General features: G+C 29.1%; 16 protein-coding genes across 21 annotated transcripts; 6 read left to right on the forward strand and 10 right to left on the reverse strand.

The window, feature by feature from the left end:
• Positions 1-7,429: 7,429 nt before the first annotated feature.
• Positions 7,430-25,869, reverse strand: LOC119599728 (protein peste-like). Its single transcript, XM_037949626.1, has 7 exons — positions 25,348-25,869; positions 10,143-10,324; positions 9,349-9,654; positions 9,056-9,271; positions 8,686-8,989; positions 8,339-8,615; positions 7,430-8,280 (listed from the first exon to the last, which is right to left on the reverse strand). The coding sequence occupies exons 2-7, from the start codon at positions 10,284-10,286 to the stop codon at positions 7,857-7,859; spliced, it is 1,671 nt and encodes a 556-aa protein (XP_037805554.1). The 5' UTR covers positions 10,287-10,324; positions 25,348-25,869; the 3' UTR covers positions 7,430-7,856.
• Positions 25,870-27,990: 2,121 nt separating this feature from the next.
• On the reverse strand, positions 27,991-28,644 carry LOC119599726 (transcription initiation factor TFIID subunit 10). Its single transcript, XM_037949624.1, has 2 exons — positions 28,212-28,644; positions 27,991-28,152 (listed from the first exon to the last, which is right to left on the reverse strand). The coding sequence occupies exons 1-2, from the start codon at positions 28,512-28,514 to the stop codon at positions 28,045-28,047; spliced, it is 411 nt and encodes a 136-aa protein (XP_037805552.1). The 5' UTR covers positions 28,515-28,644; the 3' UTR covers positions 27,991-28,044.
• On the forward strand, positions 28,627-29,390 carry LOC119599725 (transcription initiation factor TFIID subunit 10b). Its single transcript, XM_037949623.1, has 2 exons — positions 28,627-28,912; positions 28,978-29,390. The coding sequence occupies exons 1-2, from the start codon at positions 28,808-28,810 to the stop codon at positions 29,305-29,307; spliced, it is 435 nt and encodes a 144-aa protein (XP_037805551.1). The 5' UTR covers positions 28,627-28,807; the 3' UTR covers positions 29,308-29,390.
• Positions 29,380-30,429, reverse strand: LOC119599724 (gamma-secretase subunit Aph-1). The gene is made up of 2 exons (XM_037949622.1): positions 29,910-30,429; positions 29,380-29,843 (listed from the first exon to the last, which is right to left on the reverse strand). The coding sequence occupies exons 1-2, from the start codon at positions 30,303-30,305 to the stop codon at positions 29,520-29,522; spliced, it is 720 nt and encodes a 239-aa protein (XP_037805550.1). The 5' UTR covers positions 30,306-30,429; the 3' UTR covers positions 29,380-29,519.
• A 315-nt stretch (positions 30,430-30,744) lies between these two features.
• Positions 30,745-35,259, forward strand: LOC119599740 (tubulin-specific chaperone D). Of its 2 annotated transcripts, XM_037949643.1 has the most exons (7): positions 30,770-31,101; positions 31,162-33,089; positions 33,158-33,583; positions 33,639-33,761; positions 33,819-34,322; positions 34,378-34,743; positions 35,123-35,259. In XM_037949643.1, coding segments are annotated over exons 1-7 (3,510 nt in total). In that variant the 5' UTR covers positions 30,770-30,940; the 3' UTR covers positions 35,125-35,259. The 2 variants fall into 2 exon arrangements, with proteins under 2 accessions (XP_037805570.1, XP_037805571.1); XM_037949642.1 differs by lacking the exon at positions 35,123-35,259 and having other exon boundaries at positions 30,745-31,101; positions 34,378-34,973.
• Positions 35,260-35,300: 41 nt separating this feature from the next.
• On the reverse strand, positions 35,301-39,134 carry LOC119599741 (transportin-3). Its single transcript, XM_037949645.1, has 5 exons — positions 38,855-39,134; positions 37,680-38,768; positions 37,451-37,617; positions 36,019-37,386; positions 35,301-35,957 (listed from the first exon to the last, which is right to left on the reverse strand). Exons 1-5 carry the CDS (start codon positions 38,972-38,974, stop codon positions 35,897-35,899), a joined length of 2,805 nt encoding a protein of 934 aa, XP_037805573.1. The 5' UTR covers positions 38,975-39,134; the 3' UTR covers positions 35,301-35,896.
• Positions 39,135-40,127: 993 nt separating this feature from the next.
• Positions 40,128-41,389, reverse strand: LOC119599732 (methyltransferase N6AMT1). Its single transcript, XM_037949634.1, has one exon. It carries the CDS (start codon positions 40,857-40,859, stop codon positions 40,206-40,208), a length of 654 nt encoding a protein of 217 aa, XP_037805562.1. The 5' UTR covers positions 40,860-41,389; the 3' UTR covers positions 40,128-40,205.
• Positions 40,845-41,428, reverse strand: LOC119599735 (SNAPIN protein homolog). Its single transcript, XM_037949637.1, has one exon. The coding sequence runs from the start codon at positions 41,324-41,326 to the stop codon at positions 40,916-40,918; it is 411 nt and encodes a 136-aa protein (XP_037805565.1). The 5' UTR covers positions 41,327-41,428; the 3' UTR covers positions 40,845-40,915.
• A 3,446-nt stretch (positions 41,429-44,874) lies between these two features.
• On the reverse strand, positions 44,875-49,899 carry LOC119599734 (bacchus). Its single transcript, XM_037949636.1, has 3 exons — positions 48,738-49,899; positions 45,464-45,629; positions 44,875-45,372 (listed from the first exon to the last, which is right to left on the reverse strand). Exons 1-3 carry the CDS (start codon positions 48,951-48,953, stop codon positions 45,323-45,325), a joined length of 432 nt encoding a protein of 143 aa, XP_037805564.1. The 5' UTR covers positions 48,954-49,899; the 3' UTR covers positions 44,875-45,322.
• A 10,054-nt stretch (positions 49,900-59,953) lies between these two features.
• On the forward strand, positions 59,954-61,177 carry LOC119599736 (60S ribosomal protein L44). Its single transcript, XM_037949638.1, has 3 exons — positions 59,954-60,050; positions 60,352-60,525; positions 60,825-61,177. The coding sequence occupies exons 1-3, from the start codon at positions 60,048-60,050 to the stop codon at positions 60,960-60,962; spliced, it is 315 nt and encodes a 104-aa protein (XP_037805566.1). The 5' UTR covers positions 59,954-60,047; the 3' UTR covers positions 60,963-61,177.
• A 990-nt stretch (positions 61,178-62,167) lies between these two features.
• Positions 62,168-63,118, reverse strand: LOC119599733 (WASH complex subunit 3). The gene is made up of 4 exons (XM_037949635.1): positions 62,985-63,118; positions 62,764-62,928; positions 62,443-62,705; positions 62,168-62,385 (listed from the first exon to the last, which is right to left on the reverse strand). The coding sequence occupies exons 1-4, from the start codon at positions 63,027-63,029 to the stop codon at positions 62,334-62,336; spliced, it is 525 nt and encodes a 174-aa protein (XP_037805563.1). The 5' UTR covers positions 63,030-63,118; the 3' UTR covers positions 62,168-62,333.
• A 786-nt stretch (positions 63,119-63,904) lies between these two features.
• Positions 63,905-66,306, forward strand: LOC119599731 (sorting nexin-21). 5 transcript variants are annotated; one of them, XM_037949629.1, is made up of 4 exons: positions 63,905-64,063; positions 64,902-65,039; positions 65,104-65,800; positions 65,877-66,305. In XM_037949629.1, coding segments are annotated over exons 1-4 (972 nt in total). In that variant the 5' UTR covers positions 63,905-64,062; the 3' UTR covers positions 66,013-66,305. The 5 variants fall into 5 exon arrangements, with proteins under 5 accessions (XP_037805557.1, XP_037805561.1, XP_037805559.1 ...); XM_037949633.1 differs by having other exon boundaries at positions 63,923-63,975; positions 65,877-66,306; XM_037949631.1 differs by lacking the exon at positions 63,905-64,063 and adding an exon at positions 64,076-64,100 and having other exon boundaries at positions 65,877-66,306.
• A 1,677-nt stretch (positions 66,307-67,983) lies between these two features.
• On the forward strand, positions 67,984-68,652 carry LOC119599737 (protease inhibitor). The gene is made up of 2 exons (XM_037949639.1): positions 67,984-68,270; positions 68,369-68,652. The coding sequence occupies exons 1-2, from the start codon at positions 68,198-68,200 to the stop codon at positions 68,527-68,529; spliced, it is 234 nt and encodes a 77-aa protein (XP_037805567.1). The 5' UTR covers positions 67,984-68,197; the 3' UTR covers positions 68,530-68,652.
• A 3,008-nt stretch (positions 68,653-71,660) lies between these two features.
• LOC119599721 (probable DNA replication complex GINS protein PSF2) lies at positions 71,661-72,565 on the reverse strand. Its single transcript, XM_037949618.1, has 2 exons — positions 72,229-72,565; positions 71,661-72,175 (listed from the first exon to the last, which is right to left on the reverse strand). Exons 1-2 carry the CDS (start codon positions 72,471-72,473, stop codon positions 71,818-71,820), a joined length of 603 nt encoding a protein of 200 aa, XP_037805546.1. The 5' UTR covers positions 72,474-72,565; the 3' UTR covers positions 71,661-71,817.
• A 4,228-nt stretch (positions 72,566-76,793) lies between these two features.
• LOC119599743 (vacuolar protein sorting-associated protein 53 homolog) lies at positions 76,794-80,506 on the forward strand. The gene is made up of 5 exons (XM_037949652.1): positions 76,794-77,023; positions 77,093-78,363; positions 78,459-78,631; positions 79,066-79,321; positions 79,390-80,506. The coding sequence occupies exons 1-5, from the start codon at positions 76,910-76,912 to the stop codon at positions 80,330-80,332; spliced, it is 2,757 nt and encodes a 918-aa protein (XP_037805580.1). The 5' UTR covers positions 76,794-76,909; the 3' UTR covers positions 80,333-80,506.
• Positions 80,507-81,229: 723 nt separating this feature from the next.
• Positions 81,230-95,609, reverse strand: LOC119599747 (TNF receptor-associated factor 4). Its single transcript, XM_037949656.1, has 3 exons — positions 94,873-95,609; positions 83,798-83,902; positions 81,230-83,235 (listed from the first exon to the last, which is right to left on the reverse strand). The coding sequence occupies exons 1-3, from the start codon at positions 95,125-95,127 to the stop codon at positions 82,144-82,146; spliced, it is 1,452 nt and encodes a 483-aa protein (XP_037805584.1). The 5' UTR covers positions 95,128-95,609; the 3' UTR covers positions 81,230-82,143.
• Positions 95,610-123,583: the final 27,974 nt, after the last annotated feature.

Genomic DNA, 123,583 nt, shown 5'->3' on the forward strand with positions numbered 1-123,583 from the left:
TTAATTAACGTTAAGGAAAAATTTAGTAAACAATTCTAAATTGCAGTTACTACAATATAAATAGATGTGATCAAAAATATCAAATTAAGTTACCTGAATTGTAAATTGCACAGAATTGTTATGTTTGTCGAAAATAGTATGTTTTTATGGATACAAAAGCAAAGAAACTCAAAATTTATTTAACATCTGCCAGCCATTTCAAATAGAATATTTATCAAAAAATATGGGGGTCAACAATTTGCAATGGCTTAGTTTTCTCAGATGCGTAAACGATACGAAGTTCTGTTTTAAAGCAGTCGTTGATAGAAAAATATAATATTGAAACTTTGTAATAATGAAACGTAATACATCTAGTATAAGGTTTTCATAGCAAATCTATTCCGAAAATTAGTCTGAAACTGTCAGACATTTATAAAGGTCTTGCCATAATGTTTTTTATTTAGAATTTAAGATTTTATAACATATTAAATAATTTATTCAATCATGTGTCGTCATTTGTATGCTAAAAACAAAAACACGATTTTCGTCATATAATGCATTTGCGTAGACTATTAAAAAGGTTTCAAAAATATTTTTATTTGTTCACTTATTTTTAACTATATAAAATATTTAAAATTAATAAAAAAACAAAAAAATATATTTATAAACTAATCTTTGTACCGAATTATTAACAGCCAGAGTGATAGAGCTTTGTGAAATTACACCATTTCGTATTGAAATTGAAAATTTCTAGTTCAGTTCTAGTTCAGTTCTAGTTCAGCTCTAGTTCAGCTCTAGTTCAGTTCTAGTTCAGCTCTAGTTCAGCTCTAGTTCAGTTCTAGTTCAGTTCTAGTTTAGTTCTAGTTTAGTTCTAGTTCAGTTCTAGTTCAGTTCTAGTTCAGTTGTAGTTCAGTTGTAGTTCAGTTCTAGTTCAGTTCTAGTTCAGTTCTAGTTCAGTTCTAGTTCAGTTCTAGTTCAGTTCTAGTTCAGTTCTAGTTCAGTTCTAGTTCAGTTCTAGTTCCGTTCTAGTTCAGTTCTAGTTCAGTTCTAGTTCAGTTCTAGTTCAGTTCTAGTTCAGTTCCAGTTCAGTTCTAGTTCAGTTCTAGTTCAGTTCTAGTTCAGTTCTAGTTCAGTTCTAGTTCAGTTCTAGTTCTGTTCTAGTTCAGTTCTAGTTCAGTTCTAGTTCAGTTCTAGTTCAGTTCTAGTTCAGTTCTAGTTCAGTTCTAGTTCAGTTATAGTTCAGTTCTAGTTCAGTTCTAGTTCAGTTCTAGTTCAGTTCTAGTTCAGTTCTAGTTCAGTTCTAGTTCAGTTCTAGTTGAGTTCTAGTTGAGTTCTAGTTCAGTTCTGTATTAATGGAACATTCCTAATGGTTCAGCAAGAAAATATATTGCAATTATTATATTAATTTTTCAACAACTCGATCTGCACGATTTTTTTCCATTTAAGGATAAATAAAAATATCACACTATAAAAAAAATCAGGTTGAGACGTAAGCACAATCGTTCTATTATTGGATTTACATATTTACTTGGAGATACAATCAAAAGTATGAAAAAAAAAAATAAAAACATTTTTTGGTTTATAAACGTAATAACTGACTAAATATTTTCAGCATCACTATTGGGGGCTCGTGTAAAATCCTGACCTCCAAAAAGATAAAATTGGAAATAATTTTTCAAATGTGGTGACTTTACCAAAAAAAAAAAGAACAAGTGGGCGTTAAAACGGCTGAAGGGGTTGTCAAAGTACCAGTCATTAACGTCTAAAATAAGTTTAGTCACCATTTTGATTGTGTGTGCGTACTTTAGTATAATTATTTTAAAATATAAATGTACATATGTATATATTCATTGGGGGGCTCGTGTAGTTTGTTCATCGCTATCAGATATATTAAGTTGTGACGAATTTTAAACGCCCTTCACCTACCTTATCATCCTCAAGGGGAAGTAAAAATCTGTATCTAATACAGAACATTTGCTGTAACATGTTCTAGTTTAATTCTTTTAAACCAAATAGAAACAGACTCGTAACTGGTTCATTAGTTTTAATTGTAACATTTTACATGATGGTAATGGGCTAGAAGTCAATAATGACACCTTCTATACATTCCGCATGTTGTGATTGAACTAAAGGAACTTGCTCCATTTCGAATAATAAAATTTGTATCAACATTTTAATTTAATATTAATCAATTATAATTTTTGGCATATTAGGACATTTTAATAATATGTCATATGACACTGTACTTGTTCCACCTGAAATTTTTAAATAAAAATTACATTTATCATTTATCTCTTTTTAAAAAAATTTCAATAAATTAAAACCTGAAATTAATTTCACTTTCATTGCCTCTAAACACGACTTAGCTCATTTCAAATACACAATTTAGTGGCATCTTTAAGTTTGAATTGCATTTTAAAGAGATATAAATAAAGAAGTAATATCAGTTGGAAAAATTCTAGTTCTATTTTTAAAATCTAAATTGGTTAGCTTGTTTAAAATTATATCTACACACATGTGTAATTCTTGCAGTTATATGTAATCTAAAGAGTGAAAATAGCATAAATTGTTTAGCCAAGATACAAGACACATACATATATTTAATACTATTGCCACGCCATCATCATCAGCAGGCATCCCATATATGATGGTGATATGGACAGACTTATGATCATACTAATACTATTGCAACGCCACGATACCAATCCATGGCGATACAACATCGGCATACTAATCAAGCTTACAAGTTTGCTAACGATAGATGGACATCGACTAACTATTGACTATTTTTAAATGTTGCAACTTTATACTTACATACATGCAATATACACATTGAACACCAGGGATGCCCAACAGTATTGATTTATACAAATTGGAATTTGTGTTTTTCCAATCACCAAACTTCTTTACATTTTCAAAGTTCATCTTTTAGTTATGTCAAATCTTTAAAATGTTCTTTATAGATACAATCTACTTTCCCCACTTTTCTAACGAAGACCCACAATCTCTGGCATCTCTTTGAAAAAAATTGTGAACCTGATTATTAGTCGTATTTATTATAAATTTAAATGTTGTTTCTGCAACAGGAGAGAAAACATTAAAGACATACGCACATTCCAATGACTTGTTTCTTTTTTCATTTTATATTTGTAGTGATCATGACGTGTAATCGTAATCATGATCATTAAGGTCGGGCACTACTGTGCTTCGCTGTGTTGTACTTTGGTTAGTAAAACATATTTCAACTTGGAAGCCGGTTTGTTTTGGTTTAAATTCAAAGGCGAGCCTCTTTTTTCTTTTGTTTTGTTGTTTGTCTTTCCAGATACAAACTACTTTTCAGAGATGTGTGTTCCGAAATACATACATAGATGCATACATACGTACATATGTATGTATAACAATTTGTTATTTGTACGAATATATATAAATATTAATGAACTTAGACGTACCCTTCAGATGGATAAAATTTTTTAATTAATAAGTACAGTTCAAGATCAGTTGTAGTTCAGTTCTAGTTCAGTTCTAGTTCAGTTCTAGTTCAGTTCTAGTTCAGTTCTAGTTCAGTTCTAGTTCAGTTCTAGTTCAGTTCTAGTTCAGTTCTAGTTCAGTTCTAGTTTAGTTCTAGTTCAGCTCTAGTTCAGTTCTAGTTCAGTTCTAGTTTAGTTCTAGTTCAGTTCTAGTTCAGTTCTAGTTTCAGTTCTAGTTCAGTTCTAGTTCAGTTCTATTTCAGTTCTATTTCAGTTCTAGTTCAGTTCTAGTTCAGTTCTAGTTCAGTTCTAGTTCAGTTCTAGTTCAGTTCTAGTTCAGTTCTAGTTCAGTTCTAGTTCAGTTCTAGTTCAGTTCTAGTTCAGTTCTAGTTCAGTTCTAGTTCAGTTCTAGTTCAGTTCTAGTTCAGTTCTAGTTCAGTTCTAGTTCAGTTCTAGTTCAGTTCTAGTTCAGTTCTAGTTCAGTTCTAGTTCAGTTCTAGTTCAGTTCTAGTTCAGTTCTAGTTCATTCTAGTTCAGTTCTAGTTCAGTTCTAGTTCAGTTCTAGTTCAGTTCTAGTTCAGTTCTAGTTCAGTTCTAGTTCAGTTCTAGTTCAGTTCTAGTTCAGTTCTAGTTCAGTTCTAGTTCAGTTCTAGTTCAGTTCTAGTTCAGTTCTAGTTCAGTTCTAGTTCAGTTCTAGTTCAGTTCTAGTTCAGTTCAGTTCAGTTCTAGTTCAGTTCTAGTTCAGTTCTAGTTCAGTTCTAGTTCAGTTCTAGTTCAGTTCTAGTTCAGTTCTAGTTCAGTTCTAGTTCAGTTCTAGTTCAGTTCTAGTTCAAGTTCAGTTCTAGTTCAGTTCTAGTTCAGTTCTAGTTCAGTTCTAGTTCAGTTCTAGTTCAGTTCTAGTTCAGTTCTAGTTCAGTTCTAGTTCAGTTCTAGTTCAGTTCTAGTTCAGTTCTAGTTCAGTTCTAGTTCAGTTTAGTTCAGTTCTAGTTCAGTTCTAGTTCAGTTCTAGTTCAGTTCTAGTTCAGTTCTAGTTCAGTTCTAGTTCAGTTCTAGTTCAGTTCTAGTTCAGTTCTAGTTCAGTTCTAGTTTAGTTCTAGTTCAGCTCTAGTTCAGTTCTAGTTCAGTTCTAGTTTAGTTCTAGTTCAGTTCTAGTTTAGTTCTAGTTCAGTTCTAGTTCAGTTCTAGTTCTGTTCTAGTTCAGTTCTAGTTCAGTTCTAGTTCTAGTTCAGTTCTAGTTCAGTTCTAGTTCAGTTCTAGTTCAGTTCTATTTCAGTTCTATTTCAGTTCTAGTTCAGTTCTAGTTCAGTTCTAGTTCAGTTCTAGTTCAGTTCTAGTTCAGTTCTAGTTCAGTTCTAGTTCATTTCTAGTTCAGTTCTAGTTCAGTTCTAGTTCAGTTCTAGTTCAGTTCTAGTTCAGTTCTAGTTCAGTTCTAGTTCAGTTCTAGTTCAGTTCTAGTTCAGTTCTAGTTCAGTTCTAGTTCAGTTCTTCAGTTAGTTCAGTTCTAGTTCAGTTCTAGTTCAGTTCTAGTTCAGTTCTAGTTCAGTTCTAGTTCAGTTCTAGTTCAGTTCTAGTTCAGTTCTAGTTCAGTTCTAGTTTCAGTTCTAGTTCAGTTCTAGTTCAGTTCTAGTTCAGTTCTAGTTCAGTTCTAGTTCAGTTCTAGTTCAGTTCTAGTTCAGTTCTAGTTCAGTTCTAGTTCAGTTCTAGTTTTAGTTCTAGTTTAGTTCTAGTTCAGTTCTAGTTCAGTTCTAGTTTAGTTCTAGTTCATTTCTAGTTCAGTTCTAGTTTCAGTTCTAGTTCAGCTCTAGTTCAGCTCTAGTTCAGTTCTAGTTCAGTTCTAGTTTAGTTCTAGTTCTAGTTCAGTTCTAGTTCAGTTCTAGTTCAGTTGTAGTTCATTTGTAGTTCAGTTCTAGTTCAGTTCTAGTTCAGTTCTAGTTCAGTTCTAGTTCAGTTCTAGTTCAGTTCTAGTTCAGTTCTAGTTCAGTTCTAGTTCAGTTCTAGTTCAGTTCTAGGTCAGTTCTAGGTCAGTTCTAGTTCAGTTCTAGTTCAGTTCTAGTTCAGTTCTAGTTCAGTTCTAGTTCAGTTCTAGTTCAGTTCTAGTTCAGTTCTAGTTCAGTTCTAGTTCAGTTCTAGTTCAGTTCTAGTTCAGTTCTAGTTCAGTTCTAGTTCAGTTCTAGTTCAGTTCTAGTTCAGTTCTAGTTCAGTTCTAGTTCAGTTCTAGTTCAGTTCTAGTTCAGTTCTAGTTCAGTTCTAGTTCAGTTCTAGTTCAGTTCTAGTTCAGTTCTAGTTCAGTTCTAGTTCAGTTCTAGTTCAGTTCTAGTTCAGTTCTAGTTCAGTTCTAGTTCAGTTCTAGTTCGTTCTAGTTTAGTCTAGTTCAGTTCTAGTTAGTTCTAGTTCAGCTTCTAGTTCGTTCAGTTCAGTTAGTTCAGTTCTAGTCAGTCTAGTTCTAGTTCAGTTCTAGTTCAGTTCTAGTTCAGTTCTAGTTTCAGTTCTAGTTCAGTTCTATTTCAGTTCTAGTTCAGTTCTAGTCAGTTCTAGTTCAGTTCTAGTTCAGTTCTAGTTCAGTTCTAGTTCATTCTAGTCAGTTCTAGTTCATTTCTAGTTCAGTTTAGTTCAGTTCTAGTCAGTTCTAGTTCAGTTCTAGTCGTTCTAGTTCAGTTCTAGTTCAGTTCTAGTTACATTTCTAGTTCAGTTCTAGTTCAGTTCTAGTTCAGTTCTAGTTCAGTTCTAGTTCAGTTCTAGTTCAGTTCTAGTTCAGTTCTAGTTCAGTTCTAGTTCAGTTCTAGTTCAGTTCTAGTTAGTTCTAGTCAGTTCTAGTTCAGTTCTAGTTCAGTTCTAGTTCAGTTCTTAGTTCAGTTCTAGTTCAAGAGTTTGTAAGTTGACTTTCTAGTTCAGTTCTAGTTCAGAGTTACATGCGTTAGTTCTGGTAAATCAGTCTTCCAGTTCTAGTCAGCTTTATTCTATACTTAGGTAGTATGAAAGAGTTGTAAAAGTTTGTAAATTTCAGGTTTCAGTTTCTAGTTGAGTAAATGCGTTAGTTGGGAAAATCTCTTCCAGTAGCTTTAATAAATTTTTATATCAGTTTGTATTTTGTATTTCAAACACAAGATGTTAAAATAGTTTTAAACATAAAATAAATGTGGCAACTTGAAATTGAAATTTGAAAATGTAACGAAAAAACTACAATGTTGTATTTAGCATGAACAGGGTTGCATTGAATTAAAGAAAAAGCTTTGAGTTAAAAGCTTAGAGGCCCATTATCTCAATCTCCGGTTATCATTTAAACCAGTAGATATTCTGCCGGTTACACTAATTTTTGTATGAAAACTGTCAATCTATCTGTCTATAACCAGACAATGAGAAAATGGGGGTAAAAGTTTTAAAAATTAATTTAAAAGTCTATTGATTCTTGCCAAGCATTCGATTATAAATTGAACATTTTAAAATTTGTTCATGTTAAGTAAACCCAAAAAGATGAAATGCAAATTAGTTTTTGAGATATGTTTTTTTTAATAAATTTAAGAAATAATGCAACACATAACTTTATTTAAAATTCTTTTCAAAATTTTTATTTTTTCGTAATCCAAAAATGTGTACGTATAAAAATATTTCATTATAAAAATTTTTCAAATTTGTTCTGATTTTTTCTATTCTATGATAAAATTCTAAAGATAATTTCATGTTGTTTGGTTTTGATTAAAAAAATACTGAATACAAACGTTTAAAAAAATGATGCATGAATGAATTAATTTTTCTGTTGTCCTTACATAATAACTACAATATATAAAATCTATATATATATATTTTAATAATAAAATCAACAATGGTAAAAAATAATGATATACAATTCTTCATAATGTATATTACTAGATATATAAATATTCTTATTTATAGAGTATTTAATTTAAAAAAGTAATGATAAAACAAAAGGACTCTAGAGTCGGTCACACCCTTTGATAATATTTTGGACTTTGGCACTAACTGGAAATTTTGCTTAGAAAATATGTTTTTTTTTTTTTTTTTTTTTTTTGATTTAAGGAATGTTAAAATTATTCATATTTGTTGTATACATATGTATGTGTATATTTCTAGGCAATTTACAGTTTTAGCGATCTCATGTATTTGGTTTTTATATCACAAGAATATAATGGAAAGGAACAAATGAAAGTATTTAACTTTCAAATGAGATCCTAGAAACAACAATTATTATGGATGTAAAGTTGTGTATAAGTAGTAAAAAATATTATTAAGGTATAGCAACCTAATTTGTGGTACAAATTTTAGAAAGTAATTTTTAGGTTAGAAAAAAAAATATTCTAATTATTTTCTTTTTAGAATGTTTCTTATTGTCCTTATTTTGAATAATAATTTCAATTTCTTTTCGTTTTTTTTTTTTTACCTAAAATCTTAGTATTAATTAGTTTTATCACTTAACGCTGTTGAAGTCGTATTTAGGCTATCATCAGTATTTGAATTTGAAACAATGGTGGGTATTTTGGCAGGTTTTTCTAATAAGGGAGATCCATCGAGTGTTGGTGTATGTGGTTTGGCCGGAAATTTCTTCGTCTGTAGTGGTCTCAATTCGTTCGATTTACAACTACCATTTTCTAAGTGATTTATTTTCATTTTCTTATTCTTGCCCAGACAGCAAAGCTGTTTAAGAGGATACCAGCCCAAGAGTATAAGTCCAATGGCAAATATAATGCCAGCAAATATTTGACCTCCCAACAAAGCACACGGTATCATTTTCAAGTCTTTAGCTAGTTCGGGAGTAATGCGTACTTTCTGCTCGAACCATATCAGCGGAAAGAAAATGCGGGGTATATTTTCGTACAAACTATAAGAAAATAAAAAGTGAATTAAAATTTCTTTTAAACTATTTCAATAGAACTTACCTTAATGAAGGTATGGGCTCCACCAGCATATTAACTTGGAAACGAGCTGCTACTTCTAAAGCAATGCCAGTTTTTGGCTCTAAAATCATGTAAAATTCGTGATCTTTATGTTTAGGCTCTAAACCCTCTACTTGATCTAAATAAAATGGATCAGCTTTGTAAAAATGTGGATAAGACATAAAAACTGGTGAACCAAAACGGCAGGATGAAACATTCATAACACCAGAAGGTACACATTGACCGCCACAAAAGCAGGAATTCTCAGGATATAAGGTGCCTGTTCAAAGTGTTCATTAAACAAATGTTGTTTAATAACATTTAAAATCCAAAAATTTCCAATAACTTACCATTATCTAAAGATCTTAAGCCACCCGAATATTTATAACCTTTTATACCTTCAATTTCTTGAGTATCTGTATAATCCAATGGAATTGTACGACACATATCGGGAGTAAATAATTGTACTATATTGTGGGGCGTTAAATTAGGTGGTTGAAATTCTCCTGCAGAACCATTAACCAGACCACAATATGAATCAAAGAAACCGGTATGCTTTTGATAATTCCAATTATGCAGTTGTCCTAATTGAGACCAATCATTGGCACCCGTAAAAACATTAAAAACGCCTGTTAGATCAGCACTACCATTGCGCTACAAATCAGGAGATAAACAATAATTAAAATTTATTTAAACTATTATTATATTCTACAATGTTACCGTATAAAACCAGCCAAATTTATCAAACGGCACCTCAACATCATTACCAAATATAGGAACGGAACGGGCCATATCAATCATATCGTCACTGTAACCGGTAAATAACAATTCATCGACTGTCTTCGTCACTGACATTTCTTGGCCATACAATTTTAAACCCATATCCACCATACGCCGGCGTACAGTATTCCATTGTTTGGCTTTACTAGCAGCAGACTAAATAAATAAATAAAAATTATTTTATTAAATATTTATTAATTTTAAATTGTTCAAGTAGTAAGTAGTAGACTTACCAAAGCCACTGCATTTAAGGTGGTAATTTCATCATCTAAACTTCCTTTGCTGCCAGCAGCATCAAAATAAAATAAACTTTTCTTGCGATACGTCACAGAGGCATTCTCTGGATGCCAGTTGATGTCAACTTTGTCGGGTTTCTCTGTAAAACGGTACGGTCCACATTGTTCTAATATGGGTTTTGTTGAGAAATTTTTAAAATCCTCTGGATTTGTCCAATTATAAAGATAAATATCTAAACTTAAAGGTATTGGTGGAGTCTTCCATTTGTCATATACTTCTGAATCGGGTCTTAAAACCATTTGCTGTAATTGAATAAAAAATTTAGTCTATAGTTTGATTTCAAATTATTTAAATTTTAAAATTTTATTTCCGGATTTCAAGTGATAAAATATATTAGGGTACACTTTACCCCTACTTTGAAATGAAATAACAATAACTTGGCAACTTTTAAAACCATATAATCATTCCTCCTAAAACTATGCTATAGAAAAAAAACAAAACCTCATTTGTTGTTTTCCATATCAATTTACGAACGAAAATGTTTTAAAGTTTTATAGAAACAGGGAGTTAATCAAAGAATAATTGAAATGAATGAATGCATGAATGGTTATTAGTCATAAATATAAAACTTTTTGTATAAATAAATTATTATCATTAGAAATAATTTAGCAAATGTTCAAATTGATATAATAAATAAACAAATATATTAAATGCAAAACAAAATATATTAAACTTTTTTCAAAACAAAAATATTATTAAAAATAAATAAAATATGTAAATAAGAACTTACCTTAGCTAAAATACTATTGAATATTTGCTCCCAAAACATGCCACATAATATGCCGCCAATGCCCAATATAAAACCCAAAATACTTATTAAAATTCTACGACTATTGGGAGTCCAGAGTTTTATACCTTTTGATTTCTGTGGCATTGTAATAAATGATTTGTAAACCGCTGATACAAAAGTGTCTGTAAAATTAAAAAAAAAAAACAAATCATCATTATTAATTATCCTCAGACATATTTAAGTACATATTTTTAAAATTTAATATTCATTGTAACTAATGACAATTTATATTTAAATAAATGTGCTTTCCGACATGTTTGTACTGCGTTCTTTTTTAATTTGAACTCATATTTACAAAAAAAAAAAAAAAAAACAAATAATATTTAAATAAAATGAAATAAAATAATGAACATATTAAGTGTCATATTGATGAAGTGTTCTGACGCATTTAAATGCTACATCATCTAATAATTACAATAATTTCAAATATCATGGAACAAGAGCAGACAATATTAAATTTGACTGTCACGTAACTTGCTTCATTGTAGTTTGTTTTACAATAAATTTTAATCATTTTTTAATGACAACAATATAATTATTAAATTATTTGCAATTCTATAATTTGTTTGCATTTACAACAATATTAATGTTTATTTCAAATCCCTTTTATTTAATTTAATATATTCCCAGAATTTCTTTATTTCGACAAAAAAGAGGGTTTTTAACAAAACACCGCAAATGTTATTTTATTTATCTTTACATCAATTCTCAAAACTAATTGTAAATCTTAAAATTATTTTAAGATAAATTTCAACAGAAAATTTATTTTGGATTTTAAATTTTAACAAAAACTTTTAAAAAATATTAACTTCATGGTAGACTTTTTAGGTTTTAAGACTATAGACCTAGACTATAGACTAGACTATAGACTAGACTATAGACTAGACTATAGACTAGACTATAGACTAGACTATAGACTAGACTATAGACTAGACTATAGACTAGACTATAGACTAGACTATAGACTAGACTAATAGACTAGACTATAGACTATAGACTAGACTATAGACTAGACTATAGACTAGACTATAGACTAGACTATAGACTAGACTAGATAGACTATAGACAGCTATAGACTAGACTAGACTAGACTAGACTAGACTATAGACTAGACTATAGACTAGACTATAGACTAGACTATAGACTAGACTATAGACTAGACTATGACTAGACTATAGACTAGACTATAGACTAGACTATAGACTAGACTATAGACTATACTATAGACTAGACTATAGACTAGACTATAGACTAGACTATAGACTAGACTATAGACTAGACTATAGACTAGACTATAGACTAGACTATAGACTAGACTATAGACTAGACTATAGACTAGACTATAGACTAGACTATAGACTAGACTATAGACTAGACTATAGACTAGACTATAGACTAGACTATAGACTAGACTATAGACTAGACTATAGACTAGACTATAGACTAGACTATAGACTAGACTATAGACTAGACTATAGACTAGACTATAGACTAGACTATAGAGATAGACTATAGACTAGACTATAGACTAGACTAGACTAGACTATAGACTAGACTATAGACTAGACTATAGACTAGACTATAGACTAGACTATAGACTAGACTATAGACTAGACTATAGACTAGACTATAGACTAGACTATAGACTAGCCTATAGACTAGACTATAGACTAGGACTATAGACTAGGACTATAGACTAGACTATAGACTAGACTATAGACTAGACTATAGACTAGACTATAGACTAGACTATAGACTAGACTAGACTAGACTATAGACTAGACTATAGACTAGACTATAGACTGACTATAGGACTAGACTATAGACTAGGACTATAGACTAGACTATAGACTAGACTATAGACTAGACTATAGACTAGACTATAGACTAGACTATAGACTAGACTATAGACTAGACTATAGACTAGACTATAGACTAGACTATAGACTAGACTATAGACTAGACTATAGACTAGACTATAGACTAGACTATAGACTAGACTATAGACTAGACTATAGGACTAGACTATAGACTAGACTATAGACTAGACTATAGACTAGACTATAGACTAGACTATAGACTAGACTATAGACTGACTATAGACTAGGACTATAGACTAGACTATAGACTAGACTATAGACTAGACTATAGACTAGACTATAGACTAGACTATAGACTATAGACTAGACTAGACTATAGACTAGACTATAGACTAGACTATAGACTAGACTATAGACTAGACTATAGACTAGACTATAGACTAGACTATAGACTAGACTAGACTAGACTATAGACTAGACTATAGACTAGACTATAGACTAGACTATAGACTAGACTATAGACTAGACTATAGACTAGCCCTGTTGCCGTGTGTATTCAGAACCTTAAAATTACCCACGCACTACAACATAAGTACACACGTATGAAGAAATTTTTATGAAATTGACCCAATTAATCAATTATATTTTAATAAAGGCGGCCGGCCTATCATATCTTAAATATAAAGAATACTTCTTAAAGCGAAATTAAATAGATATAAAAAGGTGGAATGTTTGTTAAGTTATAGGAAATTGTAGGAACATTTTCAAATATTTTAATAACTGAGTTCATTACATTAAAAGCTATTTTTAGAAAATATCAAAAACATGAACAAATTTATTAGTAATTAAATAATTTAAACATGCAACAAATATTTTTATTTCACAACTAATGTGTCTATTTCTAACACATTTCAACAGCCATCAATTTCCTCTTTTTAAATTGTCTTAGAAATCTGTAGCAATTTAAACAAATTCAATACAATTCTTAAGCAAATTTTATTTATTTATAAATACATACAATTAAATGTTTGTTCTTTGATCATATTTTATGCATAAACACAAACAACTCAAAGATCTTAATAAAAAAATTTTACCCACCCAATCATCACCAACCAACATCACTTTGTCATAATAATGATTTTTCTACTTACTCACATTTGGTACTTTGGACAATAAACAACGATGTATGTAAATTCCAGGTTTGGCAAAGTTGATATAATTGTACTTTTATTGATACAATTCGATCTCTTAAAGTATATCCAGCAGACCAACAAAGATCTAATGCATTCGGAAATTACAGTTATTTCCACTAACGTCTAACCAACTGCAACGATTATCGAAACGTTTAGCGTACTAAACAAAAAATTGTCGATTTTGATATTCAGTAAAATTTTTAAACGATATTCGTTATCGTTTCGACAGCTGTTGCCGTTAGCTAAACGATACAAATTTTTATGTTGTTTATCCAATCGATAAAAAGTCGAGCAAGTGTGTCCCGCGAATTCTTTTGTGTATCGTGTAGGAAAGTCGTACCTATATAAAGCCATTCAAAAAATATGAAATTTCTTGGAAAAATATAAGTTTTGTTTCAAAAATATTTTTTTCTGACAGAAATTTATTTATTTATTTTTTTTTGTTGTTCTTCTTTGTGCTTTTCGTTATTTTTTACAGAGATGCCACTTGACTGTAATTTTAACAAGCAATTGTTTACAGCTGTTAGTGAATAACTGAATCGTTACTGCAAACAATAAATATTGTCGACATTTTTAACAATTGTCGATTCGTTAAAAGTTACTGAATTCCACTACTGTCGTCATTGTACGGTCCCCATGTAATCTTAAAAAAACTTAAGCGAAAATATTCATTGCCATATATTGACTACTTTGCACTAGTTTTATAACTGTATCTTTGTTACCTATAGAGTCTCGATTGACTTCCTCCTAGGACAATGTTAAAATAGCTAGTTGTCAGTGTAGCCGGGTGGCTAGGGATAAATCCTAGACATTCTGATTTCAATCAAATCTTCAATAAGGAAAAATATAATTATAGGACAAACACATGTTAAAATAGCTAGTTGTCAGTGTAGCCGGGTGGCTAGGGATAAATCCTAGACATTCTGATTTCAATCAAATCTTCAATAAGGGAAAAATATAATTATATATATCTATCTATATATAATTTCTTGTATACTGTAAATACAATATCAAAATTTCATTTGCCATCCCTGATACGTTGAAACAAACGGAAAGATCGAGAGAGCGAGTAAGAAAAAGTCAAAGACCCGCACAGGCTCATAGGGTCAATTGATTTATTCAATTATAATATAGTTTTATATATTTCTTTCTTCTTTACAGATCGTTTAAAGTACAAACAAAAAATGCTGATTTTTAATAGACATTTTTAGTTTTATTTTTTTTTTTTAATCGAATCAAGTGAACATTCATATAATTGTCTGTCTAACTGAGAGTAATAATTATCATATTCAATTTAACGTGAGTAAGTATAGTGTGAGAAATGTTTAACAAATGGACACACGCAATATTCTTTACTTGAAATTTGTTATATTTAATGCAGAAGTAGAAATATTGGATTTTACACGCTTAATTTTGTTATTAAATTATTTTTTTATGATTTACGGTGGATGTTTTTAAATTGAAGCAATAATTAATTTAACTTTATTTTAGAGATGTTGTTTTAATTGAAATTAATTTATCACAACATAAGGAAAGAAAAAAAGCTTTTACAAGTTTTTCTTTAATTTTGAAATCAACTTTTCAAAGCTCATAATAATTATATAATAATTTCGGTTCACATAAATATGATTAGAAAAAAAATGATCAAGTTTTAATGAAGTATTCCATAAATGACGGAATACTTCAATGATAACCATTTACACTCTAAATTTTCATCCGAATATCTTTAATGGACCTTTTAGAACCCAACACCGAAACCGCCTAAAGAAAATTTTCACTAACAATTCCAAATTTCACTTAAAATAAAATTTTGTCATAAAAATTTTAATTTTTTCAATTCCAATATTCACTAAAACGCTTTAATATGAAAATTTTCACACATTTTTTGTGTTTACAACCGATCAATTAAGAATATTAATTTTATTGCCTAATAGGTTTGAAAATCGCAATTGTCACACTTGATAGGTGAAATTTGTCATGCGCGAATTTGTTTTTAAAAAATGTTTATTATTTTTCATACACCATGATTTTATTAACTCTGGGGTTTTAATAAAATGTAATAAAAAATTGTTTTTAAATTTGTTTTGAAAACATTAAATAAATTTTGTTTTTTTATAACAATTTTTAAAGCGTATTTTACTTTTTATGAAAGCATTAAATTTTAAACTTGTTTTATTTTTTTGTTGGTTACAATTATTGTGAAATTCAGTTGGTATTCAATCACTTTTTCACATTTTCTCGAGTTTTTACAAAAAATATAATTTTTACTAAAAAATTTAAATTTTTCCTAATAAAAACTTTTCACTAAAGTTTCAAGTTTTTGCTAAAAATTGAAAGTTTTCACTATAAATTAAATTTTTAGAAAAATTTAAAATTTATCTAAAAATTATGTACACAATTTTTTAATTAATTAAAGATATGGTTTATTTTATTGTAAAATTCGTTTAAGGTGGCCGCAATTGCCACACTTCATATGTAAATTTTGGCATGCGCGAATTTGTTTTTATTCTTTAAACATAAAACTTTTATTAACTGCTTGGGTTTTATAAAATGCAATATAAAATTGTTTTTTAATTTGTTTTGAAAGCATTATTTGTTTTCAAAACAATTTCTAAAATGTATTTTTATATTATAATATAAAAATAGAAAATTTTAAACGTGTTTCAGTTGTATGTTGCAAAATTTTTAAAAAAATTCAGTTGATATTCAATAATTTTCTCTATGTAAAAAATAGTTATTTAAAAAAAACTTTATTAACTATTCTATTTAATCATTTGTTTCTAGTTCACACTTTCAATATAATTTATAAAATCATCTAAATTAGACAGTAATTGAAGATAACACGCAATCTGGTTAAAACTTCTAAAAAGTATTTAATATAGAATATACCACTTCGAAACGATTGCGTTTAGATATACATACAGTGAATCAATTAAGTAATTTGCTTATGTAAAATTTTATAAATTTTAAGAAAAAACTTTATCTGAACAATTATTTTTAGCAAAATAAAGCAATATGCTTGTTGTATTTTTTAAAGAATATCTTATATTTTAATTTTCTACCATAAAAAGTAAAATCGTGATATTAATTAACGAGATTTTTGATAAAATCTGAACGTATTGTTAATTTTTAAGGTCAATAAAGTATTTTGCTTTTTTAGGTTTTTTGTTAATTTTTTTAATATTGCTGCATTATTTTATAAAATTTCATATTTTTATTACTCCTATATATTAGAATAACATTTTTTAGATATTTTAGTAGTGGAACGACTAAGTTTGGACATTTCTTAGCCGATTTATTATCCTATATACCTATAAGAATTTTTCAATATCTGACTTAACATGAAATCTATCGTTTCTTTGATTTAATTTCGAAAATAATAAGTAATTTTGAATTGGATACATGACATATTAGGAAATCAATGGATTTGGACATAGAAAAAAATATTAGTGGGGTATAAATCTATAGATTATAACAAAAATAATCTGGGTTTTTGGTCATTTTGTATTGATAAACAAAAACTACATTACGGAAACCCCATCTATTTGGGGAGTACTGTGTGATTTTTATTTAGAATTGTATAATATTGATTCTTATTCAATAAAGCTAACACTAAGTACCATCCTAGCCACACTAAATATGGGGATATCACCGTATACCACTATAGAACTATTACATGCTAGAATTTTGATATTCTACCTCATATTTTGAATGCATTATTTTATGAATAAAATACATAGTTATTCTTGATTTGGGTCCTAACTATATATAAGTGTATGTATTAGCTCAAAAATATTGCTTTTGTGGATCTTAGGTGATGAGAACCGCCTCTATTTGTTAATATCTAAATTAAGTATTTTTCCTGTACCACACGATAGTTCACTTTATATTGTTTCCAAGCAACCTAAGGTCTGTTTAGAGGTCTAAATTTAAACATAGTGTTCTTTTAAGTTCGTATATGGACATTGGAGAAGATAAATGAGGACTTCAATGGTTTTTGCTTGGATACAAGTCGCTCTCCTTTGGCAGTTAAAGATTTTGAAAGACAACTCAGTGCGTTTTTTTAATAATTCTTTGTGTTATTTCATCAATTTCTATATTTTATATTTTTTAATGATTGATTAAACATCTCATAATTGAATTTCATTGATTTATACTTGTTCTAAAAATCTAAACTAATTTTTTATATTGGAATTGCCTCATTATTTCCCTTTAAACATTTTTAACGCAAATAACTACACAGTTTCATACAATAAGGATATGATTTTTGAAAATTCCAATTGAAAAATACTTAACACGTGTCCTTTTAACAATAAAACAATAAATTTCAAAAAGCAATTAAAAAAATAATTTGAAAAACCCAACGAAATTAACTGGAAATTTCAATATGCGAAATACTTTATTGGCGTGCAAATTCTGAAGAAGAATAATTAAATGCAACAACAAATGCACCAAAATTTTTATTTTAATATTTTTTTCTTGGTTTTCCCATTCTACATAATGTCTATTTTCAATTGGAAAACATAAATTTACTTTTTACCTGTTTTTTTGAATTTTATTTATGAACAAAAAACAAAATTCTCTTAAAAAAAGGTAGGCAAAAAACTTAGTTGATTCACTGTATATCATAAATATGTAAGTGTAACATTATTTAATTATTAAAATTTGCATAATAATTATAAGGTTTTGAGTAGCTAATTAAAATTACAGAATATCTACCGGTTAAAAAACAACGCGAGATTAAAACAATTAATGGGCCCAAATATTTTAAATTAATTAAGCAAATAACACTGGCCGACAAAAATTTTAAAAAAATATCAAAAGCTTGTTGCTGAATCTTCTTATTTAATGGTTTGAGTTGAGTTGAATTCTAATCTGATCTCTGAACTTTCCATTACATCAGGTTTGTGAAATATCTTAAAATAAAGTTTTTAAGTTTTCTCCATATAATACGATAGCGAATTGTGATTTTTTTTTCATTAATGTAGCAGAAAATCGAATATCCCGGAAATAAGAATAGTGATTTAAACTTTAGGTTAAGTTATATCAAAGAAGTAAAAATTCTAAAGACAATTGCAAAAACTTTTTTTTTATAAATAAAGGTAATTACAATTTACTGCATTTTTATGCGCTATTCTAATGTTTTAATACTATGTTGATAATTTTGCTAAGTAATGGTGATTTATAATTATAGAAACATCAAATTATATTCAATTTAAAGTTGGTGACAACGTTGTTACTCATATTTCCCACTACAAAATACATACATTAGTAGTTTGATTACAATTAAAACCACAGTCGACAAACGACAGTGGCCGGGCACATATTTTGACATTTAAATGAGTAAAATCTTTTTAACTTTCTTTAGACCAAGGGTTCCCAACGTTTTTAACTTCTCGGACCCCTTGAGGAATTTTTTGATATCGTATTGTTCTAAATAATAATAATTTGATGATCGTGAGAACTTTAATTTTCTTCGTTCATTTCCGGTCAAGGTAGCGAAAAGTATCGTTTCTACAATACGCTGCGATTGCAGAGGTGTGGGTTGAGTATGTAAGCTAATGTGTCTCCAAAGTTTTCGGGAAAATAATATAAGAACATTGGACTTTATTGATGTTTTTGCGGAGTTAGACAAACTTTAATCTGGGATTGCAAATGTGGTCGGGATACAAGTATCCCTTAATTAAGTGTCTGAAATATAAACTTTTAGTTCATATCAAGGAAATAAAAATTACAAATCACATAATACTTTACTTCATAAAAGTAAAAGCTGAATATTGTTTATTCTTTGTATTTTTTCGATCGCCTTCGCGGACCCCCATTTGGGAACCGTTGCTTTAGACTACTACACTATTAAAACTAGTAGCCAGTTGGAGTGGCTGTGGTCACAATTGTAATCAAGCTTTTAGTATTTAGGTGTAATAATGAGAATAGTACGTAATTATTAAGCATTTATATATAAAAACATTTTGGATTATACATCAATTAAATGAAACACTAAACATTGTCTACATTACTTAGGGTGTTCAAAGAAAAAAACTATTTTAAATTATATATTACTGCATTAATTTTGAAAATATACACTTCCCCCCCCCCCCTTACCTCTAAAGCTATAATACAGACACAAATCCTGTATTAGCCCTTCCCTTCAGAAAACTATGTATAACAAAGTTCAAGTGTTCAAAGTTCCGTTAATTATTAGTTGTTACTACTACTATTGAATAGATTTTGGTTTACCCTAAAATATTCATATAACTGGTTATTAATTATATTAAAACATCTTATTCAATACAAAACTTTCTCAAGCTAGGAATGTTGTATTTTGAAAATTTTTTTAAATACTTAAAAGATATAAGTAATAAGTTATTTATCAGCTTTTAGATGCAGCATGCTACACTTAATTAAAATTAACTATTTCACAATATTTAAAAAAACAAAGATAATTCTTATATTGTTGCTATAGCAATTAAATGATTCGTTGGCATCAATTAAAGTTTTTAACTGCAAAATATTTATATTTTTTAATACAAATTTAGTATCTAGATGTAAAGACGTCATTAAAACTACTGGATTACTTAAAATATAATAAATTCTAATAAATTTTATTAAAACGTATACAGTTATTTAACATTTAAATTTTTTAATTGAGCATATTCTTCACAGAATTAGTTTTAGTTGGTGTCAACCAAATTCGTTCTACACCATTTCCGGATTTTCTAATTGACTTTCAGAAATATCTGATTATATTTCTTAATTATTGTATTTTAGAATTTCTGTAATGTAATCAAGACAACTATTTGTAAAATGTATAACAATACAACAGTTATACAGTTAGTTGTGTTTGTATGAAATACTTATTAATGTACTTAAGTTCCACGGACTATTTGGTGCCACCTTAAGAACAAAATCATTAATTTTATTTAACAAATAACTATGCAATTTATGCATCAACATAAATTTTTAAAAGTATGCTTATGTCAATTGTATTTTTTTTTTTTTTTGTGCAAATAACTGTCATCAAATACTTCTAAAAATTAAATTCAAGCACCACTCATGTCACATTTTCTATTTAATTTGTTTATCTGTTTTTATATTGTTCCTATATTTATTTAATTATAGACAAAGTTTGACTAAAATAATTTATTTTTATATTGCAAATTTGATTATATGTATTTTTTTAATAATTACTGTAAACTTCATTATAATTATAAACAAATGTGGGTACACTTGTTTATAAGTACATATGTAGAAATATATTTTTTACAAATTACTGATAAGAAAAACATACATATATACATACATATTTAGAAAAAAAGTAATATTGCTATCAATTAGTTTGCAATAAACAAATATTTTGCTGAACAAATCATTTTTCACAAATACAATACATTTGTACACTTGACCGTTTATGACTAGTCGGAAAATATTGCTTTACGTGGTTTGTTATGGAAGTTTTGAGGAGCAGATTTTTATTATGTACATTTTTGAGATATCAATTTTCAAAATCCAATAAATCATATCAAAATTTGAATTCGTTTTTTATTAAATAGAAATCCGATTCTAACATTAAAAGATCAAGATACTAGTTTTGTTTTCGTTCCTTTCCTTTGTAAATCTAAAAATTCTTTTTAAACGCTTTTGTGGTTGTAATAAAAGAAAGGAAATAATACAATCGATATATTAACCTCGAAGAATTTAAAAAAATACACATTTTAAAAATTAAATTACAGTTGAATAAACTATTGAAGGAAAATACTTTTAGCCATAAATTTAATGTAAAATGATATAGTGTAATACCAGGTTAATACAATGAATTCTGACGATAATTGATATTGAATAATTTGAAGGATTTATGGTCAATTCCAAAACAAGTCAATAGATTTACCAATAAACTAATCAATGGAGTAGTTAAAAGTCTGGTCAATAAACTAGTCAATAGACTAGCCAACAGACTAGTTAATAGTCTGTAGAATAGTCTATAAACTAATCAATAGACTACTCAATAAACCAGTCAATAGACTAGTCAATAAACTACTCTATAAATAGACTAGTCAATTAACTAGTAAATAGACCAGTTAATAGACCTGCAATAAACCAGTCAATAGATTAGTCAATAGACTAGTCAATGAACTAGTCAATAGACTAGCCAATAAAGTAGATTGACTGGTCTATTGACTGCTCTATTTACTTTACTTCATTGACTAGTTTATTGGGTAGTCTATGGACTGGTATATTTACTAGTTTATTAGCTTGTTCATGGACTAGTTTATTGAATAAACTAGACAATAAACTAGTCAATGAACTAGCTAATAAAGTAGTAAACAGACCAGTCAATAGACTAGGCAATAAACTAGTCAATAATCTAGTCAAAGAACTAACCAATAAACTTGTCAATGAACTAGTCAATAAACTTGTCAATGAACTAGTCAATAAAGCAGTCAATAGACTAGTAAGTAGACAATAGACTAGTAAGTAGACTAGTAGTAGACTAGTAAGTAGTCTAGTCAATAAACGAGTCTATAGACTAGTCAATAAACTAGTAGGCTTGTTGAAAGACTATACAAAAGATTAAATAGACTTGTCAATATAGTCTAGTTAATATACTAATCAATAGACTATTCAATAGACTCGTAGGCTAGTTCAAAGATACTCAAAACATTTTGAAATGTAATTCAGTACTTTTAATTTCAAAAAGTACTATTTTTTGGAAAAATTTACTACCATTTCAAAATTAAAATTTTCCAAATCTTCTATATGATCGTATGTCCCGAAAGACGAACGTTATTTAATTACACTCGCCACAAAAATGCTACGGTAGGCATTATTTGGAAATAAAGTTAATTTTAGATTAGCTAGAATAACTCTTTGTCGTGAACAGATCTAATAAAAATAATCGAATTTATCAGTCCCTTTACATTTTATGATTTTTTTTAATTCCCCACAGATCGAAGTCAATTAAAAATGTGTCTTTGTTTTAAACTCAAATTACATAGTAAGTATTAATTCTATTTTTCAATCATATAAAATATTGCGTTTCTTATTTCAATATTTCCAAGTTTAAAAAGTTAATGTGAGAAATAAAAAAAATTAATATTTATTTGTTGGTGATTAAACAAATCTACTACTATAAATGTATATGTATGTTAAAATCCATTCAACCATCCAGTCTGCTGTTATAATTTGTATTTTTTAATACTACACCATTTCCAATTGTATTACAGAAATTTTGCACAATTGAAATTTTCAAATAGTATTTCAGACTTTTTTAATTGTATTTCAGAAATTTTTCTAATTTTATTTCAAAAACTTTTCTTCGTATTTCAGAAATTAATAATTCAATTTAAAGGAAATCTGAAATAAAATTTAAAAAAATCTGAACCAAATTGTAAATTTTTTAAATACAATGACAAATTTCTAAAACGAAACTAAAAAGTTTAAAAATACAATTGAAAATGGTGTAAATTAGTTATTATTTTTTTTTAATTGTTGTTGTTTTATTAGGTATATACATTACTATAAAACAATAACATTTTTATTTATTTATTATCGATTCTAAAAAAGGTTTTTTTTTGGATCGAAAACAAACAAAATAATGAGATATGAATAAGTTTTAGTATGAATTGGGGTTTTTAGTCAGCATTTACTCTTGATAATATTTAGGAAATAAAAAGTTAAAAACAAAAAACAATTAATATTACTTACTACTTAAAAGTAAGTGCTTAAATAACTGAGACAGTTGTGGTTTTACAAACAATGTTAATTATTAATTTTAAAGTAAATAAAAGTATTCAGTTAGAATACAAAAAATTATACATAATTTCAATAAAAATTTTCTACTTTTCAAAAAAATTAAGAATTTCAACAATAAGTTTCAAGGGAATTTTGTTAGAAATACATAAAATGGGAAATTTATAAGATAAAAATTCAGTAAAATTAATTTTCCCATAAATCCCACAAATTATTTTAAACTTAAATTATTAAATATATTCCATAAATTTAAATTAAAATTCATAATATATTCAGCATAAACAATTTTGTGTTTTCATATTTAGTTGCGGATTAACCCTCTTATTTGTAATACATCCAAAAATCTAGTATTAATATAAAAATAATAATAACAGCTTTAATCAGTTTATGATAAAAAGGACTATATATAAATCGTTTAAATTAGCTAAACTCTACCGCTACCAATAACAATAGGGGTCTTCACTATCTCAAGTACCATTTGAAATTATTTTGTCAAACATATTTATAGAAAACAATTAAGTTTTTCGACAATAACAAAACATTGCTAAAGAAAATTAACTAAAAATACTAAATCTAAAAATATCTCAAATACTCACATACTTAGATATGTAGTCGATATCTTGTGAATAGCACCAAAATACTTTATATTTTACTCAACTAATGCGAGACATCCAAACAATTTGAAAACAAATGCTTTTAGAAATGTTTCGCCAGACAAATGTGTGAATAAATATGTAATGTTGGAAAAATCTCATTTAAGAAGAAAAGTTTTTTTTATTCAAGTACATATTTGTTTTTTTTTTTTATTAAATATTATTTTCTAAATATATTAATATTTTTGTATTCTAATAATGAAGTGTTAAGTATTTGTTAACCTTAAATGGGGTCTTCAATATTGCTTTTGTAATAATATTTTAATAAGCAGGTGTCAATCGATCTCATAGAAGATATTTATGTATTCGAAGTAAATCGAAGAATTAGATTAAAACAATTGAAATTGTTTGGTTATGGAATTTTAATAATTTTTTTTTTCCTAAAAAAGGTGCCTGAAAATCAATTTTTGGAATTTCTATACTTAACGTTAAAAAACAGATCAGCGGAAGGTTTCTAATTGAAATCCGTTTATAAAATAATCTCTGAAACACAAATACATAGAAATTTCGGAAATATAAATGAAAAATTCTGACGCAAATTCTGGTATTCGAAAGCGATCGACACCCTAATAGAATTTTAAATTATTTTGTAGAAATTTCAATCGCTTTCAAAACACAATTGAAAATTCTAAAATACAATATGAAAGTTCTAATATTACTAAGGTCATATTTATAACTGAAATTTAAACTAATTTCCGTTACCCGAATAAAAAATAAACCTAATGACAGTGCAAATGAATGTTCGAAAATTCAAATTCTTATTCGAAAAACATTAATAGTTGTTAAAATAACCTCTAGAGCATGAGGATTCTTAAATAAATTTAAGTCGAAGTTATGTTCGAAAAATTTTTAAAAATCTAAATAAGTTTTTGGATTAAAATCTGTGTGGAATATGTTCGAAAATTCGAAGTTGTATTCTAAAAGTACAAAAACAGCATGATAAATTTTAATAAATTTTCCAAAATTCTGGTAAATACAACTTCTATTTTTACACAACATATGACACTGGGTAATAATCGGTTATACTTGTATTTTCTGTCATGATCGACTAAATCGATAGATCTTTTTAATATCTCTTTATCCATTTTTAGAGATTTTTTTATAGATTTAATTAAAAATAACCATTTCTGAAATAACAAACTGTTTAAAAAATATTTATGTTAAGAAAAAAAGAGATTTTTATATTAGATTAACTAAAAAAAAAAAACAGTAGCACTATTTTAATCTAATATACTACTACATTTACTTTTAAAATTTCAAGTGCAAAGTTCAATTTAGAACTGGTTTTAAAAATTATAAGTACTTTTAACGAATTTTGCATAAATTATTCTTATGTTGAGAAATTTACATAAAAAATTAAGTAAATTTTAAATGTTTGACTAATTTCTGGTGTTTTTGAGAGTTTTCTGAGATTTAAAACTAAATTGAAATTTTAATAATTCAAATTGCAAATAAAACAAAGCTATACATTTTCCTAAATATGTAGAACTATTTTAACTACCAATCGGAAATAAAACTTTTTTAATCAAAATATAACATCTGTATAAGAAATCTTATTTAAAATCAATTAAAATACAATCAAAAATTAATGAAAATAAAATTGTCGAAAACTGTATTATTTAACTACAAATTGCCAATATTTAATAACTTAAAAATATAATTGATTTTTAATACAAGTCACTTCTAGATATTCACTTTTACATAATATTAATTTATTACTTTTTATACTTACATTACATGAAACAAAAACAGCTTGTGTATTTGTTGTAGTTTAAATTCAATTTATAAAATCAGAATTTATAATCACAGATGTTTTATTATTGTTTATTTACAATTAAACAATAAATTAAAAAGAGTTTTATGTTTCTTTCTTGAGTACAATCCTTTGCCTTTTTCTTTTCTTTTAAAATCGAAATACACTATTATTAACTCTATTTGTTATGCTAGAAATTACGCATTTCTTTTCCTTATTTTTTAACCCCCGTAATTTTATAACTGTAATGATATATTTATTTGTATTCCTTGATTTTTCGTTGTTATTGTTTCTTTTAAATGCTTATTTCTTATCCTCTTTTTTTAAACAGACAGATGATTAAAAATGTATTTTGAAACGCTTCAACTGTAGTGTTATTGTATTCTATAGAACAAAGTGTTGTTTTTTTTATTATTTTTTAAAATTCTCAAATATCCCACACGTTTTGTATACAGAACAGACTATAAGTGAACCGCGTTGACGAATGGTTTGATAACGACTGTTTTTATTGCTGACAATGAACGTGCAATGAAAATGCCACCAATTTACCGACAGAACCCAAACAGTAACAATAACAACAATAAGAGCAAAGGCAGAGTTATAGACAAAACGAAGCTTTGATAATAACGAATGATTTTATTTCAAAATACATTTTTTTCACTTATTGGTGATATTTTGTGATGTACATACTTAAAAATATGATGATAATATTCTTGTTTTTGTAGTTGATAATAATTTTTCGCTGAGAGTTTATAAATAATACTAGAGATCTAATAAGTAGAATAATGAGATTTTTTTGAGAGAGCGTAAAATAATCTCTGTATTCATAGTTTATGATCTCTTAAAGTACAAGAGAAATATGAGGAGCAATTTTTTAATAGAAAACCATTAGGGTGTTTTTTGGTTGAAATTTCGTGGATTGTGCGTGAAATTTTATGACACTTCATATAACACTCAAATGCCAACAAATTAAGAAAAATCGAACTGCTTTTGTCAAAAGAAAAATTTCAAAATGTTTAAGTTCAAAATTTGCAAATGTAAGAAATTGGCCTTAAATTAAACAAAAAAGTATAATTTTATAAATTCTAATGATATAGAGATTATTTCGAACTTATATTCGAATTTCGAATCCTCCTGGGTTGGAGATTTTTTTTACCAAATAACCAATAAACCAAATAACAAATATGTATTAAATTTCAAATATAACATGTAATATATTACATTATCATAACGTTTGCCATATTCCGGCCTATTAAGTTACATATTTTGAATCTAACTTATAAATTGAACACATTTTAAAACAAATTTTTCGTTCTAATTTAAAACACTATTTTTAGTTAGTTTTAAATTATAAAAAACGTGCAATAAATAGTTTTATTTAAAATTTTTCTTTAGTGGAAATTAGCCCATATCCATTAGATCAATTTAAATATAATGTCAGAGAATCTTTTTGATTGTACATATTAAAAAATGCAAGTTAAATTTTAAATTTCTTCGTCGACATCGTACATATCACTATTAAAGAACTAATAAATTGTTACAAGTGCATTTTAAGTGCATTATAATCTGTGATTATTTGATATAGTAACTACAGTATAATTGAGTATATTGACCTAAAGATAACAACAAACATGTCAAATGAAACCTATATACATATGTATAGTATATATTAAGATTTAGTTGATAGTTTAAAAAGAAACGTCACGATTGGTTGTAAAATGGAATTTTTTTCAATATTCTATTTACTAATAACACTCAAGCAAAAAAGTCAAAGTATAAAAAAAATCACTTTCAGTAATTTTGGTACAAACAAAAATCATAAATTTTTTCTTAACTTAAACAAATTTATTTATTTATTAATTATGAATTATTTCTATTAAAAATTTAATATACTTTTCGAAGACCCACCTAATGTAAGTACATTTATATGTAAGCTTGTATGTCTGATATAATCTATATCTACATGCAGGTGTAATCAAAAGTGTCCGATTACTATTTTATTGCAAGTAGAAACATTTTACCTTTTGATTGGATTATCACAACTTACTAGACCAAAATTAGAACTTTAAACTTGAATGCTCTATATTAAAAGTTAACTAATTACACCAACAAACTAACTGTAAGTAGAAAAAATTTAACGCTTAAAAGTACTTAATACAGTTTTTTATGGAAAATTTATTTACCTATTTATATTATATTGATTTTATTTGAAATTGATTCTGTTTAGCTTATCAAAACTAAGATCGTGTGTTTAGTAAAGGTTCTTATTAAGTACATACAAATTACAATTCCACTTTAAAAACTGGAACTGGTTTCATTCCAAAATAATTAAAGAAACAAAAATACTGAAATAATTCCATTTTCGATCGGAATGTTATTCCTGCGAAAGGACTGATAATCCACTCTAGCAATCCCCGAAGAAAACACACTTCTAGGCAAATCTTTATAGGAAAATAATCATATTCCATCAAAACTTATTTTCAAAAATCTACTGATCTTGCTATAAAAACACACTCACCTTAAGATTCTGTACAATCCTCCTACATTATGGAGGCTACTGTCTATTACATATTCAATGCCACCAATATATACACAATTATAATGATTAAACAAAAAATCAAATATATGTATGTATGTACGTATGTATGTATTTAAATTTTATGGAAAAATCACACTTTAAACAAAATATTGTGGTTTTCTCATAGTTATGCCATGATCTGCCAAAGCTGGTGTCAAATCTTCAATAGCCAAAGTATATTTACGATCCTTATTTGTTTTCTTATCCTGCAAAATAGCAAAAACATTGTAAACTTTTAAACTAATGTCTTGCTTTTTATAATTACCTTGTTTGAACCGTGACTGCCAGAATGTTGGCTATTGCTTCTGGTCTTGCAGTGTTGCAAAGCATCATTTGCAATGTCGGATATAAATTTTTGTGCCGTTACCGATATAATGCGCACAATACGAGGGTCTACGGCCTCAAAACCCGCACTGTGCAGATATTTTTCAGCCAAAGCATCGGGTACCGTTGGCGTATAGTCTTCCAAGTGTTGCAAAAGATCTCCGAGCTCTTCACCAGGTGCTGGTTCTAATTCCTCGGGTGCATATTCAACGGGAGTTGTAGGCTCATCATTACTTACAACCATTTTTTACAGTAATTTATTTTTTTATTAAATTTACACAAATTTATTATTTTTCTTTTGTAATTTTCTTTTGTTTACAGTTTGTTTTTAGAAATTCATATGGAGTTAATAACACAAACAAAAATTATCTGTCAATTTATCTACAAAAGGGTGCCACCTTCTGAAAAATCTAATATATTTTATTTAGTATGGCAACATCATGCTATTATCTATTAATTTGTTTTCTTTTTTCTTGCTAAAACTGTTTCAATAACAAATTTTTCTCGAGAATTTATATAAAAAACTACAAAATAAACATGATTGGTACAAATTTTGGTATATTTCGTCCTGCTAATGCTGGTTCTAGCACAAATGGCAATAATCCAGCTGGATCTGTAGCATCCGCAAATCCAGCTCAAGAGGTTCATATATTTTTAGGAAAGATGTTTTAATGAAATACTAAACAATATATGTAATTATTTCTCAGGGTTCTCAATTAAGTGATTTTATGCTGCAATTGGAGGATTACGTCCCCACGGTGCCAGATGCGGTAACAGCTTTTTACCTTAATTCTGCCGGCTTTGATTCCAATGATCCACGCATTATACGTCTTATATCGGTGGCCACACAAAAATTCATTTCCGATGTAGCAAATGATGCCTTGCAGCATTGCAAGACGCGCACAAATAATCAAAATGGTAATGCAAAAATGGTTAAACCTACAAAAGATCGCAAATATACTATGACTATGGATGATTTGGCTCCCGCTTTAGCTGACTATGGTATTACAGTGAGGAAAGCCCAATATTTTCCTTGATTTATTATATTAATTTAGGTATATAGTTTATTTCTAATAAAATTATAATACATATAATTAATGGTTTCAATATCAATGTTAAATTCCAAATACATTCAATATGATTTTAAACTTAATACTAATTTAGAGAGGGCTTAGTTACCGCCTGCGTCTTGGAATAGAGTAAAGGAGGATTATGAGGAATTAGTCTTTTGTTCGTAGATTACAATACATTATTGGCAGGTTATAAAACGTTTAAATGAACGTATTGTGCCACCAGCCACCCGGAATGCCAAAACAGCAGTCACAATAGTAACTGTGAAATTAATTGATAGGGAGGCAGCATACAGTTGTTGAGTATTAAGTAAAGTGATGAGACTGACAAATAAATGGGAACCCACTACATAAACAATGTGTACATAGTTGTTGGTATCGAATGCATTGAAGAAAATAACACCCCAGAAGACATGTAGTAAACATATGGATAACGCTTGAGCGGCTGAAACCATAAAGAAACTTTCCGTGCCGCCATTGAGACCTAAAGTACCAGGACCAGTCTAAGAAAAGGAAATAAAGAAAAATAATAACGATAACATTTTAAACATATACCAGTTTCAACTCACTAAATCCGCCAACACATTGACCAAAGCAAACATAGCCGATATAATACCAAATCCAAAACCGGATACATAAGCCAATATGTGTTTATTTTCCAATAGTCTCCTATCATCGGCTACTGCCTCCAGCCCTTCTTCGAATTTTCTCAATAGTAAATATAGTAAATAACGAAAATATTCTTGAAACAAGACGGAGAAGATGGTGCCAAAAGCCAAAATATGTCGCAACGGTATGACCACATACCAAAAGAGGGAGGATGTTAACAGAGACAACAGCCAGAAGAAAGCCGCCACTACCAGTATAATAACACGAATGGGGTTTTTTGCAATTGTGAAAATGAACAGCGCAAGTGGTGGTCCAAATGCTATCATGGAACAACCAAAAAATTCCGGTAAAGTCATTACTTTTTCAAAAATTATAAGCTATCGATGAGAATAAAAGAAATGTAAATTTTGCAATTTTTACTAGACAAACAAAAAAAATTAGTCAACACAACAATGTAGAAGAAGAAGCAAAACAGCTGAGAGAAATAATTAATGATGCCAGATTACGTAAGTAATATTTATGGCATGATATATTAATGTCAAAGTATTATATCAAAATGATGATGCAAATTTCATTCTAATCTTGAAATATTTTTTTTATTTTTAAGAAAAAAATTAGAAATCCTATTATGCCCTTTAAAATTTTGCATATTGAGCACCGTGCAGAAAAATGCTTTATTTCATTATTAAACATAGAATTTCAACATATTATTAAAAAATAAAATAGTAACAAAGTTATTAAGAAAATTATTCAAATTAGATAGGTATACATTTTAAACCAAACTTAAGCCGCAGTCATTCAAAAGTCTGGCAACTCAAGATATGATTCATGAACAAAAGAAAAAAAAAACAATTTAAAATTTTCTTTTCAACTCAACACCCAACAAATTATTGGAAAAAGACGTACAGAAATAGCCGGCTGTTCAGAAATATTAAAAATTCCTTATAAAAATTAATTGAATTCCATTGGATATTAGACAAAAAGAGTCGAAATGATGCAATGCGAAGAAATAAAAGATGAGGAGGGCCCCTCCAATACATTGGAACATTTCACCGAGCTGGAGCAAGTATTGCAAATGATAGACTCAATACAGGGGACAGATGCACCTGGTTTTGAAAAGGATTTTGAACAATACACCGAGGTGCTGAGCAGGTAAGTTTAGTCATCACCCATCTTTCATTGTCGTAAACGTAATTATCGACTTTACTTCAGATATCAAGAACAGCCCCATTTACTGGATATTCATTTGGAATTGTTATTGAAACGTTTGCTAGACAAGATTCGAGATCGTAATTTGAGTGAAAATATCATGCATGCTGCTTTCAAGTATCTGTACATCATTTGCAAAGTAAGAACTTATAAAGTTTTAGTAAATTTTTTGCCACACGAGTTGAGTGATTTGGAATTTGCCTTGGAATTGTTAGAGAAACAAAAGCCAAAAGAATTTAAACATTGGGAGACACGCTACATGTTACTGTTGTGGATGTCTATACTGGTATTAAATCCATTTCACTTGTCCCGCCTGGACGCCTATGCCACTAGTAATGATGCCAACGATAACAGTGATCAACTCATGAGCAATAATGTTCCAAGCAGAACTAAAATGGAGCGTATCTTTGATTTGTGTAAATTGTATACCTCCACCAACGATACTTGCAGTAATATTTCGGCCTATTTGTCGGCCAAATATTTTGTAAGAGCTGATATAAAAGATTTATACTTGGAACGTTTCTTAGATTGGATTATATCACAACATCAAGCCGATACAGTGGAGGTAAAATTTGGTCAGTTGGCAGCAGTGGCTGCTATTTTAAAACATGGTAAACGTGATGACTTACTACCTTATGCAGACAAGTTGCTGCAGTGGATTGTTAGTTGCCAATATAAAGATGGATCGGATTTTTTGAAATATAAGTGTTACATTAAAATTATACAACGTATTGGCTTGATTTATCTTAAGCCTCGTATAGCCAGTTGGCGTTACAAGCGCGGCACAAGATCCTTGGCTAAAAATTTAGCCCAAGAAAGTGACACCTCACAGCAGGAAGAAAGAACCATGGGCAATAGTCAGCAAGCTTCGGAAGAAATCACTTCCGACGAGGAAGTTGTAGTGCCAGATGCCATCGAAGAAGTTATAGAAGAACTTTTGCAAGGTCTAAGAAGTGGTGGCAATGATGTACGTTGGTCTGCAGCCAAAGGTATTGGTCGTGTCACTAACCGTTTGTCCAAAGAGTTGGCAGATGAAGTCATAGGTTCGGTCATTGATATTTTAAATCCTCTAGAACCACATGAGGCTTGGCATGGAGCCTGCTTAGCTTTGGCTGAACTGGCTAAAAGAGGTCTTCTTTTACCTTATCGCCTAAAAGAACTAGTTCCATTGCTGTTGCAGGCTCTATTCTACGATGAAATGAAGGGCTACATGTCAGTAGGTCAACATATACGTGACTCGGCTTGTTACATGTGTTGGGCATTTGCCAGGGCCTATAATCCCGACGATGTTTTGCCTTTTGTTCATGAAATATCAGCTGGTTTGTTAACTGTAGCCACTTTTGACCGTGAAATAAATTGTAGACGTGCTGCATCCGCTGCTTTCCAAGAAAGCGTTGGTCGTTTGGGCAATTTTCCCTTTGGCATTGAAATTTCCACAACTACCGACTTTTACTCAGTGGGTCTACGACAAAATTCCTACTTAAATATTAGTGATTTTATAGCTCAGTTTGAGGAATACCGTAAACCTTTAATCGACCATTTGGTCGAGCGTAAGGTAAATCATTGGGATCCCGCTATTAGGGAACTTGCTGCAAAGGCTCTACATAAATTAACACGTCGTGCTCCTGAATATGTTTCGTCCATAGTTCTGGATCAACTATTTGCCAAGACCGACTCTATTGATATTAACACACGTCATGGCAGTGTTTTGGCCATAGGTGAGATTATTCTGGCTCTTAGTCAAGTTGAAGAAGAAACTAAGGAAAACTGGATATCGAATCAATCGATTAGTAATACCAATGAACTGATATTGAAATTTATACAACGTGACCAATTTCGTGGTATGAGTGGTGAAATGATGAAACAATGTTGCACTGATTTCATACGCAACTGTAGTTTGGCGAAGGTGGAAACTACAACTCAGTGTATAGGTGAGTTGCAAATATCCATTAATGTTGGCAGGATAGAAAAATATTAAAACCTTTAAAACATTACTTAGAATCTTGGCAGGAGATCATTGACAAATGTTTACTGAATAAAACTGCTCCGATTCGGGAATCCGCCACTTTGGCTTTTGCTGAACTATGCCAAACTTACTATAACACACCCGAACGCAGTGTAGCCAATGCAGAAATCATAAGATTTTATCTTAAAGGTGCCGATGCCGATTTAGAAGAACATATACGTATGGGTTATATAAGTGCCCTGGGAGTAATGCCTCTATTCATGCTTGCGCCACATTTGGATTATATTTTGGAAAGTCTAGTGAAGCATTCTTTAACACCTTTTCAGGCATTAATCGAAGGTGAAGGTTCAAAAGAAAAAGATACTCATAATACACAAAATTGGAGTGAAGCTCGTAGAGATAGCGTAAAAGCTTTAAGTAATTTGGTAAAAACGGTGGGATACGACAGGGACACCAAAGGTAATGTTGTTTTAAGAAAAAAAATTATTTTACATGTCCCTTGTTTACAATACAGCATCCTTTGCCAACCCCAAATATTTCACAAAAGTAATCGATTGCTACTTAAAAGCCATGGATGAGTATACATTAGATAATCGTGGTGATATAGGCGCTTGGGTTAGAGAAGCTGCTATGAATGGTATTTCAGTTGAGAATTATTTTATCTTATTAAACTAATTCAGTATTTGGTTTGTAGCCATTTATGAACTTATGACATGCTGTCCCAGGGATATAATACAACCCGCCCATGTCCATGAAGTTATGTTGGATTTTATGCAGCAAGCAGTGGAGAAAATTGATCGTACTAGAGGTTTAGCTGGGCGCTTATTTTGTCAATTAGTCCATATGGAGCCAAGACTACCACACGTTTACCATCATGACCGTTTGCGAGAAATTTTCCCATCGGATGTCAATAGTGTGTTATGGCTTTTTGCTGATCATACATTCCCACTATTTTGTTCTCTACTCGAGTTACCCGAATATTCGAAACGTATTTTGTTGGGTCTAAGTGCTAGTATTGGTCAGCTAACAGAATCATTAATCAAATACTCTTCAGCGGCATTGTTTCAGTTCCTGCGCAGCCACCCTGCAGAAGTGCCACGATTGTGTAAAGAAATTGTTCTAAATTTTGAGGAAAACTTGCTAAACGAACGTGTTACATATCCCATGTTGAATTTTCTTGATATAATTATTGCCTCAGGTAAAAAGGCACTTGTCACACGTTTATAACAATTTTAAACACTTTTTTCTTTTAGGCACCATTAATTCTGTCTTACTCAATGAGTCGTCGACGTTTGCAGATGATATTTACCGTTTATTAAATCTGGAAATTAAAGGTCATAAAAAACTCTACAAGTTGGTATCCAGTATTAATGTTTTCTGTCAGCTGGTACAAGTTCCCCGCTTATGCAAGAAAATTCTTTCGAAATTATCCATATTTTTGGGTCTTACTCATGTACACATTCGCAAGACCACCGCTACTAAATTATATGAAGCATTGGCCTTGCACGGAGATGTCTGCGATATTTCTGAAGATAATATGGACGAAATCTTAAATTTACTTTCTGAAACAGACTGGGGTTTGCCATTGGTTGAAATAAGACCACTGCGTAATCAATTATGTGAGTTGATGGGTATTAAACCACCCATGTCTGCCGCATCTACATCTGCTACTGCTGGCAGTAATAATATTTAAAAAGAGAACTCTTTCGAATCTGCAAGGAATTTTTGAAATACTCAAAATTTAATGCACAATTTTGAAATTAACATTAGTATTAACAAATCTATTTATAATATTGGTTTAAAAAACTAATTTTGCTTCTAAAATAATAAAGATATCGAATTAATCGCATTTCGTTTTGGAGTGTTTCTTTTTAACTTTTGAACGAATTGTGTTTTCAAACTTTTTTGGTAAAAATAATATTATTTTTTGTGAAAACATAGATGAAATGAAATTAATTTTTGCTAAAATGAAAAATATTTTTTTCTATTTGTTTACAGAAAAATTAAATTTATGGTGACAATTGTAACTTGATGAAACATCAGTTAACAACCTCTTGGTGGAAATATTTTTTTTGTGCTAATTACAAAAGTACACATTTCTGAAAGATTTATATTAGTCCTAACCAACAATACATGCAAAAATGGATAAAAATTGTTCTCATATTGTTTTGCAGATTTTATTTATTTGCCAATCTGATGTTACACAATATTGATTTTTTGTTTCTTTTCATTTGTGTTCATTAAAATTATACTATTTAAACATAAAACTATATCTAGGACAATTTATGTTTATTTAATGTTTGTATTAAATATATTTCTTTAAAATTTTCAAACAATTTTGGTTTTTTTTTTTTGCGTATCCATGTGTAATTTAATTCTTTTCTTCTAAGTAGAGTTAGTTAAAAATGCTTTATAGAATATTTAAAAAAATTTTGAATTTTCTTCAATAACTTTAAAACACTTAATAGTGAGGGAATAACTTAAAATATGTAGAAAATGAAGTGTCCTAAACTGAAGATTTTAATTTTACCTTTTTTGTTCTTATTTTTAACAAATTATAAATTTTGTTAAAACAAAAATATTTGGGGTAGGTTGTAAATAAGTGGATAGATACATAACTAAAGAAATTTACAAAAAATACAATTAAAAAAATAAAATTAATAAAAATGGAATTAGAAGATCGCTTGTTTTACAGTCACAAAATTTTGTTTATTATGGTTGAAGAAGTTTTTCAATTTGTATTTGATTGTAGGTCACAATTTCGAGTCGACATTAACGGAACAAACGTGTGAAAGTTTTCAAAGCCATGGTTACCGACTTTGTTGAAGTGGACCTATACAGAAATAAAATAAAATAGCATTTAGTTAATAGAATGATTTAAAGCAAATACTCACTTCAAAACTGTCTCTTTAAATTCATGTAGTTGCGCATCTGTGGCCGTTACATAGCCCCCACTGTTTTTCTTTGGCAAAGCTTGCAGAGCAGATTTTAGAAAAGACTCCATTTGTTCCGGCGTAATAACTGCTTTTAATTCCGTCAATACCTCAGCAACATCTGGTAACATATAGGAGTGTAAGCAAAACACTGAAGCATGTATAAGATTAACCACCAAAGCCTCTCCGTTTTGTGATGCTATTTCTTTAACTAACGGTTTGCACTCGGCTAGTTTATAGTTTGAACTACGTCCCCATTTCAGCAGGTTACAAAAGAATTTCATAACGGAAGAGTTCGCCTCACGATGGTCCAAAGTGCAGGCCAACAAAGCACACTGAAATATGGGAGTTACTAGAGCACTTTGCAAAAATGGCAAAGGACAGCAGTCAATAAATCTTGAACAGAGACGGAAAAAGTCATCTACAGTATCAGGATTGTTCTTTAAACCATTTTCCACCTGTAACATCTTAAAGGTGGGTTCAATAAACGCCTTTAGCATGGCCAACAGGCCATTAATGCATTCCTCAACTTTGGCAAATTCATCGACCAACACTGAACCCAAATACAAAAAGCAGCTGTGGTGATGTAAAGCGTACAATGTAATCATTTGGTGTATTAAAGGCTCCACTAACATGGAAGCTTGCTTGCGCACCATACGCACTCCATAACGTATGAGACGACAAGTACGTTCCATCACACGTACATCAGTTTGATATTTATCCATTAAACGCGATATTAACGGCCAGGCCTCGGTTAAAATCTGCAGAGTTGGATGCAATTCACTGTCCGGAATATCGGGATTTGTGTGTCTTATTATAGCACATGCCCTATCCACCCAGTAAGCTGGATCGGATCGTTCTCCTTTGCATATCGTAGCGTTGGGTGCATTGCTTTCAACCATTATGGCTAGTGGCTGAAATTGGAAGGAAATTATCTCGCGCATGGCGGACTCCAGCTGTTGTCTTGGCAGACGTGACAATATCAAAGATATTCCTTTAAGAAGTCCTATAGCCAAGTCATTATTTATTTCGAAACTATCTAAACTACGTGCTATTTCCACGAGTCCACTGATGTGATAGACCATCTTTTGACGGCACGATGAACAAATCGATGTTAAAGATATTGCAGCTGCTGCAGCCAAGCCGTTTTTCTGTTGCAATGAGTACAACAGAAAGTTTAAAACAGCTTCCAGACTTTCGGCATGATTTTCAATCCAGTCACACAATTCTCCCAAAAGCATTATGGAAGTGTAACGCACTGCTATGTGAGTATTTTCGGGTAAATTTAATATTGCTTCCACCACATTGGGGATAACTTCATTTTCGTCACTACAAAATAAAAAAGAATATAATCTCAGTTCTAAAGGCTAACAAATTTATTTTGTTTACTTACGGTATTATATTTTTTGCTACATTTTGCATAATAAAGAGGGCAGATTCTGTTGACTCCCAGGAACAGCCGGGTTCTTGCAGTTTGAAAAACATTTGTTTAAAGCAATTACCAGAGCCAACTATAAATGCCACATCCTTAATCAGATCGGAAACCTTTCGTCTAAAGTCCTGTAATTTACAAATCCTCTTAAAAATTTTTGAAACAAGTAAAACATATTAAAAGGTCTTACATTAAAACTATCATTATCGTCAATTAAACCCTCATGGTCGGGTTCCATTTGTGCCAAACGATATAAAGCTCCTATTAGACGTTCTATATGAGGTTTGAAATGACCCGTCAGAGTATCATTGTTACGCTGAAATAATTCTTCGCTAAGACGACACCATAAATTAAACGTAATCTCAGCCACTTCGTAATCATAGTGGCCCACGCATATTAGCACCAAGTCCAATCCTTTTATTGAGTAGTGAGGAACATCTTCATTTTCAAACATTTCAAAGAAAAATGCCTCACACAGTACTGTGAAAATGCGACAATAATTCATAATTTTGTCGATATCCTCCATGCCAACTGAAGTGTGATATGCTGTCTCCAACATACGAACTGCATTGAAAATCTGCATCTTTAGCTGAGGGTCTAAATTATCCCTGTCGGCATTGGCTTCTATACAACTTAAGAGGGAACAGAGGCATTCTGTGCAGGTATCATGCAATTTTCTAGAACAATTTTCTAGGCTCAATAGGTGAAAGACTTGTTGTGTGAGAGGGCTGTTAGCCGATTGCTGTAAAGGAATCGCCTGAATAGCCACCCACGACGAGTAGCAACGTAGAGTAGAATTTATTATTTTTTCCTGAGAAGCTTCGCCGTGTTGCATACACATGCATAGAAATTCCATTACTTTTGGAGCAGCTGCATCCAATTGTTTGTGAATTTCCTCTCGTCGGTTGGCACCCAGTCGTAAATACCTCGAGTCGATTTCTTCCGGTATCAGAGTCAGAATTTCCAAAAGCGGCCAAACAGATTGAGGTTGTGGTGAAAGCATATCGAGTAAGTCTACTACCGGCTGTTTCCACGAAGACATTAACAAAGCCAAATCGGCCACTGCCAAACACAGTTGGGTCACTATAACCGTATCGGTTTCATTGGTAATTTGACCCACATGAGCTATCAGGGAATCTCTAAGAGAGTCGTGCGAATTCATTGGTAATTCATTGAAAGAATTCTGTATTTTATTGCGCATAGTTTGGGCCGCGAAATAGCATGAATGCAAATCCCGTTTTTGTTGCAGCAACTCGTCCGCAATTGTCCATGAGTAAATCTGAAACGCATTTGTTTTTGTTAGTCATTAAAGAAAGGAAAAATCGAATATTTTGCATTTTAATATTACACTAGGGTGTAACTTACCGATTTCTGAAATTCCTCTAACCATTTGTTGGCCTTTTCTTTTTCTTTGGGATTTGTATTGTGGAATAATGTACATATACCCTGATATACCAAATCAGCGGTGGGTGCAGTGTCCATCATATTCTGTTGTTTAAAATTTTATAAATTACTTGTATTTTGGTAAAATATCTACATAAATTTTATTATTTTTTGCACTCAAATATGAAATTTTGTAAAATTTTCTTCTTGCTGAAACTAGAGTTCCAAGTCGATCAGCGCAAGACAGCTTGGCGCCGCCGCCGAATTTTTTTATGAAAAAAAAACCGTCGACAATTCAGTCGGCTGATTCCGGCTCATTTCACCAGGCTACTGGCATCTCTTAAGACAAATAATAAAATATGGTAACATTCTAAATAACTCCCGTTATTTGCCGCAAAAAAGTTAAATAAAAGTAGTGACGAGTGAATTTGTCCGCAAAATTACACAAAATTATTAGTACATACATATTTATAAAACAAAATGAGCCTGAAATATCACCAGATTCGGAATCACCATCTATTATATTGACGACTACATTAATCATTTCAAAAGAACGGTATTTCTGAATGCTGAAAATACTTTGATGATTTGTACATACAGAGGTAAATGGCAAATTCTTGAAAAGAACAAATTAATGCAAAATATGTGTGGAAGACGAGAGCATGGTTTAAAAGGGTAAGTAACTGCTAATACTTATTTTTTCTCTACATACCCTGATGAAATTGCTGGAGTACATAATCCATTTAGGTAAACCCAAAACTCCCCTGCAAATATTATTGCTGAACATGATCCGTTTAGCAGTCCTATGTAATGTAGACATGGACCATGTATAAAGAACTTTTTTGGGGATCATGTACTACCATAATTTTATCAAGGGAATAGTCTGATGTAATGCTTGTACGTTTTAAGCCTGTATACTAGTCTATGTATAAGAAATTGTAAACAATGATCAGCTGGGCTAATGTTAAACCCTTGCATTAATTACACCCTGATGTATACGATTTGTATTAAAAAAGCTTAAAACAAATATGAATTTAAGTTGGAAATGGTCACACTTAAAACTGAAATGTTTCCTCGTCCACAAATAGCTAAATTGGTGGCATAAAAATCTTAAAGTCAATGGCGGAATAGTTCTGAGGAGATATCAAAATTCACACATAAAGTACCAAAATTGCATTAAAATTCAAAGCATACTTAAATATTCACTGCGTCTAAGTACCTATATAAGACTATGGATAAATATAATTAAAAAGAATTTTAAAAGTTCACTTGCATTTATTTTACATAAATATTTATATTTTTAAATTTATGAAATATTAGAGTACCATACAAATTAATGCTTAATTTTTAAAACATACAAATATTCGCCCGGTATACGTCGTTCCATTAACGTCTCACTGTTAAATCCCATATTCATTAGTTTTTCCATTATTTCTTTTGGTTTATTTTCTCTTAATAAAAGCAAATAGAAAACACCCTGAGCCGACAAAATATTGGGCAACTTTTCAATTAACACGTCAATAATACGTCTACCGTGTTGACCACCAGCCCAGGAATACACCAGATTATCTTCTGTACAATCGCCAAATTTGTCCATTTGTTTAAGTTCCTCATCGCTTGTGACTACATAAGGTGGATTAAATATTAATAAATCAATCTTTTGTGTATTAAGAGCATCTACTAGATTGCCCCGTATACAATCGACTCTCGTGGCATTTCGTAAGGCAGTTCGTTTAGTGACTTGACAGGCATAGGGATTTATATCACAAGCTAAACATAAAGTGTTGCAAGTTAGACGTTTCGATAAAGCTGTAATAATTACACCACTACCAGGGCCAATTTCTAAACAAACTGTAGGATTTAATTTATGCTCTATGAAATCCAAATCTGATTCCAAAGCATCTAATAGCAGAAAAGAATCCTCTGCTGGTTCGTAAACGTGTTCATAGTCCTGAGCTGTTAAATGATCGATATGTGGTGTCTCCATTGTTAAAAAAAAAATTAAATTGCTTTTATTGCTTTCGTTTAGACACTATTTATTCTTTAAGATATATTTGTACTTATAGCCGAGTCTAAAAGAGCTTGTCTTCTTCTTTGCTCCTTTTCTATTAGACGATGTAAACCGTTTAGACGTTCCTGGCTAGTGGTCAATATATTTGCTATGACCGTCACTTTGTGCTTGACGTTTATTAGTTCTTTTACTTTGTCGGAAAACTCGGGTATATTATGTTGAGCTCTTTCAATATCTCTTAACTGCATAGACAGCACATCCAGTTGGGCTTTTAGTTCTATTTGAGACTGACGTGTGGCTTGTATACGTTCGTCTAATTTCTCTACCACTGGTTTAAAAATATTTAAAATACCTTCGGCCAATATATCTCTGGTTTGATTGTTACAAAAATTTTCAGTATTTTCATCCAGCGAAGTGACGGTGCTATCGGAATCTTTGTCCATTATTTAGGAATCTAATAAGATTTTTGTTTTCTGAGTTGTTTTTGTATTCCTCTTCCTTTTGCTAATGCTGTTTTCTTATCGTCATCATTGTTGTTGTCTAAACATATGTTTAATGATTGTGATATAAAGCAACTCTGTTTTTATGTTCGAAATTTGTTGTGGATGTGTTTAGTAAGCATTATTATAGAAATGTATCCGTTAAAAAAGGAAGTATAAACAAATTTTAAATATTTTCTTGAACAATTTAAATTTTTATATAAATATAGATTCTCCGTTGGAAACGTAATATGTTACGTAATTTTTAATGACCCTGTATACCACTGAGTGAAAATTATTCAGATCGGACCATAAATGATACATTAAAGATAATTCCACGATGATAATGTACCAAACTTCATGTGGATCTTTTCGTAATTGGCCTCTTATTAGGTCTTCTTCAGAAAATGTATTTGCTTGTCCTGGCTATTACTTTTCCATTGCTATATTCAATATATATATCAATATTTTTCGTTTTATTTTTACATTTCGTATCTATTCACAAATAAATTTTTTAACGAAAAAAATTAGTCGTTGAATAGTCTTAATACTTAAGATAACGATAATTGGCATTAAAAATAATCGTTAGTTAGCAACAATCAGTACACCAAATCTATAAACACTTTATAGGTAATTAAATAATGCCTTTTTAAGATTGTATCTATCATCTATCTATCTATCGATATACATACATACATATGTATGTATCTACCCAAGGAGACTGACTATGTATTAAATAAATAATTAATGAAAGGATAATTCTAGTGACTATTAAACATTTTATTGTACCTATACGTACACACAATAATACTTCGTCTAGTGTACAGTTTTTTGTTGGGTTTTGCACTTCTTTGATATTTATTTGTGTAATAGACATCTAATGACCTTCAAAAATTCAAAGCACAAAATGCCTTTTACCTGACCTTAGGGTTTTTTCCGTTCAATAGTTAAAATATAGAATATTTTCTCCAACTCTACAAAATGGCAGATGTTTTTCTGAACACAAAAATTTTCTACACTTCCTACAATATACTAAATAAAACTGTACTTATGAGTTTTAATCAACATGGTGGATTCATATGAAAATTCCCTTTATTTTCTAGCGAGAGAGATAGAAAGAGAATATAAATTTTTATAAATGTTATAGTCGGTTTTTGTATCTACTGAATCATACAGGGGCACAGTAACCTCTAGGTTGTGTATATTGTATCTCAGAAATACCCTAAACGATGTCCGCAATAACAAATTTTATAAGCGCTGCTACGACCACTTCTGTCACCCACTTTGTGCGTTTGTGTGATAAGAAAAGTTGTTTGGAGGGTAGAAATTTAGTTGTTGATATGAAATGATATACAATTCTATGCGTGCCAATGTGTTTTTACATGTATATTTGGTACACCTTATTCAAGATATCGATTAAATGTATTCTGTAAAACTTTTATTTAAAGGTAATTTAACAGCAGCTATGATTTAAAAAATTAAATAAATAGTGGGTTATTTTTATTGAAACGGTATGAGTGTATTGTTATAGCAAAGTTGCCAGAAAAAAGAAATTAAAATTATGGCCAGCTGAAAATTAAGTCTTATATATGTACATATGTACATTTACATGTACTAATGTGTACATTAGGGAGGTATTTACTTTTTGAACTGAAAAGTGCAAAGGTTGGATTAGTGTGTACACAACTATATACATACAATTTAGCAATTTTTAAATAATAAATTGTATAAAAATCTAAAGGTTTAATAACAAACAAATTTAATATTTCGTTAAAATTAGTTTAAAGTTTTATTTTTTCAATTTTTAATTTTTTTCTTGGTAGGATACATACACTTCCAATAAAACGTTTGCTAAAAACACAAATTCAAATACAAAGTGATTTTTTTGTTCTTTAGAAATGTAATTTTATATTATTTTATAAATACTGTGTGTTGGTTGATATTATTTATTACTTTTGTATAATAATTATTTATATGTAATTGTTATGAATATTAACAAAAAACAGTTTACTTTTTAGAAAAGTTTCTTTTTTCATAGAAAATTTAAAAAAGGTTTTCTCTCACACAATTTTCAAATGCTTTTCTTTAAAAATAAATTTTAATTACAAAAAACCGTGGGATCAATAAAAAAACTCCAAGAAAATTGTGTATGCAGTTTTTACTTATGATATTTCCCATTTAATTTATTTGTATAATTTTATTTAAAGAAAATTATACTTAAGATTGACCCGTTATTTGTCTACGTTTTTTATTTATTATTTATCTTCTGTAATGTCCATGAGTAAAGTATTCATTAAGTATTAATTCCTAAATAATATAAGTTTTAATTAATACAATTTTTATTTAAACAATTTATATTTTCTTAAGACAGACTTACCAGTTTAATAATGAACTCAAAATTGTGTCTTTTGCAAAAAAAAAAAAATAATAAAAATAAAAACTTGTTTATAATAGGTGTTGAAATAATAAAAATTATAACAAATATGTATAATGGAAAAATTTATAAATTTACAAATTGAAAATCAATTATCTTTATATAAGAATTAGGGGAGAAACTTTTATTTTTTATTCCAAATAAATTTGTGTTCATTCTTGAATTATTATAAATAATGGTTATTTTTAAGTAGATTTCGGTCTTAAAAATCCATAACAATGTGTTCCTTTTGATAAATCTGAAATATCATTTATTTTCAATTTGGTTTTTAATATTTTATAATATAAACAATAATGAACGTTTTTTTAAATTTTCTGTGTATAGTAGTAGATTTGAATTTGGCTTACAATTTGGGGAATATAATAATTCAACAATTAAATTTAATATCCAATATACATAGAAATGATCCCCTTTTTGTAAAACTTGTTAACAATATCTGTAAAAGCTTTATACACTCTTTTTCTAGACCAATTTTGTTTTAATAACATGTCATGAATGCTTCAAAGGAATGATAAGAGATTAATTTTTACCAGATTATGAAGTATAAATTAAGAATTGTTTCAAAACTTCAAATATTTGTTTTTTAAATAGTTTATGTGCAGTTATCTCTGCATCAAGTAAAGGGTTAACGGCTAGATTTTGAGCCGGTAAAAATAACTTTTATATGAAAACTTTCAATATATCGCCAACATAAAAGTAGCCAGATATAGTGAAAATTTGCTTAAATTTTATGAATTTAATATAGTTTTTTTTTAAATAAATTCTACAGATCCTACGAAAGTTGTAGAACAAAATAAAATCTTATATATAAATCGATTTTCGAATAAAATAATACTTCAAAAACCACTTCCATAAAAAATGGAATCCAATTCTAATTTAATTTTTTTTTCTTAGTAATTTTGTTAAATTTTAAAATAGTCTAGAATGTATTAAAATAATCTGTGCTTCCCCATAACGTAAAGTCCCTAATGATGTTTTTGTAAACAATTTTCCACCTTTAATTATTTAGGTTTTCTTTTCTCTACATCGATTTTCTTTTTATAAAATCTATATGAAAAAATAATGAAACGGAATTTAAATAATTAATGTGTTTTTTTAATGTTTTATTTAAATACTTTTTGCTTGTATTATTGTTTGTTTTATGTTTTTTCTTTTTGTATAGCTACATATATAACGTCTAATGCTTAATTAATGGTTTTGTGTTTACTTTTTGTATTTTTTCTTTAATTTTTTGTTTGTGTTTAAATTATATATACTTTTTTAAATAACATATATAAAAAAGACGACTTAAAGATATAGAGCGAAAAAAGAAAATTTATCTTGTCAAATGAAAACTTTCCTTTCTTAAAAAAATTATATAGAATTACACATTCATACAATTAAAATTAAAATAAGAAATAAAAAATATTTCTTAACATAAAAAAATTTATAAGTATAAATTTAGAGTTTTTGTATATTTTAATTGTTTTGCATTATTTTGTTTGAATTAATTATTAATTTAAGAGGTTTTGACTAATATATTATCATTACGCCTGATCGTCGGAACCCGAACCATCATCATTTTCATCGTCATCATCTAAAAATAATGAAAATAATTTTTTTTATTTAAATATTTGAAAATTGCTAAATAAGTTAGGGTGAGCTGCATATAATTGAGCGATATTTACCTTCACATTCTATATCATCTTCTTCGCCATCGTAGGGAATATCATATTCGTCACTTTCAATATCACTATCGCCCTCATTGCCTTCCTCATCGATGACTTCCTCATCGTCTGAGTCAGCATCGGGGGCTTTTTCTTTCTTGGCTTTCTTTGATTCTGAATTTTTAGCCTAAAATAATAGAAAATGTTAGAAATTAGTAGAATGTTTTTTTTTCGATAATTGTAAACATATTTTAAAATTATTTCTAGTAATAAAGAGATATCCTAAACTAGTTGCAGTGCTAAATTCGGCTACGCTCTTCTTCATAGTAAATATATACGTAAAATAAATCTGTATTTTTGCCCATATTTTTCTGTATCAATCTCTAACGCATAAATATTATCCTAGACATTTTGTTTATTAAATGAAAGGTCTTTCGAATATATTTTATTACATACATATGCATATTGAACATAATCCAAAATAAATTTAAAATTCTGCAAAAATCATGGTTTTCTCGGAATTTTGATAATTGTCTGGAAATGATCCTCTATATGTATCATTGATTATTGGAAACAAATTGTGTTAAAATTAAAATGTATAGCTATTTATAAACAAAATTAAATTTTAAAAGAAATTTCGAATTTCTTTAATCTGATACATTTATTTTTCGTAATTGTTAAAAAAAAAAACAAACTGTACTTGATCGTTTAAATTTAGTGCGTTCTACATTTTTTTTCTTTTTTCCATAACACATCATGTGTTTTTAAGGGTGATTTGAACTCTGCTGTGCCACTGTGTTATCGAATTTTTTTATATTTCTATTTTGTATTGTATTTGTAAACTAAAAAGATTATGCAAAAAACAGAAAACATGATAACAAAACACAAACAACAGAGAAAAGTATTACAATAACAAAAATAAAGTAAATAAGGTGAAGAACTTGTGAGAGGGAATGAAAGTATATAGATATTTTTAGTATATAGGCCGCCGTCGTTGCTACAGACACCGGTTATATATAATTTTAGTGTATTGTTGTTGCACATACAATGCTGCTGACTTATTTATTAATCACTTATGTAGTCATGTTTGTTTGTATATAAAAGTATTTATTTAGTACAACTACAATTTGTAAAAAAAAAAACAAACTACATTTGTTGTTTGTTTACTCTCTATACTTGCTCTATTATTCGTGTGCATTTTGTTTTTATTATTGTTATTTTGTTTAGTAGTAGTTTAACGAACGCTAAATGAAGCAAGGTGAGAGTGTATAGAGAGTAAAATAGAATGTAAAAAAAGTATTTGACATGTGTGTTAAAAAGAGAAAAATATATTGTTGGTCAATGTATTTAAATTTGCTTTTTTGTTTTTGTTTTGTACTCACTATTATTCTTTTTATCATCTGCCGTGTTTTTAGATTTTTTTTGGTTCGCTCAAGCACAAGTGTTTTGCGCGATTGTGTACTTTTTGTTGTTATTGGAATGTGTAATTATAAATTCACATTTTTCTTGTGTTTTGTTTTGAACCCCAACAGTGTGTGTGAAAATAAACAAACAAGTGAATAATAAAAAACAAAAATACAAAAACAGTGTCGACACAAAAAAGTGAGCGTCATCTGCTGCTCTTGTAGTAGATATTTTTATTAATAAAAACAAGAATACTTCAAAACTGAGACTGTACATGTGCTCTTGTTTTTTTCGTTGTGTTATTTTCTACCTTTTAACTAACGGTGGAAGAACTTTGATTAACGTCAAAATGACAATGTGTACTTCTAAAGATTTAATATTCCAAATACACATAATATCTCTGTATAATTTTTGTCATTAATCAGGTCATAAAATACATTCGATTTATTTTTAATAATAACTATTAGAAAAACAAGATTTGATACGAAATAAGCAGCCAACAAAAACGGTCATTTTTATACAACTGCTTTTCAAATTGCTATTGTTTTCAAAATTTAAATAGCGTAACCAACCTAAAAAGTATTCGAACAATTTCCTTGTTAGCAGAGAACCGGCCGGCATTGCCATTTCTCGTTCTACACTTTTGTAATGTTTCTTCGCTATTTCTGGCTATGAAAATGTATTTGTTTTATTGTGTAGCTATACAATCACCAATGTGATTGTAACAGTTTTTTCTGTTTCTTTTTTATACTAGAGTCTCGTTTAAATAATTAATGTGAATATGTGTATTTTATTTAGAATGAATGAATTTCCACGCCAACTACTTAATATGCTGCATCATTCAAATCTTTCGAATATTTCATTTTAACCCTCTAAAAATGTTGACAAGAATTTAATTCGGATATTTTCAATAAAATTAATTGGTATAATAATTTTGGTTTTTTCATTAAATTAAATTTAAAAATGCTTAAATTAAAAAATTAGTTAAGTGTTGAAGGTTAACCCCCGTATTCATAAAGATATTAATCTATAATTTTTGATTTATTAAGCTCATTTTCCATACAAATTGTCACAGTAAATCATAACTAACTTTATAAAGTGTGTATATACTTCAGGAAATTACTTCAACAAACTCAAAGTTCGAGATAAAAAGTCTAAAATTACTCCCAAAAGAATTTACTGTCCTAATGACCGCCAAAACCGAGTAAAAACGTTTTTGAACAGTTAAGAAAAATGTACTTTACAAAAGAAATGTCAATTTTATTTCCATCTTAGTGGGTTAATGGGTGGTTGATGGCCACATTTATATCATATAATTATAGCTCATGCACATAATTTCCAAGAAAACCTAACAAATATTCAACACCATATGAAAATGAATTTTATTTCTTTTTGGATTAAGAAAATGTGGTAAAAGTGAATGGATAGATGAATGTTGGTTTTCTTATCTATCCCAAATGTAAAAATAAATATTTTTATATGATTTTTCTTATTCTATAATATATTTCTGTTTCCTACAGTACAGTGATGTTGAAAATGTTGATTGGATACAGGAAAAGTCATAACATAAGAATATAAATGTGTATAAAATGTTTGGTTTCAAAATGCGCGCGCTTAAGGCGGACGTTACTTTCGACTCCCTAAACTTTCGACAATCATATTAATATGCCTGCCAGCCTACGTCCTATTTCTCCTCCTCCCCTTATACTTTATGTATAACTACAACACCCTAAATTCTAGAACGTTATCACAAAAAGTAATTAAAATGTTTATTGATTGATTTTGATTTTTGTTCGTTCCCTGCTTTCACATTTGTGTATATACAAATCTACAATATTCTAATTTTCAAAAAAAGAAAAGTTAAATTTTTAATGAATGGAAGAGTACTTACTTCAGCCGGCCGTTTTGTTCCTTTGACTTGTTCTTTAGCGGGTGCGGCATCTTCATCATGGACCTCGTCCTTTGACGCTGTTCCATTGTCGGCCGCCGCTGGTTTGCTATCCTCTACGGCAGCTTTCTGTGATTTCAAATCATCCTTAACAGCATCGGCGGCAACTTTCTCAACAGCGACATCACCGTTATTTTGTTGTTCTGTGGCGGCAGACATTATATTTGTATGTGTGTAGATAGATGTTTATAATTTACAAAAAATTAAATAAATTTTATTTAATTTCTTTTTATTATTATTTTTTGTTTTAAATTATATAACTTTGGCTGTTATATAGAGAGGTGTATGTATTTATTTTGTTAAATTCCACTTAATAAATTGTAATTTTCTTTTTTATAAAATTTTACAATTTAGCAATTATTTTTCTTTAAATAAATATTTTTAAATTTTCTTTTTGAAAATAACAACTTTTTCTCGCACGAGAACCGTATTCAACGAGCAACACAGACACACTGTTTAATTTTTACGTTAGCGGTGTGTATTTAAGTTTTAAAATACTTTTTTTCGTTTATTATTGTGATATTATTGAGTGAGAATGTGTGTGTGCGGACGAGTATCTGTGAGTGAGTATCTGTAACTGTGTAGCAGTTTCTTGCCTCTCTCTCTATCCCTCTGACAACACGTTGTTAGCCGCGTTTGTCTATCTATCTATCAGTTAGTTAGTGAGTTAGTTGTAAGTATAATAAATACTACAGTACACAATACAATCTGCTACAGTAGGTAGTAGAGCTAAGCAGCAGACACAGGCAGTTGTATCTCGTACTGAATGAGTATCTAGATGTGATGAACGTACTAAAATTTTCTTTTTCTACTACTCTTGATATTTTGCAATCTGTCGGATGTACGAACGACGAGTATTTGTTTTTAGTTTGTCGTTTGTTTTTATTTTGTAATGTGGTTGTTATTGTATTTTCATGTAAAAACAACAACAATCTTTAATTTTCTGTTTAGATGAATGAACGAAACGAACGGAATAAATGCTCGTCGTTGTTGTCGCTTGTATTTAGGTAGTAAAACAGTGTTGTAGTAAGAATTAAGTTAGTTGTGTGTTTTCAACCACCACCGAGATGTGTACCCGTTGGATGTCCGTACTCGACTGAAGGCGTCTTTTTCATTGCAAAGTTAATGTTGCTGATAGAACTTATTCCAAATGTTCAAAGTCTTTGAGGTTGTCGAGCTTTTTCGATCATTTGGGGGTCAAAAATTATTCTAATCGACCTCAAGTGGGTCCCATACGATAGATGGGAAAGTCAGCTATCCAGTAGATTTAGTTTGAAGATGGTTCGAATAACTAGTGCAGAGAAATTAACCAATCTAGAGGGTTTCTTGAGTAATCCCATACAAAAAATGCTTGGGTTTCATGAGTACAGTTGTCTCAAAGAGTTGCTGTCTAATGTTTGGCGGCAAATTTGAAAATTTTATATTGACGTGAAACAACACTTAGTATTATGTGTAGAATAGGTGGTTGTTGGTTCGTTGGTTAGCTTTGCATTAAGTTCTTAAGTCGGTTGGTGGGTCAGACGAGTCGACTGACTGTCGGACGGACGGACGGACTGAGTGACTGCTTGCATGACATTCGTTTGTTGCTTCGTTTGTGTTGTGTCGTTTGCGTTTTTGTCATTAATTCGTATGTGTTCAATAATAATAACAATGTCCATTCTGATAAATAAATGTTTGAAATATCTACTCGGTTTAGTTTGTACAGATAGAATATAGAGTGCTTGTTAGGCAGTTTAGATTGCTTGTAGTCTGGTGGTTAGTTTACCTTAACGTCTGGCACGCCAAATACGTGTGCAAATAAATGAATTGTCCCATAGGTTGGTCACTAAGGTAATGATTACATATGCATTCTAAATCTGTTCCTAAATGGCATTTGGTTTAAATTTAACACTTTTTCCCAACCAAACACCCGTCCTGCTTCTCTTATGTCATAATATAATTAATATGAAATCACTTAATTGTAATTTGAATTTACATGCTTAATATTTGCTATTGGGTATATAAGGTACGTTAATTATAGTAGATTGATAGTTGCTTTTGTTGGGGAAAAATTAATTTACTCGATATAAAAAAACGAGTCATATCGGAGGATTGTGCCGTTATTTTTGGGATTAAAAAAATTCTGTTATAGGTATTTCTGAAAGCGTATATGAAAATTACACCACTTGCAATTTTTTGCAAATATACAATTTTACATCCCCTAATTAAATAGGACCGTAGAAAAATATTAAGCACAATCGATTGATTTTACTTGTATTAAATATCAAAATTCTTATAGAATAATCCAAGATTTGAATTCGAATGATATCTGTGGCATTCAAAAACTGATTTTAGTAATATATGATAAAATATTTTGAGCTCCCAAGAATCTGAAGAAATACGCCTAGGCCTACATATGTACATCGGGCCTGTTGCACGCTCCTATACTATTTCCTCTGTTTATAATACCAGCAAGAAATGCAATACCAAGTAAGTGGTTAAAATGTCAAGAATTCATTATTTTATCATGGTGATGTCAAGTGGTGATAAATATCTTCTTTTGGTAGTCATTGAAAAGTTTGTAAATAGGTAAATTGTTATAATTGAAAGTCGTTACCAAGTTTTTACTGGGATACTTTCTACATAGCAAAACTACTGGTAAAAATATATGAAATATATTTTTATTTTTGTCTTAATAACTAATACATGTTTGTAACGCACATAAATATTAGATTAAGTCATGTCCGTCCGGCTGTCCATGTAACCCTTGTTAGCTAGGTACAGACAGCAATTTTTAAGATATTTTGATAAAATTTGGACCAAACGTGTTTTTCCGCACAGGGAAGACAAAGCCTATTGATTGAAATCGGTCCATTATTTCACCTAGCCCCCTTCCGTTTTGGGCTTTTAGGCCACAACTACGTCAAATATACTCTCCAAAACTCGGCACAACTAAGTTTTATATAAGCCTTAAACAAACTTTTATAGAAAAATATATCCCTCCTCCAAATTTTTAGAAAATTTGTTTTTCAACAATAAATTGCTTACATCGGAATTAAGGTAAAATTCAACATAACAGTTTATCTATAAAAAAATAAATAATTTTCAAAACATGATCATAGTGTAGGATATGATATGGTCGGCCATGCCCGACAATACTTTCCTTGTTTGTAATATGAAATGCTTTGTTTTCTTTGACTTTTTTTAATTTCTCATACAAAAATAGGGTTTTCGGCGAATCGGTTCACAATTTACGAAGACATTCACTATATAATCCACTAAATTATGCAGTCATAAGTAAAAAATTGCTTTTGAAGTGGGTCTTTCAATTTTTGTAAGGGGAATGAAAGGCGATACCGAATAATATGGCAAAAAATTTTCTTAATTGTGTCAAAATGACTCGTAGGTCATACAAATTATATGAGCAGAAAAAGATGCAAAATATTTTTTTATAAGAAATTTCAAATTATGATATATAAAATTTAGTCCAAAATTAGTTTACACTTTTACCTACAGAAAAATATGAAATATAATAATTTAGTGTTGATTTTATTATTCTTCTTAGAGAGTCTTTTTGAGTTAAAAAAATGACAATTAACGGATTAGTCAATATAAAAATAAATTAAATCTAATGTTAATCACATTTGATGTTTTTGAGTGCAAGTTGAAACCTTGCAGTGCTGTCAGACAATAATAATAGAAAACGTAACTGTTTTCTATCCAAGCAATGCATGTTTTATAAAAAAGAAGAAGACAATTTAAAAATCACAACTATAATTAATTTAAATTTAATCTCTAATTGTTCACCTAAAGTTTGCGCTTAATAAAGTGATTGCATTTTTTGTTCAATAAACCAAAAATAAACGATTAATATCTTTATGCATACTGGGTTAATGTTATAAAAATAAATGTCTGAGTCTGTACTTTTTCCACCAAGGATTCGTTATAACCCAGTATGTACTGGTGATAGATTACAAAAATAGTAAGTACTCAATAGACATACTGTGCAATGACACTGTGCAACCAACCACTAATGTCGTGTAATTTTCATGAATTTTAAACAAAACAATCAAATTTCTCTTACATGGTATTTGAGTAGTTAGTGAGTAAGTGTATATGTGATACAGTACAGTTTCGAAGTTAAATAATATTTGCTTCAACGGTTCTCATTTGTTTTTGTGCAGCTTGTGAAGAGCGTTAATTAAATTGAGAGGTAAAATACATACCTATTTGTATGTTTGTAAGTCGTTCTAGGTATCAGTCTATCTGGTAGGTACGATGAAGAGATAGACAACCATAAACTGTTTGTGACCATTATAGTGGGTATTGTCAGTTTACCTTACACCTGTAATAATACACGTTTAGATGTGAGTGAATAATCTCCATGTTAGACATGTTTTTATAAGTTACACTACACAACAAAAAATTTTCGCATATACATACATATGTATATGTATTAAATAGTGATCGGATAAGTAAATTCATATACATACCTATGTACATATGTATGTATATGTACATACATATGTATTTATAATAATTTGTATATAAATTAGTTTAAACTTTAAAGAAAATTACACTAGTTTACAACGATTTTGCTCGTAATTTAAAACCTATATGAATTTCTTTATTTTGGCCGTATAAGTCCACAAAAATATTAAAAATATTATCGAAACGCCTTTTTTGGATGATGTCAGTGAGTGATATGTAAATCTGAATCAAATAGGTACATGTTAGAAATTCATATTGGCAATTTCATGTCAAGTGTCCCTACTCAAAAAATTGAAACCAAAGGAAATTGTATAAGCTTTTTTTTAAGCAAAAAAGCCCATTTTGAAAAAAAAAATGAAAATAAAATATTTCTTTGGAAAAAATTAAAAAAAAAAAATATTTTTTTGGAAAAAATTAAGAAATAGCTATCTGAACTCTTTTGAACAATTTTTACCAATAGGTGAATATTTGAATAAAATTCTGTATGACCAAAATGTCCAACTTTGACCCCCCTTTGACTTCGGCAGTTCTTGACCGATAGAGCTGAAAATTTGTGTCTGGCCTACTATCACATAGTACTATCCTTGGTGCAAATTTCGAAAACATCGATTTTAAAAGTTGGTTCATTTGACATATGTATATGTAAGTACATATTACAGCAGTTTTCGTTTATAGTCATCACTGTTAAAATCATATTAGCAATTTTATTAGATTTTAATGTCTCTGTCGATCAATTTCATATAAAAAGATTACTTTATAGTCCATTTTTGATATATGTAAGCACTTTTCAGACTTTTCTACTCGTGGCTATTAAAAGTCATGTTATATGAAAAAACTTCACGATATTGTCACACGAAATTTTTTTCTAAAAAATTAGTTTTCAAAGTCGCAAACCACTACTACGACAAAAAAGTATCGTAAATTAACTAGTAACGATCCAAATGAAGAAGTTTTTGTTGAAGAAGATTTACAAAATTTGAAATGCAGTAGATATTTTGTGACATTTTTGTTTAGAGCAAGATATAAATTCAAATTTTTTTATTTGAAAAAATAGAAGATACAACTTTAACCAACATCCTCAAGCTAAAACAGACTGAATTTATTGATTTTTTAAAATAAATAAACAATATTTTTTTAACTTTCTTTAATAAACATTAATTTTATATTTTCTTATATTCACAAAAAAGGTTTTCTTTATAAGCACATTGTAGAATAAAAAAAATTAGTTTGTAATCACTTTAGCGATATAGCCCTCAAGTTACAACTTTATAACATAAATTTGCTGGTTTTAAAATAATTTTGAAATGAGTTCCTTCATTTTATTTATTTATTTAAGTTTATATTTAAAAATTTGCAATTTTATAAAAACAACCAAGAAATTAATGAGTAATGTTAAATTTTGTAGGGTTTTCCTTACAAATACTTTCATGCACAATAATATCGGACAGTGTAAAAAATAAAGTTTTTCTGCAGGGACTGTAACTGTTATGAATTTTATTATAAAAGTCAAAATGTAAGTGTTATCTTTTAATTTTGTTATATGAAATATTTATTTTTATATTTTCCCAAAATAATAGAAACCAAAAATAACTTATTTTAAAAAAAGGCAAATAGTACACGACGTTTTAAAAATTCAAAAATTATTGTTATCTTCAGTTCCAGATTTTCCGATTTTTTACTGAAGTTTACATTTTAGCTAAAAATTAAAAATAATTTTTTCACTAAAGAATCGTAACAGAATTATACGAAAAATTCTACATTTCACTAAAAAATCTAAATTTTTTGGGAAAAATAATGTTTATAATGCTAAATTTAGTTTTTTGTGCAAAATTAAATTTTAATTAAAAAAAAAAATAGATTTTTTACTAAAACGGATAACAAAACCAAACGAAATTTTGGATTGTTTTGCGGTTTAGTGAGTGATGTTTGTTAAATTTATTTATGTAGTATGTGACCTCTCTCTATCTGTTTACGATTACAGTTAAAAGATACCGCACACTTATATACGTTTACATCTATCAAATATTTGTCGAAAATTACGTAACCCATAAAAAATTTCCTTTAAATGAATATTTTTTTACTGAAACATAATAGATATATCGTTGAAGATATTCCTTTAGAAAGTTTTTATTAATATTTTCAACATTACGTCTTTTTCGTCAAATATTTGATAGGTGTGAACGTACATTTAAATACTTTTGTATATACATTAGAGTGTCCCGAGGAATAGCCTTTTTAATAATTTCATGTAGGAATACCACGCAATCGATACGTATTGATGTACTGAACACGAGAAAAAAAATATATTTTTTCCCTACCAGCGATTGAAAATCCTTCCATCAGTGTAAATTTTGAAAATAAAATATTTTTCTATTTTTTCGAAATGGGTCTCAAAAATTCCGTAATTTTAAGCTGATTACGGGAAAAATAATTTTAAAATTTTTGTAGAATATTTTTGGTCCACAAAATGATTTTTAGTTGGTTGGAGAGGCATATTGTTTTCGCTTTTTATCGAAATGGGTGTCAAAATTGCCGTAATTTTTAGCTCATACAGAAAAATATTTAAAAAATAGTTTGGCATTTGGTTTAGTCCATTTCAGAATCTTTGAAGTTTTTATGCTCCTTATAATACAGTAAAAGTCGTTTTGTGGACCAGAAATAAACTAACAAAAATTTTAATTATAAGCTCAAAATTATGGAATTTTTGACACCAATTTCTAAAAGATTGCAGAAAATATTTTTTAATATATTGTACTGAGATCAAGATTTTCAATCGCAGGTAGTGAACTGAAGACTTTAAAAAAAGGTTTTTTTATTTTTCTCATATTTAGTACATACATTGAAACGCATCGTTTTAGAGATATTCCTCCTAAAAAGTGGTCAAAAGTGGATACCCTAATATACATATGTATAACACAAGTATATATACAAAATTATTTGTGTGTAAAGTATTTGCTTTTATCTATGTCATTTATAACGTCTAAACTATTGATAAACAAACGCTTGAAAGGATTGTTACCAGTGTTGCAATATGTCACGTTCAATATGGAAAACTTCTAATACATATTTGAACAATAATTTTATTAAAAAGCTCTTAAATGTAGAATTTATATTAAATTTAAAAGTACATATAATTAATATTGTTAAATATGTTGAAAGATTACTGTGATAATAACAATCGTTTTTAAAGTATTTATGGCAACACTGATTGTGACTCAAATTTATTTGTTTATATACAAATTACTTGTGTGTAAACCCTCACATGTGTATATACATATATAAATATGTTTTATAAACCAACATTTACAAATTTTTCGGGATATTCTATTTGTTAGTCATGCTGATTAAAATATATCGTTACTAAAAATTTTAAAAATCTCTTAATCAATGGTTCCTCAATAAAATCATAAAGCATTCACCCCTATTCTGTATTTCGATTACGTTTACGCATTCAGTTACGCAACGTTCAAAGCTTTACGATTGTGTGTATTCTGCATTACGATCGTAGCTACGTTTTTGTAAGTTGTTGCTTATGTGGCGAAAAGTCGAATCGAAATGCAGAATAGGGGTGTTATAAAATATAAATGTTAATTGAATAATTTAGGAACACAAATGGGAAAATACTCAAAAAATACTTTTTTTCTTAAAGTTTGGATATTTTTGTTTTCGTAAGGATTGCCAGTTTTCACCTAAACATAATTTAACCGGAAGTATGTCAGAAGTTTAAACGGAAACCGGAACTTGTGATCACAGACAAAAATTTTGCAGAAAGTTTTTAAAATTCTTTTATTGCCAACTACTAATGATGTATCTTTTTTAGGACTAGGTATGAAATGAAAAAAATTCTATGATTAATTATTTCAAGATTGTTGCATTTTGTTTGACGATATGTCCATATATATGTACATACATAATAATATTTTTTCTTATATTTCTGCATAAATGTTTATGTATGTATGTCTGAATATACAGCCAAAAGTTTCCCTCTGCATCTGCTCTATACATACTCCTACGCTGTTTGTGGTATTTTATAAATTTCTTTCATCTCTGCAACACAATTTAGCCACAAGCAAAATTTACTACTAAAGCGCTAAACAATAAAATTAAAATAAAATGCAAATAAATAAGTGATTATTTTCGAAAAGCTTTACAAAAGCCACAATGATCGTTGTAATTGAATTTATACGTTTGTTGCCAGCATTTTGATCATTATTATGAGTGTCGGCAGTGTAAGATCGATCCATACAAAAATCAAATTATGTATGTATGTTATTACCCAGCAGATCGACAAAAAGTCAAACCACCTGGTTGGCTCTAATTCGTCTTTCGTCACGGATGTACTCTTTGTAAACTAGGGTGAAGATAATCGTCACTTTAGTGTCTCCTTTGTATGTGAGAGAGTGTTTACTTAAACTTTTTGTGTGTCTCTTGTAATCTATGGGGTGACGATTGACTTTCTAGTAGGACAAGCACCTGGACACTCGGTAGCTAGGAGTAACCCTAAGTGGTATGTTAAATAGGTAGTTCGGGACTGTCCGGCCGAACTGCTGGGTAGTCAAATGGATAGGTTCATATGTATATATGTATGTATATAGATATAGTTGATAGATTAAAATATTTTATTTAATATTCATTGTACATACATACATATGTATGTATGTCTTAAACATATCCTTTCATTTCCTAAATTTTTCATTATTACCTAGATATTTTTCTTAAAAATATATAATTTTTCTTTTGTAACTTTCCAATGTAAGTATGTATGTATGTGTAGTTGAAAATTAATAACGTTTGTGTGTGTATGTATACTTTAACATATAAGATGATGCCTAAAATGTCATGACTGTTTTGTGTATTTATGATTCCCTCCATTTATTGTTTGTTTAATTTAACATGTAGTAAATACAACACACAAATATGTGTATATAGTACTAAATTTTACATAACACATACTTACATACATATGTATTTATGTATGTACTAAAACACAGCTTACATTTCACATTTATACACAAAGGGAAAGGTACAGGCGACTATGTAGTTTACCCGCCAAATTTTACTTGTTCAAACTGCTGTTTAAATTAATCTTTGTAAGGTTTTTTTGCTCACCAGGAAATACATAGTTTATCCAAGTACTTTGAGGGTGAGAAACCTAAAACGACTATTATATAAATACTATATTGTTAACGAATGAAGAATGCCATTTTCCATCCCTGAATAATTGCAAACATAAATGTTTTTTATACATTTCGATGACTATATTGTACAGTTGCGGGTGAGAAATTAGTATTAATGTACATTTATAAAACAATAAACGTGTATGGAGAGTTTTGGTAATAGTAGCGGCCATTTTTGCAGGGAGATCCAAATGTTGCTGTTCTTGTGGATTAGATGCTGTCAATGAAAAAAACTTCTGGCCTAGAGTTTACAATGATTTACCTTTACACATTTTGCAAAACTTTATATGAAAACTCATTTTTGTTTCCATTTCTTCTCCGAATAACCCTATAAATATAAAAAATGGAATAAGGAAAAATTAACTTTGTATGTAAACTTTCAGTTCATCTAAAAAGGAGCTAATAAACTAATAAAGGAACTAATAAATAACTGGTGTAGGGTAACACACATATGATCGGTCATAACAGAATATACTTTCTTGTTTTTTTAATATGCAATCAGCAATTGATTATCTGTTTAATAAAGATTTTGATTTGGTGGAAAAACCTATATTTATATTATAATTATAATTTAATTGATTAGATTCATATTCTAAATCGAGTCAAACATTTCATAATCCCACTGATTTTGTAGTACCAAATATATTGATGTAACCAAATTTTCACTTAAGAATCCAATTTTACTAATTTCAATAAATCACTCTCGTTAAATACATTGTTTCGAGAAAAAGGGATTTTTAAAAGTTTTATGACGTATTACTTTAAAAAAATCATAGAATTTAAAGTATAAAACCTTTTATACAAATTTATTTAATTTGATTTATTTAAATTTTTGACCAAAAAATACTAAAAAATTATTTATTTTTCCTTAAAAGTTAATAAAAAACGGATTTCATTAAATATATAACTTTTTATTTAAAATACTTTTTGACAATTTTCAACTTTTTTATGGATCTGGGCGGTCATAGCTATACACTTTCTGAGTTCAAAATGTTATCAACTTATTAACTAAATCTTAATGATTACCTTTTGAAATAACTGCTAAAAAAATAGCGTTTTTATTTATAAACCTGGAAGCATTATACACATATTAACTTTAAAAATTTGAAAATAAGTCAAAATGAGGACAAAATTGAAACCTAAAAAAATTTAAAAAGTCAATAAATCAAAAAATTCTATAAAAGAAAAATGTTGAATAAATAAAAATCGTAGAGTCGAAGAGTTTAAAAAAATCTAAGAGTCGATATTCTATAAAATGCAAAGTCGATTTTCTATTCTTTTTCGAAAGTCAATTAAAAGAATACTAACACAAGTTAGCATTATTAGTACGCTTATGTCAGAGTTGCCTTTTTTAAAGCAATATGTACTTTACAATCAAAACGAATTTAAAAAAAAAAATAAAAAAACGTTATAAAAATAGTTTTCTAGCCCACAGTGCAAATATCATCCCTGTTTTTCTTAGTGTCGTATTAAAATCAAAAGTGTGTTTAGTGAGCATTATTTTCGAAGTTATGTCGAATTTGACGTTTGTTGACAGCTGAGCCGCATCCGTTATTGGCCCTCTCTTTCTTTTCGTTTCTTTCTTTGACAACTGAAATTCGTCAAGATGGTATGTGTTTAAAGAATTTTTATGAAATTTATGAAAAAAATCACAAAACATCGTTTAAAATTTAACAAAAAAGCCATTAAATGTTTAATTAAAGTGTAAAAGAAGTGAAATTGAACAAATTTAAAAAATTATTTTAAAAATTAATTAAAATGTAAATACAAAAAATTGCAGCAAAACTTTTGTGAAATGAAAAGATGCAATTCACGAAAAATCAGTGTTCTGTGATAATTTTTCAACAAAATTTCTTATTTTTAAAGTTAAAAAGAATTATTAATTGTTCTTTTGTTTTAATTATTTAAAGGTAAACGTACCAAAACAACGTCGCACCTTCTGTAAGAAGTGCAAGTGCCACAAATTGCACAAAGTCACCCAATACAAGAAATCCAAGGAGCGCAAAGGTGCCCAAGGTAGACGTCGTTACGACAGAAAACAACAAGGTTTTGGTGGTCAAACTAAGCCCATCTTCAGAAAGAAGGTAAGAAAAGAAAAAAAATTCTAAAAATGTTTTGAAATTGAAGGCATATTCGTAGAACCGGGTTGCTGCTGTTTTCAATGGAAACTAAGCTCTCTGGTGGGATCAATATATGCTAGAGTAATAAACAATTAGTTTGTCAAATTTTTATGGTTCCTAAAAGACAAGTTTTGGATTTTTCCTCCAAAGCTCTGCCGCTAAAGCCAGAAGATTTGAACATTTCTCTTACAAAATAAATTTTATGTTTCTTTTTTGCTTGATTTGTGTATTAACGATTTTATTTTTTGTCTTTCTATTTTTAGGCTAAAACTACCAAAAAGATTGTCTTGCGTATGGAATGCACTGAATGCAAATATCGTAAACAATCTCCCTTGAAGCGTTGCAAACATTTCGAATTGGGTGGTGACAAGAAACGCAAGGGTCAAATGATCCAGTTCTAAATGAATGGACTCGTCTCCATTTCATCCTCAACGCAGTACCATCTAATTGTATCAACATTTTTAGTTGCCCACGACGTTGTTTCTTTACTAAGTGTGTACATTTATTTAAGTTGTATGAAAATTACATTTTTGTAATTTTTACAAACTAAAAAACAGTTTTGGATAAAAAAATATATATTGAGAATACTTTGAAAGTGTTTTCAAGTTAAGAAAAACAACAGTTTATTTTATTTTTACAAAATTTAGATAAATTTTATTTTAGCTTAAAGATAAATTTTTGAAATAGTGAATATAGAGATAATTGTTTATGGTGAACTTAAGGGAATATTATGCCATCAATAATTACCGGCTTATAATATTTAGATTTGAAACTTCATATCGTCTGCTTAAACGCAAACGGTACAAAAATTCATCGACTTTTTCATTAATTTTGATATATTGGATCAAAATAAATGTTGATAAAATTTTAGGCACCGCCGACCAATTTTATAAATAAAAACCAACGGTCCTCTATAATAACAGTTATAGAGGCGAAAAGTTCTAACTAATATGTTTGTTTGCCTGACCATAGCTTTTAGTTCTCTAACTCATGGTATGACCGATATATTTTTAAAGTATTTTTGGTTTACAGTTTACAATTGAAATCTTACAGTTACAAATTCTCAAAACTTTGAATAAAAATTCAAAATTCCAGACACCTTAAATGAGTTCATATTTTTATTCGAATCAAGAAATTCTTTGTTTAAAAACGTTTTAAACAAAAAAAAAGAAAAAAGTTGTAATATTGGATTTCGAGGGACTACTTTCAATACTCTCTTCGATTTGAATGAAAATCAGTTTTTTATGGTAAAATATTCATCAAACAAGTCCACATCTGTGAAATAAATTTTATAGAAAAAATAATTTTTTTATCTTCAAAACTAAAGTCCAAAACATGCTTTAAAATTTGATTATTTTAATAATTTTAGTTAAAAAATATGTGAAGCAATTTTAATATGGAGTGCAAGAATTACTCCTCAACATATTTCTAGTCGGATGAATTGACTTCGAGTTATCAGACATTATATGCACATTTGTTTAGATTTATATTCGTATTTAAATATATACAGGACATTTTGGTCCAAAGGTTTATACAATTTAGCCTGTAAATATTATCATTTTCGATTCGAAAACGACTTACGATGTCGTTTTAATAGCAGTTTTTAAAAATTTTCAAAAAGCGATATTAGTTTATTTACATAATTTATAACTCGATATTTATATTCTCCATATATTTTTACTTAAAAAATCTATTGCATTAAATACTTTACAACTTATTGGATGTAAAGGATTTATGATAATCACAGCTAAACGGCAGTCAATTGTTAAATATCAACTTTCTTCACTTAGATCATTTTCAAAAGGAATGATGGCATTAGGATTACTATAAATGAAAAATAATATAAGTTATAATCAAGATTAAAAAGTTAAATTAACTTACTCCAGCATACTACAGTCTAAACCTTCAACCTGCATTTTTATTTTAATGGCCTGTGCGGGCACACCAACTTGCAACATTTTAAAGAATTTCTTATAGGCTTCATGTTCTGAGACTTTAATGCCCTTAATACTATCAACTTGTTGTTGTTGCTCTGGAGTAGGCTCGGTTTCAACAATAGTTTCAACTGAGGTTTCTTTGTTATTTTCTTCTTTAGCGAATGTGGTGGGTTCAGTTTCCTTTTCAACATCTGGTATAGAAGCCAACTTTAATAAAAAGATAATTAAATATTATTGAAAAAAATCCTTTTATTTGTTTTTTTACCTTAGCTTCTATAATTGTTAAGGCCGCCTCTACTTTTTGTAATTTGCGTTCCAATTCGATGAATTTGGTTTCACATTGCACAGCAAAATCATTGAGGAAACCACAAGAGCTTATAAGAAAATGATTTACAAATGCCAATACACGTTTCTGATGCAGTGGTGGTAGCTAATTGGAAAGGTTGAGATTTTAGAAAGTTTTACTAATGACAATTCCGAAAATACCTGTGTTTTATCCACATTTTGTGTTAAAATTCCTGTAGCATCCATTTTCAATCGTTTTAATTTAATTTTTTTGTAATGTTCAGTGTTTTTTTATTTATGTTCACACTCAAAACAAAAGATAACAAACAGCTGTATAGTCAGTGTTGTAATTTAAAGTAGTAGTAAAATGAAGTACTAAATAAAATTTGGGACTTTTTTAGAAATTTTAAATAAAAATTTAGAAGACTCTTTGGCAGAATAAAAATTTAGATGGTTACGGTCTAAGAATACATACATGCCATTAGTATACATCAGTGTTGCTCAAACACATACTACCATAGACTACCATAGTTTTATTTGTGTTGGTAAAGCAGCAGAGAACAGAATTCAATTCAAAATAAAAGTATACTAACAAAATGACTATAAACTATAAAGGATATGCTAACTGTCAAATATTTATTATGGATTTTGACAGCCAGCGTATATCAAAGTGTATATATAAAAAACTATCAACTGTTCTCTCATGTTCTCCTACATTAATTCGGCTTTCTCAAAATTTTGTTGTTGTATTTCTGTGTGTATTTTAAAAACGTCGCGTACAGACCTTGCTTCGACAAGTGCTGATCAGCAACTGATTTGATTTTGTTTTTCAAGTTGAGAGCAAACCAACTGATATTGCTCATTATAAAAAGAAGAAGAATTAAACCTATAGTGTATGTGTATCAACTTAGCGTCAGCAGAATTTTCTTACCCTATCACGCGTGCTATGTAATGGCAATCTTGCGCTCCTCTGGTATACATATCCGATAAATTGGGAAAACGTTTATTTTCTTAAAATTAATACATTTCTTCCCTACTCAAATATTTTGAAGTATACATAACATTGTTTCATTCCAAACATTTCTTTTTGTTGTTTTGTTTTTATATTTATTGTTATTTTTCTGTGTTTTCACTTTGTATTTTTTTAACAGCTGTAGCATTATTGTGCAGTTACTGAATAAATTGAGTGCAAGTAATCATAATTATTATTAATAAAAAATAATTTAGAAATCTTTTGTTTACTAAGGTTTCTTTCTAACAAAGCCAAATATACAAAACCAGTAAGTTGAATTCCTCCAATAAGGTGACCTACAAAATGTAAACAAAGGTTTTTTATTTTCTTTACATTACTTTACATGGATTAGTCACTATTAATTAGTTTAATTAATTAATGAGTGAGTGAAAACAGAATTTCGGTGATTTATTTTATGACTCAAAATTGTTGAACAAAAACTATGTATGATTTATGTATATGTAACATTTTGAAAAGGAAAGGAGTGCCTAGTAGTCAGTGAAATTTATTATTGATTCTTAATTAAAGAGTAGTGGCTGTAAATAAGTACATGAATAAATTATGTGTATATTTTGTATTTCCGTTTAACAATTTATAGAATTCATATTAAAAATTCTGTTGGTTTATTATAAAAAAATAAAAATATGTAGTGGTTATAATTTCTTTGTTATGTGGGTTTTTTATATAATACATATTAGAGAATTTTAAATAAACAAAATTTACTTTACTACATAGTTTACATTATATTATAACAATCTTAAAGAAAAAGGGCTTCCTGAAAGTACCGAAAGCCAGCAGTTGCTGACGTTTTAGCCAATAAGAATTGTTTCAAATATGTATGCATATTAATTAAAATCTCTGTGTGAATGAATTTCGTTTTTACATCGTACACCACATTAGTGTGCATTAAAGCATAGGAATTTTATAAATAAAAAGTTTTTAATGTAGAAAACTTAACCTTTGATAAATTGTTATGAACAAGGCAGTTAAAGATTACTTATAAAACAATTTCGATCTAAAGTTTGAATACCTACTCGTTTTGCTAAACTCTCAAAAAAGTTTGTTGTTGAAAATATGACTTAAATCTCGCAAAATACTTTTTAAAGTGCGTGCTGCAATGGCTCGAAGAACACAAGTGTCTTCCCTAGATGTACCTGATAATCCCGAAGATTTAGATAGTCCGGAAGAAATAGAAGCTGGTTCTCTAACAATTAAAACTTCCGAATCGGAATCAACTCCAAAAGGTAATAACTGAAAATAATTATTAAAAGAACTAGTGATTTGCTAAATATTCTCTCTTGTTTATAGAACTTTGGGAACGTCCAGTCAATTATAAAAAATACGAGATGCCATCAGATGGCTCACCGGTTTTACGCTTTGAAATTTTATCGGCTTGTATAATGCCACCCGAAGGAGAAGATCCCAAAGTAAAACGTTATGTAGTCTATGGTCTTACTTTGCGTTTAGATACAATAGCCTCAATTGATCCCGTGCCAGCTCGTATACAAAGGCGCTATACAGATTTCCGCGAATTGTACAATTCGTTGAAACAACTTTATCCCAAAGAAATGGTGAACATTGAATTTCCCAATAAAGTGTTAGTGGGAAATTTCTCTTCCAACCTAATTGCCGAAAGAGGTGCTGCCTTTGAAAAACTTCTAACACATATATCGGGAAATTCTGTTTTAAGAAATACCTCAACATTTTTGGATTTTTTACAAAACGAAGAATTAACCAAGGCTTGTCAATTATTAGACGAACGTAATGATGCTTGCATACCTATATTGGAAAATACTTTTATTTTGTTGAACAAAGTATTTATGGATCGTTCAAAGCCAGTACTCTTACTACTGTGTCGTTTAGTAGCCGCCTGCACAATTACACCAGTACCCCATCAATCGGCCGAGAAATGGGCTTCACTGGCTTTAAGTCGTTATGAAACTTTATGTGATATAGACTTGTTGCCTTTATACATACCCCTATTGCATACATGTGCCCATTTGTGGTAAGTTAATTTTATAGAAATTTTTATTATATACATACATATTCCAAACTTACCATATTCAATTATTTTATGCTAGGTGGCAAAGGGGTCGTGACCAAAAGCCCATTACAGATCGTCTTACCGACATGTCCAAGAAGGGTATTAATATAAATAATACGCCTACATTAATGCAAGCTATACATAAATTAGATCCACGTTCGGAAACTATATGAAATAAATATAGTGAATCATTTCATTCATTGATGGAAACTGCTACAACGCTTTTTCTAACCAGCTACTAAACAATGTGCATTTTTCATTTAGAATTTTACTAGATTTTAATATTCATAATAATATACAAAAGCAAAGTTTATAAAGCGATGTTTATACTAACTCGAGTATTTCAATTATATACATTTTATAGTTTATTTAAGTTTAGAAAACGATTTTATATTGTGCAATTTTTATTTTAATATTTTTTGTAGGTAATTTTCGAATATATGCGAAATATATCAATATAATTATGTACTATACATACATATACTATATGGATGTTTTTTTATTTGGAGAATTGTATATTATTTAAATGATGAAAATAAATAAACTGATTTTCCAGATATCTAATGGCCTTATAATAAGAAACTAACTACTAACTAACGAGCTGAATTATTTCTCTTGTGGGAATTTAGACACAAAAAAGTAGCAACTCGTTTGTCATTATGCCGTAAGTTTTTTTATGTTTTGTCACTTTAGACATTTTGCTAAATGACACAATCGAACAAAATGGAATATGTGACAGACCTGAACTTTTAGGATATAAATAATACGAATTTAGTTAGAATTTTAATTCAATTACTCGAAGGTATCTTAAAAAGTCTATGTTCTGAAACTACAATAAATTCTGTTTAGTAGGTCTAGGGAAATTGGTTAAAATTTTGACCTAAACTGTATTTTAGTTTAGGTCAAAATTTTAACCTAAAAAAAACATTGCAAAAAATGGTTTAATTTTCAAACAAAAGTTTAAATTCGATGTGAACTTAATTCTGCAATACGGAAGATATTGTTATTTGTAATGTATTATATATGTATTTTTGATTGACTCCGTTCATAAAAAGTACTATCGTAATATGCATTATGTAAACTTCATTAGTAAACCATTAATTAAAATTATACTCCTCCCATAAATGTAAACGATGGATGGCATCATCACATTGTTTAAGCTGACTCATAATGACTCTTCATCCTGGCAGAAAATACAATACAATTGACCTTAAAAACTTAAAAAAAAAGTATAAAAGTTTTTTATGTAAATTGCAAAAATTTAAGTGGCATAAGTTTTTAAAACAGTTTGTAAAGGAATGTTTACATAACAAGTTTTCATGCTTTTTTACGGTTATGAATCTAAATTCTTTTTCGTAAAGTAACTTGATAAAAACCATGTTTTTCGATAAAAAGAACCGTAACTAGTAATTAATAGAAATATGAAAGTTTTTTTTTATTGATCTTAGTTTTAAAACTTTATATCTTGAATATAAACACCCAGCAAAGTAGTGCGTTAAAATTTTAAAATTTACTTATACAAAAGCGTTCTAAGACATTATTTTAATACGGTGATGACATTGAAGTCAAGCACTTACCACTCTCGCTTACAATTTGTAAGTAAAGTAAGAACTAACCACGATCTCTTGCTAATTAGAAGTTAAGTAAATAGTTTTAATTTTAGAATAAAAGTCCACTGCGTCTACTAATAGTTTTCATATAAAAATACTACTTTTCCGTTTGTGTAAAAAATAATATTCTGAAACTATTTGACAAGGCTAAAGTAAGTACTTACATATAAAGTTATTTGAAAGTCATTACTAGACTCCTTCTAAGTCATGCGTTATGTATTAGTCAGTGAAAAGTAAGTTGTTGGGTATGTGCAAGTCATTTCCATGTATTTGCTATTCATTGACGCAATAAAGTAATTCTTTGGGAATCCCATTAAAAAAATTCCTAATTTGGTCAAAATTTGTTTTGTCAATAGACCTATTCTGATTATACACATTACCAGCAGAATAAGAAAATAATTATACATTAACTTTAAATGTAGTACTTAAAACAATACCTCTTATCAGCTTCACTCTTCATAGTGTTTTTTCTGAGATTTAAACGTCACAAAAAATAAAAAACAAACAAACAAAATTGACACCTCTGGTATACTCTAAAATCAATTTAAAATTCAAAACAAATTAGCGAGCATCGTTTTTTATTTTAGTTAACGATTTCAAGCGAAATAAAAAAAACTAAATAATCACAATTTAGCCCTTAGTTTTCAATGAGTATATAAACCTGACCATCATCTCTAGAGAGACATCATTTTTAATTGTTACTTCATTGAACACAGACAAATCTGAATTCTAAATAAATTTAAACAACATGAAATTCATTTTGGTTTTGTTCAGCATCTTTGCTTTGATTTTTGCTTCAGTACATGCTGTTGACAAATCAGGTAAGTTTTTTTTCGTCTTCCTATTTATTTAAGTCGACATAAGTGTTTATGTAAATTTGAAGTACTTATAATGTTTTTGTTTGTTTTTATTTTTAAAGCCTGCTCTCAACCCAAAGAAATTGGTCCCTGCCGCAAATCTGATTTGCAATTCTACTACAATGCCGAAACAAAGGCCTGCGAACAATTCTTCTATGGTGGCTGCCGCGGCAATGACAACCGTTTCAACACCCAAGAAGAGTGCGAGAAATTGTGCCTTTAAACCTATCTTTGTGTTGTGATTTAAACTGAGTTTATTTTTAAGTTTTTTGTTATAAATACATACATTTAATTTTTTATTTTAATTATCATTTTTTTAAATACATTTTTATTATTACGTAACTGATAAATTGTGTTTTTGTTTCTTTGTTTTAAAAAATATAAATATTTTGATTTCATTATACTTTGTCTACACCAGTAGCTGTAGAGGGCTTACCAAAAAAATAATAAAGAAAACAACCGTTTTTTAAACCAGTTTTCTGAATATTAATTATAAAGTGAAAAAATTACAAAACGAGAAATTAAAGTTGAGGTAATTAATGCAAAAAAAAAAAACAAAAGTAAAAGTATATGTTTTTAAATTTGACGTGGGTGAATATTTTATATTTTTATAAGGACTTAGGATCGAATTTTTACTAAATACTTACGGGCGAAATGTTACTCATGTTTTAAAAATTCGTAAAATTTTTTAAACTGTTTAATATATTTACTTTAGAACTTGTTTTAGTACTTTTACCGGTATGACATATTTTTACATGATAGAATCTTCTTGATTCCATTTACTTTTCGATATTCACTTCATTTATTTATTTTCATAATATGTAATATAAGCCTAACCCCCCCTTAGCTCAATGTCTGGTTATATTTTATCGTAAGGTTAACCGGCAGAATATCTACAGGTTAATCGATAATCAGAGGTGGAGTTAATGGAGCTAAGAGACTAAAATAAAAATATTCTGAACTATTTATCCGTTAAAATTGTTTAAGATAGCGGCAAATGTTACCGTTGTAAACTTGGAAACAACTTACTAATGTTATTGAAAAATTTCCTAATGATCGGGCCCATTTGATCCTAGCCCCATACAAAGTCCACTTCAGAAAAAGATTAGAGAGTATATATACATATAACTTTACTGTAAACGTAAATCCCTCTATTAACATTTAATATAAATAATGAAAATAAATATAATTTAATAGATTTCCGATTGATGTTTTTTTTTGACTTATATTTTTTTTCTAAATCTCAATGTCTCGATATTTTAGAATTAATCAAGTACGAACATTATGGAAGCAATATTTACAATAAACTAGTCAAATCCTAATAAAACATTGTAAACCTACTACAAGTAATTTAAATCTAAATGTTACATCTAACTATTAACAGCTTGTAATTAGTTGTATAAGCTTTGTATTGAAAGCTAATGCAAAAAATATCAGACAGTTGGGGGTTTTTACTTAATACTAATTTAATAAAAAAGTAAATAAACAAAAATATGATTATTTTTTTAGTGTTTTTTTTTCTCAGTAAATTATACTTGTATTAAAATTGATAAAATCAACAGTTGTATTTGTCTATATAATACACACAGTAGACACAATTTGCTATATTTAGTCTATGTATTACATTTTTGTTGTTGTTTAACAAATTGTTTACTAAATAAGCAAATAAATTATTAGTAATAAATTAGAAATAATAAAGTAACGAAATATTTGTCCATTGTGTTCAGGCACGTGTTTGCTTGGAATACATCTGGCGGATATAAAGGATACTTAAATAATTTTAACAAAATTATTAAAGTTAAAGATTCATATTTAAAATTTGTTCACAAATTTAATTAAAATTCCGGAGTCATAATTAATATTTTTTTATTTATTTCAAATTAACTATAATTTCAAAATTACTGCGTATCTCTCGAACATTAATTTTAAATTTTGCCTAAAAGTAAACAACACTTTTTGCAATTCATTTTAGAACTAACGGTTAATACAAAGTATACATACTATAGAAGTCGATTCCAAACTAAAGTGGAATTAATTCCATATTTAGTCTTTTTAAGAAAGATAAATCATAATCCCGCTCAGGCTAAACTATCGCAGCTTTGATGAAGTATACTGAACGTAATATTCTGTTTTAATATCATAACATTCGTTATCAATTAAGAAATCGGTTACATTTTACATTGCTATTCGTTAATTGCCAATTTTTTAAAAAATATTTGTTTGCCAAAAAGCTAATTTATATTTTGTTTAATGAAATAATTAAGAATTTAAATTATATAAAACAAATATCATTGGAAAAATAACTACAGCCTTATCGAAACAAAGATGAGGTTCTTTATTTAAATGACATCTGATGATTTAATATAATACCTTGAATAAATTTAATTATTTAATTAAAATATTGAGGGTTAACTGTGTCTTATCTCATTTAGAAGAAAGTCTAAAACCCAAACGAATCATTGAATTATGTATATATTTCCATAAGCTACATACATGTGTAATTTTTTTTATTCTATACTTTATCAATGTTCTTATGAAAACCTTTAAAAACAATTGTTTTCTTAAAAATTTTATACTAGAAGTGTGTGAAGGTTATTTAGAAATGTTTGTAAAAAAATATTGTACATAAACATTAGACTTGCTCTAAGAGCTCGATTAAATTAACTAATGCTATATATGAGTTCAAGCGGTTAACCAGAACACATACCGGGAAATATATGTGTACAAATATTGAAAGTCAGAACAATATTTGGTTTTTTTTTACCAGAGATCGCCAAACATAAATTTCTTGACACTTAGTTTTTAAATTAGTGTCATTGTTAAAAATTATGTTAAATTTATTTCTGAAAAGTCCGTCTGTAATTAAACAATGTGTTTTTGACGAATAGTCAGTTTTTACGGATTCCCACCGAAACAAGGAATTTTTAATTTTAATATTTTATCCAAAGCAAAATATTCCAGCCATTTTGAAACAAAATTAAAACTTTTCAGGTCCCTTATTATAACTTGCCAATAACTAAAGGTAAGATTTTATAATGCCGATAATTTGTTTTTCGTTATTATATGTATTACTGGGTGATAAGCTGGTGGAAAGATCTCCAAATATTCGACTCATTTCGAAACAAAATTAAAACTTTTTAGGTCCATTATTACAAAATAAAGGTAGGATTTTATAATGCCGATAATTTGTTTCCCGTTATTATATGTATGCGGGATGATAAGCTGTCGGAAAGATCTTTTTTTAATAAAATTTTTTTAAAATATAGTTTATTAATGAACAAATGTTTTTTAAGCGCAAAAGATCTACATACATAAGTAATATTTAAGACTTAAGTTCATATTTAAGACTTAAGTTCATATTCAAATTTTACCCAAATACTAACCGAAATGTTATTCCAATATCGGGATCTTATTTCAAATATATGTATTTCAAATTTATTAATATCTACTTCAGTATATAAACTTTTAAAAATAAATTTAAAAATCTTAAGAACTAATTAACACTAATTTTTTACTGTGTATAAAATGAACTAGAATTCATTGAACTCGAATTCATGCCCAACAATGAGGAAGTGTCACGTTGTGTGGCCACTGCTGTACGTTGATAGCGTGCAATGTGATCTAGGGAGTGAGGCAAAATCGGACGAACACTATGCATTTCCAACAGAGTTAAATTATCCAATTTTGCATAAGTACCCTCGCCCTTGATAAAGGCATCAATGGAAGTGCGTAATTTCGATTCGCGTATATCGAATATATCCTTGATAACTGTACGTATTTCCTCACATCTGGGAACATCATCGGGAGCAGTACTCATAATTAATTGAGCTTCTATCATATAATGTTCACTGGGCATTTTTGTAAAAAATCTGTAAAAATGGAATATTAGAGAAATTACGTCCTAGTATTTTATTCGCCTTACTTGGATCTCTTTTCTTCTTCTTTAATTTCCTCCAATAGATCCATGTCCATCCATTCGGGTGGCACAATACGACATTTTTGTTGTTTTCTTAAATGGATGCCCAGCCAGAGTGGTACATGCACTGGCATACCGGCACGAAATGGCCCTACACTTCCCGATATCAAATGCAAAGGTTCGAATGAAAAATTTGGTATGACACCAATTGTAGATTTTTCTCCTATAAATTCTATAACACAAGGTTCCATTTTATATTTCTATTATCGACAGCAAAAACTTTTCTATTACTTTATTTTTCCTTTTTGCTGAAAAGCCGCCAAAAAATGTAAATAAACAATTTTTTCAACAGCTGTTGTGTAAAGTCTCCAATTTGTCAACTGCGATTAAAAAAGGTACCAAGAAATACAACGCTACAGAAGAAAAACATATGCTGCATTTTTTTCTTATTAGACTTTAAAATTAAAGCTGCCAGATCAATTATAGCAAAATAGGCAATTTCTTATTATATCTTATTTTTAACAAGCAAATAATTGGTAATTTATGTTTAAGATAGCGTTCTCCAGTGAAAAGGAAACTTGAATTCAAGTCGAACATTACAATGTCTTAACAGTATAATTCAAGGCACGAAATCTATATACGTACAATATAAAATTCTAACGTTACTGACTGACTGACTGATTCATCATCGTACAGCCTAAACGGTTGAAGCTAAAGAGCAGAAATTTGGGCAGGAGGTTGGTCTTCCACCAAATATATCCAATAAGACGGGATTTTTGGAAATTCGAATTTTTTGGGGGTTAGAAAAGGGTAAAAAACGTAAATTCGGTAACCTCAAATCTCCTAAACTAGAAAAGTTACAAAAACAGTTAAAGCTTATCGTCGTTCATTCAAAAAGCGGACAGGTGTCCGTTACTTTTTTCAAATTCGGCCTCTTTAGGGAATAAACGGGTAAAAACTGTATTTTTTAAACCAGAGAACTATCAAAAAATATTTTTGAATCCTTAATAACTTGAAAAAATAAAAATATGAATTTAGTACTTTTTGGATATTCGGACGTTTAAGGGGTGAAAATTGTACATATTTTTGGTACTTTTTTATAAATCATTGTTTTTGGTTTATTAACTTATATATATGAATTCATAATAACGGGCTCCCAATACGAAGTTGCAACTTTTTGGAACAGAATTTTTAATTCGTTAATGGGGAGGAAAAAAGTACCAAACACTAAATATGCTAATGGGGTGTTATTTGGAACACCGGTACCAAGTGATATTTTTTGGTACTTTTTCATTCTCCAACTGGTACTTTTTGAGTTTTCGAAACATGAAATTAATAATTAAGGGACTTTTTCGTTCTACAAAGGTACTTTTTGAGTTTTCTATAAAATTTAACCTAGAAACATGAAATTAAGCAAGTAGAGTCCGGAGTAAATGTGAATCTATAAAATGGGACTTATTGGTACTTTATCGTACTTCGACAGGTACTTTTTTGACTTAGAACTTAGAAACATGTAATTAAGCACTTGAGAATCTATAAAAGTGGACTTTTTGTACTTTTTCGTTCTTCAACTGGTACTATTTGAATTTTCTATTATAATGAACCTAAAAACATAAAACTAAGCAATCAGGGACTTAAGTGAATGAAAATTTAAACTGGAGTATTTCTGGTACTTTTTCGTTCTTTAACTGGTACTTTTTGAATTTTCTATAATATTGAACTTAGAAATATGAAATTAGATAAAAGAGGTCTTTTGGTACTTTTTCGTGCTTCATCTGGTACTTTTTGCGTTTTCTAAAATATTGAATACATAAAATTAAACACGCATATCCTAATTGAACGAAAATTTAAAAAGGATACTTTCTGGTACTTTTTTGTTATTTTACTAATACTTTTCGAATTTTTTATAATATTGAACCTAAAATTGGACATGCAGCTTCCTGTTTTTTCTGTAATATTGAGACTAGAATCATAGAATCAATTTTATTCCATTACGATGAGGGTAGCGAATCACACTGGGCATAGCTAGTACATTATAATTTAAATAGAAAAAATACTTGAATTCAATCGTTGAATTACAGTTTAATTTAAACCTTAAAGTATAATGTAATTCAAATCGAAAAAATCCTACTGATATTTATGTAGGTATATATGTAAGTGTGTATATAATAGATTCAAAATATTATATGCATTTATATTTATATATGTATGTCTGGTGGAACATATAGTTTTTATGAAACAGACCTTTTATTAAAAAAATTAAGCAAAAGGATATTATAAACATACATATGTACAAAATGAATGAAATATGATTCTTATTACATATCAAATACATTAGTAGGTGATTTTTATAAACTATTGTTAAACAGACACTTTGCAGCATGTTTACATCTTCAAACGTCCAAATAAATCAGCCAGATATTTTAAAATTTCCATGAAGCCATAAACACCAGAAATATTGTCTATATAAAAATGGTCAATATACATATATTTTTTTCATTTGAATTTAATAATTCAATAGCAAACAAACCTTTTTAAATCACTTAAATACCTTTTGGTTAAATTTAGAATCGAAAATTAATGGGTTTAATCTATATGTGTGATGAAATACAAAATATTTTATTATTTTAAAAATATTTTCAATTTTTTTTGTTTGACAAGAAAATAAAGTTTGAAGAAAATTTTTTGGTTATTCTTTTACTTGAAAACAGTATTGGAATTAAAGTTGAAATCCAGTTAAATTTCAAACACTTGAAATCATAATTTTTGAGTGCTTATTGGGTATCATTTATCAAAAAATCATTCATCAAAAAAAAAAAAGTTTATCTGTAGGTATCAATTGGTAGGTTCCTTGGGATCATCACAATTTTAATAAATAGCAAAGATCATCTTAGTATGCATTATATAAATATCAAATCGAATTTTTGGTCTGTCATTTAAGTCGCAATTGTTGATGGGATGTATCCTAATATATGTATTAAAGTCCAGCACAAGGCAACAATAATGCGACAATTTGCTAAAAAAAAAAAAATTGTGTGCTTAAGATGGCGCACACGATATATTTTTTTAACAAATTGTGGCATTATTGTTGACTTGTGCAGCCCAAATGTGGCATTTCATTCACAAACAAATTTAGTGCGTTAATTTGTTCAAAATTTGTCTATAAATTTAATATATTTTAAAAGAAAATTAAGACGCAACCGAGGCCTTGCTGTTACAAAATTCATAAACATAAAGTATATGTGTACTTACGTCTTTTTCTTGTAAAGTTGAATCTGTTGGATCTATAGCTACGAAATTTTCAGACCTAAATTATCGATTTCTATAAAAAAAAACTAAAATCGAAAATCATGTCGCTTACGTCCATTTTGCAATATCAATCGAAATCTATAGGCCATAATTGACCCTGCCCCCCTTCAATAATTGATTTTAACGTTTTCTACGTACTTAATAATACCATAATAAAACAATTTTTGTTGGAACGAAAATATGTCTACCAAATTTTATGACGATCGAAACATAATTCACACTAAACCCATATGAAATCTCCTTCAGAAAATGACTTAAACGTACATAAATGGCTTTCAAATGTCGATGTAATAATGGAATTCGACGAAAAAACTTTTTTAGGAACCGAACCGCCAATATAACCCTCTTACAGAATATCAGTTTATAGATAATACATCATTCCATCATCAGTTTATAGCTAATACATTATGATAGAATTATGGTAGAATTAAAAAAAATACTTTAAATTATGGAGAACTTGGTCCATAATTGACCCAATTCAACATTTAAGTCCCTATTCCGAAAATCACCCTGACGTTCTTATTAATCTAATGATCCGAAATTTGCTCTTTTACGACACATGATTTGTCGAAAATAACTCTTACTTCTTACTTATTTTAATCATAAAGAAATTACCGCTAAAATAGGAATAGTCTGCCTTTAGAGTTGCGAGTTTTCATACACTCTAATAATGTTTTCAAAGCGAAACTTTTGGAATATTTTTCAATCTCTTTGTGATCCCTTTAATTGATGTTGTTCTGGTTCTCATTATCCCTAACTGGGCCTATTTCATTCGTTTATCTTGGAAACTATAACTATTACAGTTAGAATCTTAAAATTTTGCACGAAGAACTTTAACATCCATGTAAACATTTTGGGTAATAAATTGGGGGACTACCAATGAGGGGAGCGGAACCTCTCATATGAATTAAATACAAAAATTCGTTTTCTTAATGCAAAATTTTTTAGAAACTGATTTTCTGCAAGATGTTTTATATGGAGGATAGGGTTAAATATCGGCCGATCCTCGCAAACTTGGAGAAAGGATTTGTTTTTAATTTTTAAGAATTTTTTATCCATCCTTGCATAATTTCTCACACAACTTTTGTGCTTGCTCTGTTTTGTTGTTATAAACAATATATTTGCTTCCAAAATCCCAGTTTCTGATCTCTCGGATTCCGTTTCTATTTAAAATCGTTGAAAATTTAAAAACTAGTTGAAAACTTAGCCGGCTTACAGTCGATTTTAAGACGCCGCCGACATATTTAGTGTCAGTCCCCGTCGTCGCTAATATTTGTCGGCGCAGGGCTCTGGTGGTGACGCTAAAATTTTCAAGTTTTGTGAAAAAAAGTTAAATTTAGTAAAAAGTGTTAAAAAAGTAATTTAAAGTGTAAATAAAATGAATGCTAGTGAGTGTGATGTGGAGAAAGACTCCCGCACATATGAGGACAATGGAAATTTCAAAGAAAACAAAATTAATTTCAGCAAAGAGGTGAAGCAGGTGATTGATAAGGCAAGTACTAAATTACAGGACAGCTGCCATTGTACGAACGACATATTGTAATGCATTCTAATTTGATAGGTTTTAAAATCTGATGATCCCATGGATGCCCCTGATTTCAATTCGGTTGATTATATCAATCAGCTCTTTCCTAATGAACAGTCGTTGGCCACTATTGACGAGACCATTCATCGTATGCAATGTGAAGTCTCATTGATTGATGACAATATACGTTCCGTTGTTAGGGGACAAACAAATACTGGGCAGGATGGTCAGATGGCCTTGTATGAAGCCCAAAAAGTCATTACCACTTTATACGATCACATTATTGATGTGAAAACCCGCGCGGAAAAGACTGAAGAAATGGTAAAGGAAATTACAAGAGATATTAAGCAATTGGATTGTGCTAAACGCAATTTGACTTCAGCCATTACAACTCTTAACCATTTACACATGTTGGTGGGCGGCATTGAAAGTTTGGAAAAGTTAATAGAGAAACGTTTGTATGGAGAGATTTTGAATCCTTTACAGGCCATAACAGAAGTCAATCAACATTTTCAACAATATTCGGACATAGAAGAAATTAAGAATCTCTCGCAGAGTGTCGATCGCATACAAGTGACATTGGCCCAACAGATAACGGAAGACTTTAAAGAGGCATTTTCGGTTAAATCCTCTGGCAACAGTGCTCATCCCCGTTTGGGTTTGAATCAGTTATCAGATGCCTGTAAAGTGGTTTCCGTTCTGGATCCTAAAGTTAAAAAGGAGTTGTTAAAATGGTTTATTGCCCAACAATTGGAAGAGTATTTGCATCTGTTTCATGAAAATCAAGATATTGCTTGGTTGGATAAAATTGATAAGCGTTATGCCTGGCTTAAACGGCACTTACTTGATTTTGAAGATAAATTTGGCAATGTTTTCCCCTTGGATTGGGAAGTATCTGAGAGAATAACGGTGGAGTTTTGTCGTTTGACACGAGAACAATTATCTCAAATTATGGCCAAAAGAGCAAATGAAATAGATGTGCGTCTGCTGTTGTTTGCCATCAATAAAACTCAAGCCTTTGAACAGTTGCTATCAAAGAGATTTACTGGCATAACATTAGGTGTAACTAATACAAATGGCGAAAAGGTCTCCACAGCAAATGAAATTTCCAATGTATCAGTTGATCCCATAGTTGGAACACAATCTGCTGTTGTTTTTCACGATCAAATTGGTTCATGTTTCAAGAATCACTTGGACATTTATATCAAAAGTATCGATCGCAATCTATCGGAACTTATTGAAAAGTTTATTGAACAAACTAAGGAGCCCTTTAAAGTGGGCGAAGCTAAGACTACAGTGTATCCTAGGTATGAATGTAGTGTTTTAAATATGTGTGATTGTCTGAAAATGATATTAATGAAAAATGTGTGTTGCAAACGCAAACTTTATTATTTACTACCAGTTCTGCTGATCTATTTGTTTTCTATAAAAAATGCATGGTTCAATGTAACCAATTGAGCAATGAACAGCCCATGTACGAACTAGCAATGGTGTTTAAAAAATATTTACGTGAATATGCTAGTAAGGTGTTGGAGTTTAGTATTCCCAAATTGCTGCCTTCAACAACATCTATTGGTGAGTGTTTATCATTTAATTAAACTTTTCAAATATGGTTTTGTATTTACTGGTTATATTTATGTAATTCAATTGCTTTTAAATTACATCGTTCTTTCAATACATTATCGCATGTCCTTTAACCCTGCCACCACAGATTCTTTATAATTTTTTTACACTTTCACAAATTTCTACACTTATTTCCACCTAAGATATTATTAGAAAATCATTTTTTGATTTCAAACATATTCGTTTGGTAATAGTTATCTTATTAATTTGCATAATTTGAATATAATTTAAACATAAATCGACACTTGATATAATAATTACGTTCCACTTTCAACACCAAAAAAAAAATAATTTTTACTAACATTAAAATCATTACAACACGAACATCGCTGTTTAAGTGTATTATTTAAAAAAATGTAAATGAAAAATAATAATAAATCCACCAGGAAAAAGTATGTCTTTATTGACACGTGACATGCAGAATCTCTCTACGGCCGCCGGTCAAGTTATACATAATTTCCTAAAGGAAGGCGACGTGCAACGTTTCTCCAAGGATGATCTAATACGCATCTGCTGTGTATTAACCACAGCAGAATATTGTCTAGAGACAGTACAACAACTGGAGGATAAACTTAAGGAAAAAGTAGCCACAGCTTATATCAATAAAGTTGATATGTCTGAGGAAAAAGATGTATTTCATCGGTAAGTAAAATTTAAAAACAACATTTTATATTCTTTAAATGTTCTACGCAAATTTTATACGTTTTTAGAATTATCTCAAATTGTATACAACTGTTAGTGCAAGATCTTGAAGCAGGCTGTGAACCATCTCTACAGGCCATGTCAAAAGTACAATGGCAAACAATTAACAATGTGGGTGATCAAAGTGCTTTTATTTCTAGTATTTGTGCCAACTTTAAACAAACTGTTCCCATATTACGTGATAATTTATCTACTTCTCGCAAATATTTCACTCAATTCTGTCATAAATTTGTGAATGTTTTTATTCCCAAATTTATCAATGTTCTATATAAATGCAAATTAACTCTGTCGGATGGTTCCAATAATGTTTTGGGTTGCGAACAATTACTACTGGACACTCATAGTTTAAAAACGGCCCTAGTAGATTTACCTTCCATTGGTTCGAGTGTTAATCGCAAAGCTCCTACTTCATACACCAAAGTGGTGGTCAAAGACATGAGTCGTGCTGAAATGATTATAAAAGTGGTAATGACACCTGTCCAACCACCAGCTCATTTTACACAACAGGTTTTGAAACTACTGCCAGATGTAACCATTGCAGAGTATCAAAAGATTTTAGATATGAAAGCCGTTAAACGTGTGGATCAGTTACAACTCATAGATCTTTTCAAACGTACTGCCTCAACAGCGGCTTATGCAGGTTTAACAGAATCTTCTGATAATACCTCGAATACTGAAGTAGTTTCGACCAATTCTTCCGAATTAAATACAGACAATTTAATGGTTGATGCTACTAGTATTGAAAGTTCATCTTCTGCACAAAATCCTACTAGCAACACTACTACTGTTGCTTCGACTTCAACTCCCAAAAGGGCTTTTATTTTTAGTGTTGGCAGTTTTTCAGGTGGCAGTAATAGTGCTGATAAAAATGGTGATGGTACTTCACAAGCGGGCAGTGATCGTGGTCGTATACGTAAATTGGAAAATCTGTTAAAAAAACGTTTGCCTTAATTATATTTTAGTATTATTTTACTATTTATTCAAATTTATTATTTTTTTTAGAACATTCCATTGTTTTTATTGTTATATTGAGTTAGTTGCATACAACTGTTGTATATTTCTTTTCTTTCAAATTATGTGCAATGCAAAAATAAATTGGTTTAATAAAAATATATATTTTTAGTTAAAAATAACTGTTTTTTGTTTTATTAAAAAATCCCTTTAGAAAGAACTTAAGATAGCGATTATTTTTAAAATTCAATCGGTTTCTGTTTTTTAATCCAAAGTATTGGATTTTTTTATTTTCGCTAGAAATTAATTTTTTTTATTAAAAATTAATTTTTTATTTAAACGGTTTATAAATAACAATTTGTATGGTAATTTAGTTTTATAAACCTTTTATATGAATATGGGGAAAAGTTTACCCTGTACACTGAATTAATAAAATTACATTTTTACTCAAAGTTAAGATTTTCATTTCTATTCCATTCTATTCTATTCTATTCTATTCATTCCCTTTTCAAAACAGAAACTTCTTTTTACCCGTTTCAATAAACGAACTAAATCTTTACATCAGTTTGCCTTAGCATATTTTCTTTAATTGGACTTAATAGGTAAAAATATTTGGAACCCGTTTTTGAAAAACTGAAATACTTTTTTACGATTCAAACTCAAAATGAAAAGTTAAGTTAAATTAAAAAAAGGTCATAACCAAATCTAATAATTTTTACAAACAATACTCTGCTAAAGTTTAAGTTAATGTAAAAATGTTGACTAAATTTGTGTTTTTTACACTAAACTACACCTATAATCAAAAAAACTTCATAAACCGGAAAGTGCATTTCATTAAATGCCATTAAAAATGTCTCACTTTTTGGAAATAAAAACAACAATTTCTTTTTTTTTAATACAAAAAATGATTTTTTTTATTATTATTTATATAATTATATACATATTACTTTAACAGAAATATGTTTTTATAAAAATGTTTTATCGTCTTAACAAACTAACATACACATTACATAACTATGACTATTTTTGTATTTTGCGCAAAAAGATATAACTAAATGTTTTCTTTTCGTTTTAAATTATGGATAAAAGAAAAAATATATATATTTTTAAACTAAAAACTACCAGAGTTTTATCCTGTTGCTATTTTATGTATTTGTATTTTTAATTTAACTTTAACATACACATACGCTGAAGTTTATAAAATAAATTTGTAAGTAAAAGATCTTTTGAAAGAATTTTTTTCGACTTAAATAGAAAAAAACGAAAGACTTAAGACACAAACTTTTCCTTACATACATAAGCGAAAACAATTTGTGCGCTACAATTATTACAAAAGTATAGATGTGTTTGTTTGATGATGACTTTGGTTTGATTCCAGCACGATTTTTTTAACACCTTTACAGCTCTGCTTAAATTAACAAAACAAGCTTAAAGAGTTGTTTAAACAAAATGTGGATATTTTTACTTAATTATAATTAAAACAATAAAAAATTTAGTTGACTAATTGTTGTGTGTGTAAATATTTCAATTGTGTAAAAGCATTCATTAAACTAAAGTAGCAAACTAAGTCTACTTAAGTGAAGCTGTTTTGTAATTTTCATTTCTTTTTGGTATTAAACTTATGATTTCATTTCATTAATGTTAATAATATTTCAAATATATATTTCTATATGTACAAAGGGGGGTGTTTGTCTTAAAACTAAAATACACGTGTGTGTTGTTGTCTTAATATAGTAATTTTAACTTTAACTTAAATACACAGTATTCATAACGAAAATAAGAGTTAAAACTACGATTAAGTTTTATTAAACTTAAACTGCTACTATTTTGCTGGGATCAACTTTGACTCTCAGAAACACGGTGTCGTCCTTAATGAAGGGACGCTTATAGAGCAAATCATGAGCTATGAAACGGGGGAAACCAAAACCTAATTGATCGGGTTCGTTTGAAGGGCGTTGGAAATTTTCCCAAGTGGGATCGGGTACAAATGATTCGGCTACACCACCTTGACCAGCCTGTGCTCCTTGTTCGAAGAGGGTAAAGGTTATGGAGTGGGAGAAAGGCCATTTTAGTAAAGCATCATATTCACCAGGCAATACTTTGATATAAACCGAAACATGAGTATTTTCACCGGGACCATTGCCATTTAAGAACATGGAAGCTTGCAATTTGTAGCCATATTGAGAGGTATAAAATGGTGGTGAAACTAATTCCAAACCATCTTTGCCTTTGGCCTCTGACATTTTAGCAGACCAATCGGTAATTTTCCACAATAAAGTGCCAGTGAAATTAATGGACAATTTAGAGACGGCTGATTTTAACATTTGGATTTGTTGTCCCTGTCTGGCAGATAAAGCGACCATTAAAGACAAATGTGAAGCGGCATTGGCCTCTAAGTGGGCTTCCAACATGTGTCTGGGTCCTTTAAATCTGCAGCCGGCCTCTTTGAATGTGCATGAAATGGCCAAAGCTTTGCATTCATCTCTCAAATGGGCTTCCATATCGGCACGAGCAATGGGTCCCACATCGCAACGCTGAGGGCATACAGCAGGAGCACGTGGGCATTGATTGACATGCAAAGCCAAAGTATCGGCTGAAAATTCCCGATTGCAGTGTAAGCAACGTCTTAAGCGTTTGGTACAATCCTTGGATTTGTGTAAAGTCATGCGACCTCTCAACACACGCTGGCCGCACTTGGCCTCACAATATATGGGCTCTTGACCACAAGTACCAGCATGTTCCTCTAAACCAGCTCCGGAAAATTCACTTTGACAAAATTCACACTTGGTACGTCTCATAGTGCAGGTATACTGCAAATGATCTGTCATCATTATACGAGGAATCTGGGCACCGCACTTATTGGGACACTGGGTAGCATCATGTTTACAAACATTCAAATGAGCCTAAAAGTACAACAAATAATAAAGAATTTATTAATAAAAATGTTAAAAAGAAACAAAATAACTTAATTTATAGCTCGTCATTATAAAACATAAAAAAGTATTTAACTTCCTTAACATAATTCATTTAACTTGCTTAAAATTTCCCACCTTAAAACTAGTAAACTCTAGTGGTGTAGAGTTCTTAGGAATTTGTTTTCAGTTTGTCTACTTTATAACTATAAAAATCCCACCATAAGTCATAAAACTCAAGTAAGAAGTAATAAAAAGAGAAAAAAAAATGAATGAAATTTAAATTAAGTATGATGTAGGTACCCATGGACACATTTAACCTTTAGCTACTTTAAACTGTTTTAAACAAAAACTGGCTAAATTAGTTTGTTTATAAAAAATATAAACCCATTTAAATTTAATACAAAAACCAGGCCCATTTTCTGGGAAAAAATTAAATTTCTTTACTTTTAAATTAATTTTAATTAAAAAATAAAGACTTTCTATGGAAAATTTAGATCAGAAATGGTTTTAGAATAAAAACAAACTCGAGCTTTGTGAAAGCTTAACTTACCTTTAACTTTCTCAATTCATCTGACCAGGTGCAGCCCTGTTTATGATGTATGCAAAATACCAAAGAACCCATTATAGCTTGTTTCGGATCGGGACCAGGGTAAATCTAAAATGTAAAAGAATTAAAAAAATATATTAATATTTATGCTAATTTAAATAATTTTATACAAACAACCTTAAATTTACGTCTATTTGATGTAATTAAATCTAATAGGTTATTCATTTAGTTTTGAATGGTTGAAAAGAAGATTTCAAAGTGACATAATTTTCTCAAATGAAAGTGGTTTATAAATGAAATCTAAATATATTTTTCTTATAAAATTTTTTGGCAAACATTTTCCATGTAAACAAATAAACAAACAAATTTTCTGAGATAAGATAAGAACAACCATTAAAGGATGATTTTTGTCTGAAATTAGTAGGTAATTTGTGTTCTTTGTTAGACATTTTTGAAAATTACTTTACCTCTCTTTTACTCGTATAGTTACAGCAAGAACAATTTTGAGACTAGATTTCAAAACAAGTTTTATGCTTTAACTTAAATCATATGATTAGATCTTACTTTCAAAGTTTTATTAGAAATATTTTCATTTGTTAGTTACTTCGTATAAAATATATTTAATTTATTTTCTTTTTTTTAAAGATTTTTTTATTTACGCTTCACTAACTAATAGACTGACTTCCGCTTAATAATTCTACTTAAAACGGCAGTTTTATTTGACAAAAAAAAAAAAAAAACTACTATACACATGAAATTGACCCTTTAATAGCTTGAATTCAACGGATGCAAGTTTAAAATAAATCAATTAATAATTTTTAACGGATTTTTTTTTATAATTTCATTAAACATAAAGTCGCACATAAAGTATTTGTGTATATTTTTCCATAACATACAATTATACAAAACCATAAAATTTTCAAAATGATTGATAAACATAACAGAAATTAAAAAAACCTTCCCCCACTAGAATTTTCTTTATAAATTTTATCTTGCAAGACCTTTGGATTTAAACTTCTTCATAAGTGCGAGTTTGTATTTTATGAGGGCTTTCAATCCAGTCTTCTACATAATTTTTTATTGTATTTATTTTCTTTGTGTTCAATTTTCAAAAAGATAACATTTATTTGTTTTGTTGTTTTTGTATGCCATCAGCAGAAATAACCCCAACTCTTTACATATTTTTTTTAATAATGCAAAAAAAAAGAAGCAAAAATTGCATTGAATGCTGCTGCATTTCTGGATAATTATGGTTGCAGTTGCTTGCATGTTGTTGTCTCTTAGAGTTGGTGCTGGTTTTTCTTTTCTGTTTTATTTTTTTTTTTGCAGTGTTATATTTTTTATGCAAAGTTAAAGTTTACATTGTTGGCAGTTTCCAACATCCGGTTTGATTAAGTAAATGTTATGACTTGTTCATTAAAGGCTTTTGTGGCAGAATTTATTAAAGCCGAACATAGTCAGATATCTATCAGAAAGACAGAAAGGGGTACGTCGAAAGTTGTAACCAAGCAGAGAAGTAAAATAATCAGTTTATGACTAGAAATGAATAAATGCCTAAAAAGCTATACTCAGAATTCGCTTGAGTACTTTTTGTACCCGGAAAGTACTTTTGATAATAGTTGTAAATGAGACTAAGAATAGCTAGCATTGTATTGTATATGATCAAATCATTAATTCTTGAGAGTAGTTTGAGCCAAAGAAGAACATAGTCAATAAAGAGGCTTTTTAATAAAAAAGTACTAGCTGAAGCGATTTTTTTTTTAAATTCACAATTGTCTTCAAATTAACTAAGAAATAAAAGAAGAAATTTTGAAACATTATCTAAATATGATTCAAAACTGAATAAAGATTTCATTAGTTTTAAGCCCTGGTTTTGGTTTTAAGGTCATTAATCATAAAAGCTGTGAAGTAATGCAGTTTTTCTTTGGTCTTGAGAACTTAATTGTGTAAAACAATTAAATAATTTGCTCATTGGTGTGACTTAATATTTCTCTACCCGTTTTGGACGGCTAATTTAATTTTAACGCATTAATTTTTGCAGTTTTAAAATAAAAATAAATAAAAAGAAAAAATTATACTTAAATCTTATATTATTACAATATTTGTGTAAAATTTCATAAAATTGCAAAAAACACAACAAACAATTTACAAAATTGGTTTAAAAGTTCTTGGGAAATATTTCAACAAAATGTAATTTAATATACAGCTAAATTGGCTTAAGTTTTACCCCTCCCCCTCTAAGAAAAACTATTTTAAATGAATGTAAAAAATTAACACATACAAATGATTTTTTACAAATATTCTTTGTTTTTTAAAACCAAACACCAGGAAATTAATGTTTTTTTATGGGCTACACACACAAACAACAGCAACTCCCAAGTGGGCAACAACTAAATATTTCTTTTAAAGTCATCAAACTTTGTTGAAAATTATAATTACAAATATGTTTAAAAAAAAGACTATTTTCAAAACACACATTCTTATACAACAAATAGAAAAAACATTTTTTTATCAAACGTAGCATGGGTCTCTTAGAGGCTACAAACTAATTAGTTAACAATGTGTTTACAATTTATGATTGAGTTTCAAATCAGACAAAATAGACAGAAAGACAGACAGACAGCCACATAGACCTGGCCTAGCATTTATATTGAAAAATAAAATAGAAATAGAATTACAATAAAACATTTATGCATTTATTTCCGTTGGGGATGGATGGCACTTTTTATAAAAACTTTTTTCCAAACACAAGAATGTGTGGTTGGTGCTTTGTATTAAAGTATGTGCTTAATGTTTATTTATTTATTACTTTTCTGTAAATCTAAAAAATAAATATCATTTTGAAATTTTTACAAAGAAAAAGAAAAAAAGCTTAGCATGGGTCTGGCGGACTGTTATTGACTTGTGTGTTTGTTTCAGGGTTTAATAACTCGTGTCTGATTTCTGTATGTGACTGTCTGTTGTTCTGTTTAATAATTTGTTTCTCTCAGTTTGTTCTACTTTAAGAAAAAGGGGGGCCGTTTGCCGCCGTCATGACTTTAAGGAAATGCACGTGTTATTTGTTGTTTTTGTAACAATGCCCTTAAAAATATTGTTTAGTTTGGGGTTTTCTTATGAAAAAACAAACTTAAATATTTGTTTAAACATTTATCAAAAACTAAACTTTTTAGTGGCTCTTTTTTTCACTGATAATAATTGATAAACATAAACTATAGAGAGTGTGTTGAAATTCTTATATATTTAATGGATTTTGTTATTTATTTAAAAAATAAATATTTATTTTAACAATTTTTTTAAATAATTTAAAGTTTTCCTAATTGTTAATGTTTAGTATTTTTCATTTTAACTTTTAGTACAAATAATTAGCAAGTTTTGAACTTAAAATTTTAGTTCCCACGTTATCAATCGTTTTTGTGTGGGTAACTGGCCTAAATTACATTTATAAATATTGTTTATTTATTAAACAAATTAGTTCGTTTTTATGCTTAAAATATTTAATAACAAGTTTGAATAATTTTATGACTATAAAAAGAAAGGAAAAAAGTCGAAATCTTCATTTATATGCAAAAATAAGTTTTAATTCGTAAAATATTCCAAATTATATTATTGATCTTTTTATGAAAAAAATGTGGTCTAAGGGAAGAACACGATTTGAGGATCTATGTGCCAAATGATTTCTTCATATCATATTGATATTCTTAGTCTAAATTGTTAGTTAAGAGGGTTGTATCTAAGACCATTGATATTCTTGTCCATAGAATGAATCAAAACTAGAGAATTGTTAAGATTACTTAACAAGTAATACAGTTTGGGAATTCTTTAAATTTGTTTATTCATATTAAATAGAGCGCCACTTAAAAACCATTAAATACCAGTTTTTTAATTAATTTTATTATTATTTTATTCACTTTTGAAATTTTAAACTTTTTATTAATCAATTTTTGTATTCTTTCTTTTCTTTTCTTGCAGGTAAGTTTTATGTGTTTTATTTAATAATATTTGTTAATTTTTTCCACCACACATCATAATTATCATTGAAACTACTACTGATAGTGTGTATATTATTATGGATACATAACATCCGGTGTAACATTCTGAACTCCACAACGAAAAAAAAAACAGCTGATCTTTCAAAATATACTGCCACCACAACAAAAAAGTTTAATGAATAAAAAATTACAAGAAAAAACAAGTTTTAAAGAGAGAATTTAAAAAATATTTTATTCACTAAAAAACAAAACAAAAAACAAGTTTTTTTGGTGGAAGAGAGCAGCTGATCTCAAATAAAAGGTATTTTGTTTTTATTAATAAAAATTAAATATTCGATAAACCAACAAAAAATGCAAAAAAAAAACTTCAAACCTGCACACATTTTTCGAAAAAAAAAGAAACAAAACAAAGTGAAAAAATCATTAAAAATAATGATGAAAAGCCGGCTTAACACCGACTGATATTTACAGCAGCATTAGCAGCTGTCGATCGGTCGCTCCATACGTCTGTCTATCTTTCTCTCTATAACAATATACTCGGTTGTATCTTTTGTTCTATTAATTTATCTATAGATTTTCTATTCTTATTTGTTAAAAAATGTAAAAGAAAATGAAATACACAACATAATCAGGCTTTTATTGTTGTTGTTGTTATTGTACACATAAATATTCTCACGGTGTTTAGCTATTTTGAGCATGTTTTAACAAGCCTTTTACAGATATACAGTTAATAAGAAAATGTCTGTCTGTATGTACGTCTGTCTACAATTTCAATTACGAGTTGGTGTCTTTGTACTTAAATTTTCAATTGTTTTTTTTTTCGGTTTTTGTCTCTTTTACCTTGTTCTTTTCTCTTAGGTTCTGTAATTTTGTTCGTTGTTGTTACTCTTGAGAAGCAGGTGAATATTTGTTGTTGCTAAACAAAAATTTTGTCTGCAGCTGCTGCGACTGCTACCTTGCAATTGTTGTTTCAGTTGAAATGCATTCACAGTTATTTAAAATTATAAATTTTTTTAGTGTTCGTTGTGTTTTTCGTTAAAAAGTTTAAAAACTGCTGGCTGTTTAGTAGTTGTAGGTTAATAATAAAGAGCACCAAGTAACAAAAGAAGCAATAAAACTAACAAAACCAACAACTACAAAATGTTGGTTTCAAAAAGACAGATGCAGGTCGTTTGTACGTTCTTACTGTTTCATGTCTTGTTGCTGCAACTTACTTAGTTAGTGTGTAATTACAAATTATAAACAATAGGTTGGTTTAGGTTGTAGTTTTTACTTTGACTTGTCAGTTGTTGGTTAAATAGACTAACGGTTTAGAAAATTTCACAATATTCTGTAATCAGGTGTGTTCTCTTTGTTCTTTATAGGAAAAATATTAAAATTTTTGATAGAAAAGCTGGCTAATATCAAATTTTTTCCAAAACTTCAGTGTTATCATGGATTTTTTCGAAATCGTGTTTACTTTATACTATCATTCTTAATGCTTCAAATATCAAAAATTAATCTTTTATGTAAAATGTTCAAGACGTGCTCATTTAGAGCCGAATCGTAAAAATTTTGTTATTACAAATAGGCATTAGTACAAGATATTTGTCTACAAATTGATAGTTTGAGATTTTTTATTAATCTTTAAGATTAAAATAGTTCAGACTTAATCTACATCTGTTTGGATTCGATTGAATGTTTAACTAAACAACATTTTGTTAAGAGCATGTTAAACTTCAAGTTGTTGATGTCAAATTTGACATATCTACATCTCGGCTGTCAAATTTCAAAATATTAGTAATAGCCTTAGCCTTTATTAGTTAATCATAAATAAAAGTTTTCTAAATTTTGCAATTTATTGATCTTAATCTTTGCATTTAAAGTTTAAATAGGCTCTAAACAGTTAAACTAAACGTTTGTTAACCAAAAGTTTAACTAAACTTCTTAATAAAACTTTAAAACAATAATTCTCTAAACGCTGTTCCCACCACTTAATTCCTAAATAAATTTATTTAAAGTTCAAGTTTATTGGAAACAATTTATGTATTTCTATTTAGAAATAAAAACAAATAAACAAATTCCCAAAAAAAGTATCTCAACCATAAAAAAGATACTCAAAAACTTAACACAGACATATAAAATTTTCCGTTTTGGAAAAAATCAATGACCGCAAAGAAGAATCAATTAATGTTTAAATACACATATTAAAAATAGACAGGCGGGCGGGCTGGCAGCCTGACAGTCAGGCTGCAGTAGCTACCTAATGAATTGAAACGAATTTCCCTCGAAATATTTACTACTTTTGTACGTAAGTACAAATATAATAGGAGAAAATCATTGAATAAATAAATATTTCCACTACATTATGAGAAACATGTGTTTTTTGGATTGGAAAAACTAAACATGAAATAGAGAAATAGAAAACTAAAAAAAACAACAACAAATAGAAATATCTATCAACTATGCGAGAGTAGTGAGTATATAGAAAAATTCCATAAAGGCATGAGGCATGCATATAAATAAATGCAATGAATGTGCCTGTGGATGGTTGGCATGAATGACTTGCACTTGCAACTAAATGTTGAAAAAACATGATATCAACCAAATACATACACACTTTTCCAACAAAAAAAAATCAACAACAAAATGCGTTTAAAACTATTATATAAGTATTTACAACAAGCCAACTACAAGGCGACCGTGCTGATGATGATGATTTCAATAGTGTGATGACGTTCATAATGATGATCATGTGTGATGATGATGATGGCAGAGTTTATACAAAGTGTTGACGTTGGTTATTGTGTTAAAATACATACAAACATAGACAGTTTGTATATGTAAGTAGATATTTTTAATATTATTTAGAAAAACAAATTTGTATGCATATAGTGTGTTTACAACAAAATGTTTAAACATCAAAAATATATATGTATAAAAAAAGATTACAATGGTTTGCTGCTACTCACTCAGTCAGTCATTCTTTCAACTTTGTGGTGTAAACTTCTCATATAAACCTTAAAACTACTACTTCTTTCTACTACTACTACTTCTACTGCTGATTGTTGTAGTATATTTTCCAATTCCAGATAAAGAATGTTATTTATATAATTTTTTTTATTTATTTTTTTTTGTTTAACTGTCTGTATTATTATTTGACTGAATTCTGTCTGTGTGAACTAATGTCATTTCCGTCTTTCATTAAATTGAAAAAAGAATGAAGAAAGCATTAAGTAAAACCCAAACCTCTGGTTTAACTCCTAACTTTTCCATAGAATTCCTGTTTTCTTTTTGTTGTATGGCAAATATAGTTGTAAAGCATTGATTTATTTCGAAAAATTGAGTTTGAAACTAGTTTTGTAATAATAACTTAGAACTGGGCGCCAGTTAGCAGAAGATTTACGAAAGAACGAAACTAGAATGATGGGAACATTTTTTATTAAACCAATTTGGTGGGAGCTACCATGATTCAGGGTAAAATAAACTTAGAAAAGATATAGTGGGTTAATTAGTAGTTTTGGTAAACTCATAGTTAGCTAATTGGACATATTCGTATTAATTAATAAAACAAAAATGGGAGTAATAATTATTTTATACTTTTAAAGACTTTAAGCTTTAGTTTTAAAGTTTAAGTCTAGAATGAAGTTTAATAAAAGTTTAAGCTAGAGATTAATTACATTCTTGTTTAAAATTAAACACTAATTGTAAAGTTAAGGGAATGTTAAATTCAAGTTTAAACTAGGTTTAGTTTATATGCAAGTAATTTAAACTCTTTGCCAAAAACTAATCCTATATATTTTAGTTAAAAGTTTTCAAATTTAAATTTGAAATAAAGCTGGTTTAAACTCAGTTTAACTCAATTTGAAAACGCCTAATAAGAAGAAAAACTCTTAATTGTATTTCAGTTGAGAAAAAAAATCATATATTTGCTAGTAACACCATCATTTTAGTTTTATTTTTATTATTTTTACAATTTTTTTTCTCTGCAAAAAGACATATCTTTAGTATGGTATGTGGTGGCTGGCATTAAAGAATGTTTTAGTACCAGTAATTGTTGTTTTGTGCAACCAACAAAAACTCATTTAATAAACCTGATTTTTCTATGCAAAAAAAGACACCAACCAACACACATATTAAGCTCAACATACATATTTCAGAGTTTTTCTGCTATTTGTTGTATCTCAAAGTTTATTAAATATTTTTTTCTTTTGTTGAAACGCTCTCTAAAACTGCTAAACTAAAAAATACACTTTGCCAGCAAACAAATATTGCATAATTTAGTATGTATGTACTTGAATACAAAACGCCTTTTAACTTTGGCATTTTAATAAAGTTACAATTGGTAGCGCACCACACAAGTGGGTTTTTAATAAAGAGTTGCTAAACTGTTGGGCTTAAAAGTTTGGATTTTTAAATAGTAATGACTTTGAAAAGAATTTAAGCACATTTTTCCATTAAAATGTTTCTTTCACAAAATATTTCTCTTAAATCTTATCTTTCGCTTTTAAGCAAACACTTGACGTGTTTAAGTACTTTTTTATTTGGTTTCCTAATTCTTTTAGTTTAGGGGCCAGGGAGGAGTATATTCATTAGTTTTTAAGAAGTAGTGTTTATGGGATAATGTTAATGCCTGCTAAACACATGTGTGTATCTTTTTTTCAATTTTAAAGGGCACCTCAAAGATTAATATGTTTTCTTAAAGATTTTGTTTTTTTTTCACTTAATTTTTTCTCTCACATTTTAACATCCTGTTTATTTTATGCTAGTTGTTGTTGTTGGCGTTCTTATGGCAAACGGAAACAAATGTGAAATATCATCTCCTCTTTTTTGTGTGTTTTAGTTTTTTTCTTTAAAACTTTAATTTTCCCACACGTTGACGCTGCAACATGTGTCCTCAAGATGTGATTTTTTTTTTTAGAAATTGTCTAAACAAGTTTAGTGCGTTTTTTTTTTCTCATTCCCCAAAGTGCATTTTCAAAGTTCAAACTTTAAGTTTGTTAATTGTCTTAATTAAATATTTTATAATTGTTATAATTGTTTTGTCTAGTACAAGGTTATAAATAATTTCAAATAGAGGACAATTACATGCTAATTAAATTGTATTTTTTTTAGCATTATTTTTTATTGAATTGCAATGGAAAAAATATAGATTTCCTGTCACTAACAGATAAATAATTTGTAATGTGTAATTATAAATCTTTGTGTAATTAAATTTGTGGCCATAATTTTGTAGCAAGAAAAAATTTTATATAAAATGTTGCTATTTTAGTGATTTTAAATCTAAGTTTAAGATAAAATGCTTGCGCAAATATAAATTCTGTATTATGTTTAGTTTTTTACATAAACTTAAATAAATCTGCAAATAATTTGGGCAAATTTGCTTAGATTTGTTTATAATTTTTTGTTTTTTGCTTAAACTTAAATATATTTGCTAAGAATTTGTGCAAATTTCCACAATTTAGTAAAAAAAAAATGTGCAAACATGGTGATTTTATGCTTCTAAAGTAGTTAAAAACGTTCGTTTAAGGTTAAATTCTGTTGAATTTTTAATTTGTTTAAATAAATTTGCAAGGGATTTGGGGAAATTTGCACAGTTTAGTTGAAATTTTTTATTATTCTTCTATAAATTAAAATAGATTTGTAAAAAATTGGGGAAATTTGCATAGTTAAATTGAAAACTTTTTGTTTCTTACATAAACTTAAGGAAATTTGCGTGGAATTTGTGCAAATTTGCACAGTTTGGCAAACATAGTGATTTCATGTTTCTGAAGTAGGTTTCTGAAAAGGTTTGCACAAAATTTGTGCCAATTGCTTGACTTGCAATTAATCAACTTAGTGATAGATGGTTATTGACTTGAAATTTTACATTTTTTTTTCTTACACAATAGAACTCTTTCTAAGTAAATCTAACAGTTTTGTAATATTAATTTTTTTTTATTATTGATTAGTTTGGGTTATTTATTTACAAAACTAAATGTTGTGATAATAACAACTATTTTAATCTATTCAAAGATAACAAGCATTTTATTGTATATAAACAATTTGTATTGTTAAATATGCACTCGTCGTATATGAGGAAATTTTAATTATAGGGTTTCTCCCCTTATAACCCACAAACTGACTTACGTTTTATCAAAATTACCACAAAAAAGAGTTAACATTAAATTGACCCAAATTTTTAATATTTGCTCAGCCGTCAGCAAATTTTTCGTTATTTTTTTTTATATACAAACATATTATGTGTATCATTAATTAAATTTTCTTTTCACACATATTCATATGTGGAATCTCACATATAAATTCATTTAATTTTTTTTCATTTTTGATACGCTTCAAAAAATTTTGTTTTTACGATTTCAATTTAAGTAAAAGTTTAACAAACAACATCTCTTTTGTACGACTTCATGTCTAATTAAATTTTAAGAAAATTTCCAACAAACACTCTACTTTAAATTGAATTTATTATTATTAAGATAAAATCTTGTTTTTTTTTTGTATTTAGGAAATAAATCAAACTAGATAGAAAGTAATTCATTTATTTACTTGAATTTCTTAATATTTTGTTTTTTTTTTGGGAGGAAATTAAAATTAGAATGACCTGTCAAGTTGATTTTATGTGTCAGTTTGTTGTTTATGTTTCTTAAAAGGTGAAGGTAGTGGCAAAAAGATAATAAACAAAATTATCTTAATTTTTAATTATGTAGTTTACTTTTTTTAAATTTAATGAGTTTTTCAAGTAATTTTAATAAAAATTAAACTTTTTCTAAAAGTAAAACTGTAACTGAGGTATCATTGGAAACAGTAAATTCAATTAATTAAATCTTTGAGAATAAACCTTAAATGCCTGAATTTGAATTTTAATCGTTATATAAATTTTATAATTAAACTCTTCCTTGTAACTTTCAAAAAAATAACGTAACATTTTAAACGTTTAGCAAATTTCCTAATCTTGTGAAATTTCTACACAAACTAGTTTTTGCTACTTTCATATTCCCTCGATTCTTCTATTATCCTCTATTGTTTTACCCTATCTTTTTTGCTATTTCCCCAAATTCCCTAGATTCTTTCTTTAAACTCTATATAAATAATCATAAACACAAAACTTACAATTTGTTCCAATTCCGTTATGGGCATATTATTGTTGTTATTATTCGATGAATGTGTTGAAGTGCCTGAATTTGAAGACACTGTTGAGGATGATGATCTCGAGGTAGCACAATTTGAGTTTTTATTCCTGGGTGGTGTGGGAGGTGGTATTGGACTAGTAGCATTTAATGTTGAACAATCCTTAGAATTACGATTTGGTGATAAACGTGAAGGAAAACTCAAGGTTTTCGTCCACTGAGCCAAACTACGCACCATAATTAAGTTTGTTTTTGTTCTATTTTCTTTTTCAAACACTTAAAACCAAAAGGTTTCACTAATTTTGTTTAAATTATATTTTCAATAATTTTTAAAATTTGTTCTCACTTTTTTGGTTTATAATAAAATTTTTTTAAAATATTAATTTTTTTTTACTTAAATTCAATATTTTTTATAAACAATAAAACATTTCTATAAGTTTATTTGTTTTTATTCTTTTGTTATTAATAAAAGAGCGTTTGTTTTTTTTTTCTTCACTAAAATTTATAAGTTTATTTTTTAAATTATATTAATTTTTCTAACCGTTAAACGTTTTTATTTTGTTCCGATCATGCCGCTTGTTAAAGAGCAACTGAATTTATAAAATTGTGAAACTTCTTTTGCTTCACTAAACAACTTTTTATTTTGTTCGTAGTTCGAGGGGTTTTCGTAGCATGTGTGTGCGCAAATGGCTTTTTGAATTGTTAATAAACCCAGTGTGTGTTCAGTTAAAGAGTCGTAGCCGTAGTATTATTGCGAAAGATACAGTATTTTACATCCACCACCACCACCAACGACAACAACAACCACAACCAGAACTCCAGCACCACCACCATACATCACAAGAGACAACAGCAGGCATTATTACATTGCATTTGAGAGTCAGTTTTACAAACATATGTTTACATTTTCATAATTACTAGCTTACCTTGGTGTTGAAAAGAGATGACATTATGTTTAGAATGCATTTTAGAAAGAGACATATGATATTTGTTTTGTTTTCTTGCATTTGTGAGAGAAATATTTTTGAAAAGAGTAGGGGTTTAAGAGAGTTTTTGGTGAAGAAAGAGAGCAATAAATTGGTTGTAATTTCTTTAACTATATAGTGTAGCCAGAGAAGTGTTAAAATATATTGAACTGAGTTTAAAAATATCCCAAAATTCCTTAATTTTCTTAGCATTTCAAGTAAATCACTTTATAATCCAAAGAAATTAGACAAATTTTATTGAAAAAAGAAATTTTTCAGATATATGGATTTCAGAGTTTGGACCTATCATCACCAAAACAGAGAAAATTATCTCTTTCTCAGACCATATTTTCCAATCTAGATCGTCATAAAGATTTCGAAGATCCAATAACTCGACAACTGTGAGCGTTTAACTAGATTGTTTTTAGAATTAAGGTTGTCAATAGTTTTCTTAAAATAAAGTGATGTGGAATATCATTTAACTTATTATCGGCTTAATCATTATTTTCTACCGAAAATATATAAAATCTAATAAATTTTTGGTTGGTTTCTGGATTTGAGATACCGATACTTTTTTTATTATCAATCCTGGTGCTACGATTTGATTGTCGTAAAAGGGTATGAACACCACTTGCGCCTCTTTGTTTCAATCGACAAGAGTTGACAAGGAGAATAATTACCGCATTCTTGTTCGACTAAAATTATATCGAACAAGAAATCCAGTACATTTTACCTTAATATCGATATCAAAATGTGTATGCGATGCGAAAGCATTCGATAACATGTGCGGTAATCTGATTATATACAGTTCTTGATCAGTAAATGAGTAGGATTCGGTAATTGAATCTTTTGCATGTCACGAATGGTAGCGATCTAAATATGTTCCGCATCCGTACAAATGTGTGGATTTTTTATTGGCATTGAATATCGAAATTTTCGTGTGTAAATATAATGTTTGACGAGTTCTCTGTAAAAGGTCATTAATATCCTCACCTGAGTCCCTGTTAGCGTATATAATACTCCCCAGGCAGCAGAACTGAAGAACAATCTGTGAGCCATGATACAGATATCATCTGCGTAATCTAGAACATTTAGACGACTTTACAGTTCCCATACTATTCGCTGACTTACTCCAGCACTTTTCCAAAGATCGTCAATCCCATGTCGGATTCAGCAAGATTCGTTACTTTCGTTACAATCATGATTTAGTTTGTCGAAAGCTTTCTCTAAATTGTATTAAACATACTTATCGCCATTCCGCAGATTTTTCCTGAATGACACGAAAGCCGTAAGTGTTCTATAGTGGGAATTTGGGTTCTGAATCCAGTTCTGAATCCTGCCTTAGTTCTGGTGTCTGATTCTTTTGGAATTTATACAGCTCTTTTAATCATGCATAGAATTTGTTTGAATCCTTATTCAAATGATCGAATGGTTGGCAATCGGAAAACTTTCGCCAGTTTTTACGATAATCTTTTTTCATTAATGTGGATTGAAGTCTAAGAATTGGGTGGATTAAAGTCTAAGGATTGTGCTGGCCAATCTTAATAGCTTGGTAACAAAATTTAAACCTACTTTGATAAATGTTTGGGCCATTTATTTGTTGAAAACCCATATCTTAATTGATTATTGAAAAATACAACTTTCAAAAAATGTCTGTCTATTTCTTCATAAATTTAAACTCATCAGCATAATAAACTGGGGTTTTAAAGAGCACCGTACAAAATAGTTATAGTTATTTCCCCATATCGAATACCCATACTAACAAAAACTTCCCTCATCTGGCATCACTCGACAATCAAAAGCAAAAGAACAAAAACATCAAAAAAGGCCAAAAATCGTGTTAAGAATTAAAACAGCTGTCATGTGGCAGTTTTAGGCCACAAAATATAATAAGTCCATAATGAGTCTTATGTCTAAATACCAAAAAAGATGTTTTTTTGCTTAATTTTAAATGCAATCCTCATCTTCAAACTAGATGGGCACAAAGACAATTCGGTAATTTAATTTGAATGTTCTTTAATTATAACGATTTGTGTTAAAGCAAACAGATGTTTGATGATTTTTAACCCAATATGTACATTTTTAACCAATTTTAGTTTTAACCAGTCTTAATTTCTTTTAACCTCAATTTAACATTTTTTGTTTAACCCAAACATGTCGATGCATGTTTGGTAAATTGTAGAAAAAACACATAAAATCATCTGCCTTTTTTGTGTGTAGTTTTCTTAACGAAAAAATCCGGCTTGCAATGAACGGCCTTGTGAAGGTTGACTTAACATTCACATTCTTCTCTGGCAGCAGCAGCGGCAGGCTGAGCAGCGTCAGTCAGTTAACAAGAGTGCTGCTGTGTTTTGAGCCACGCGTGGTGGTGAAAAACAAAAAACTGTCTGTTTATGGTTTTTTGTTATTAAAAGTCGTTTAGTATTTTATTTTATTTTCGTTGGCAGCGAAAGCAACTTAACAAGAAATTTAAACATGTTTCTCAATTTTTTCTTCAGTCTTTTCTTAACTTAGCTTAACTTCATTTCATTATTTTTTCTTTAACACCAAGTTAGGAATGAATCTCTTTCTCTCTTGTTTACTCTCTTAACCAATTTATCTGGCCAAATAGAAACTGAACAACAACTGAACAGACAGCTGATACTTCTTTTCTTAACTGATTATTTTCTTGTTGCTGCTCAAGTACAAGCACTCTAAACAAAAATGTCTGCACTTAGAAGAAAAAAAAAAAAACATATTGAAGAAAAATGGTTGAAAGTAAAACAACTTGTTTACGGTCAACATATTTCACATATTTTACTGTTATAGGAAATTTTAACTAGAAAATTGTTGTGTGCTGTGATAAGGAATTTTCTTGCCAAATACTTTTCCTTAAAAGCTTTCTAATTATCATTTTTTTATTTTTGATAGATTTGAAAAAAACTAGAGAGAAATTTACAAGTTTAGAATCATTTAAAAGAGGAAAAGTTGTGGAAAATATGTTCATATTAACAGTATTGTTCGACAATTAGGCAACATTTTCTAACGTCTAATCGAGTCTATAGTCTAGTCTATAGTCTAGTCTATAGTCTAGTCTATAGTCTAGTCTATAGTCTAGTCTATAGTCTAGTCTATAGTCTAGTCTATAGTCTAGTCTATAGTCTAGTCTATAGTCTAGTCTATAGTCTAGTCTAGTCATTTAAAAGAGGAAAAGTTGTGGAAAAAATGTTCATATTAACAGTATTGTTCGAAAATTAGGCAACATTTTCTAACGTCTAATCGAGTCTATAGTCTAGTCTATAGTCTAGTCTATAGTCTATAGTCTAGTCTATAGTCTAGTCTATAGTCTAGTCTATAGTCTAGTCTATAGTCTAGTCTATAGTCTAGTCTATAGTCTAGTCTATAGTCTAGTCTATAGTCTAGTCTATAGTCTAGTCTATAGTCTAGTCTATAGTCTAGTCTATAGTCTAGTCTATAGTCTAGTCTATAGTCTAGTCTATAGTCTAGTCTATAGTCTAGTCTATAGTCTAGTCTATAGTCTAGTCTATAGTCTAGTCTATAGTCTAGTCTATAGTCTAGTCTATAGTCTAGTCTATAGTCTAGTCTATAGTCTAGTCTATAGTCTAGTCTATAGTCTAGTCTATAGTCTAGTCTATAGTCTAGTCTATAGTCTAGTCTATAGTCTAGTCTATAGTCTAGTCTATAGTCTAGTCTATAGTCTAGTCTATAGTCTAGTCTATAGTCTAGTCTATAGTCTAGTCTATAGTCTAGTCTATAGTCTAGTCTATAGTCTAGTCTATAGTCTAGTCTATAGTCTAGTCTAGTCTATAGTCTAGTCTATAGTCTAGTCTATAGTCTTGTCTATAGTCTAGTCTATAGTCTAGTCTATAGTCTAGTCTATAGTCTAGTCTATAGTCTAGTCTATAGTCTAGTCTATAGTCTAGTCTATAGTCTAGTCTATAGTCTAGTCTATAGTCTAGTCTATAGTCTAGTCTATAGTCTAGTCTATAGTCTAGTCTATAGTCTAGTCTATAGTCTAGTCTATAGTCTAGTTTATAGTCTAGTCTATAGTCTAGTCTATAGTCTAGTCTATAGTCTAGTCTATAGTCTAGTCTATAGTCTAGTCTATAGTCTAGTCTATAGTCTAGTCTATAGTCTAGTTTATAGTCTAGTCTATAGTCTAGTCTATAGTCTAGTCTATAGTCTAGTCTATAGTCTAGTCTATAGTCTAGTCTATAGTCTAGTTTATAGTCTAGTCTATAGTCTATAGTCCAGTCTATAGTCCAGTTTATAGTCCAGTCTATAGTCCAGTCTATAGCCTTGCCTATAGTCTATAATCTATAGTTATTCTAGTATTACGAATTTATAAGGAAAAGTTACTTATGTTACGAACAATGCTGCAAGTACATACTTTATTCACAACCATGATTTTAAATCCTGCTAATTTTTTGGTCTTAAACAATTGTAGAAAAATAATGAAAAATATATTTTGAATAAATTTTTTCTCCTTGGAAATTTATTTTCCCACACATTTATGCACTTAAGTTGAAATTGTTTTGCTTCATTTGAATTAAACATTCAATAGCCCTCCTCCTTGTTTTCTCAACAGCAGGATTAAAGGATTTTCCATTAACAGTTTGAACTTATTAAATAAATGTTTAAATATGCAATAACAATAAGAATTTCCCACAGTATCCAAAATATTGTGTGTTTACAGCATGCAACACATGTGTGCAACATTTACATACTAAAAAACTGCCAATAAGAAAATACGATTTCTTTCAATAACTTCGGTGTGGCATTTTTGAAAACACATATCCCTTGTTAACAGCAATTTAAAAGAGTTTATTCTTCCCTAAAATAAGCAGCAAATCGTCGTTTTTTTAAACAAAATAAAGAAATTCAGTTTTAAATACATTTTCTTTATCAATTATTTTTCTTGAAAATCTAAATCAAATTCATTAAAAATATTCCTAGTTAATTAACTGGACAATACAATTATCAATCATTTTTCATCTCTTTTTAACTTGGCCGCCATTAAAGTCAATAAACCAATTGTTTTTTATTAAACTCTTCAATCAGTTTTTACTTTTTGTTAACAATTTGTATTTTTTTTCTTTCTTAGCTGTAAAGAAAAACTCATTAATTAAACTCTTTTCTTTACATTTCTTCAATTTCAAATTGGTTTCAAATACCATTGAGTTTCTTTGTATTTCTACTACCTTATAAAAGCCGCCCAGGTTAATGATAAATTACTATAAATTTTCACTCACTATCAATAGAATAATTATCATTTTGAGAATTTGTGTTTTTCTTGGTAAATTGTAAACTAAATTCCATCAATTGAAATGGAATTCGAGGTGGGCGCCTAATAATTAATTAATTGTCTAAATATTCCCCCCTCCCCACCAAACAAATGAACGTCAACAAATACCTCAGTAGCCCTTACTGTTCCGTCTGTTGCTTAAAGTAAAGATTTAAATGAAATGAATTTATTATTTTATTGTTTCTTTTTAATTTATTATTATTTATAAATTGTGTTTTAAGTTTTTTTTTCTTATTTGCATTGTACTTAAACCGATGATCTAATCTTTAAAAGAGTTGTTTATTTTAATTTCTTTTATTAATTTTCTCATAAGAATTTTATAACGACAATAGTTTGTTTTTCATTACAGTGAATTGATTTTATTTAAAGATTAACACACTTTATACGATAAATTTCTAAAGATAGAAATATTTGTTTAACTTTAATAAATACAAGTAGTAGATAAATAAATATGTTGTTGTATGAGTTATGAAAGTGGTATTCATGACTTCTGACAGGTTTATATTCTACTTATAGACCCCTTTCACTAGTTGAAGGTGTTGTGGGTTGAAATTTGTTATTATATTGCCATTTACAATATGGATTTCTAAAGATTTTGTTTATAGAATTAATAGACTAAAATCAATTTTAATACATATAGATAGTGTTGCCAGTTTGACGTTTATCTCGTCAAATCTGACGTTTTTAAAATGTCAATTGCTGGGAACAATGCGTCTTAGCGGTTAGCTAGTCTACAGTCTAATCTAATCTAGTATTGTCTAGTCTATAGTATAGCCTATAGTTAAATCTATAGTCTAGTCTATAGTCTAGTCTATAGTCTGGTCTATAGTCTAGTCTATAGTCTAGTCTATAGTCTAATCTATAGTCTAGTCTATAGTCTAGTCTATAGTCTAGTCTATAGTCTAGTCTATAGTCTAGTCTATAGTCTAGTCTATAGTCTAGTCTATAGTCTATTCTATAGTCTAGTCTATAGTCTAGTCTATAGTCTAGTCTATAGTCTAGTCTATAGTTTAGTTTAGTCTGTTCTAAGTCTAGTCTAGTGTCAAGTCTATAGTATAGTCTATGGTCTAGTTTATGATCCATACTTTAGTCTAGTTCATAGTCTAGTCTATAGTGTGGACTACTTTCGGTAGCCGAGAGATTCATTATAGGGAAGGACAAATATGCAAGTTCTAAAACAATGTTTACACTTAATACATATTTGACTAAAAAGATACATAATTTTTGTAATTCCAAAACATATCGAAAGATACAAAAAGAACTTTCTGAAAACTATATGATAACATAAAAACTATAACTGGTTCTTACATTAAGATTAAATCCAATTTTAAGTGGTAACTTCATTTTCACAAATATGAACACAGTTTAGGGATATAATATTGATTTAGGAAGGAATAAAAAGTATTATGTCAATCTTATAGTACTTATTATTAGCATGTTAGATGAATAACTATAAATTTAAGCAAAGGAAATAATTAAAAAAATTTTTGTAGCAAAAAAGTCCATCGTAAACACGATTTTACCATATTCAAATATAAATGTTCATTTTTCGTGTTCGACTTACAACATTAAAAGGAAAATTTAAACTTTCTTAATTCCGTTCTTGTTTCTTATAAAACAATTTGCGAATATTTTGCATTTCCTCTACACAATCTCTATAAACAAAATATGTATTACAAAATTATCGACATTAAAGAATAGTTTTTTGTTTTCTTTTTGAAAATAACACGCAAAACAATGAAAGTGAAACATTTCTGACACCAACACCGCACCGCGACCATGCAAATTATTATTTAATGCGTAAAAGAAAGAAAAAAACTACAGAACCCAACAGATATCAGAACAGAGCGTTGGATGCATGAAATTAAGGTCACTCAACAAAGCGCTGTGGACTGACGGATAGACGATCAGTCAGTCACACCACAAATTAAGAGACTTCGTTCAGCTGCTAATCAGTCAACAAGTTTAAAAGCTGAAATAAATAATCGCCAGTCACTCAGTTGTACAACTCAAGTATGGATTTTTTTTAATCATCAGGGCGATATTTAGTTTTAGTTTTAAAGAAACGTTTCTTATTTCTTTAAACTTTTCTAACAATGAAACAAAAAGCGACTCTTCATCATATCAGTGAATGGATGAATACAACGAGTGAAAGTTATAATATTATTATTTATTAAATGAAATGAAAAAAGAAATAAACAAAAATAATTGTTGCAAACAAAAGATTATTATAAATTCATAATCTTAATTATATTAAAAAGATGATTAAATTTCAAATAAATTCTTTTCATCTTTCTTTCATTATTATTTCTACAAGAGTTTGTAAGAAAATTTCGTCTGTTTATTGTTTCTTATTGATAATTTAAATGTTATGAAGTAAATAAATTTTCCCACCATAGTAAATTAGCAATAGTTTTCACGTAGTGCTAAGCAAATTATTTGTAATTTAATGCCGGCAATTATTTTTCTTTTCTATTTTCTTTTCAACTTCAACGAACTTCAGACAATTGAACAAACGGCCTCTAATGCTTTCTTTGCTCTTCTTATTGTCTTGTAAATTAAATAAAATTATTTGTTCCATTTAGCATATTTGCAAGTAGAGTAAAAAGTGATGGCTCCGATCTACTCTGGCAAGATTGATTGTTTATCTATTTGTAACTGGCAGATAATGAAGCAGTCAGTTACTACATGTAGATAGTTGCACTTTTGTTTGATAACACTTCGTAATGGTTGAATAAATATAAATAAAACTCTCAAACACGTATCATCTTCTATTGTTTTGTTTCTAATGTGAACTTTCTTACGTAGTTTTGCTGTCTATATATAAATTATATTGAAAAAATTCCCAGAGATTTATTCATTTAATAAGTATGATAAATGTGTGTATTTAAGTTGAGTTTGTATCCAATTAGCAACTAGAATTATTTATTATTGAATTTGCATTTATTAGTTTTTGTCTATATTTTTATAATATTTGTTTAGTTAGACATAAAAACTATTTCATTGTTTTTTTTTTGTTTTTGCATTCTTTGCCCATGACTAAAGTTTTGACACCTTAAATAAACTGGTTATTTTTCCTTTAGAAAGACCAACAAAATCTTGTGAGTATGTGAGTTACCTGTAACATAGTTATAATCCGTTACTTTTTGTAAAATATTTGTTTGCATTAGTCATCAACAACCTGTAGAATGTTTTGGGGAGATACATTTTAATGGAAGTTAAGAATCATTGCTTTATATGTAAAACAATTAGTCAATAATCTAGTCTATAATCTGTAGTCTTGTCTATAGTCTTGTCTATAGTCTAGTCTATAGTCTAGTCTATAGTCTAGTATAGTCTAGTCTATAGTCTAGTCTATAGTCTAGTCTATAGTCTAGTCTATAGTCTAGTCTATAGTCTAGTCTAGTCTAGTCTATAGTCTAGTCTATAGTCTAGTCTATAGTCTAGTCTATAGTCTAGTCTATAGTCTAGTCTATAGTCTAGTCTATAGTCTAGTCTATAGTCTAGTCTATAGTCTAGTCTATAGTCTAGTCTATAGTCTAGTCTATAGTCTAGTCTATAGTCTAGTCTATAGTCTAGTCTATAGTCTAGTCTATAGTCTAGTCTATAGTCTAGTCTATAGTCTAGTCTATAGTCTAGTCTATAGTCTAGTCTATAGTCTAGTCTATAGTCTAGTCTATAGTCTAGTCTATAGTCTAGTCTATAGTCTAGTCTATAGTCTAGTCTATAGTCTAGTCTATAGTCTAGTCTATAGTCTAGTCTATAGTCTAGTCTATAGTCTAGTCTATAGTCTAGTCTATAGTCTAGTCTATAGTCTAGTCTATAGTCTAGTCTATAGTCTAGTCTATAGTCTAGTCTATAGTCTAGTCTATAGTCTAGTCTATAGTCTAGTCTATAGTCTAGTCTATAGTCTAGTCTATAGTCTAGTCTATAGTCTAGTCTATAGTCTAGTCTATAGTCTAGTCTATAGTCTAGTCTATAGTCTAGTCTATAGTCTAGTCTATAGTCTAGTCTATAGTCTAGTCTATAGTCTAGTCTATAGTCTAGTCTATAGTCTAGTCTATAGTCTAGTCTATAGTCTAGTCTATAGTCTAGTCTATAGTCTAGTCTATAGTCTAGTCTATAGTCTAGTCTATAGTCTAGTCTATAGTCTAGTCTATAGTCTAGTCTATAGTCTAGTCTATAGTCTAGTCTATAGTCTAGTCTATAGTCTAGTCTATAGTCTAGTCTATAGTCTAGTCTATAGTCTAGTCTATAGTCTAGTCTATAGTCTAGTCTATAGTCTAGTCTATAGTCTAGTCTATAGTCTAGTCTATAGTCTAGTCTATAGTCTAGTCTATAGTCTAGTCTATAGTCTAGTCTATAGTCTAGTCTATAGTCTAGTCTATAGTCTAGTCTATAGTCTAGTCTATAGTCTAGTCTATAGTCTAGTCTATAGTCTAGTCTATAGTCTAGTCTATAGTCTAGTCTATAGTCTAGTCTATAGTCTAGTCTATAGTCTAGTCTATAGTCTAGTCTATAGTCTAGTCTATAGTCTAGTCTATAGTCTAGTCTATAGTCTAGTCTATAGTCTAGTCTATAGTCTAGTCTATAGTCTAGTCTATAGTCTAGTCTATAGTCTAGTCTATAGTCTAGTCTATAGTCTAGTCTATAGTCTAGTCTATAGTCTAGTCTATAGTCTAGTCTATAGTCTAGTCTATAGTCTAGTCTATAGTCTAGTCTATAGTCTAGTCTATAGTCTAGTCTATAGTCTAGTCTATAGTCTAGTCTATAGTCTAGTCTATAGTCTAGTCTATAGTCTAGTCTAGTCTAGTCTATAGTCTAGTCTATAGTCTAGTCTATAGTCTAGTCTATAGTCTAGTCTATATTCTAGTCTATATTCTAGTCTATAGTCTAGTCTATAGTCTAGTCTATAGTCTAGTCTATAGTCTAGTCTATAGTCTAGTCTATAGTCTAGTCTATAGTCTAGTCTATAGTCTAGTCTATAGTCTAGTCTATAGTCTAGTCTATAGTCTAGTCTATAGTCTAGTCTATAGTCTAGTCTATAGTCTAGTCTATAGTCTAGTCTATAGTCTAGTCTATAGTCTAGTCTATAGTCTAGTCTATAGTCTAGTCTATAGTCTAGTTTGTTGTCTAGTCTATAGTCTAGTGTATAGTCTAGTGTATAGTCTAGTCTATAGTCTAGTCTGTAGTCTAGTCTATAGTCTAGTCTGTAGTCTAGTCTATAGTCTAGTCTACAGTCTAGTCTACAGTCTAGTTTGTAGTCTAGTTTATAGTCTAGTTTATAGTCTAGTCTATAGTCTAGTCTATAATCTAGTCTAGCCTATAGTCTAGTCTATAGTCTAGTCTAGTCTATAGTGTAGTGTAGTCTAGTCTAGTCTATAGTCTAGTCTATAGTCTAGTCTATAGTCTAGTCTATAGTCTAGTCTATAGTCTAGTCTATAGTCTAGTCTATAGTCTAGTCTATAGTCTAGTCTATAGTCTAGTCTATAGTCTAGTCTATAATCTAGTCTAGTCTATATTGTAGTCTATAGTCTAGTCTATAGTCACGTCTATGGTATAGTCCATAGGCTAGTCTATAGTCTAGTCTCTAATTTGGTCTATAGTCTAGTCTCTACTCTGATCTATAGTCTAGTCTCTAAGATTTCAAAGTTGTAGCATTATCACATAGCTCTTCTCCCAAAAATAAACTTAGATCAATGGTGAAATTATTTTCATTCTAGCTTAATTATTATCAAGCAAAAAACAGAAAGTGAAACAATATTTTTTCTTGTCTTTAAAGAAAAAGCAAACGCCAAACGACCCAATTCAATTAGAGTAATAAATTTTCTCTAACTGCCTTTGCAATTAACTAGAGCAGTAAATAATTCTAAAAGACAAGTTAAAAGATAAATTCTCTAAACAACAACTACAGATAGTATGTATCGAGTTTTCACCAAATGCAAACATTTACAATTGTAACAAACTATACCTTATACAAAAATATTTAGAATTAATCTTTACACATTTGAGTTTAAATACATTTCCATACATTTAAATCAAAAAAGTAATTTACAAAAAGTCAAAAATTCAAAACACAAAAACCTGGTGTTTGTATTTCATGTCTGAGAAAAATACACACGATCCATGTCCACATTTAACACATCTAGTTCAATAAACTCGTGTGCACCTCAAGTATCTGTAAAAGTTGACGTAAAAAAACATGTTGAAACATGTCATTGATTACAAAAAAAGCAACACTAGTACTTACAATGTACTTTATATCTATTTACTTAATGTCACTTGTATTTTTTTTTTCGTTTCGTTTTATATTTTATTTTCTCATTGTATTTTATATGGAATTTCAACGGTAAATAGCACCTGCTTTTTAACTGAAATAAATAACATTTATAACAAATTGTATTCAAACTCTTTTTTAGGAGTGTGTGATCGTGCTATAACATGGGGGAAGTCAATTACATTTAAATTAGTACAATTTGATAGCAACTGATTTTTATTATTATTATTTTTTTTTTGCTTTGTTGTCGGTTAGAAATTTAACTTGTCAATCAAATTCTTTGACTATTGACTAATGAATGGAATTGTTTTAGAAAAAGTTTTATTGCCTTTTCAAGGGGGTTTAAATTTCTTTAATCCCTCATACATAGATTTCATGGGTTTTTTCCTATTTTTAACATGTGTTGATATTATTTATGCAGTAATAAACCTAAATTTATCTATATTTAGCTACACATTGCCTTTAATATCAAGCTGAGTTTTTGTTGATCCTTTTAGTGATCATTAAATATTTATATGAATGTATGAAAACTCAAGTTGACTTCTTAACCATAGTTTTCTCTTAATGGTGTTTAAAAGTCAGTGATCACAGCAGGATTTAGGAATTCCTAAGCACATGTTTAAATTTTCCAAATTTAATGGACTTTCCATTTGACACATGTTTTTGGCAAAATGAAATAAAAAATTTGATGTTTTACATTCATAAAAGATGAATGAAAAGTGCTCATTGCGAGGGTCGCTAAGAAAGTTTTTTGATTTTTAAAATTATTGCCATACTGAAAAAAACAAATCTATTTAAATTGTATAAATTTCCACTAAATACATATTTATTAATCCACATCATTCATATACTACATAATTATGTTTTAATATTAAAACACTAAAACATTTCATTCATGCCCGGTTTTTATGCTTTAAGCCAAATTTGTTTTTTAACGTTTCTTTTCTGTTTAACAAATTAGTATTTTATTATTCTTAAGCTCTAATATAAAAACATTAACTTTAACACACACATATTCTTGTAAACATTGGCTACACATTTAAGAATCCCTTTATTAAGATGCTTTATCTGTTCAAAACAATTTATGTTTAAATCCAGTTTGTTTTACAATGAAATTTTTCTCACCATAAACTACAACATCATCATCTTCATCTTCATCCTCTGCTTTATATCCGCAGTCTACTCTTGAAGTAGACTGAATCTAAATCTGTTAATCCCACCATCATAATCAACATGACTTTGCAGAGGTCGTTCGTTAACTTTTATTTCAAACACAAAACAAAAGTGTGAAAGATACACACAGACGGACACACAAACAAGACAAGAAACAAAATAAAAAAAGATGTTTTGAATGTTTTGGCTAAGACAGATACCAAACTAAAAATAACTTGTTAAAGTTCACTTCAGTTACTTTTATTAATAATAATAAAATGTATGAATGAATGTGTATTTAAGGTAAAAATAAGTAGTAAGTAGTAGTGGAATAATCTCTTTTTGTATATTTAAATTAAAACTCAGGAACATGCTCAATTTCCGTTGTATCAAATGATATAGTATTTATTATAAAAATTGTATAATAGTGGAAAATTTATACATACTTCTTCATAGATACAGGTAATAAAATTTGAAGTTTGATCAGCCACTTGAAATAATAAATTGTCTTGAGATTTTTACACTATTCAGAAAAGAACTTTTCAATAAAATTCTCTTAACGATGAATTGAATCATGCCACCATCACTTTCTGTTCTGGGCAAGCTACATGTCGCAATTTTCAAGATAATTTGATAAAATTTGGCACATACCCTTCTTTTGATGCAAGCCTATTGAAAATGGTTAAAATCGGTTCATTATTTCGGCTAGCCCCCATATAACCGTACCCCCTCCAATAGGGCTTTTGAGGTCATAATTATTTTAAATGTTAACAAAAATCGGCAAAACGTAGTTTTATAAAAGTCGAAATAACACTGGCGATTTTCGTAATGATCGGGCCTCATTTGTCCGTAGCCCCCATATAAACTTACCTTCAGAAATGACTTAAAGGTCAAAATTCACTTATAAACACTAATGACACGATGAAATTCTGTATAAATAACTTTAATGTAGACGTTAATTCCTCTACCGAAATTTATGAAGATAGGCTCATATTTACCCTTAACCCCAGATAAGTCCTCTTGCAGAAAAACACTTTTTTTTTGTCAACAAGAGGCAAAAATTTTAAATTTTAAAAATAATGCACATTTTAACATACTCACTGGTGGTCGGTTGTGCCCCACTATACATTCGTACATGTTTTGTTTTGGATTTTTAATTAAATATCGAATTTTCAGTGAAACATTAGATTTTTAGTAAAATTCGCAGTTTTAGTAAAAAATCGTGAAAAAAACTTTTGAAATTAATATATTTATGAAAAAATTAAAACAATTTAAAAACTTGATTTCTAGTGAAATTAGGAAAATTGTGAAAATTTTAATTTATAGTAAATTTGTATTTTTAGTGAAAATTTGGATTTTTGAAAAAATTTTAACTTTTATGAAAATGTCCTTAATGACACTAGAATTTTTAGTGAAAAGAAAATTTTTAGTGAAATGTCGAATTTTTAGTGAAACTAGAATTTTTAGATAATAATCAGATTTTTGGTGAAAATTCGAATTTTTAGCGAAAAACTAAATTTTTATTAAAAAATTTGGAAAATTTGAATTTTTAGTGAAAATTTGAATTTTTAGTGAAAAATTTAATTTTAGTGAAAATTTTAACTTTTATTAAAATTTAATTTTTAGAGAAATGCCCAATTTTAGTGAAACTAGAATTTTTACTGAAAAGTTAAATATTTAGTGAAAATGTTAGTTTTTATTGAAAGGTCAAATTTTAGTGAAACTAGAATTTTTAGTGCAAAATCTAATTTTTAGTGAAAAGTCGAATTTTTAGCGAAGAATTAATTTTTTATTAAAAGCTATTACATTCGATTTTATTTTGGGTAAATATTAAGTCATTTGTGAAAAATTAAAATTTTCTGTGAAAATTCTAATTTCTGTGAGAATCAATTTTTAGCGAAAAATCTAAGTTTTATTAAAAATTAAATTTGATAAAGATAATTTTGCTCTTGTAAAATGTTTTATTTATACAGTTATGAAAGTGAAAGAAAGCCATTTTCATAGAGGGCCAGGTACAAATATTACCCGATATTTGTTAAACTTGTAGTTTAATTCCTAGGTTTTGGAAAATATTACGATTGCGATTACGATTATAAGGTAAATAGGTTCTAGGGGAATATTGGTATATGGACAGACCAATATTTTCTCTCGATCGCCCTGAATATATAGTTTTGTTTGTCAACGCCCTTAAAGGGTCCCTAAGCTCATGTTAATTAAATCCGCTCTAGATACCTCTTATCCTCTACAATTTTTAGAATTTATGTATTCTGAATCTTAAACTTCTTAGTTTAAATCCCACCCAATTGGAGTTTTTCATTTTTCAGGTACAAATATTACCTGATATTTACCAAACTTGTTCTAGTGTAACCACAGACCAATATTTTTCTCTCGATTTAAAATCTTATAAGGGCTGAGAATCTATATGTCAACGCCTTAAAGGGTCCTCAAGCTCATGTTAATTAAATCCGTTCCTGATACCTCCTGCCCTCATCTACTTTAAGAAATTATGTATAACTTATAGAAAACAACTGATGCAAATTTTTTGCAAAATTAAATTATTTTAAAACTCTGATTTCCTTCAAATATTTTAACTAAGTTTATAGCTAACGATAATTTTATTTACAAGCCATGACAGCAAAAAAAAAAAGCAAAAATAATTATATTTCAAATAAATTATGAGATGAGATATTTTTTTTATGAATTAAAATATTTTTTAAAATTATAAAGGTTCATTGAATTCTATTGCGGATGAGTTTGATTGTGTTTCAAACTTAATTTAAATGCAACAGCGTTTTTTTTCTCAAAGCTTCTTTTTATTTTTACGTTTTAATGATCCACTGTAAGTGTGTAGGCCGATGAATTTGAATTGAATTTGAGTTAGTATTTCCTATAATTTTTAAAATTGTTACTTCGCCGTCGTAGTGAGCGTGGGATTTAAGTTGTATTCTTCTTTATATTGTCAAACTTTAGTTTAATTATCTTAAAAATCTAAATCAAAATCATATACATTTTGTTGTGTGTTAATTAAAATAATTACAAGTTTAATGTCGAGCATACGAATTAAATACTTAAAAGATACAATTTAAAATAGTTTTCAATTTATTTATTTAAATTTCTCTTTCAATTGTTTTACACGCAATGAGATATTTATTTATTTTTTTTTGTATTTGTTTTCCAACATTTGCTGTGAAATGAAGTGTGTTTTGTATTGTATTTTATTTTATGGAAATATTTCTTGTATTTATTTTTAATTTAAATACTTGTTATTGTTGTTATTTCATTTCTTATGATTATTTGTTGTTATAGTTTTTTTCTTTTTTGTTTGAAGTTTTTGATAAAAGTCACGTTATTTGCATTTATGTCAAAAGTAGATTCATGCATGTTTATACGTCGTTTTCTTCATTCAATTTGTTTGACTTTTTTTTCGTATTGTTTTAAATTTTTCTACCTTTACCACTTTTTTTCTTCGTTTTGTTTTTGTTTAACAGTTAAATGACCTCACGTTCAAGCGGTTATTTAAGAAATAAATAAATAGAATTTTTAAAATAATACAGTCAATGACAAAAAATAGTTTGAGCACAAAATGTGAAATAGGAATAGGTGCTTTAAAAAAATCCGAAGAGATACACCTAGCTCGCTATCGGGCCTGTTGTGTGCTCCTTTTCATGGAAAAAAGTAATGTTCACTGAATGAATTATTTTTTAGTGTTCAGAAACTCAGATTCCTGGACGCAGTATTAGTCAGGAATGTCTGAATGCCTGACAGTGGCAAAGAAAGTGTACCAGAGTTTCAATGTCGTTTCCACATGCTCTACATTCGTCTGAATCCGCACGTCCAATTTTGCATAGTACCATCATACTAACTTCAGACTTGCGAGAAAGACGAGGAGAATTCTCGTCTTACTCTCATTAGGGTCACCTCATTGGATCTTTGTGATTCTACCCAACGTTTCATTATTTCAAGAGGCCTTATAGGATTCTCTCACCCATATTTTTAATTCAGCTTTTGTTGCGTCGAATGGTTTTGCTTTTGTCAGGTTAACTGCCTCGATCTCCCTAAAGCTATTACATTCGTCCATTCGTTGCCGACTACTCCCGAGTAGCCTGGTAACCATATGATGTAAACCTTACTTCTGGGAGAGTATTCAGTTAAAGCTTTCTTACAATCCAATACGGTCTTATATTTAATTCTATCACCTGATATCGCTCTAATTGCCTACTGGGATCAACGTTTAATAGTTTTCGACATATTCTGTGTCTGGCATGCGATAATTGTGTATAACCTTCCAATGTGTCCATATACGTAAAGAGCCGTTGCCGCCTCATATCATAAATATGTTTCAATGGGTGGAATATCTAGCAACGTTTCCAGAGCTTTGGTTGAAGTAGTTCACATGGCACAACTTGTACCCAAGCAGCATGTACGCTTAACTCCCTGTTGTAGTTTGATATTAACTTTTTGTCGAAAGCAATCCTCCAGATTATTGAAGCATAAGCTAGAATTGGTCTAATTACACTTTTATAAAACCAATTTGTCATAGTAGGACTTAGACACAATTTCATACCTATAGTTTTCCTACATATCCCAGCACCGATGCCTCTTGGTTGAGCCCAGCTCAAGGCCGTATTCAGAGCCTCCTCAAGTATTACGACCTTTAAAAGTATTACGACATCGCCTACATAGCAGACAAGTCGAAGTCATTTCTCAGTTAGGGTCCTTAGGAGGCTATTAATCGTGGTAACCCAGATAAAAGGTGACAAAATGCCACCTTGTGGCATACCGTGAAAAAACTTTTTCCTAATAGTTATATGGTACATCTCGCAGCTTATCCATTTGTTCCTTAGCATGTAGTTGATCCAGTTACGGAGCGCTCGATCAACATAAAACTGGTCTAGGGATTGGACAAGAGCACGTTATTAAAGGCGCCTTTGATGTCAATGCATACCGCCAGTGTATACAGTTTGCTATCGAAGGATTCACCTATGTAATGGACAACTTCGTTTAAAGCGGTATCCACCGATCGTCCCCCTCAAACTGTTACTTTTGACTTTTTTTGTCGTCGTTGGTATATGTAGTTCTTCTAATACCACATATAAAGTGTTTTTAATCATAATACAAGTACGTGTAATAAAAAAAATCTCCAAAAATCTTTATTATTTGTCTTTCTTAAAGAAAAATTCGTTTGTTTGCATTTAAATTTTGAATTGTTTTTTTCCTCGTGGCTACATACTTCAACTCGATTCGAAAATCCCCAAAAATAAAACAAGAAAACTTCATTTGTATGTTGGAAAATGTTTATGCGTTTTACACATGTAGGGGACATAATAATACAATGTTTTCCAAAAAATTCCCCAAAACAAAAAGTTTGTTTAGAAAGGTGTTTTATGTTTTTTTGATCTTTCTCCGTATAAACAATATAAAATTTTTCTTTTATTTTTATTACATGATTGTTTATAATAATTGTAGTAATTACTGAACTAGTAGTGGAAGTCGACACAACGATGACGAAAATTTATTATATTGTTTGGTTTGTTAAGAGAAGAAAAAAAGAAAAGGTTGTAGTGTCATTCACCATATGAGTACCATAATAAATACGTTATAGGAATATTTAAGACGGCTTAGAGCGGCATGATGAGATAAATGACTTAGAAAATGTATTTTGATTCATTAAGATTTATTAGAGAAAATAAATAATAATGAAACGTGGAAATACGGCGCGTAAAAGAGACATTTTAATGCAAAGTCAGGTTTTTCTTTACTTTGAAATAGAAAATTAAACATATTTTAAATTTCATTTAACTAATATGCTGACTTTTTCTTACCCGTCTTTTAAACCATATAATCTAGTGCTAATATATAAATATAGTATAATTACCAAAACGAAAGAACCTTAAAAATCGTCGAAAACCAGATCTTTAAAAAAAATTTTATTTTTTCAGAAATCAGTTTTTTATACATAAATTATTTTAATCGGTAACATATCTTCCAGACAATTTTTTTGCATTTTGTTATACAAAATAAATAAACGATATCGACGAGTAGTTCGACAAATAGCTGTCGGCGAGTTCAAAAGTATTTACACCAAATAGTACGACAACTTGACCATAAAAGATGTTTGAGTATGCAATAGTAAGATCTATGAACGATATTTTTGATAGAAAATAGTTCGACGTGTTTTTGAAAATAATATATTTTTTTAATTCGACAAGTTTTAGAGTTTTTACAGTATGTTTTCCATATGAAAAGCTTTCGACGAGTTTTTGAGTTTATATTCATAAAGAATAACCATATAGTATAAACTCAATCCTATAAACTTTTTAAAACATGAATTATTCGACCCTTTTAACTTTTAGTTTTTCGACAAGTTTTAGTTATAAAAACAGTTAGATGATTTTTTGTTAAACCAAGTTCGATAAATTGTTCTTAAAATATATTTTCTATGAGTATACAATATGTAGTGGGAACTTTTTAACACAAAATAGTTGGATGAGTTTGTTTTCATATAAAAATACCATATGGATCTCACCTTAAAAAAAAAAAATAAATTTTCAAACTTAAAAACAATTCGACAAGTTTTTTTCGAGTTTAAGAGTGTTTTATACAAATTATTAGCGTTAGTTTGCAATATGTTTTTAAGAGAAAAATCATTCGACGAGTATTTGAATTTGTATCCATAAAGAATTGCCATGTAATGTAAACTTCACCCTATAAACTTTTTGAAAAATAAATTTTTCGACCTTTGTAACTTTTCGTAAATTTTGGGTGTTTCGACAAGTTTTATATAAAATATATTTTCTATGAGTATACAATAGTAAGAACTTTCGACGATATTTTTAATGGAAAAAAGTTCGACGAGTTTGTAATCACGATAAATACCGTTTAGTGTGGAACTTTTTGCTCTTCTCTAAAAACAAATTTCAACCATTTTCAGTAGAATTCGTCCTTGGGTCCAAATAAGTGTATGCGCCAAATTTCATCAAATCAAGCTTTACATGGACAGACGGACGAATGGGCATAGCTAAATCGACTCAGAAAGTGGTATAAGATATTTTTGGGTGTTACAAACATTAGCACAAAAGCATAATAACCTCCCTACTATAGGTATAACAATGTCGTACATTTTTTTCAAATATTCAACATGTAGAATCTGTTCGTCATTTGGTCATTTGAAGTGGAAGTTTGGTAATGGTTTTGATATCCAGAAATTGTCCGATCCAAACTATTCTTTTTACGAACAATTTGTTGAGTTTTATAGCATGAAATGCTAAATATCTTCGCCTGGTTTTAATGGTTTATAACTCTAGTAAAATTAGATATTAAATTTTGGGGGGAAAAAATAAATCTGGTATTATTTAAATACTAACTTCTGATTATTAAGATTAAGTTGCTTTTTATTTAAGTAAGAATAAAACTGCTCCTCTTGTTTTCAAACTAGAATTTGGATTATGGCATTTTTTCTTCTCTGTTACTTACAATTATCTTTTTTTTAGCAAAAAGAAACCAAAAATAACATATGGTTAAGTAATAGAAAATAACCCGTTTTCTAATAATTAACACTACAAAAAATTCATTCATGTAGTGTATTGTTAAAGTATTAAATAATATACTTTTTTGTGGACGTGCAAATTTAATTGCCGAAAAATTCTTTTCAAGGTTAAGTTTTATCACTTATTTTTACGGCTACAAATAACTATTGTTGGTTGTCGGTCTTCACTAATTGTGGGCAAACAAACACAAGATTTAAAATATTTATATAATAACAAAGTTATTTTTAACTACCTGTTTCTACCTGTCAATCACTCGGTTAGTGATCATTTAAACGAGTTGTGTGGTTATCTTTTAAATAATATTACTTTTCATAGAAATTATTTGTTAAAGAAAATATAGATTAAAAACTAAAACTGCTAAATGTAATACAAATCATATTAGAGGTTCACGCTTTCCTTAAACAGTGTGTATATGTGTTTCTAAATTTTCAGTATTGTCCACTAACTAACCCACCGCGTAAATAATTGTAAATATTTACAACTGTATTGTATTTTTCCGAAAAAGGTCTCGCAATAAGATAGATAACAGTAACTGTTTATTTTCATACTTGCATGTATATTTTCATTTCTTAAGGTGTTGATTTTGTAAATACACATTTTTTCATCTTTCTTTGGGTTGTATATCTTTTCATATCTCTTTTAGTGGGTTCTGTCAAAATGTTAAACAAACTATCGTCTTTCTCTTTTTGAAAGATTCACTTTTATTACTTTTTTCGTTTGAAATTCGATATGAATCGTATGAAATATTTTGTTTAAGCTGCCGTTAGTAGTTGTTTTTGTTTTACTTCAGAAGTGCTTCACTTTTGTTTTTATTTTATTTATATATTTTTTGTTTATTTGTATAAAATTTATATTTGTTTTCGAACCCTTGATATTTTTCATTTCTATATATGTATTTGTATGTACTTGAAATGCAATAATCACCTACAGTAGGTAATGTTAGTGTAAGGTTATTTATGTATGTACATGCTTGTATTTTATCCCTTCTTATGGAGTTACAGATCTGACGATATCGTGGGTATCGAATATCGGATATTAGCACCTTTTATAGTAGCACTTTTTCTAAAAATTATAGATTTTATTTATTTTTTCGAGTATTACTGTATTATATCGTGTAACTAGACGAATTTCTCAACAGCATTCCAAATATAAAACATGTCTTGCAAAGATCTTCCTCCAAAATAGTATTTTAGACTAAGATATCTACCAGAAAAACTATTAATATCGATAAAGTACTACAAATATATGAAAAAATTCGGGAATATCGGTCCATTACCACTATTTAGGGTTTAGTAAATACAATTTACTCATACCACGTATATGTTATTTGGTAAACAATATCCGACTACATATACTAATTGTTTTCCTCTGGGTTTTTAATATACATTTGTATGTATATAGCATGAGTAGGGTACTTTCAAAAATCGTTGTGTATCCCATATTTTTCTAAAATGCAAAAAAACTCTCTTGAAGCACACTAACGGTTTTATTACAAATAAATAAAACCCAAAATGTGTGTTTTAGTTTTGTTGTTTGCTAAATTTTGTTCGTGATTATATTTTTTGAAATTCAAGTACTTTATATATGATTTATCAACTCGACAAATGTGTTTGTTCCGAAATACTTGAAAACATCTAAACTACATTTATTTTATTTACAATTGTTTCTTAAACAAGAGCGATTACTCTACTCATATTGAAAATAGTTTTTTTAAATGTCCGAAACTATTGAGATTTTTTTTTGTTTATTTTCAAAAAAGGGGTTTCAGTAAACAATTCCGAAAATGTGTTGTTTATTTGTTATTGTTATTGTAACGACGCCCGCCTCACTAGTAATTAAGGAAAAAAGGGATATTTTTAGCCTCTGAAGGTAGTGACAGTGGTGATATGTATTAGTTAAAACAAAAATAAATAAGGCGAGCAATATTTAACAGTATCGAATTACTATCGGTAGCGATATTGTTTTTGACATTTATCGAATAGGAGTAAAACTTGATTCGCAATTTTCAGAATGTAATTTTTAAGTATTGCAGGAATCTACAAATGCCCCTTCGTAATATGTATCTTCATTTAAGTATAATAAAGTTTAGCAGAACTTTATTTTAAGAGATCTTCAGACCCTTCAGACAGTGACTAATATACTTCTCTTGTAAGACCTACTTAATTTGTCGTACATAACCCAAAAAAATAAATAAAAAGTAAATTTTTCATTAGAGTTCCGTCCATAATTTCATGGGCCTGTAGAAGGACTTTTGCTTTGAAAAAGTCGAATTTACTCTGAAATCGGGTTAAAAGCATTAAAAAGAAGTAATTTATGCATCAATGAAAAATTAATCCTTTTTAAGAACCCGATAAACAAGAAATCCTATATGAAGACCGGTTCAATCCTTGTGCAGTCTTACTAATAATTCGATCAATGCAGAACGCTCTCAACGGGATTGATTCTCTTCAAAAGAAGGTACTCCAAATTTTGTTTTCAGACTGAAAAAATTTTCAGCTCTTTAGGTGCGAATCCATTATTGCCTAAAAGTTGGGAATAGGTTATAGGTCATGTATTGTATCAATTTTTTTAATAATCGAACGTCTATACATCACAAATTACTACAAAGTTGTATAGAAGTAGTTACTGCATAAGTCATAGCTATTAGTAATAATAATCAAAATTTAGCTTGTAATATTTTCCTATTTCTTTTCTTAAGAAAATGTTAATAATTTTCTTTGGAATTTGTATTTACAAGTATAATTTTTTTTAGTTTTAATGATTTCTAGAAAAAATATGAACAAATTATTAATATTTGCTCTGCTTAATAATTTTCTTATTAATTTAAAAAATAATGAATTCTCTAATCAAATATACATATTTTCTTTTTCAAATGTTCATAACCATGAAAAGAGAATTACAGTTCGTAATTTGATATTCTCGGCATGTGCATCTCAAAAAAAAAAAAAACCTAAGAAATCTCTATTTATAACAATGATTTCCAACTCTTAGATTCTAATTTCTATTCAGGTATAAAAATATCTATTTGAAAATGTGTTAATGATGTTGATGTTCAAACGACGACGACGATGCGTGTGTGTGGTATAGATAGAAAGAAGAAATATTAAATAGAAACTACAGCAACACTAGAAGAAAAAATATTGATAAAAATTTAAATAAAAGAAAAAAAATAAAATAAACAAACAGCAGCTGCAAGCATTTCTTTTATTCTTTCATGATCTTATTGTAAAGAAGTTTGAAGACAAGACAAGAAAAAAGGACCAAAGCAAAGAAAATTGTTTAGAATAATTTTACACCAGTAAGAACTAAACACATTCTTGGGTTTTAACATCCTTGCACGCGAGTCCTTTTTTTCTCGTTAAACACACTTTCAATAGATAAATATCAGGGCGAATGACCTGTTTGATTTGGTAGATTTTGTTATTGTTGTTGCTGCCAAAAGGCCAGAAACAGGATCGCTAAGGTGTAACAGCTGCTCTGTTGTTGTCTTGTTTGACATTTGAAATTCCTTTTAAATTTAATGAAATAAACCGCCAAAAAAGAACCATTTCATTGTTTATTTTAAACGGTGCTGCTGATGATGTTGATATTTTTTCATTAACATTTCTCTTTGCCAAATTAAATTTATCATCTTTCTTTGGAATTTTCTTTTGAAAATTAATTTCTTTTAATGATATTAGCTGTTTTTAAGAAATTTGTGAAATTTTTTCTAATTAAAAACGGAAATGATTTTTGTGTAATGAGTTTAAAGACTAATGAAAAGGATGTCATTAGCAAGGGTTTTTATTGTTTTTTAATTTAATTTAATAAATGGAAAATGATTTTTCATTTTTTAAGGCAAATTTTATTTTCGACTTCATTCTTCTATAGTCTAGTCTATAGTCTAGTCTATAGTCTAGTCTATAGTCTAGTCTATAGTCTAGTCTATAGTCTAGTCTATAGTCTAGTCTATAGTCTAGTCTATAGTCTAGTCTATAGTCTAGTCTATAGTCTAGTCTATAGTCTAGTCTATAGTCTAGTCTATAGTCTAGTCTATAGTCTAGTCTATAGTCTAGTCTATAGTCTAGTCTATAGTCTAGTCTATAGTCTAGTCTATAGTCTAGTCTATAGTCTAGTCTATAGTCTAGTCTATAGTCTAGTCTATAGTCTAGTCTATAGTCTAGTCTATAGTCTAGTCTATAGTCTAGTCTATAGTCTAGTCTATAGTCTAGTCTATAGTCTAGTCTATAGTCTAGTCTATAGTCTAGTCTATAGTCTAGTCTATAGTCTAGTCTATAGTCTAGTCTATAGTCTAGTCTATAGTCTAGTCTATAGTCTAGTCTATAGTCTAGTCTATAGTCTAGTCTATAGTCTAGTCTATAGTCTAGTCTATAGTCTAGTCTATAGTCTAGTCTATAGTCTAGTCTATAGTCTAGTCTATAGTCTAGTCTATAGTCTAGTCTATAGTCTAGTCTATAGTCTAGTCTATAGTCTAGTCTATAGTCTAGTCTATAGTCTAGTCTATAGTCTAGTCTATAGTCTAGTCTATAGTCTAGTCTATAGTCTAGTCTATAGTCTAGTCTATAGTCTAGTCTATAGTCTAGTCTATAGTCTAGTCTATAGTCTAGTCTATAGTCTAGTCTATAGTCTAGTCTATAGTCTAGTCTATAGTCTAGTCTATAGTCTAGTCTATAGTCTAGTCTATAGTCTAGTCTATAGTCTAGTCTATAGTCTAGTCTATAGTCTAGTCTATAGTCTAGTCTATAGTCTAGTCTATAGTCTAGTCTATAGTCTAGTCTATAGTAGTCTATAGTCTAGTCTATAGTCTAGTCTATAGTCTAGTCTATAGTCTAGTCTATAGTCTAGTCTATAGTCTAGTCTATAGTCTAGTCTATAGTCTAGTCTATAGTCAAGTCTATAGTCAAGTCTATAGTCTAGTCTATAGTCTAGTCTATAGTCTAGTCTATAGTCTAGTCTATAGTCTAGTCTATAGTCTAGTCTAGTCTAGTCTATAGTCTATAGTCTATAGTCTAGTCTATAGTCTAGTCTATATCTAGTCTATAGTCTAGTCTAGTCTAGTCTATAGTCTAGTCTATAGTCTAGTCTATAGTCTAGTCTATAGTCTAGTCTATAGTCTAGTCTATAGTCTAGTCTATAGTCTAGTCTATAGTCTAGTCTATAGTCTAGTCTATAGTCTAGTCTATAGTCTAGTCTATAGTCTAGTCTATAGTCTAGTCTATAGTCTACGTCTATAGTCTAGTCTATAGTCTAGTCTATAGTCTAGTCTATAGTCTAGTCTATAGTCTAGTCTATAGTCTAGTCTATAGTCTAGTCTATAGTCTAGTCTATAGTCTAGTCTATAGTCTAGTCTATAGTCTAGTCTATAGTCTAGTCTATAGTCTAGTCTATAGTCTAGTCTATAGTCTAGTCTATAGTCTAGTCTATAGTCTAGTCTATAGTCTAGTCTATAGTCTAGTCTATAGTCTAGTCTATAGTCTAGTCTATAGTCTAGTCTATAGTCTAGTCTATAGTCTAGTCTATAGTCTAGTCTATAGTCTAGTCTATAGTCTAGTCTATAGTCTAGTCTATAGTCTAGTCTATAGTCTAGTCTATAGTCTAGTCTATAGTCTAGTCTATAGTCTAGTCTATAGTCTAGTCTATAGTCTAGTCTATAGTCTAGTCTATAGTCTAGTCTATAGTCTAGTCTATAGTCTAGTCTATAGTCTAGTCTATAGTCTAGTCTATAGTCTAGTCTAGTCTAGTCTATATTCTAGTCTATAGTCTAGTCTATAGTCTAGTCTAGTCATTCTATAGTCTAGTATATAGTCTAGTCCTATATCTAGTCTATAGTCTAGTCCTATAGTCTAGTCGTAGTATAGTCTATAGTCTAGTCTATAGTCTAGTCTTATCTAGCTATAGTCTATCTAGTCTATAGTCTAGTCTATAGTCAGTCTATAGTCTAGTCTATAGTCTAGTCTATAGTCTAGTCTATAGTCTAGTCTATAGTCTAGTCTATAGTCTAGTCTATAGTCTAGTCTATAGTCTAGTCTATAGTCTAGTCCTATAGTCTAGTCTATAGTCTAGTCTATAGTCTAGTCTATAGTCTAGTCTATAGTCTAGTCTATAGTCTAGTCTATAGTCTAGTCTATAGTCTAGTCTATAGTCTAGTCTATAGTCTAGTCTATAGTCTAGTCTATAGTCTAGTCTATAGTCTAGTCTATAGTCTAGTCTAGTCTAGTTCTAGTCTATAGTCTAGTCTATAGTCTAGTCTATAGTCTAGTCTATAGTAGTCTATAGTCTAGTCTATAGTCTAGTCTATAGTCTAGTCATAGTCAGTCTATAGTCTAGTCTATAGTCTAGTCTATAGTCTAGTCTATAGTCTAGTCTATAGTCTAGTCTATAGTCTAGTCTATAGTCAGTCTATAGTCTAGTCTATAGTCTAGTCTATAGTCTAGTCTATAGTCTAGTCTATAGTCTAGTCTATAGTCTAGTCTATAGTCTAGTCTATAGTCTAGTCTATAGTCTAGTCTATAGTCTAGTCTATAGTCTAGTCTATAGTCTAGTCTATAGTCTATCTAGTCTATAGTCTAGTCTATAGTCTAGTCTATAGTCTAGTCTATAGTCTAGTCTATAGTCTAGTCTTAGTTAGTCTCTAGTCTAGTCTATAGTCTAGTCTATAGTCTAGTATAGTCTAGTCTAGTCTAGTCTAGTCTATAGTCTAGTCTATAGTCTAGTCTATAGTCTAGTCTATAGTCTAGTCTATAGTCTAGTCTATAGTCTAGTCTATAGTCTAGTCTATAGTCTAGTCTAGTCTAATCTATCTAGTCTAGTCTAGTCTATAGTGTAGTCTATAGTCTAGTCTATAGTCTAGTCTATAGTCTAGTCTAAGTCTAGTCTATAGTCTAGTCTATAGTCTAGTCTATAGTCTAGTCTATAGTCTAGTCTATAGTCTAGTCTATAGTCTAGTCTATAGTCTAGTCTATAGTATAGTCTATAGTCTAGTCTATAGTAGTCTAGTCTAGTCTATAGTGTCTAGTCTATAGTCTAGTCTATAGTCTAGTCTATATCTAGTCTATAGTCTAGTCTATAGTCTAGTCTATAGTCTAGTCTATAGTCTAGTCTATAGTCTAGTCTATAGTCTAGTCTATAGTCTAGTCTATAGTCTAGTCTATAGTCTAGTCTATAGTCTAGGTCTATAGTCTAGTCTATAGTCTAGTCTATAGTCTAGTCTATAGTCTAGTTATAGTCTAGTCTATAGTCTAGTCTATAGTCTAGTCTATAGTCTAGTCTATAGTCTAGTCTATAGTCTAGTCTATAGTCTAGTCTATAGTCTAGTCTATAGTCTAGTCTATAGTATAGTCTATAGTTAGTCTATAGTCTAGTCTATAGTCTAGTCTATAGTCTAGTCTATAGTCTAGTCATAGTCTAGTCTATAGTCTAGTCTATAGTCTAGTCTATAGTCTAGTCTA

This window comes from Lucilia sericata, unplaced genomic scaffold, assembly GCF_015586225.1.
Source record: "Lucilia sericata isolate MDLA Ls3-8-SP2 unplaced genomic scaffold, ASM1558622v1 Contig000087F_arrow, whole genome shotgun sequence".
Lineage (NCBI taxonomy): Eukaryota > Metazoa > Arthropoda > Insecta > Diptera > Calliphoridae > Lucilia > Lucilia sericata.

What these genes read in the sequence shown, in the direction of transcription:
- LOC119599728 (XM_037949626.1), bottom strand. Translation starts at nt 10,286, where the DNA reads ATGCCACAGAAATCAAAAGGTATAAAACTCTGGACTCCCAATAGTCGT. An exon ending in TCAATAGTATTTTAGCTAAG is followed by an intron (nt 9,655 to 10,142) that starts GTAAGTTCTTAT and finishes ATTCAATTACAG; the next exon opens with CAAATGGTTTTAAGACCCGA. An exon ending in CTTAAGATCTTTAGATAATG is followed by an intron (nt 8,616 to 8,685) that starts GTAAGTTATTGG and finishes CACTTTGAACAG; the next exon opens with GCACCTTATATCCTGAGAAT.
- LOC119599726 (XM_037949624.1), bottom strand. Translation starts at nt 28,514, where the DNA reads ATGGTTGTAAGTAATGATGAGCCTACAACTCCCGTTGAATATGCACCC. An exon ending in GCAGTCACGGTTCAAACAAG is followed by an intron (nt 28,153 to 28,211) that starts GTAATTATAAAA and finishes GCTATTTTGCAG; the next exon opens with GATAAGAAAACAAATAAGGA.
- LOC119599725 (XM_037949623.1), top strand. Translation starts at nt 28,808, where the DNA reads ATGATTGGTACAAATTTTGGTATATTTCGTCCTGCTAATGCTGGTTCT. An exon ending in CCGCAAATCCAGCTCAAGAG is followed by an intron (nt 28,913 to 28,977) that starts GTTCATATATTT and finishes ATTATTTCTCAG; the next exon opens with GGTTCTCAATTAAGTGATTT.
- LOC119599724 (XM_037949622.1), bottom strand. Translation starts at nt 30,305, where the DNA reads ATGACTTTACCGGAATTTTTTGGTTGTTCCATGATAGCATTTGGACCA. An exon ending in TCAATGTGTTGGCGGATTTA is followed by an intron (nt 29,844 to 29,909) that starts GTGAGTTGAAAC and finishes TCCTTTTCTTAG; the next exon opens with ACTGGTCCTGGTACTTTAGG.
- LOC119599740 (XM_037949642.1), top strand. Translation starts at nt 30,941, where the DNA reads ATGATGCAATGCGAAGAAATAAAAGATGAGGAGGGCCCCTCCAATACA. An exon ending in TACACCGAGGTGCTGAGCAG is followed by an intron (nt 31,102 to 31,161) that starts GTAAGTTTAGTC and finishes ACTTTACTTCAG; the next exon opens with ATATCAAGAACAGCCCCATT. An exon ending in TGATATAATTATTGCCTCAG is followed by an intron (nt 34,323 to 34,377) that starts GTAAAAAGGCAC and finishes TTTTTCTTTTAG; the next exon opens with GCACCATTAATTCTGTCTTA.
- LOC119599741 (XM_037949645.1), bottom strand. Translation starts at nt 38,974, where the DNA reads ATGATGGACACTGCACCCACCGCTGATTTGGTATATCAGGGTATATGT. An exon ending in ACGATAATGATAGTTTTAAT is followed by an intron (nt 37,618 to 37,679) that starts GTAAGACCTTTT and finishes TGTAAATTACAG; the next exon opens with GACTTTAGACGAAAGGTTTC. An exon ending in GTAGCAAAAAATATAATACC is followed by an intron (nt 37,387 to 37,450) that starts GTAAGTAAACAA and finishes TTTATTTTGTAG; the next exon opens with TGACGAAAATGAAGTTATCC.
- LOC119599732 (XM_037949634.1), bottom strand. Translation starts at nt 40,859, where the DNA reads ATGGAGACACCACATATCGATCATTTAACAGCTCAGGACTATGAACAC.
- LOC119599735 (XM_037949637.1), bottom strand. Translation starts at nt 41,326, where the DNA reads ATGGACAAAGATTCCGATAGCACCGTCACTTCGCTGGATGAAAATACT.
- LOC119599734 (XM_037949636.1), bottom strand. Translation starts at nt 48,953, where the DNA reads ATGTCTGCCGCCACAGAACAACAAAATAACGGTGATGTCGCTGTTGAG. An exon ending in GAACAAAACGGCCGGCTGAA is followed by an intron (nt 45,630 to 48,737) that starts GTAAGTACTCTT and finishes CTATTATTTTAG; the next exon opens with GCTAAAAATTCAGAATCAAA. An exon ending in AGATGATATAGAATGTGAAG is followed by an intron (nt 45,373 to 45,463) that starts GTAAATATCGCT and finishes CATTATTTTTAG; the next exon opens with ATGATGACGATGAAAATGAT.
- LOC119599736 (XM_037949638.1), top strand. An exon ending in AGCCCATCTTCAGAAAGAAG is followed by an intron (nt 60,526 to 60,824) that starts GTAAGAAAAGAA and finishes TTCTATTTTTAG; the next exon opens with GCTAAAACTACCAAAAAGAT.
- LOC119599733 (XM_037949635.1), bottom strand. Translation starts at nt 63,029, where the DNA reads ATGGATGCTACAGGAATTTTAACACAAAATGTGGATAAAACACAG. An exon ending in AAAATGTGGATAAAACACAG is followed by an intron (nt 62,929 to 62,984) that starts GTATTTTCGGAA and finishes CTTTCCAATTAG; the next exon opens with CTACCACCACTGCATCAGAA. An exon ending in TTAGACTGTAGTATGCTGGA is followed by an intron (nt 62,386 to 62,442) that starts GTAAGTTAATTT and finishes TTTCATTTATAG; the next exon opens with TAATCCTAATGCCATCATTC.
- LOC119599731 (XM_037949628.1), top strand. An exon ending in ATCGGAATCAACTCCAAAAG is followed by an intron (nt 65,040 to 65,103) that starts GTAATAACTGAA and finishes TCTTGTTTATAG; the next exon opens with AACTTTGGGAACGTCCAGTC. An exon ending in CATACATGTGCCCATTTGTG is followed by an intron (nt 65,801 to 65,876) that starts GTAAGTTAATTT and finishes ATTTTATGCTAG; the next exon opens with GTGGCAAAGGGGTCGTGACC.
- LOC119599737 (XM_037949639.1), top strand. Translation starts at nt 68,198, where the DNA reads ATGAAATTCATTTTGGTTTTGTTCAGCATCTTTGCTTTGATTTTTGCT. An exon ending in ACATGCTGTTGACAAATCAG is followed by an intron (nt 68,271 to 68,368) that starts GTAAGTTTTTTT and finishes TTATTTTTAAAG; the next exon opens with CCTGCTCTCAACCCAAAGAA.
- LOC119599721 (XM_037949618.1), bottom strand. Translation starts at nt 72,473, where the DNA reads ATGGAACCTTGTGTTATAGAATTTATAGGAGAAAAATCTACAATTGGT. An exon ending in GAAGAAGAAAAGAGATCCAA is followed by an intron (nt 72,176 to 72,228) that starts GTAAGGCGAATA and finishes CCATTTTTACAG; the next exon opens with ATTTTTTACAAAAATGCCCA.
- LOC119599743 (XM_037949652.1), top strand. Translation starts at nt 76,910, where the DNA reads ATGAATGCTAGTGAGTGTGATGTGGAGAAAGACTCCCGCACATATGAG. An exon ending in AAGACTACAGTGTATCCTAG is followed by an intron (nt 78,364 to 78,458) that starts GTATGAATGTAG and finishes ATTTACTACCAG; the next exon opens with TTCTGCTGATCTATTTGTTT. An exon ending in GCCTTCAACAACATCTATTG is followed by an intron (nt 78,632 to 79,065) that starts GTGAGTGTTTAT and finishes TAAATCCACCAG; the next exon opens with GAAAAAGTATGTCTTTATTG.
- LOC119599747 (XM_037949656.1), bottom strand. Translation starts at nt 95,127, where the DNA reads ATGGTGCGTAGTTTGGCTCAGTGGACGAAAACCTTGAGTTTTCCTTCA. An exon ending in TAACGGAATTGGAACAAATT is followed by an intron (nt 83,903 to 94,872) that starts GTAAGTTTTGTG and finishes TTTACATTTTAG; the next exon opens with ATTTACCCTGGTCCCGATCC. An exon ending in ATGAATTGAGAAAGTTAAAG is followed by an intron (nt 83,236 to 83,797) that starts GTAAGTTAAGCT and finishes TTGTACTTTTAG; the next exon opens with GCTCATTTGAATGTTTGTAA.